Raw genomic sequence first — 144,179 nt, forward strand, 5'->3', positions numbered from 1 at the left:
CCCCACCTGGGAGGTCTACTCACATGAAAGCACCTCTGAACTCTGAGTCTCCACTGACCAAGGACAACACCGGTGAGTGGGGTGCGGTGGAGGGAAAAGTGAGGGGCGCGTTAAATAAACATTTGTTTGTTGGACTATATTTTAGTGACTTTGCTCCAGAATGCTAGATTTGTGACTAGGAATGGAAACTTATATAAATATGTTTCCTAGTAGGCCAAGATTTTTAAAATGCTTTATTTACCAAGGTTGTTATCTCACATCATTGCTATCTTGAGAGGTCATTATGTTGGGGAGTTTCTGTACTAAACGTTTTTATTATTATAATTAATTTTTACATAAGAATGGTCATACTGGGTCAGACCAATGGTCCATATAGCCCAGTATCCTGTCTTCCGACAGTGGTCAAGGCCAGGTGCTTCGGAGGGGTTGAACAGAACAGGTGATCCATCCCGTTGCCCATTCCCATCAAGTGATCCATCCCGTTGCCCATTCCCAGCTTCTGGCAAACAGGCTAGGGACACTCAGAGCATGGTGTTGCATCCCTCCCCATCCTGGCTAATAGCCACTGATGGACCTATTCTCCAGGAATTTATCTAGTTCTTATTCACTTTCTTCACACCAGTCAAGATTTTATAGACCTCTATCATATCCCTCCTTAGTCGTCTCTTTTCTAAGCTGAAAATTCTCAGTCATTTTAGTATCAGAGGGGTAACCGTGTTAGTCTGGATCTGTAAAAAGTAACAGAGAGTCCTGTGGCACCTTTAAGACTAACAGATGTATTGGAGCATAAGCTTTCGTGGGTGAATGTCCACTTTGTCGGATGCCATACCCCTAATCATTTTAGTTGCCCATCTCTGTAACTTTTCCATTTCCCATATATCTTTTTTTGGATTGGGTGACCAGATCTGCACACGGTATTCAAGGTGTAAATGTACCATGGATTTATATAGAGGCAATATGATATTTTCTGTCTTATTATCTATCCCTTTCTTAATGATTCCCAACATTCTGTTCGCTTTTTTGACTGCCGCGGCACATTGAGTGAATGTTTTCAGAGAACTATCCACAATGACTCCAAGATCTCTTTCTTGAGTGTTAACAGCTAATTCAGCCTCCCTCATTTTGTATGTATAGTTGAGATTGTTTTCCAATGTGCATTACTTTGCATTTATCAACATAGAATTTCATTTGCCATTTTGTTGCCCAGTCACCCTGTTTTGTGAGATCCCTTTGTAACTCTTCTCAGTCCACTTGGGACTTCCCTATCTTGAATAGTTTTGTATCATCTGCAAATTTTGCCACCTCACTGTTTACCCATTTTTCCAGATCATTTATGAGTATGTTGAACAGTAATGGTCCCAGTACCGACCCCTCAGGGATACCACTATTTACCTCTCTCCATTCTGAAAACTGATAATTTATTCCTACCCTTTGTTTCCTGTCTTTTAACCAGTTACTGATCCATGAGAGGACTTCCCTCTTATCCCATGATGGCTTATTTTTCAAAAGTCAATTTAAATTAAATACATTTTTTTTAAATTATATTTTTTTAGAAATCTAGACCTGTTATGTGTTTTGGTGTAACTTGCATTATCCTTATGTTAAACTTGCATTATCCTAACAAAACATTTACTTTATCCATATCTCTTTTATATATCTCATCGGCCCTGACACCCCCCCCTGTAAATTTGAACACCCCCGCCCCCAATTTCAATTCCTGGGGAAACCACTGGATAGCCCCTCTCCCTGGGAGTCTCTGGCATCCATTGGCCAGCTGAGGGAGAGAGGTACTGATTGGCCAGCATTCCCCAGCTCCCAGGATTTAACTCAGCAGCCCCCATACCCACCCAAACTAGGAATGGGAACCCAGCCTGATGGATGCTGCAGGTCTTGCCGATTGCCTGTTTAGGGGGTCAGGAAGGATTTTTTTTTGTTCCGGGGCCAATTGGCAGAGGACCGGGGATCTTTTTGCCTTCATCACAGCATCTGCAAGTTACGGTGGATTGAGTAGGGAACACGTTTAGTACCTAACTGAGGCATTGGGTTGGTGTTGTTTATTCATCACAACTTGCAGCCGGTTTCCAGTGCAGAGAGTGAAATGAACAGTTCCAGGAGGAAAAGGAGCTGGATTTGGATGATGGGCTTTGGGCTTATGTGATAGGTGAGACTTTGGGGGCTGAGGTCTCCATCCTGCTGCACCCTCTGTGCCCCTTGTGGGGGGGGGGGGCAGGTGAGGACTCAGAGAGAGATGAGTGTTGGGGGGCAGGCTGAGGAGAGCCTATCCTCCATTATGGCTTATATGGTAAACAGCCCTGTAACCCTGGTGCCAATTACGGGCTATATGGTAAGGAGCAATGTAATCTCTGCACTAAAACCAATTAAATGCCTGGTATAGGAGAGTATGGGTGATGGGTGCATAATGCCTCTCCCTTGTGTTAAAGTTTAATAAAATTTGCAGCCTGCCACTTAATTCTATGCATGTGTCTGTCCTCCTTTTGCCACTGTGTTCACATCAAATACCTTTGTAAAATGTCATGATTGACAGAACAATGTGACATCACACATGATAATTGTGATATCACAGAATGATGTACATTACTATTTTATAGCATCTGAAACGGGTGCTACGTTCTTCCCAGAGGTCAGACACAATCCCTGCCTAGGAAAACTTCAGTCTATGTTTTTTCATGTGGCAAAGTGAATGAGGATTATCAAACAGCAGGCGAGGATGGGGAAGGATGAGGGTTACAGCAGTAAAATCACATGAAGTCTCAATGTAGGGGTGTGCATGTCGTGGGACATGTAATGAATGACATTGACTTGTAGGCCTCAGAGAAGAGGTGAGTTTCCTGGAGGCTTGTGAAATAAGGACCGAATAGTGGCTGGGTGGTGTTGGGTATGTATATTGGAGTTGGGATCAGAGCCCATGGGCTTGCTCAGATCATGGTGTTACATATTGCTCTTAAACATGTCTGTGTCTCTCCATCAGCTCACTGATCTTCAGCTTGGTGCGGCCCTTCTGAAAATTCCCAGCACTCCTTCCTCTAAATGCTTTGAGCATCCAGGATCCTTGGGATGGTCTGGGTAAAGTTGCACTCTCTGGTACATTCCTCTGTAGCTGGGTTCTGAACCCCCTATCTAAGGGGCCTGGCAGTTGGCAGAGCTATTTTAAAAAGGAAAATTCTGGGCTCCAGCCAGCAGTGGCCACTATGTGGGGTGCAGGCAGGAGGCCTGAGGATGGCTAAGCATTCCCTATCCCTGACTGAGCACTTAAGCTGGGGCCTGTGGCAGCCTGACACAGAGAAGAAGAGGCACAAGGGAAAGTGGCCAGGGAGGACAACAGCAATCAGTAACCCTTTCCTAACTCAGTGGGTCCTTCTCATACCTCACCCAGTTCTCCTCAACCCAGGGAATCCCCTGCTGGCCCCAAACACAGCAGCTCCTCCTGCTGTCCCAGCTCCTCACTCCAAGATGATGATCCCCTTTCTTCTTCTTCCCCCAGCAGCCACTCTCCCTATTTCCAGGCCCTCCCACTGCTTCCCACTTACCTTTGGGATCTTTGGAAGAGAAGGGAAGTGTCTTCTTGCCTCCCGTTCCATCCCATTGTCTTCTGAGGGCAGCTGACTGGCTCCCCACCTGCCACAGGGGGACCCCTTCCTCTCTCCCAATCCTTGGGGAGGGCAGATCTTCATGGGAAGGGCAGCTGTCTTCCTTTCCCCTACCACTACCGCATGGTCCAGCCCACAGACTGAGCTGGTGGGACTCTGGCCCTGCACTTTGTAGGCCACGCTAAGGAACCTTCCTTGTGCTGAGAAATCCCATCCAGTATGTATGGGACTCCCAAGCACAGGGTAACCCAGCCCCTCTCTGCCTGCAACCTCCCCAGGCACTGTGCCTCCCATCCTGCTGGATACCCAATCACTCTTCCTGACTAACAGCTCCCTGGGGACCTACCCAGTCTTCCTGCTTTCCTGTCTCTCTAACTCTCTGCCATGCCATTAGCCTAGCTTCCTTCCCTGCCTTGCACCCACTCAGCCACCACTCTACATATACTACCAGATTCTCACCTCAGGACTGACTGAGTGGAAAAGAGTTGGGAGCACCGAAGGAATGGGGGAGAGGGCAGCAGAGACTTGTTGGAGGACAATGAGGGGATGCATTATAAGGCAAATAGCCTTGGGAACTTGAGCTGGGAAACTGAGACCACACTGAGGCTAGGCAGGGAGCACAGAAGGATTCACTGGGGGTTAAGGCCACCTATGGGGAGCTGTAGAGAGCATCCTCTAGATGTTTATCCAAACCACCTACTTTAATTCCCAGGTGACAGTCAAATGGAGAGAAACCTGGAGGTCACCAATGGGAAGAGAGAGAGAGGGAAAGGGGATAAACTAGAGTCAACACTGAGAAAACAAAAGGGGAGCTGCTGTCTGAGGGGAGCTGCAGTGTGCATGTGATGACAGACTTGCTATTCGCCCTCTCAACACCCTGGAGGGGACCGCCTTTTCTACCTCCCCAGTGAAGACAGCCATATGGGGAGGTGGTTTTCTTTAGGGACAGATTATAGGAGAGTGTCATGGGGTGGCTGGCTTCTGGAAGTTGATGAGCATCCACACTCTGGATCTTTATCCAAACCTCCTGAGAATTCATTAGAATACCCCATGGACAGCATGTCCCTGTACAATTGAGCCCCGCCTTACGTAGGTGCTTGCATTTGTGCTGGGATTTTCTCCTCCACTGCAGAAGATCAGTATGAATAGCCACCTAATAGAGACTGCTCCCTTGCAATTTTACAGATGCACTGCCTTGCGGGGACTTTCCCACCTCTGGTGGCACTTACCTCCTGCAGTGAGATCTCCATAAAAGATGTTCCCTGGCACAAGTGCTGAGAATAAAAAGCTGTTCTCCCCACTCTGAAATGTGCAGAGTCACTAATGACTCCATAAATCCATGCCCTCCAGTGCTGAAACTCGAGAGGTTATATTTTTATTGAGATGAGAGGATAGTCATCTCACAAGGAATGCATTTTCCATCATGCAGCAGAGACCATTTTCTGGACAACCCTTTTGGAGTGAAATGTACACTGCGAAGGGTGGTTTTATTTAACCCCCTTTTTTTATAAAGCTCAGAAGCTTGAAACCAAAATTTGGTTCTTAACAAAACAAAACAAAAGCCCTTGATTCTTGCAAAGCCATGTGCACTGGTTAGTGAAAGATGGATCCTGGATGGTGAAGCTGCTATCACTGATTTGGTTGGTTTAAACAACAGCAATAGAAGCATTTGTCTAACAGGGTGGGCTTGATATGTGTGTCTATGGGAGCCATTCCATTGACTTCAGTGGAAGTTTGAGTCAGACTTCATTTGAATAAGGGAAACTTTAAAGATCTTATTAAAACGTGTTTCAGGCTCTTTCCCCCATAAGTGAAAGATTCTTTGCAAGTGGGGGTTTGGCAATGGAGATCTATAGCAGAGATGTGGGGTCTGGTTTAAGAATAGTTGCTAACTTTTTATGTGCAGTTCTCAGGTTCCTTTTGGAGCTGGAAATACAAAATATCCCCATTTTTAGCAAAATATCTATCATTTTCCAGCTTTATGCAGCTATGATTGAGCCCAATCTAAAGTCTTGGCCCTAGAATCAGATCTGCATTTTGAACATCACCAAAGTAGGAGACTGTTCAGATCCCAGGTTCCAAAAGGAGGGAATCTCCCTCCAAATGAATTAGGTGAGGAGCAACCTAGGAAATGGTGTTTGAAAACAGGCTGAAGAGCAGTGGGAAAGAGATTAAAAAGATCTCCTCCAGCCCCCCAAAGCCCTGGCCACGGCCCTTATTATAAATGCTATCGGGTGACTCAGACACTTTTTGGCAGAAAGGAATCAGGGAGCAGCACAGAAAGTCAGCCACATGGGAACTTCAGAGTTTATTATAGTCCATTAGGGAGTAGGTGACAAAGATCTTTGCTGCTGTTTGTCCCATCATCTCACCCGTACGCTACCACCTTCAGGCGTTGTGGTGAAGTCCAAATCTGCTTGCAGGGGGGATCATCTTCTTCCTGCTGCCACTGGTAAGTTGATGGTACTCCAATGTTCCCTGTGGTAAATGCTTCTTTAAACAGCCCCCATTTGTCATTCTTGCCACTAGCTCAGCATGGTCCCGGTCCCTTGAAATCCAACCTGCAGCAGCTTCATAGGGTGGTTGGGCCTTTAACCTTCTTCTAGCAACATGTGGTCACATCATCACTTTAAATCTTACTATCCGCTTCATGTGGCTGTTGCACCTGTAAATGACCCTAGTCCTTTCCAGCTCCTCATTGTCAATATCTGTTTAACGTGCTGCTCCACAGGGTTGGTGCCCCAGCTGTCCCTGCACATGTCCTAGGGCTGGAATATATGGGGGAGCCTTGCCCTTTTAGATATCCCCTTTAAGCCAGCAGTTCTTGGCCACCTGTCCCACCCCAGGCCGGGAGGCTGGGCTGAACTGGAGCAGCTGGGCGATGAGGGTTTTGCAGGGCTCAGGCAGAGGAGGAAGACCATCAGGGTAGAGGACCCCCTTCTTCTGGCGGCGGGGCATGCTGTGGATGTGGGTGTCGTCAAAGGGCATGCAGCCAGTCACCATCACATAGAGCACCACGCCCAAGCTCCATATGTCGTACTTCTTGGCGTCGTAGGGAATGCCCAGCAGCACCTCGGGGGAGGCATAGGCAGCTGATCCGCAGTAGGTAGTGCTCAGGTCTGGGTAGCCACATGCCTCCTTGCCAAAGCCAAAGTCAGTGAGCTTTGCCCGGCGGCCATCAGAGGTGAGCAAGACGTTCTCACACTTGAGGTCCCGGTGCACCAGGTTCCGGTCATGAAGATAGCGCACAGCACCCACGATCTGTCCAAAGATGTCCCGGGCCTCGGGGACACAAGGTAGTTTCCCCAGCCGCTGCACCAGCTGGAGCAGATCAGTGGACGCTGCTTCCATCACAATGTAGAGTTTCCCATTGCAGACCTCGATGAACTCAAAGACCCGCACGATATTGGGGTGCCGGATCACCCTCAGGATGGAGAGCTCCCGTGGTAGAAACTTGTGTACAAAGTCGGGGGGTGCCCGGCGCCGATCAACTACCTTGATAGCTAGCGGGCCCTTGTACTTGGCTGAGGTGGCCACCCTCACCTTGGAATAACTGCCCTCACCCAGGGTCTGGCCTAGCTTGTAGCCAAGCTCGTTAAGCAGTTTGTCTCCTCCGGAGGTTCTTGACATCGTGCAGTGTGGCTTGATGGGTTCTGATGGGTTTGATTGGGGCTGGTGTTTTGCTCCAGCGATTGAAAGCTTTAACCCATTGTGCGTGGCAGCTGTGGACTTTCACCCCCCCCTATGTTCCCACTGGGTACTTGGTCCAGGGCATCACTGCTCACCCGGGTATTGTGATGTGCTAGGAGTGTCATGGGCCACTCCCTTTGTGTGTTGCCAAGGGTGTCAAGTTAGCTCCCTTTCCTTCCTCCGCTCTTTGGGATCCTGGGCATATCATGTACAGAAGCAAGGGGAAAGCTCCTACTGTTAATTTTCTTGAGGTTATTGTCTCTTCCACTTGAGTTTGGGCTAGACTTCTTGAAATAATAAGAGCCTAGTCATGAGCTTTCTGAAAGGAGCAATTAATTTCTGGTTTTTGTCAGACTGATGCACATTCTGCACAGAAAACTAGATATATTCAAGTCAGGATTTACACAAAGTGGTGCAAAAAGAATGGTTTTATACCCTGCCAAAACTACAAGTTGTTTTGGGTAACTGTGAATATATATTTTGTAATTCTGAGGCTGTGTTACCGGAATATTTTAAACCAATTGAATTTAGCCAATGATGTTGCCTGCAAATGCTGCTCTTAATTTAAAACCTTTATTTTTAATTTATCTGTTCCGGTAATTAAGGTTGTGGCCCGCCCTAAAGGAGGTTCCAGGGAAAGCCGCAGCTAGCTAACTTTCCCTTGAAAGGATACGGATACAGGCCTCTGATCAAGAATAGACAGTCAAGCAGTGAATCTTCGAAAAGAAAAGTAGTATTTATTTAGAAGTGAGTGGTTCCAGTAAAAGAGTAGATATAGATAAAATAAGGTTACAGTTAAAAAGGGAATGAAATGGCGCAACAAATAAAAACGCAACACTACAATAACAATTTCAATTTAACTCTACGGCATATAACAATATAATCATTCACTTAATACTCTATACCGTATAACAATATAATAATTGAACATGTAACAATATATTAATTAAACATTCAATATTAAATACTTAAAACTAAGCACCTAGGAAGCGCTGGCCTGGTGGTTACTAAATGGGTAGAAGCAGATCTCACTCAAACAGAAACATCCAACTTTATTTACACTTGCAGCCCCCCATAAATGAAAGATGGGACTTACAGGGGCTTTCTTAACAATCCCTCTGCACTGTCTTCGAGGGCCTTCTGCTTGGTCTATGTTTTGGGAGCGCTCTGTGCTGTTGTTCAAGCGGCTGCCTGCTTCCACTGAGGTAAAGTTTCTCCTCAGGGAGCAGATACAGAAGCCTGCTTGGCTGCTGCTGAGGTAGCTGCTGCAGTGGCCTCGGCTGGCTGGGTGGCAGAAACGGCCATTGCCAGGGGCAACCTTGGAACCCTGAGTGGACTGCTGCAAGAGCTGCTTGGGAACGATGCTAGCGAGTGTGGGTTGCGGGGCTGCTGTTGTTGCTTTGCTAGGATGGAAAGGCCATTAGCTACTTACAGAAGCCATTGTTATGGCTTGTGGTGCTGCTGCAGTAGTAGCTGCTTTGTGAGGATGGCTGCCAGTGAGCATTTTCTGAGGCTAGCGAGCGCTGTCAGTGCTTGTGATCGTGGGTAGTTAGCTACTCTGCTGCCGTAAGGCAATAGTTAGCTTTCTTATCCAGCAGAGCTCCACTGGTGTGGTTGCTGCAGCTCTGTGAGCATCTTCTTTCTTCCAGGTGCCCTGCAGCGTTCCGCTCTCCTTCAGGGCCTTGTCCCCTACAAGGTTTTAGCCTGTTGGCTATCGCCTTTATATACGATTTGCAGCGCATTGGCTGAATTACGATGATAAATTATAGCTAATCAACTTTCAGGGATTTGCATATGCAAAATTATCACGTGTACCGACATGTGACACTCAAGCTCAGCCAATCACTTTCCAGCTATTATCATATGTTAATTGGATGCTAATTAGTCATGTGTCCTAGTAGCTCCTCCTCCTATCATAGACCTCTATGGGCTCAGTGTGTTCCTATGTATCAGGGGGTAGCCGTGTTAGTCTGTATCTACAAAAACAACAAGGAGTCTGGTGGCACCTTAAAGACTAACAGATTTATTTGGACATAAGCTTTCGTGAGTAAAAACCTCGCTTCTTCGGATGCATAGAGTGAAAGCTACAGATGCAGGCATTATATACTGACACATGGAGAGCAGGGAGTTACTTCGCAAGTGGAGAACCAGTGTTGACAGGGCCAATTCAATCAGGGTGGATGTAGTCCACTCCCAATAATAGATGAGGAGGTGTCAATTCCAGGAGAGGAAAAGCTGCTTCTGTAGTGAGCCAGCCACTCCCAATCCCTATTCAAGCCCAGATTAATGGTGTTGAATTTGCAAATGAATTTTAGTTCTGCTGTTTCTCTTTGAAGTCTGTTTCTGACGTTTTTTTGTTCAATGATGGTGGACAAACAACATCGCTTGTCCCATAACCTCAGCCGTACAGAACGCAATGCCATCCACAGCCTCAGAAACAACTCTGACATTATCATCAAAGGGGCTGACAAAGGAGGTGCTGTAGTCATAATGAACAGGTCAGATTATGAACAGGAGGCTGCCAGGCAACTCTCCAAGACCACATTCTACAGGCCACTATCCTCTGATCCCACTGAGGAATACCAAAAGAAACTACACCATCTGCTCAAGAAACTCCCAGCTACAGTACGGGAACAAATCTACATGGACACACCCCCAGAACCCCGACCAGGGGTATTCTATCTGCTACCCAAGATCCATAAACCCGGAAATCCTGGACGCCCCATCATCTCAGGCATTGGCACTCTGACAGCAGGATTATCTGGCTATTTGGACACTCTCCTCAGACCCTATGCTACCAGCACTCCCAGCTATCTTCGAGACACCACCGACTTCCTGAGGAAACTACAATGCATTGACGTTCTTCCTGAAAACACCATCCTGGCCACCATGGATGTAGAAGCACTTTATACCAATATTCCACATGAGGATGGACTACAAGCTGTCAGGAACAGTATCCCTGATGAGGCCACAGCAAGCCTGGTGGCTGAGCTTTGTGACTTTGTCCTCACCCACAACCACTTCAGATTTGGGGACAACTTATACCTTCAAGTCAGTGGCACTGCTATGGGTACCCGCATGGCCCCACAGTATGCCAACATTTTTATGGCTGACTTAGAACAACGCTTCCTCAGCTCTCGTCCCCTAGTGCCCCTCCTCTACTTGCGCTACATTGATGACATCTTCATCATATGGACCCACGGAAAGGAGGCCCTTGAAGAATTCCACCTGGACTTCAACAATTTCCACCCCACCATCAACCTCAGCCTGGACCAGTCCACACAAGAGATCCACTTCCTGGACACTACAGTACAAATAAGTGATGGTCACATAAACACCACCCTATACCGGAAACCTACTGACCGCTATACGTACCTACATGCCTCCAGCTTCCATCCAAGACACATCACACGATCCATTGTCTACAGCCAAGCCCTAAGATACAACCGAATTTGCTCCAACCCCTCAGACAGAGACAAACACCTACAAGATCTTTATCAAGCATTCGTAAAACTACAATACCCACCTGGGGAAGTGAGGAAACAGATTGACAGAGCAAGACGGGTACCCAGAAATCACCTACTACAGGACAGGCCCAACAAGGACAATAACAGAACACCACTGGCCATCACATACAGCCCCCAGCTAAAACCTCTCCAGCGCATTATCCACGATCTACAACCTATCCTGGAAAATGATCCCTCACTCTCACAGACCTTGGGAGGCAGGCCAGTCCTCGCTTACAGACAACCCCCCAACCTGAAGCAAATACTCACCAGCAACTACACACCACACCACAGAAACACCAACCCAGGAACCTATCCCTGTAGCAAACCTCGTTGCCTACTCTGTCCCCATATCTACTCTGGCAACAGCATCAGAGGACCCAACCACATCAGCCACACCATCAGGGGCTCATTCACCTGCACATCCACTAATGTCATATATGCCATCATGTGCCAGCAATGCCCCTCTGCCATGTACATTGGCCAAACCGGACAGTCCCTCCGCAAAAGAATAAATGGACACAAATCGGACATCAGGAATGGTAACATACACAAGCCAGTAAGTGAACACTTCAATCTCCCTGGTCATTCTATTACAGATTTAAAAGTCACTGTCATTGAACAAAAAAACGTCAGAAACAGACTTCAAAGAGAAACAGCAGAACTAAAATTCATTTGCAAATTCAACACCATTAATCTGGGCTTGAATAGGGATTGGGAGTGGCTGGCTCACTACAGAAGCAGCTTTTCCTCTCCTGGAATTGACACCTCCTCATCTATTATTGGGAGTGGACTACATCCACCCTGATTGAATTGGCCCTGTCAACACTGGTTCTCCACTTGCGAAGTAACTCCCTGCTCTCCATGTGTCAGTATATAATGCCTGCATCTGTAGCTTTCACTCTATGCATCCGAAGAAGTGAGGTTTTTACTCACGAAAGCTTATGTCCAAATAAATCTGTTAGTCTTTAAGGTGCCACCAGACTCCTTGTTGTTTTTGTGTTCCTATGGAGTTTTTCAGCTGACCTTTGGATGAACCCTAGCTACTTCCTGTTTGAAAGTCCCATGTATTCCTATGGGCGTCAATGTATCTCTATGGGATTTTGATGAGTCATTCCTCACAGGAAGTGGAATTATTACATCAGAGGCAATGGACTCCTGGGTGCCTAGAAATGGGATCTCCCATTATATTACATCACCCTATAGCCACCATTACTAGATTTTCTAATTTAAACTATTCTTAATTTTTATTTAATTACAGATTTATTCCTAAAACTAATTACTGTTCTGAGCATTCCAAAGAGTCCTGATACTATCACTATTCATTTTACATTCAATTAGACAGTTTATAATTTTGCCAAATTTACACCCCAACCTGAAGTTTTTTTGCAAATTTCCAATTTAAAGTGTTGTAAGGCATTTTGGGCAACTGAGACAAAATCTCTGGTCACAGCTGGAGAAGCGTATTTACCAGTTATGGTTGTTCCTCCTAAGGGTTTAGAGGAGGACTCTCTCAATTTATCTTCGAGTAAAGAACCCCCAAAGAACTCCTACTGCCTAAGTTCTTGAACTTGAAATTTTAGTCCTTTGAATTTTAAAAAAAGTAATAGTTGGGGCTGCATAAGAAAATTCGGACCAGAGGCCTCTTAGAGATCTACTGAATTTTAGATTTTTAATTTTGTTGGGGCAATGATCATTGTTCTGAGGACACATTTGAATAAATGTACTATTGATAGCATATATTTATATAAAATGTTTTAACTCCCCTCCCCAGTTTTTCTTGAGCACTCATTTGCTGAAGGTAAATGGTCTTTGTGGTTCTTGGTATAAATGTAGCTTGTCTGGATTGTGTGTGTGTTTTTTCTAATTTTTTAATTAGACACTCTGAACAGCCCAAGGAGGCAACAAGAGAGCCCTAGGTACTGAAGAGAATAGAGGATTTGGACAGTCACACGGAACCCTTGCCTACACACGCATAACGTCACTGGTAGCCGTAAGTAAGGGCAACAAAAGGGGCATCTGATGCCTCCAGCTACCCAAATGGGCCACTTGTTACTAACTCAATGGGGCAGGGAGGAGGGGAATAAAGTACAGCCCCATCAAGGGAAGTGAAGAATACTATATCTAACTGAAACGGGGGAGGGGGATTTGGAGAGGCAGGAAGCAATTACCTGGGTTGGGACTTGGTGGGAACTACAGCATTAGCTGCCCTACTTTTGAGAAAAGTGAAGTGGGATCTTTAATGACCTCTATTTGGGTCTCATATGAAAGACATCAGCAAAAATGCCCCTCAAACAGCCTGCCAGATTTCAGACCCAATAACCGACTCAGAGGAAAGAGCGCTGTCTACCTTCCGTTCTTAAGCACTGTTGTTTTTTCAAGATATTCCAAGGTTCTAGTCCACGTTAGGGAACAGCTGCCTGAAAATTGTATTTTTTTTTTTTTTTTAGTTTATAAAAAAAAGTCTGAAACCACAAAGCTCTTCATGGTTCTAATAATACTTTTGCCAATCAGTGCTGAAAGAAAAAAAAAATCAGTCCAGGACTGAGCACTATCTTCCCTTATTCAGTCATTTCAGTATTTTTTAAAGTCACTTGAGTTATATAACCACTTGAACAAATAGTAGTTATTAAAGCAGCTTTAGTTATATGGGTTCATTTGATGGCACCTACTGTATTATAAGCACAATGTTAATTTTTATCTGCTATAGTACTTGCTGGCTTTACCCAACCCTCTCTCCAAGAGCCATCTTTTCTTCTCACAATCCTTTTGCAAATTCAGGAATTCACTATGCTTTGAAAGCACAGCTTTTTATTAGGCATGATGCAGGGAAGCATCACTCCAGTAACAGCTGGAGGAGTCATCCAGCTTTAGCCAGGCACCACACTGCCTGAAATGCCTTGAGACAGGGGAGCAATATAAATGTTGTACTACTCAGTTACAGGGTGGAATATTTGTTTCCTCCAGTGTGTGGACACAACTCCGCTGGCTGGTGGGGTGAGAAGTGGGTCCCTTAATCCCATTCCATCCTCATCTTCTTTGAAGAGTGTGGAGTCAGTGTAGCTACTATGCATCTGTATGGAGGCATAAGGGAGGAGGTTTCTTGTCTCTTATGTCCATGTGGTGCCAGATGCAAACTGGCCCACAGACTCTTTCCATGCAGGCAGTCTAATGAACGAACTTAGAATTCCTGCTTCTGAAGTGGTTAAGTCATAAACTTCTTTCTGCAGAAGAATTTGCCCAGTTTCCTGGTTTCGCAGAATGACATTGGCAACCTGGGGGTGGGGAAGGAGAGAACGAAGAAGAAACAATTGGCTGAGCTACTGAAGATGACAATTAAAAAAAAGAGAAAAGAAATCCAGGAACAAAAACTGACAAAAATTCAAGTTTTTAGGAAAGAACTGCAGCTTGAACCATATGCCACGAATGCTTTTATTTAAGCACAGAAAAAACAGCACAGCACTCAGTAGGCCAAAGAGCTGTGGAAAGTCATTTATTTCTGTGGGCTACAGATTAATTCCTGGCACTTACAATTAGACTGTGATTCATAACCACAGTGACTTCAGATGAGGTTCAGGCTGCACTTTCAGTAAGAAGTGAGCACTCCTAGATGACTAAACACCACTGAGCCGAAGTAATAGATTTGAGGAATTTTTATGAGGGAAGATGATACCCCACGTTTCCATTGGTTACAAAAGTTCTCTTCTTGTTATATATCACTGCCACTGAGAAATGCAATCCTCACTTCTCTAAGTTGACAGGTAGGTACCATTACATATGTGTGTAAGCATAGTGGTTCTGATGATGCACAGTACTTTGGGCTAAAGCAAGACTTGAACTGTAGGCTGTACAGCAGTGGAATACATGGTGATCGCAGGGGGTCCATGGCAGAATCCTCTTTTAGGGGAAGCCCGTTTGTGATGTTCCCAGAAGAGATGTGGCCCAAAGCACTGTGGGAGAAAAAAATGAAGTAGCTACTATGAACAATACCCAAATGGTAAAGGTTGCTGTGGCTTTGTATCTTGTAATACTGATAAACCTACATCTGCTGAAGTGAGCTCCCAGTTTTAATGTTTCCAGCAAACTTGGTTGAGACTGCTGTACTCAGATTCAGATTAGCAACTGAGCTGTTTTCTTAGCCATTCTCTACTCAGAACAATACCTAGCAGTTAGAAAACATAGAACTGTTATAAATCCAAAGGTCGCGTAAGGCGATGCCATGGTGGTTAGGAGAGAAGAGCCCAGCTGAAAAATAGGGCCGGGAAGGGCTTCTTCCCCAGATGGGGAATCTTGGGGTATCCAATGTGATACTAATATATATTTCTGATCTTTCTGTAAACCCAAGGCTAAACTGTTGTTTGTTGTTGTTGTTCATGGTCGAGACGTTCTTTTGCAGCTCTATTCTTAGCCTAGTTCCTAACCCACAGTCTGCAGTATGACATGACTTTCAGAAAAAGCACTGAACTGAGACAGCAAGAGGAAGGAATGAGATCTTTCTCCTTTGGAGAACACCATTAAATAGAGAAGGAGGAAAGAGCCCTGAGTTCGTCTTTCTGTGCTGTTCTTGGACTTGTATTTTTTGTTTCCTTTGATTTTTTGGCGTTCAGTTTCTTAGCATAAAAATGTACCCAAAATCTGCTTTGCTTCCATCCCTCCACCTCCGATTGTGCAATCAGTACTATAAATATTTAGCCAAAGTCAATACATTGTAGTGGCGTTGACAGATATGGCAATATTCTGGCCCAACCTCATTGTATTAAGTTTAACATCTTTGGAGTTCATTGTATTAAAAATGCAAATGTTTATGTATTATTGTGGGACTGTTTGGAAGCGTTATAAACCTCAAAAAACTGTTTGGGACAATGTGTGTAAGGTGAGTTTTCCATTAAGTGCTTGAGAGGAGGGAAATGCAAAGTCTCACCTCCAAAGCCAGCCTTTTGAAACTGCACGCTGGGGAGAGAAACTGATTGATTGCCTAGAAACTCCAGCCCAAAGACCTTTGAACTGTATAAAGGATGGATTAACTTTTCATGAGGGTTCCTGTTCTGGACAAAAGGGTTTTATGAACTTGAAACCTCAGGAACACCTCTGTGGGGAGTTTTGAAGGACTGCTCACCTGATAAACTTATTAGCAAGCATGTAGGTTATTTCTATATTGTTTTCTCTGTAGTGCTTTTGCCTTAAGAATAAAATAGGGTTGCTTAGAAAGGACTGTGTGGTTACATATAACTGGAGCAAAATTAAGCTGTGTACTGTCCCTGAGGAGAGAGGTGAAGTGGGCCTGCTTAGGCAGATGGTCTTTTGCTGGGAATAACACAGTGAAGACAAAGATGTTGTTATTTAGCTTAACAAAGAGAAGATTAAGAGGTGACTTGATTACAGTCTATAAATACTTACCTGGGGAGGTTCTCTGGCCTGTGCTATACAGGTCAGACTAGATGATCACAACAATCCCATCTGACCTCAGAGTCTAAGCAAAACTGTTCAGCCTGGAAATATTGCGGTTAGAGGGGAGAAAGATGCAAGTCTTCACCTAAGAGAGGCTACTGCTGGGGAGCTGGAAGCCTAGAGTGGGTGTCCTTGGACCATTGAGGAGAAATACAGGTGCAATTGCCCTGAACTGTAACAGGCATAATCAGCACTAAGTATGTAAAAGGAACTTGAGCCCTGAGCCTCCTCACATGCTATACCTACTGGTAATAACAGGAGCTTGATTGTGGAGCTGTCTAAACTGTTTCTTTGAATGACTCTAATTAATTTCTATAATAGTTCTAATACTTGATAAACAGCAGTTGCTCTACAAAGATACAAATGACTTGGTAGTAATATTTTTACATTCAATAATTTATTTAATGACTTGAAAAATCTGCAGAGGTGGGTCACACTTCATATTGTTTCCTTTAATAAAGTTTTAATAAATTACTAATAGGTGTTTTAATAAATGGTTAATTGATTTTTGTAAGCAACTATTGACCTGTTGGACTCTATACCAATCTGTAACTGTCTTCTATTGATGTGTATCAAACACTACTTATGTTTGCAGCATGGTTATACTTAATTAATAATTAATCCTTTATAAATCCATTGACAAATAGAGCCTTCATTATAAAGTATGACAGAGATACATAATTAAATCCTCAAGCTCTATGGGTTGCTTTGGAATATCACTGGGGATAACTTAAACCAAACTTTTGTAAAGAATAAAGAATATTTTCCTCACTAAATAATAATGAGCTTGCAATACTGTTGTTCTGAGACACATGGTAAAATTTTCAAACACACCTAATGACTTAGGCTCCAAAGTTTCATTTTAAAAAGTCCCTGTAGGTTCCTAAATGCCCAAGTCTTTTTTGGCTCCTAAGTCACGGAGCCACTTCTGAAAATGTAACCTAATTTATAGCAGGGACAGAAATGGGGGGTACGGGAGGGATCTGGGACTCAGAGGACCTGGATTTGATCCCTGGATTTGTCACTGACTTTTTATGTAGCTACAGGCAAGTCATTTAATGTGTGTCTCATTGTCCCTTTTTTACAAACGGGGAATCTTTTTACCCACTGTTCTGTAAAGTGCTTTGAGATCCTTTTGTAAATAGGGCAAAGGGATGCAACCCTGTATGGGGACATATGATTTAGGGTATGTTCAGTGTTTTCTGTGGAGAGGAGGTAGGCCTTCCCCGCCCTCTGAGGTGAGCAGCCACCTCCTCTCACTTTCTCAGAGGGAAGTGACAGTTGGAGGAGAGGAGGGGGATGGTTGAGGGATAGAGGCAGGCACTGTGGGAGCCTGAGAGAAACAGACTCTGTGAGTAAACTGAGAGAAACAGGGAGCCCCCAGAGGGATGGGGGGAAACCCTGACTGAGAGAAACTGAGAGAGGCTAAGTAGAGAGGCTAAGATTGGGCAGGAAAGACAAACATGCAGAAGAAGGTCCCTTTAGTTTAAAAGTGGCTGGTCAAGTCAGTCCATGTTGGATGGTGTGTTCCTGAGCGTCCCTTCCTCTTTGTTCCTAATCATCGGTTCCAGTCATCTCCTATTCATGTGGCCATGGAGATCCAGAACAGGAGATTCAAAGGTCCTTCAGATCCAGTGGGTTTGGTCTAATGTGCAGCCCCGCGAGCAAGAATCACTGGAGTCGAGTCCATCTCTTCAGGAAGTCATGAGAGGCATTTGAGGTCAAAGGCTGTCTTGGGTGGTAGACCGCATCCAGTGAGATATTTGGGGAAAGGGGAACCTTAAACTAGAAAAAAATAACCTATAAAATAATAGCCTGTGCTTACAAAGATAGCTATAGGGATATTTCTTTATTTAGAGTTATATTTAGTTAAGTACACTTAGCAGTAAGTTATGGGGTGTGTGTGTGTGTGTATGTGTATGTATATGTGTGTGTGTATATATTTGAACCATTATAAATTTATTATATGTATTCTTCATCAATTTAATGTTATTGTAGGGAGGTGGAATCCAGTTCTGGTTTAAATAAAATCTCCGTTATGTATGTGTGTGTTTGTTTGTTTTTTGACAACTAGTTATATTATCTCGGCTACCATTAAATAACCTTTTATCATGATGTAAAATCTCCCTTTCGTCAGCTCTTGCCTGCTGTTTAAATTATACTACCACTGTGGTGGATCATTACTAAATCTTGTTCAGTAGTTCTGGGACATGGTGACCTTCAGATGTATTACAAATTATAACACAATAACCCTCCTCTGAGAGGTCTGTTGACAATTGCATGAGAGTCACTACATAAGTGCAAGGTATTTTGTAAACACAAAACCCAGAACTGTTTTATCTTGATGAGAGCATGACCAACAAACAAGTCAGTGCCTCTTATGCCCCTTGGAGGAGCATCAGGGCAATGAGAGAGAAAGAAGTTGGTGTATAATTGGGAGGCCCCGTCATGTGGCTGGAGGATGTTTTGACTTTCTGTATTTAGGGAATGGGAGGGGCTTCCCTTGTGAGACTATCACTCCTGTGGTGGAGTTAGTAGCTGGGAATTCAAAAGCAGATTAATCTCAACATTCAGACTAATCAAACATGTCTCTGTGCTGTGTATTTTGCTGTGGCTGCCCTTTCCCTGAGCTCCCAGATTGCTAGAGCTATGTCAGTTTAATTATTGGACTCTGAAGTACCAGCTGTCATTCACTACAGCAAACAACTGAGCTAACAAAACAGTCATGAGAACTTGTTTACTTGGGATCATTAGTCCACTTCTTTGCATTCTTATTTATCTCTGAAGTCCCTATTATGATGGACTGTGGTTTATTTCAAAGGAAACCTCTATTTTCCATTTAGTTCTAAAATGTTCTAATTTTTTAATTATGAACAACATTTTTATGTACCATGGGCCAAACTTTACTGTTCTTACTTAGGTGAAGACAACACATGGTGTGGCTGAACAGGGAGTGCAGCATTTGGCCCTGTATTTGGAATTAATAATTTTAGTAAAGTGTTGCCTGGAGGTTTCACACATGGCATCAGATACTAAAGTGATAAGATTTTACAAATTCTCATTTTAGGATAACCACACCATTAGCAAGAGTTGTATATAAAGCAGTTTCTCCATATTAATGATAGGCAAACCTCAAAAGGTTTGGGGCTTCCAGTCAATCAGATAAGGACACTACAGCTTGCATATTTACCTAAAGTTTATTTTAAATATCCAAAGCTTCTAGGACTAAGTGTATTATAAACTACCATGGAAAGTTAGCTTGGGTGTATTCAATATATGAAAAATGTATATAACATGAGGTGCTTGTCTTATGTCCCAGCCCTATGATCAGATCCATGTAGATGGGCCATGAGGAGTCCCCCTGAAATCAATGGGGCTCTGCATGGGCTCAAGGGTTGGCTGGCATGGATCTGATTATAGGGCCGTTGGGTTGGGGGATTTCTTGTGTGAGTGAACACTACCTAGTACACCACTGGCATACAAAAAACTAATTTTAACAATTTCTATTAATGGAAGAACTGTAACACCTAGTTCTGACTATCGCGCTATACCTTGGGCTCTGATCCTGCAAGTTACAATGCGTGAATGTACCTGCATAGAGCCCCTTTGACTTCGGTGAGGCTTCAGGTGAGTTGAGGGGGTTCTGCCCATGTTGTAACTTGCAGGATCAGGGCTGTAGGTATTTCTAAGGCACCAATCACCTCTCTATCTAATCTTTGTGGTATCTCACTGATCAGCACCTATATATGTAGATAAACACATACATAAGAATTGAAGGCAACTGACAGTTAAGGTCTCTAAGTCAGAATATTATGTAAGCCTGTGCAAATAAGCACCATAAACTAATCCTCTTCATCTGTTTTTGAATCATTTGGATCCTATTGCTGGCCATAAATGGGATGATTAGTTTTTTAAAAAGTTTTTCCACATTTTTCTGGTGTTTAGTATTTCTGAATTTATTTGATTTTTTTTTTTTTTTTTTTTTTGGTCATTTGGAAAGAGAGCCCTGGGCTGAAAAGACAACAGCTTGTCTTCATTATTGACGGTCCATATGAAACATTGGGACTAGGTTAGTGCTGGCATTAAGATTTGTATTTGGCTCTGCAGCCAGAATCACATACTGTACCTTTTTGAGTCCAGTAGCGCACACTCAGGTTATTACCATATGGAACAAATACAAGTGAGGTTAGGATTGTAACCCAGGGCAGACATGTTTTGATAGGCGATAACAAGGAAGCAATACTGCCCATAGTAGCAGGTGTTGTTTCTTTCAAAAATGTTATTCTCCCTTTTTTTAAACTGCAAAATACTATTCAGCAACTAATCTCAGAAGTGTTAAAATAATTGAGCACACCCAGTGCTGGTTCAGTGCAGTTGGAAAGCAAGCAGACCCTTTAAAAGGGATGTACCAGACAGCAGAGGAACAACAAATCCAGATTGCTCAAAGACAATTCATTGCCTGGGTCCCTTTTCTGCAGTAGAGCCACTACTCCAAATCTACTATAACTGCAGGTGTATTTATTCCTGTTAGTTTATTTTAGCCCAGTAACGCTGTGGTTTGGCAGAGCTGTACTTGCAGAAGCAGAAACAAACGTAATTGAGCACAGAGCCTTGTCTATGAATGTTTTATGAAAATGTGTGTGTGGAGGCAGCAGCAGCAGCCTGAGGTGAAATCTCATGTTGTTGGAGGTTCTCCGGTCCCTTTGAGCAGCAACAGCAGCGGTGATCATAGAGAAAGGCAGGGTTGTGTTTGGTTTGAAAGTCATACAGGTAAGATAGATATGGTAATTTGTATAATTTCCCATTCTTCCCCCTCCCCCCCAAGAACTGGGTGATCATCAAAATACTCCGAGCTGGTTTTTTTTCCCCTTCCTATGCATATCAAAAGATTTTGTAACTTGCTTTTTTTTACTGTTCAGGAGTAGGTGTGATCCTCACCTGAGTTCTGTCCCTTTGGCTGTCTGCTTCTCTTTCAGCCTCTCTCTAAAAAGGAGTAAGATAGACTGACGTTTCTGATTGGTGTAACCCTGAGACCTCCTCAATCCCAGTTGGCACACTGTTGTCATGATATGTACCCCAAAGGTGGTATGCAATATGTCATTGGAACACTAGTAACTCAATGATCATTAATGTCTTGTGTGATATATGTACATCCACACACGACCTTACAGATATGTGCTGCAAATGTGTTCCTAAAATGTATTTGTTGAGCAATGCCTAAGCTACTCTTGTTCCAGACAAGGGAATATGGTTCCACCTGCTTGAACATGTCTCCAAGGTAAATTAGGCAAGGCGTGACCAAAGGCAAAGAAAAGCAGATTGACATGCATGGTAAACAAAGCCGTCAGAAAAGTAAGCAGGGAAAGCTGAATATTTAACATATGGAGACTGTACCCCAAGGGAAGCCTTCCTGCCTCTTGAAGCAGGGTCAATGAACTTGGGAAGACAGCATGGTGTCTATACCCCAACAAGAGAGAGAAGCATTGGCTGGGTTTACTTTCCAAAGAATATTCTAACATTTCTAAGGTTCACTGGGACTATGAAAAGAAAGGGGAGAGATCCCCACAATTATCCTTTACTGGGCAGAGACATGAGGCTAGGGCCCTTGTACAGATGAGAAAAGTGCATCTGGGTTGAAGTTTCCGGGAACTGAACATAGGTGAGAAACCTGGTTAGGCAAAGTTTGGAACTTGCTGAAGTTAAATTTTAGTCTTAGAACAGTATTTTTACTTTTGTTTGTTTGTAACCATTTCTGTCCTTACTCCTTGTACTTGATGTACCTATACCTGGGTATATCACTTATACCCAGGACTTGTTGTTTAATCAACTTGTTTTAGTTTTACTATGAACCAATCCAGTCCCTGGGCTGAAGGGAAAGGTATACTAACCCCACTTAAGCTAACAGGCTGCAGTATATCGTCTCTTTACTGATGGTAGTATGACAGACCCATCCTAATGAATTGTGGATCAAGGCCTAAAAGGTTCTTACGGACTGAAGGGTTATAACTCAATTTTTCTGTTTTCAAAAATCTTCTGGGGCAAGTTCAAACCTTGCTTACATGTGTACACCTGACTAACTTCCATTTAGCGCCTGTCTCGTGGTAGAGTTAACACTGGTAACTCAACAGCAGATTGACTTCACCTCAGTATAGTGACTCAAGTGCAGTTGTATGAATAAAACTGAGGGCAGAATTTGACCTTTTATAGTCTTTGGTTTATCGGCAGGGTTGATAATGCTGCCTATTATTAAAGATGCCTAACACTTCCCATTATAATTCGTGTCTGCAGTAGATGGATATCTCTGGAGACTGAAGGGCCTCTCTTTAACCACAGATCAGGTACAGTATAAGCAAAGGGTTCTCCCACACCCTGCCACCAATATGCTTTAGTTCTGATGAACCAGCTTCTAGAGATGAGTTTAATTTTCTTTTCATGTCTATTTAGCTTTGACCCTTCTGCAGTGATTTGCAAGAAGAGTTGATATCTTTCCTCTTCCTTTTGTAAGCTCAGCCTTTTGCTGTCATAAGAGTCACAAGTTGTTGACTTGGTTGTTGTTTTTTCGTGTAATTGCAGTGACTGTCTATTATCCATCCAAAGTTTCTTGGGTTTAGGAAGAGATATCAAATCTTTATAAGAATCAACATGAAGAGGAAAAGAGAGATGGTTTCAAATGATGAAGAGTCAAAAAACTATAGCCATCAGTGGGTTTTCACAGCTAAAAGAGAAAGAAGTATATTTAAAATCATCAGTAAAAGAATGAATCATGGTAAGAAGGTTTAATACATACTCAAATGTAAGTCCATACAGAATGAACTCATTTATTGATTATTCCTAAATCATTCTAGTCTTCATTATCTTTCATATTAATTTGTTGTGTCAGTCTCTTACATAATTCTGCTTCCAGGAATATGAGTGGTAATAAGTAGAAGGTATTTTAAATTAGGATTTGACCTAATGCTTTGTGCAAACAAATGTTTTTGAAGTGCTTTTCAAGTGTTTTCAAGTGTTCTGTATTTTTTAATTCATTCAAATACTGTCCTCTGGTGTTCAAATGTCTGCATTGCACATAAGTTAAAGAAGCACATTATGGGTGAAAATCTGGTCCCATTGAAGTCCATGGCAAAACTCCCATAAGGCCAGGATTTCGCCCTATGAGATGTCATACGTAGGAGAGACACATAAGTAATAAAATACATTAACTAAGAAAGTGACCTAGATGGTGAAATGTATTTTTAAGAAATGTACAGACCACATGGCAAAAACAAAGTTCTTTTCACAAGATGCAGAATATAATATTGTATACAGTGAACAGATACTAAGAATTCACTGATATTTAGTACTGAAATACATTGGGTAATTCAGATTCTTATTGTGAATGTCACTGGTATCTTATTAGGCCAACTACCTCCTTTCCCTCTGCTGTTCATGTCTCATGTAAATACATAATTGATTAGATTTTGAAAACATGTAATTAACAGGAAACCATTTTTTATCATGGAGAGTAATGTAGAAAAATGGACCTAAAACACAGTGCCAATCCGGCAAACACTTGTGCCTGTGCTTACCTTTACTACCATGAGTAGTTCCATTGATTTCAATAGAATACTCACAGGAGTAAAGTTAAGCACATGAGTATGTGCTGCAGAATCCATGTCCATGTTCGACACTTGTTAAGATTGTGACACTGGTCCAGCAAAAGCCTTGCCTCACTTCAAACCTTGACAGCACAGCTGTGTGATGAAGGATTAGGCTTTACAATGAGATATCTCTCTCTATAAGGCATTGTAAGTTACTCGCCTTTGACCTGTTTTTAATTGTCACATACAGAGCCTATGGTGTAACATTCTTTATTAGAGGCAGGGTTGGTAATGCTGCCTATAGATAAAATTGCCTGACACTCCCCATTGTAGAGCTCTGTTTCAGCTGTTTATGACTTTGCCAAACTTTAACTGTTCAGGATGAAATTTTTCATGGCAGGAGTCCACCTCAGGCTGATTTGTTCTGGGAAATTTCAGCTAAAATGGCCAAGCTGTTTGTCAGAATGAGATTAAGAAACATATGTTCTTTTGCCATGTTAAAAAAAATTTGTACAATTGTTTCATTAAGAAGCTATAGTGCCTCTGGGCTTTAGAGCAGGGACATGAAATTTAGCAGGGGGTCAGGGATGAGCCTTTTGCCATACATGTGAAAATTTGCCCTAATTTGGCCACGTTATGAGCCTCTGCAAAATCTCAGTTTGCACATGCTCAGTAGAGACTTGTTAGAGTTTGGCATCTAAATACTTCAAAGATTCCATTGGCACTGAGGCCTGGTCCACGCTAATCCCCCACTTCGAACTAAGATATGCAACTTCAGCTACGTGAATAACGTAGCTGAAGTCGAAGTACCTTAGTTCGAACTTACCGCGGGTCCAGATGCGGCAGGCAGGCTCCTCCATCGACTCTGCGTACTCCTCTTGCGGAGCAGGAGTACTGGCATCGACGGCGAGCACTTCCAGGATCGATCCGGGATTGATTTATCGCGTCTAGACAAGACACGATAAATCGATCCCAGAAGAGCGATTGCTACTGCCGGACCCGGAGGTAAGTATAGATGTACCCTGAGTGTGCTCCAGTCCAGGGCAGCCGGCAATTTCCCTGCAGTTACCACTTCTGGCCACTGTGTCCTGGGCTGGTGCCGGACACAAGAACTAAGAACAGGAAGATGGTCTCCCCTATGTTGTTACTGCTCATTGTTAGTGGTCAGGCAGTGTGGAGGAGAAAGAGGAATCACCCTGACTTGAATTTTGAGGGGTGGTGATGATTTTTTTTTGCGGTGGTGGGGGGAGGGAGAAGAGGGGTTGCAAGAGCCAGAGAGTGAGGGGAGCAGAGGGAAGGGAAAAGTCAATGGAGTGGGGGGGAGCAGATGTGGTGGGACCAGGAGCCAGCCTTCTGGGGGTGCATAGGGCAGGAGAGAAGAGTACAGGGGAAGGGGCCAGGAGCTGGAGTGGGGGATTGGAGAGGAGCAAATGTGGGAGGCAGAATTGGTTGTTCATGAGAAGCTCAGGAGAAGGGAGTGGGGGCCAGGGCAGAGGATTGAATAGAAGCTCAGGAGGAGGGGGCCAGGAGCTGAGGTGGGAAGGGGTGTTGGATAGGAGCAGAAGGAGAGGCAGGTAGGAGCTGGGTGCAGAGGGGGAGAAGGCAGGAACTGCATATAGTGGTGTAGATAGGCACAGAGGTGGAAGGGATTGCAGGAAGAGAGAGGACAGTCTAATGGTTAAGGCAGTTGAATGCTGGAGAACTGGACTCTATCCCTGCCTCTGCCACACAGTTTCTGTGCAAAATCACTTAAACCAAACTTTTCACAGGGAATCACTCGTGTGTTCCTCAGTTTCTGCGTGTCCATCCTAAGACGTGGGGGGAGGGATTGCTTTGCAGAAGTACTGAGCACTCATGGGTGCAACTGAAATCAATGGGAGCTGACCTGGAACAACGCTTCCTCAGCTCTCGTCCACTCATGCCCCTTCTCTACCTACGCTATATTGATGACATCTTCATCATCTGGACCCATGGGAAGGAGACCCTGGAAGAATTCCACCATGCTTTCAACAGCTTCCACACCACCATCAACCTCAGCCTGGACCAATCTACACGGGAGGTCCACTTCCTGGACACCACCATACAAATAAGCGATGGCCACATTAACACCACCCTATACCGAAAACCCACCGACCGCTACGCCTACCTTCATGCCTCCAGCTTCCACCCCGGTCACACCACACGATCCATCGTCTACAGCCAAGCACTGAGGTACAATCGCATCTGCTCCAACCCCTCAGACAGAGACCAACACCTACAAGATCTTCACCAAGCATTCTCAAAACTACGATACCCACACAAGGAAATAAAGAAACAAATCAACAGAGCCAGACGTGTACCCAGAAGACTCCTGCTACAAGACAGGCCCAGAAGAGAAACCAACAGAACTCCACTGGCCATCACCTACAGTCCTCAGCTTAAACCTCTCCAACGCATCATCAGTGATCTACAACCCATCCTGGACAATGATCCCTCACTTTCACAGACCTTGGGAGGCAGGCCAGTCCTCGCCCACAGACAACCTGCCAACCTTAAGCATATTCTCACCAGCAACCACGCACCGCACCATAACAACTCTAACTCAGGAACCAACCCATGCAACAAACCTCGATGCCAACTCTGCCCACATATCTACACCAGCAACACCATCACTGGACCTAACCAGATCAGCTACAACATCACCGGCTCATTCACCTGCACGTCCACCAATGTTATATATGCCATCATATGCCAGCAATGCCCCTCTGCTATGTACATTGGCCAAACTGGACAGTCACTACGCAAGAGGATAAATGGACACAAGTCAGATATCAGGAATGGCAATATACAAAAACCTGTAGGAGAACACTTCAACCTCCCTGGCCACACAATAGCAGATGTAAAGGTAGCCATCTTACAGCAAAAAAACTTCAGGACCAGACTCCAAAGAGAAACTGCTGAGCTCCAGTTCATTTGCAAATTTGACACCATCAGATCAGGATTAAACAAAGACTGTGAATGGCTATCCAACTACAGAAACAGTTTCTCCTCCCTTGGTGTTCACACCTCAACTGCTAGCAGAGCACCTCACCCTCCCTGATTGAACTAACCTCGTTAACTCCACACTGATATATACCTGCCTCTGGAGATTTCCATTACTTGCATCTGAAGAAGTGAGGTTCTTACCCACGAAAGCTTATGCTCCCAGTACTTCTGTTAGTCTCAAAGGTGCCACAGGACCCTCTGTTGCTTTTTACAGATTCAGACTAACACGGCTACCCCTCTGATACCTGATTTACTGGACACTCACAGTATTCACAGATTCACTGCTTCCAAATAAAATGTACACCCCAGCTTAGCAGTTACACCTCAGGTTACCGCTCCACTTAATACACAGCTCTGAGATATGTTTATAGGGAAATGAAGTATAAGCTTATTTAACAAAGCACAGAGATTCAAGTAATAGCAAGCAGAAGTGTTGGAAATAAATGGTTACATATAAAATAAAATCATACATGCATTCTAGAACCTTGACTTAATTAACTAGATACTCTCCTGACTTGTAGAGTGATACTTACCCAAAGTCCTTGCAGCATTTTACAGCCAGACTTGACAGTGAATCTGTGCATCTAGCCTCTTTTAACCCTTTCCAGGTGAGTGTGTGGAGGACACCCCATCACACTGACCTTATGCATCCCCAGGGACCTATGCCAGTTGGCACCAAAAGGTTCTTGGGTCACACTAGGTATCTCAAATTGGGCTCCTGAAATTAGTGGACATGTGACAATGTTGACCATAATCTCTCTGTGCCTCCATTTCCCAGCTGTAAAATGGGGATAATCTCACCTAATCTCACAGGAGTATTGATGTGAGGCATTCAGATACTATAGTGATGAGCGCCACAGAAACACCCAGAAGGAAATAAATAATTTTGTATTCAGAGCAGGATATGAATGGTATATGGTAAGTAAGGCCTGCGGCCACACTGAATGAGAAGGATAAAAAGAAATATTGAAAAACTACTCATTTACTGTGGCAAAACATAGGTTTTTTGGATATACATAGAATACAGCTGTATTTTGTGTAATACTTTTCATAAGCAGTGTGTCTCAGAATATTTTGCAGAACTAAATAATGCATGATAGAAAACAGTCCTGCAAAGACCGATCTAGTGAATATACTAAAGCACACAATGCCGTTTGGGTTTTATGAGAACTGAAGGAGAGCCAGGACCCAGCAGAGACACAACTTGACCTGGGAAAGCATCTTTACAGGTACAGGCAGGGCCGGCTCTGGCTTTTTGGCCGCCCCAAGCAAACAAAAAAAAAACAAACAAAAATCCTGCGACGTGGCCGGAGCGCGGGTGCAGGGGGACCGGCTGGGGTGGGGGGGGAGGAGGGAGCGGGCGGGAGAGAGAGAGAAGGGGGCGGCCAGGGCTACAGCAGGGGCGCTGCCACACAGCCCCTCCCGCTGCGCCGCCTCCTGCCGCGAGGGCTCCGCTCCGGTCGGCGGGGAGGGAAGGAAGAGTACTGCCCTGCAGGGCGCTCTGGTTCTCCGCGCCGCCACCCCCTACAGGACGGCCAGAGTGGAACAAGAACAAAAAACAAAACAAAAAAAAAACAAAAAAAAGCAGCCGTGCCGCCCTAGGATTGGGCAGAATGCCGCCTCCAACAATCTGCCGCCCCAAACACCAGCTTGCTCAGCTGGTGCCTGGAGCCGGCCCTGGGTACAGGAAGTAGAACGGTGATAGAAATGGAGCAAGAGCTTTATGAGAAGGGGTTAGCAGGAGGAGGAGAATCAGGAAGTAAATGGTTCTTAACAGAATAAATTCTGATAGTTAAAGGAGGTATAAAATCAAAGTGGGGTTGATTCAGAGAAATGTGTGAGTGTTTTGAGCAGTGCTTTAACCATTCCTAATGAATACCACTTACATTTCTTCCACATATTAATTACTTACCTGATTATCCCAAATCAAAATGTTTTTTATGTAGTGGTATGTGCGGTATGAAGATTTTGTTGTCTGCTGCATCAGTATAATGGGCCACATTTAATAATAATTTAATGGATGTTTTGCTCAATTAAAGGCTTTGATCCCTAACGAGGATATGGCAATCTGTTGTATACTGCATTTGTAGAATTGATGGAAGAATGCTCTGTCATGGACTCACAGAGCAGATGTTTCAAACATTTTAAAATGGTACAATGGGATTTGGCACAGGTGGAAGGTAACTGGGTCCCTTTGCTGAGCTGCTAGAACCCTGTCTAAAGAATCAGGGTAATTACTACTGACTCAGACTGAGAAGTGGATCTAGTTAGCCCCAACCAAGATAGAAGAGGGTTTGGAGAGAATGAAGTAAAAGGAGCTATGGACTAGGACAGAGGAGGTCCTACATGGAAGGCCTAGCTTAGGATCTCTCGAGAATGGTCAGAAGGTTTAGATGGAGGCTTGTTTGGATGATGGGTAAAGCCAAACTCTAAGAAGGGGGTAATTTTGGACTATATGCTGTGTGTGTGTATGCATGCATCCCATTTGGAGGAAGGTGGGAACTCCATGTGCTTACAGGTACCATATTGACCATTCCTGTTTCTAAAGGGTATTCTGAGCTAATACAGAGAAGATTTAAAAAAAATAAAACTTCCGAGAAACAAAGAGAGAGGAGTGTAACTTTGAGAGCAAAGAGGCCACCATGGGATTATATGAATAGTGTGTTAAGTTATTTGAATTCAAAAACTGAGTAAAGAATTTTGTGTTCTAGAATTCTCATTTATAAATGTATGCTTATTATAATGTAACTGGAAGAAGGTTCCTTGCTCATTTGCATAAAAGACTGTTGAAAATAAACTTCTGAGAGAAGTAGATTGGATCAGGAGATCCTGAATGCAGATTCAGCTCACTCAATTATCTGAAGTTTGGGGTATTCCTTCCCAACTGGCTAATCAAGGTTATACTTGTATCTGTGATGTTGCTTCATAGAGAATATAGATGTTGAAATAAGTTGACTTTTCTCATTGCTGTGGAGCACATCTGTTTTCCCAGGAGGGTCCAAAAGTCAAATTTGTTTTAAATATACTGCTTGATTTATCAACAGTCACTGTTCAAGCTGTTCATGTCAGGGTGCAGGGTTCTGCTGGCAGGCCTGCATATTGGATGAAAAAAATGGTTTGTGGTTATCTATTGTTGGTACCCACAAGTTAAAAATATCCCCTCTGGCCTCTTGGGGGCAGGTGTTCATTACAAATAGAGTTTTGGATACAGATGCTACAAATCTCATTGTTTGTTACTTTTATTTCTTTTAGGAGCTAATATTCCCTACATTAGTGACAGGCTATTTCCCATCAATAACGACTTTACCTAAGGAAGAGCTTAGAATTGTGGCCATGGAAAAGGTTTATTTAAAAAATTTTTTCACTGCCCTGCTTGTTTTGGGAACTGTAAGTTCTGCAGTGAAAGAGCAATGGCGTGGGGGAGGGGAGAGGAAAGCTCCAGAATGAAGATGGCACTCTGCCCCCACAAATGAAATCTGTCATCTTGAAACACTTTCAGATGACTCAGCCTCAGCAAGAAACAAATTGTTTTAACAATAGACTTAATTAGCTGGTGTTTGTATTCCTTTGCAGCTTGCCCGAGTCCCAGCGCACCTGCTGGTAGACCTCACTTGAAGCCCTGCCGTTTCCTGCAAAAGAATGTGAAGAATGAGTGAAGCGGTAAATAAGGACCTCAGTAGGTATGTCTGTTCCCTGCTGACTGCTAGAAACATCCTGGGAGGAAGGGGGGCATACTAGGTTTCTTTTTTCCTGTAGTTTTTGCAGCACAATCTTTTCTTAAACACATCAAGAAATTAAACTCAAATAAACAATGTAATTTCCATTGAGTATTTGGAATGATTCCGTTTAATAATATCAAAGAAAATGTGGTTCTTTGTTTTTTGTATACTCTGACATTTTTCTGATAGCTAGTCTTTATATAATTCCTCTTAGCTCTAACCCTATTACATTTAACACGAAACATAAATATGTGGTATGCTTTTTCATATCTCATTTGACTTAAGACATGAAAACAAATGCTTTCCCTTCCTCCACCCCCAAAATACTTCTGTCCTAATATGGACTCATCATTGCCAAAATTTCTTATTTTTGCGGCCTGTTAGGGATTACTATGCAACCATGTATCTTTAACTAAGAAAATAACAAGATTGTGAAATTCATTGTTATCTCTTACATTTGCATGTAAAGCTGATGGTACCTTTTATTTGAACAAATTAAGGGAAAAAATCAAATCGTGGTAATGATACAGTTGAAGTATACCTGCTGAATGGCAAAGGAATTCATAGTCAAGTCCACAGTGCCCTTGAGGTGTGATTCTACCCTGAAGTGTGACTGACTGTACAAATGGCATTGAGAGGTTTCTCCATGTACCAGATCTAGGCTGGTTATTGTAGATGTAAAAAAAAAAGATTTCCTAAGTGCCTGGTCTGAAAGCTCATTCTGGGCTCTGGCAGTCAAGCTATTCTTTTTCCTTCTCCTGAATCATTACCAGTAATAAGACCTCTGCAGACCAAATTATGTCCCCAGCTGTGAATATATAACTTAGTGGATATTGCTGGAAGACAATGGGCTCGAAAGCAGAATTAGGACAGCAGCATCACTTGGGAAGCCATAACACAGGTTAATAAATCTCAGTGTCAGGAAGGTTTACGTGATATTAGGAATTTGAAAATTTAGGATGAATTTCATCCTATTACTCCTAGTTATATGGGCATCCAATATCTTGACGGATGAAAGGAAACATGACTAAGCCAGTCAGTCAATGGTGCTTGACAGTAATGTGGGAGAAGAGCCCAGTGCGCGAGCGGCAAACCTTCCCACAGTGGCTATAGGTCCAGATGGAGGCTGGAGCACACTCTGCTTCCTGGCTTGCCTGTGAGCCTCCCCCTGGACTCTTTGCAATGACTGACTGCACCAGCCTTAACCTGGCTGCTCCAGACTGAGCGGCTGTGGGCAGCGTTCTCCCAGTTGTCAGTGTGAATGCTGAATTTCTTGAGCTCTTGCTTGACCGTGTCGCTGTATTGGAGCTTAGGTGGCCTTCCTCTGCGTCATGGGTAGTTCTTGAGTTGGCCATAGAGCACAGCCTTCGACAGACAATCTTGAGGCATATGCTCCATTCCGTGTCCCAGCCAGTGACGCCTGCGAGCGTCCAGTGTAGTCTGCATAGACGATAGGTTGGTTCTCTTGAGGATCTCAGTGTTAGTGATCCATTGGTCCCAAGTTACTCACAGGATTTTTCTGAGACTGCAAAGGTGGAAGCTTTGCTCTTGTTTGGAGTATGTGACCCAACTTTCGCAGCCATAAAGGAGGGTCCTGAGGAAACAATCCTGATAAATGGACATCTTTGTATTTAGGGTTAGCAGCTTGTTTTTCCAGACACGTGAGGTAAGTTTGCCAAAGGTGACAGACAGAGGCTTTGCCAATTCTCACATCAAATTCTCTATCAAGGCTAAGTGAGCTGGTTAAATTGAGCCAAGAGAGCAGAAGTGATTCACGTTGTCCAGAGCTTCATTATTGACGTAGATTTTAGGTGGGATATTAGTGCCCTGTGACATGACAACTGTTTTCTTGATACTAATTACCATATTGAAAATGATACATGCGTCAAAGAACTTATTTATCATGATCTGCAATTCACCAGGTGAGTTAGAGTTAAGGAATTGTACACTCTTTTATTATGTTCAATAATCATCCTCCCTCCTTAATGCTTGCACCCTTCAAATAGTTGTGGACTTCGGCTGCCCTTCTTCGTCACTTGGGCAACTGAATATTAATGTTTTCCTTGTGAGGCAATCCTTCCACCCCACTAACCATTTTCACTGCTTTTCTCTGTAGTTCCACTAATTAGGCATTATTATTTGGTACCGTGTTCTTTTCCTGGCACTTCATTATTCCAGGTGCATTTGCATCAGAGCTATTTCGAATAGGGACAAATTGCTTCCTTCCTGGTCCATGTCATGTTGCCCTGATTTTAGGTAAATCTGGTAGCCCTCCCTATTATTAGGCTTGCTTGACATTTCCCATTATAGGACCCTCTTTTGAGTTGCTTATAACTTTGCCAAACTTTAACTGTTTGGGATAAAATGTTCCATGTTGGGTGTCAGCCTAAGACTGAATATTTTTGGAAAATTTCAGCCCAAAGGGTCCAGACATTTCTGACGACAAAGCAAATGATGCATACGTTGCCCATGTTACCAAAATCGGGTAACCTTTTTTTTGAGACATTCTAGTGCCCCCATGCTTTGGCGCCGAGTGTTAACATTTGTCAGCGGTGGCCTTTGTGTCGGTGGCGGGGGGGTGAGGGGGGACAGTCTTTGGCCACTGCTATGAACATTTGGAAAAGTTCTAAGCCTTTGAAACATTTTAGTTTCCACATGCTCAGAAATGACACGCTAGAGCTGTGAAGCCAAAACCGCTGAAGATTCCATGCGCACTGGGCACGCGCCAGCCTGGGGCTAAGCAGGATTTTCACTGAAATTGCAGCTCTCTGTTGCTGTGGGCCACTGTCAGCGCTGGATACCACAAGCAGGGAGGCTGTTTCTCTTGTGTTTTCAATGCCCCTCTTGCTGGCATCCAGGCAGCATGGAGGAGGAAGCTGTCTGATTCAGTGCATCAGAGACAAGAGCCAGAGGTGAGTACATTGGGATAATAGTGAGGGATACTGGGAATTGAGGTCGGGGAGACTGGGACTGATTGGGCAAGGAGAAAGGGAGTTAGTGGGGGGAAATTGGGATTGGCAGCAGAAGATTAATAGTTTTTAAGACCACAAGGGACCATTAGGTTCATCTAGTGTGACCTTAAAAGGCACTGGGAAAGGGTGGGCAAGGAGACTAAAACTGCAAGTTGGATGGGGGCAAGAGGAGACTAAGCTCAGTGAGGAGGCAACAGGGAAGATTGGAGCTGGCTGGGCAGCAAGACTGGAACCAGTGGGGTGGGGGCAGGAGGTGAGAAGGAGACAGATCTGACAAGAAACCAGGTGTGAGGGGAGAACTAGGACTAGAGAAGGGTGGAGAGCAGAACAAAGAGCTGGAATGAGACTGGGAGCCAGTGGGCTTCGTGAACATAGCTGAGGGGAAGGGGTGGGAAACTGGAGGCCAAGAGGTAGGAGAGAAAAAGAAACAGCTTGGATAAGGAACCAGGAGGGGGGAACTGGAACAGACACTGCAATGAGACTGGGGCAAGAAAATGGAGGCAGGGGAGGAAATTGGAAATTGCCAGGCAAGGGGACTGGGACTGGGGAGAATTGGACTGGGAATGTATGGGGCCCAGGTTGGAGCAGGTGATGTCAAGGGGAATGGGCAGAAGAGTCTGGGCCAGTAGAGAACACTCCCCTCTGAAGCCTGGCATGGAACCTAAGATTCCCAAGTGTGATGTTGCACTCCATATGTTTACGGAAATATGTTTGAGTGTGAATATAATGTAACTGGAATATGCTTTATGCAAAAAGTCTATTGTAAGGTATCATTACAAAGCTTATAATCTGAGTGTGTTCATCCTATTTGTATGTATGTATCATTCTTGTATCTAAAACTAGAAATATGAAATTAACTCTGAGGCCCTATTACAATTATGCAAAGTGTGGGCCATTAATGACGGTTTAAAATCTTGATGGCACCCATTGACTAGGACAATTGGCTGTAGATGGTTATTTACCTGCAAGCTGCCTTGCGGACGTGGGGGTCAGCCTGTAGGTAATGAAGAATGAGGTCTTACAGTTATATGACCATGTCACCTGTTACTGAAATCCATTTTAAACCTGGCGCTTTTCTATTTAGAAGGAAGAGTGGGAATCCAGAGAGAGACAAAGGATTCCTGCCTTGTGCCAAAGCTATAAAAGGGGGTGGAACAGAACAAAGGGGGCTGGCAGTCATGAGACATCCCCTATTTACCACCTGAGCTGGAACTAACGAGCTGTACCAGGGGACAGGATTGAGCCCAGACTAAGAAGGAGTCTAGTCTGTGAAAGAACCTTATTGGAACATCTCTGAGGGTGAGATTTACCTGTATTCAGTTTCTTAAATGTATTAGGCTTAGATTTGCATGTTTTGTTTTATTTTGCTTGGTAACTTACTTTGTTCTGTCGTTATTACTTGGGGCCACTTAAATCCTACTTTTTATTCTTAATAAAATCACTTTTGTTTATTATTGAAGCTTTATACAGAGTAAAACAGATTTATTTGGGGTTTGGATCCCACTGGGAGCTGGGTGTCTGGGTGCTGGAGACAGGAGCACTTGCTAAGCTGTTTTTAGTTAAGTCTGCAGCTTTGGGGGTATGGTTCAGACCCTGGGTCTGTGTTGCAGCAGGCTTGCATGTCTGGCTCAACAAGGCAGGGTTCTGGAGACCCAAACTGGCAGAGAAAACGGGCTCAGAGGTAGTCTCAGCACATCAGGTGACAGTCCCAGCGGTGTCTCTGTGACCGAACCCATCACACTGAGACTCACCGTTCCTCTGCTGTCAGCAAATATCTGTGAAACTCACCAGCAAAGCATATGTGTCAGCCCTCTACAGGGCTGGTCCACATAGAGAATGACAACCTACTATTGCTATCAGTTACTCTGTTGGCTGCAAGTGACACAGGTCTGTGTGGTGGATCTAAAGGTTCCAACTCTGTTGATGACCCATGGGGGTGTCAATACGATGCTCATGATGGAATTTTTGGTTTGTTTTTTTCAGTTTGCTTTTTAAAAACCTAGGAAATTACATTTACAAAATACTTCTGGTTTTTTGGCCAAAATATTTTGATAAACCCCCGAGTTCCACAGAAAGCAGCCACTTTCCACAATGTTTTTGGTCAGAAACCCAATTTTCCATCAAAAACAGTTTTGGCAGAACATTTGGACTAGCCCTAGTTTGCAGGTATTCCCAGCCAGAGTCTGAGTGCAGTGGCGCAGCTTTCTGCAACTGGGACCATGTGGCCAATGCTATTAGCAGCATTAACTCAGGTCCAATGAGTTTATCAAACAGTAACCAATCTGTTCGCCATTGATATTTGCACTGAAAGTAGTTTGAGACAGAAAAGTAACCACGGAGGTGTTAATATACGTCTGTATACTGTACGTTGTATTCCAGAGTGTTATTCCAGTGCCTGGCTGCACAGAGGGACTCAGGAGAATAAAGAGGTGAGTTTTTCTCTCAGTAACTGTCAAATATTTGAAATAAACAACTTCAAGCAATAAAACTTCATTTGATTTGTATCTGCTTGCTCTGGCCACATCCTGTATTTACATGGTGCCATGGGAAACTATTTTTAAATGCTAAAGTTTAAATTAACACATGATCCTGAGGGCTAAATCTGTTCCAAATGATAACATTTCCACTGCAGTTTGTTTGTAGCACCTCAAGAAATGCAGCTGATTGGAGTGATTTATTTATTTCCCCCCAGGAAGTAAAATGCCTCAGCGGCTATGTGAAATCTGTACAAACAGGCTAGAGGAAAAGCAGCCAATGCAATGAGCACACCGTATCTGCAATCATGGAAACGTCTGATAAAACCTTTCTCATCTTATCACCTCCAATATAGGCTTTTGGTATATGTTGTAAAAAGGGAAGACTCTCTAGGGTGCTATCCTACATTAAAATGTTAGCAATGACCAGGCAGGACAGTCTAAAGAAATTGATCCTTCAGCCCCAACTCATGGGCCCTTAGCCTGTAATGTCCTGTTAACTGGGGAGAAAAAGGGGCTTGAAAGGTGGAAGAAGGGTACAGAGGGTAGGGAACTGGGTGTGAGGAGATGCTGGGATGTGAAATGGGTGGTAGATAGCGTGTGGAAACCAGACTCATCTGCAAAGTTAAGAAGGACAGGTCCTTCAGTCCACGCCATTGTGCCTAGGCACTGCAAGGGGATTGGGATGTCTATGCATTTCAGTTTGTGTAAATGAGAAGGAAGTAAAATATGCCCACAAGAACATGGCATGGGGCAACCAATAAGTAGATTAACATTTGGAACAGTGATTAGCCCTCATTGTCCAGGCTGGAATGATGTATTGTATACTGTGTGTGGGCTGTTAACAATATTTCTGCCCCATGTCTAGAGGTCTTTGGAGTCGAACAAAAATGAAGGTAAAACATTTTTAAATTAAGGCAATAAGGCTTAATAAGCACCGGCCAAAATAGCCTTTACATTCCTCCAAAATGTCTGAGCCACTCTGCAGTCTTGGTGTGTGTGTGTGTGTGTGTGTGTGTGTGTGAGAGAGACAGTGTTCAGATGGAATCTCCCTCCTTGAGGAGGATAGAAATCTGAAGGCACGTCAGATCATGCTCTTTTATCAGTTCTCTGAACGGCTTCACTTAGATGTTGCACAGTAGCAGTGTCAGAATCAGACAATTGTGCAATATGGTTGGATCACTTTCAAACATAAAATATATATGAAGTCAGCTTGACATGGACAGGGAAATACCCTAAGGGCTAATGAATAACTAGAGATCACCAGTGATTAAAACCTACCCAGAAGAAATGATCAAAGTCACTTGGAGCAATGCCAGGAACCTCTGCGACTCAGAGCAGCTGATTCAGGAGCACCTTGTGATCAGTGGTATGAAAGGCAAATGATAGATTTGACATCGGCATGGAAAGCTGTCTTATGTCCATCACTTGACTATCACCCAGCACACAAACTAACACTGTCTGTTAGTACAGCATATGTACTGTGCTGGAAGTGGGTTCTTTTTTTATTATTTTTTTAAAGCTGTTTTTTTTTGCAGTTTGGTCAATTTTTCATTAGGTACATTTCTAATTCAAAAGTAAATATATGACCTGCCTCTGTAGTGATTAGCCAAGCAAATCAGCTTGGCCAATGCTAAATTTACTGACCATGTTTTGAACAGTCTCTGCTGAGGTGTAGTTTCTAATGTTGTTTTCCCCCCACCCCCCTGCGTTTCAAAATGAAATATAAGTGTCTCTTGAATTCCCCAGCACCAAAGAGTAAAACTGTATGAAAGAGCAGAGGCAATCTGCCAGGGGTCTTGTATAGGGCCTGCTATATTGCTGGTGATGCTGGCAGTCATTTTCTGAGAAACAATAGAAACAAAAAGTTCTATGGGAGGCAACTGAGCTAGAAAATCTACAGGGCACAGACGATTCATTACGGATGTTGTGAATGCTGATCCCATCAGCAGGTGTTTCTGCTGTAATAGCTCCAGAGCCCAATCCAGCTGAAAGTCTCCATTCCCTTCAGAAGACTCTGGCTAATTTGGGGTCTGCCAACCCATGCCCTGTGGAAATAAAAAGCTCCACAAACAGAGCGCTGCCCAGTGAACACATGAATGAGCTACTGGTCTCTGTTATTCCAGTACTCCTAATCCTGTCAATCCATCTGGGATGTCTCTTCCATCCTGCTTGGGCTGCATGCCCCATCAGAATGACTGAAGCCTTTGCTATTGCACCTTTGCAAGGTGAATGATTTTGGGGTGGTTTATGGGCCAGAATCATTTAAAAAAATTATACGTGGGAGCTGGAAATGAGAGATCTTTTTTTCTCCTTTCCCTGCCATCGTGAGTGCTCTCTGCTGTGGCTGAGTCACTTGTGGACCCATTGTCTTTTGTGTGAGGCTGATCTAAGCTTCCCACTACAATTGCCTTAGTTTTGAGTGGGGCTGCATGGCCCTTTCATTATCTTGCTATTGATGAGCACGGCTTCCAGCTAGGGAGAGCATATTTGGGGTTACGACAGCTCTTGTGAAATTCCTTCTCGGACAGATCTGTGATGTCAGGCCTGATTGCAACGTCGTGATCAGGCATTCTACCCTCAGAGAGAGAGCAACCCAGTTACTGGTGGGTTGTCGAAGGAAGCAGCAGCTGAAGGAGTATCTCTTCTTGGAACAGGGAGCAGCTATGGAGTCAGTTTTGCACAGGAAAAGGTCCTAGTCTATACAAAAAGTTAAATTATTCTGCTGCCAATGCTGATGCATCCATATAGAGTTACAGGACCCAAAAGATGGGTTCTTCCTGTCAGCTGCTCAGGAAAATGCAACATTGGAAACATCTCTGCTGTTAATGATTTGTAGACAGTATATTTGCTACTTGGTACCCTTGCTGCCACCTTTTTGCTCGCTGTTTTTGTGGAATGTGATTTTTAAGTGCTCACACTTCATTTTCATAACTGGAGCCAAACTAAAATAGGCAGCTAAGTCTAATTATGCAAACTCTTCTTGTATGCATAATTACCATTTTCCTAGCAGGAGGTAAGGGAAGCAATTTTTTGCTTTCTCATCTTCTTATTTAGGACTCAATTAATGAAAGCTGATTGTCCCACCATAATTTTACTTGTTTGCATAATTTACATTCTTTTTTAGCATAAATTAATATTTTTCCTGCTCCATTAGAGCCTTTCAGCATTGAACATAAAGAGACCCTGACAATCAGACAATGGCTTCCTGAGTCACTTGTGGACCCATTGTCTTTTGTGTGAGGCTGATCTAAGCTCTTTCTGTTCATTGAGTGTTTAAATCGCTAGTCAGGTTTCACTGTCTACTCATAGGGTAATGGTAGGTCTGGGCACTGCATGGGTACACAAGGTTTGGGGTGAGGTCAGAAGAAGCCTTTTGCACCAACCCTGGGTCTAGACACAATGCTCCCCTGATGTCACAGCCAGGACGTGGGAGGTCTGACGTAGTGGTTGGAGTGGGAGTCAAGAACCAGGCCAGGTCAGATACCAGGCGATCACAGTCTGAGATATGCCAGAGGGGGGCAGACCAAGAGTCAGCTGTCAGGCGGTAGCCTGTCAGCTTACCAGGAGACCAGAGCCCAGCAGTAGGAGCAGGAGCAGGTAGTGCAAGGGAGGCTCTCCTAAGCAGCTTTAGGAAGCACTGCTCTAGCATCAGGCACAGTGTCACCTGGACTGCCCACTGGGGAGATGTATTTCCCACAAAGCAGGGCTCTGTCTTTGTCTTAAATGAGCCTGCTGTCTGTTTCCTTTTCTGGTTCTCCAGTGCTGGTCCCATGCAGATGTATTGGGGTTTCCAATCCTAAGAACTGCAATGGAGAATTAGTAAAAGAAAAGAGAAAAGACCTGTGACTGGTGTGTTGTCAGGGTGCAATGCCCAGATTTCCATCCAGTTTAGTCTTATATATGTAGTAATTCTCTTTTTTTAATCTGGCTCCTGTCATTCCTGTGATTCTCAATTCACAAAATCCCAAATTTTCTCAACTTGAAGTGCTTCAGAAGTAACACTTCTTGCAGATGTATCCTACAGCGGGGATGTTGCTGTCTAGGAAACTACAGCTTGAACACAGCACTCACTTTATCTGCCCATTTTCTGTTTGTCCCAGAAACAATCATTAGAGGTCAGAGTCCTTTAGTAAAATCTGTAAGATTTTCTGTCATAAAGACATTACCTGCTCCTCTCCTTTGACCAAAATAGATGTGTAATGTCACTTTCAATAAATTCCACTGGTGTCTGCTTCTCTCTCAAGCCACAGAAGCACTCCATCAAGCAAAAACAGAGCAAAAAGTGATTGGGCTCAGATCAGGTGTATATCTCCTTGCTTTGCACACGCAAAATTCTGCTCCCACAAAACCCTAAACATGGTGAGATTATTGCTGTTACAGAAAATGGCAGTTAAACTGCCAGTTAAGGGCATCAATCTCTGTGTAGCTTGAAAGCTTGTCTCTTTCACCAACAGCAGTTGGTCCAATAAAAGATACCACCTCACCCACCTTGTCTTCCTAATATCCTGCGATCAACATGGCTACGCCACCACTGTGGGCTAGTCCGTGATTAAGCACTAGGCCTACTAGTGCTTAATCATTAGCAAAGAGCAGGCTTTCATCTGCCACAGTCTTATGGAAGCTGCCATTTCTACGCAGCTAGAAATGGGACAAATGAGTGGTGTTGAAGATCTATCAGCCAGCTGCAATAGAAAAGAAAATAAGCTGAGCTGAGGGAGAGGCAAAGGTAAGTGGAGTTAAGATGGAAGAGATGAGAAATCAACAGTTGTGAGGGAGGGCAATTAGGCTATGTTAGGGTGACCAGACAGCAAATGTGAAAAATTGGGATGGGGATGGGGGGTAATAGGAGCCTATATAAGGAAAAGACCCCAATATCGGGACTGTCCCTATAAAATCGGGACCTCTAGTCACCCTAGGCTATGTCTACACTGGCAATTTAACGACAAAACTTTTGTCTTTCAGAGGTGTTAACCTCCCTACCCCCTGAAAGACAAAAAAAAAAAAAAAAGTGCCAGTGTGAACAGCCCATTGTCGGCAGGAGCGCTCTCCTGCTGACAATGCAAACGCTGCTCGCTGGGGGTGGAAGTTTTCTGTTGGCAGGAGAGCCGACAAACAGCGGCTACACTGCGCAGCTTTACAGGCACAGGTGTAGCAGCACAGCTATATTGCTAAAAGCTGTGTAGTGTAGACATAGCCTTCGAAATCAACTGAGAGAGAGGAATCAGTTTGGAAGGCTGATCAGTCAATTGTTAGGAAGGCTGTGAACTCCACCTCAATGCCCATAATTTATCATATCTTCCTGACAGCTCACCCTTGAAAGATGCTGAGCGCACCTACTTCTAGGTCTAGGGTTCTCAACTCTTATTGACTTCATTGGCACCTTGTGGGATTGGGCCTTTAGTGTGTGGGAGCAATGCTCACTCCTGCACCAAAGTACTGTAGGAAGGGACAGGGGAGGGTAAGATTGGAAATCTGGGACCGGGTGAGTTTAAACAAGCGTCAGCCTCTGGAATTGGAAACAAGTTTCTCTCTCCTCCCATCTCCATATTAAATCTCTGTAACTTCCCCAGTGATTTCTCCGACAGATCCCCAGGGAGCACGATAAACATTGGTTGGGTTTGTTTTGTTTTGCAAAACTACCTGCAAGATCAATGTGCCTTTTTTTCTTCTCTTTTTTTTTGCTGAAGTTAGAAGTAGGTCAAGCAGGAAGTAGGCATTGAGTGACTAGTACATGTAGGTGCTGGCCTATCTCCAGGTTAATGCTCTTTTCTTGACTAAGCCCCATGCAGCTTCCTTTTGATTAAGAAAAAGAAAGTGCATTGTTTGCAGCAGAGAAAAGAAACCACTAAGATTTCCTTTAACAAAAGTGGTGCAGTTTTAATACAGTTTCTGTCTAGCCATACACACCTATATCATAACCACACCCTTTACTTGTTCATAGCTTTGCACTCTTGTGTTTAGCAAGATCATCAACTCTTAAGTGAGATTATGTTCTATCAGTGCAATGTATTTCTTGCCATTACTCAATATGTCTGCATAAGACAGAGTTGTTGCTTTGCTAATGGAGATAAATTACATTCAAGAATATTTGGGCAGAGATTGTTTTGTGGTTTATTCCGTCTCTGGAGATCTGGATCCAGGACTATCTTAGGTCACAGGGGGAATTAAGTGGGTCACAATCAGGGCTCCAAGGTGCTTAATGGAATTAGGACCTCAACTTCCTATTCAATGGGAGCGGAATGCTGCATTCCCGTAGATTCTTTTGGAAATCCCACTCCCGGGGTTATTTGTTTGCGTTAGAAAATTGCTAAGCTGTTGGAACTCAACACACTTTCAGCTCTCTACACCTGGCAGCAAAATGAAGTGGGCAGTACAGCAAAATCCACAGTCGCCCTTTTGAAGAAGCTTGTGGAACTAAAATAAAAGGGATGGATTGGCATTTGCTATGTGGGAGAAAGCTTATGCAACTCTTTCCCTCCCCGGTCTATAACAGAGCACTGTTAGATGCTGACTTTCACAAGCATTCATAAAATCACTGCCCAATTAAAAACAAATAACTTTTTGTTGTTGTCTATCTGTGTATACCAGATCGAGTGTGAAATCAACCTTTTCAGGCTTAGATAATGCATAAAATCAAGGAGCGAGCGAGAGAGAATCTAGCATAATTTAGAAAAGCTCTTGTTAGGGCAGCAAGAAAGGAACAACAAAGTACACACAATTCCCTACTCCCAATCCATATGATAGCTTGACACACCAAGATGCCTCGCCTGCAAGGCTTATTTCTGTGAGCTAAATAAATAGTCAGATCTGGTCTGCTGCCAAAAATGCACAGGCTGAGAATTGCTGAAACATTCCTCTCCCTGTTTTCTATGCATGGTCAAGTAAAACAGCACAAGTAATATGTGGTGCCCCCAGCCAAGGTCATAGGAAAGAATTTAAAAAAGAAAACCAGCAACTTATTTTGGAAAATGCAAATGGAAAACCTGTTTTATCTCAGCATCTAAGCAGAGAACCGTTCACGTAGGAAACAGCAAAGGAAGCCAAATATGGAAATTGAGATTCCAGGGCCTTCGCCCTTTAGATATGTAGCCTTCTCCATGAGAGAGGAAGCATTTTTAGACACGGGCTGCCACAGCAAGCTCAGTGGAGTCATGCTTTTGTGTGCCACCCCACTGGTTCCTGCTCTGAACACCCCCTGGAGAGGGGCCAGGATGATCCTACGCAGATTCCATGAGGGTTTCCAGGTGGCTGATGCACCTTCATCCATTTTTGTCTAAATTGTGTTGTTTCTTTCTCCAGAATGTTTCCATAATCTGCACTTTTCTGCCATCCGCACCATTAAAACTCTCCTTCAGGCCCGCATCATCTTCTATTTTGATTAGTGCAAACTTGGCTTTGGTCTCCCAAAGACCACTTCCAATTGATTCAAAATGCACCTGCTTTTTAAAAAAACATGTTCCTTGCCCATCAGTCTGACCATGTCACTCCTCCCCTGCCTTTGAATTCCCATCCTACAAAGGTCCAGGCTTCTTGTGCTGACCTACATGGCCTTGCATGAACAGACTCTTCCCTACTTATCTGCTCTTGCCTATTGTTTTGTCACCCTTACCAATGATGCCAGTCTTGAGTTCCTACTTTTCTTCTCCTCCCACAAACACCTCTGCTTTCTTCTGTGCTGCCTGGTATGCAAGGAAGCCCTTTCCCAGCTAATCTGCAAGGACACTGCCCTCTCCTCCTTTAGTCGCTTTTGCTGTGATCCTTACACAAAATCAGCCAGCTGGTGATGACTGAGTTCTATGCAGTTGGGGAGAGTTCCTTTTCTTTTTTTAAATTAATCTCTAAATAACCCAAACTTCAGATGATTTAGATTAACAACGTAGAGGGTGGGTAAAATAAAAAAGGACTTAAAATCAAAAGTTGAACTGAACTATGAGGTGTGAATATGTTTGTGGGTTTTTTAACCCTTCCCCCTGCTGGTTCTGGTTGAAATGGTGCACTGTTCCCACAGAGCTTGTTGGCGTTGTATTTCAGACCCAGTCCAAAAATCATAAAGCCTTGCAAAAGGGACATCTTCCATGGTATCCTGACCTATTTTTAGGTCACAGGTTCAAATAAACCATTAGCTGCTTATCGGGATTGAATAGAATCTTTGACGCTTTTGAACTTCTCCCATCGCTAGTGTGAAACCAATTTGAAAAAAAGAATATACACCTCTACCCCAATATAACGCTACCCGATAGAACACAAATTTGGATATAACACAGTAAAGCAGTGCTTTGGGGAGGGTGGGGCTGCGCACGCCGGTGGATCAAATTAATTTCGATATAACGCGGTTTCACCTACAACGCAGTAAGATTTTTTGGCTCCTGAGGACAGCGTTATATCAAGGTAGAGGTGTATCTCTCTAGCTCTGCTCAATATGGGCTTGACTCTGCAATGTGTTGAGCACTTCTTGTGAGGTGCTGACTGCCATCAACTCACATTGACTTCAGTGTTAGTTGAGGGTGTTCAGAAGCTCTGAGGAGCACTCAGTATACCAAGCGTTCATTTCTTTGAGGTGCTGAATGGCTCGACTACCATTAACTTGAGTAGGAGTTGTGGTACCCAGAACTAACAATGGCAGGTTTGGGCCCTAAAGCATTGAACATACAAGTGGAAATGAGCATTCTCACTAGGGATCCAGAATTGCACATCTGAAACCAGCCTGTGTTTGCCAAATGATCTGCATTTTTGTATCGCCAGCGTAATGAACTCTTGTTTTTATTTATTATTGTGTTAGGCAGACTTTGTGCAATTGATGTAAAACAATGTGCTTTAAACTATCTTGCTAATAGTTGGGCTATTTTGTCCCAAGAAGTTTTGGTGTTTCCTCCGGTGGGAGGGGTAGAGTCAGTAGGAAAAAAAAATTCTTGCTCACAAAGCAAAATACATTTGTGGAATTAAAAAATGGTGTCCCTAAGAAGTCAATGTGTTCATTAAACTTGCCTGGGGTCAGGGTGAATGTACGTTACCACCAATGTGGATTTTCAACATCCTGTATAATTTATCTATTCAGCAGAAGGGAGTCATTGCCAAAGTGACCTGTACATGATTTTAAAAAAGTACCTGTGCAATATTGAACTCTGCCACACTCATACTTAGAGGGTAGTAAAGCTTATTATAAATATCATTTTTACAGGCAAAAAGTCTTCTTTTTATGAGATAATATTTTTTCCTCCGTGTATTTTTTTTTTTAAATATACAAACCTGTTTCATTTTGAAATTTCCCCCCTGCATACATTGTGTATATTTTGGAAGCATGCTGCGCCTCTCCTGAACCCCTGCTGACACTATACAATATTAAACAGCTTTAAAATCCATATGTTAGGATTATTAAAAACAGAGCAAACCTCCTGGAACTAACAAGTGTGTCTGCTGTGCGCAATCTCAAGAGCTTGATTTTGTGTTGTAGCCCTCCTTACCGTTAGATTGTATTAGGCCTTGATCATACGAGGTGCTGAGTCCCCTAATCTCCTATTGCACTCCAGTTCACGAGTACTAAATTAACACAAAATGCAAATGACTGGGGGGTGGGAAGTAGATTGCAACATTTTATTGATAGGCTTCACCAGCCACTTTTTAAACTAGAAGTTACTAGATTCCGGGGGCGGGAGGTCAAAGGGCTGAGGTGTCTTAATAGTTCAGAAGCCTGCTTTGAAAATGAGCTTAGGGAAGAACATTTAAGCATTTTTAATAACTGCTTAAAAGTAATAGATGAACATTAGAAGGTGCTGACAAGTTTGAACCAAGTGCCCCAAAAGTTCAGACTGTGGTATTTCTGACTGTGATATAAGGGTGTATTTATTTTCCTCCAAACTATACTGAACCTTCTCCCTATCCCCCGCCCCCAACTCTATGTACAGACTTAAGTTACTGCTAAAATCTTTTTAATTTTCACTGGCAAGTAATTAATATTACCTTGGTATTTGCAGTATTCCCTATACTAAGTATGGAAAATACAATGGTACTGTTAATTAGGCAACAGGCCAAACTGTAAAGATCTTAGCAGTAACCATCATACACCTGCCAACTTTTGAAAATCTCAACAACCCGAGATTGACACGGGTGAAATCCTGGCAAGACCTTGGCTTCAAACCAGCCACCTCTGCTTAGTGTGACAAAGGAGCAGCTCTAACTGGCCAGGAGATGGAACTGATACATAGAGGCAAAGCAGAGCCAAATATATTCATCAGAGCCAATTGAACACATGCCTGTACTCCCATAAGGGTAAGCTTGTTAGAGAGTACTGCAGTTGTGTTCTGAGTAGTCTCACCGCAGGAGTACCGAAAATAGGGCACTATTTGCATCTGTTAATTCCGGACAATTATTGCCATTGGCCAGGAAGATAAGTAAGCGGGTCTTACTGGAGGTAAATTGATGTGTAAGTGACCGTGGTGAATGGGGTGGAATAATACAACAAAATGGCACAAACAAATTGGGCTCTAGATGAGCATTAATTCCATTTCTATCTTGTTACTCTTATTTGAGTTCTGCCACAACCGGACACATAGCCAGGGCAGTTAAAGTCAGCTAATCATCACAATCTGTGACGTACATGTCAGTACCTACGAGTACGATTTATGCTGTTGGGTGCCTGCAGGGATTCAAGACTTAAAGGACCCAATTCTGCCTGTTTTACAGAGGTGCAACTCAATGCCAGTATGGGAACGGAAGACACAACTGGGCCAGTGTAACCACACTTAGTCTGAAAACATCCTGTTTTTATAAATTATTTGGACTTCCTTAATGCTGTGTTCACTTCTGTGTAAATAATCTACCCCAGTCTATCTGATAGGTACAAAAAAGGATGGGGGGACCTGGTGATTGCGAATTGTGGCCTCACTGAAGTCTATGGAAGTTTTACCGTCGACTTCAGTGGAGCCAGGATTTCATTCCCAGTCTTCGAGCTTCTGCTTCTCTCAAGACGCATTAACGTACATTGGCAGGGGGGCGGGAAGTAGATTGCAACATTTTATTGATAGGCTTCACCAGCCACTTTTTAAACTAGAAGTTACTAGAACAGGGTTTTCTTCACTTTGCTCCTGTTTGTTATTGCCACCCGTGTTCACTGTCAATGGCTTGATGCCATTCAGGATGTCCTGGTATTTTGTGGGGAAAGAGCACAAGATGATAAGGTTTTAAGGAAAGAATCTGACTTTAAGCCTTTCGTGCTGATGTAGAGGCTGGAAGTGGAGAGATGTAAACAGGCATATCCTAGCCAGGACAGCAGAGATTTGGAAGGGAAATTGTGAAGTGTTTAAAGGACTGTGATTTTCAACAAGTATTATTTCTATTAGGATTGTTAAAAGTACAAGTATGTTGTGATAGTGACTCGTACTTGCTCAGTTACTGTTGCTGTGATGTTACCTGCTCTTTAAAATGGCATAAGCAAGAATGCTCTGGCAAAAACAAAAATAGCTCAAGAAAGCAGTTTCTCGGTATATCTACACGGGCCAAAAAAACAAGTGAAACCCACAGAGAGTTTGTCTGTGCTATGACAACCTCTGTGTCAAGGAACCTGGTTACAATGTGATTGTCTCCAGTACAGCAATGAAACATTGTTCATCTCCCAGCACAGAAAGAATTTAGATGTGCTTGGATTGTGTGACTCAACCCAGATATGTCCAAGATAAAATCAGTTAAATCCCTTTTACACTGCAAGAATTAACTGTTAGGAGACATGTTGCAGCTCAGTCTCTCAAGATGTTTTATGTAGTGTAAATGGGAAGACTCAGTCTTCCTTAGCGACCTTATCCAAAGTGTACTGAAGTCAATGGAAGACATCAGAACAAACTCTAGGTCTCTAAGGGTACATCTACACTACAGGGGGGAGTCGATTTAAGATACGCAAATTCAGCTACGTGAATAGCGTAGCTGAATTCAACGTATCGCAGCCGACTTACCCCGCTGTGAGGACGGCGGCAAAATCGACTTCTGCGGCTTTCTGTCGACGGCGCTTACTCCCACCTCCGCTGGTGGAGTAAGAGCGCCGATTCGGGGATCGATTGTCGCGTCCCAACGGGACGCGATAAATAGATCCCCGAGAGGTCGATTTCTACCCGCCGATTCAGGCGGGTAGTGTAGACCTAGCCTAAGAGACAAGGCATTGCACAGTTAAATACTGGGTTTCCAAGCATACGGTGTAGGGCTTCAGCATCCCCTTACCAAATGATATACAAAAGGTTAAAAGGGAGTATCATACACATCTTGCATTGAAACGGATGCTGATAAGGAGAAAAAGAAAAAATTCCAAGCATGCAAGAACAGGGGTATGGGGAGAGAAACCTTTTTCTGTGCACTTGTAACCTTGGCAGCATGACAGGAAAGATGTGCTTCAAATAGCAAGCAAAAATCACACAGTAACTTTAAAATGGGGCGGCAGTTTTTGAAAAAATTGCTTTGGCTGTAAGCGAACGTGTGTCTCTTGGCTTACTGTTGGCTAATAATATTTTAAACATTTCCAATTTGTCTTTGAATGTATATCTCACCTGAAGTGAAAAGAGGAAGGTGAAGTACAATTTTTAATATCTGTTGCTGTTTTTTGTGTGGAAACCATTTTATGTTCACCTGGATTAGCAGAGCAACTGTAAAAGAAAGAAAACAATTAATGAAAAAGAGTAAGATTGTGCAGAAAACAGAAAATTGGTGAAATACTCACAAACCAAAGGATCCACAATTGTCTCACATCAGCAGCTTTTCAGTGTCTTCTACGTGTAGGTAAGAAACACATACAGTTGTCTGAAACTAACCAACCTAGTAAACTCAAACTTGTTGAAAATCTTACTTGAATTTTAGCATATGCCAAGTATCATTGGATCCTTTTTGGACTACTGGAAGATGGTTTTTAGAAATATGAAATATGGGCAGACATTTAAAAATTTTCTATTTTCATGCAACCATATTATTCAGTGTGTTTGACATGCCAGCTAAATCTGACTCCCCTTTCCTTCCATTAAAAAAAAAAAAAAAAAAAAAAACCACAACCACCTCATTGTGGACTGACTTTAAAAAGAATTTCAACAGTTGCTAGGAAGGTAATGAGCAAAAATCACATGATTCTGCTTTCATATATCATAACTTTGAAGAATATTCTTTCTGAGGAAAAGCTTAGCGGTTAAAAAGAGCTAAAATTGGATTCCTCTGAGACACTGCGGGAGGTCGAAGGGGTGAGGTGTCTTAATAGTTCAGAAGCCTGCTTTGAAAATGAGCTTAGGGAAGAGCATTTAAGCATTTTTAATAACTGCTTAAAAGTAATAGATGAACATTGGACGGTGCTGACAAGTTTGAACCAAGTGCCCCAAAAGTTCAGACTGTGGTATTTCTGACTGTGATATAAGGGTGTATCTAATTTCCTCCAAACTATACTGAACCTTCCCCCCATCCCCCACCCCCAACTCTATATACAGGCTTAAGTTGCTGCTAAAATCTTTTTAATTTCCACTGGCAAGTAATTAACATTACCTTGGTATTTGCAGTATTCTCTATACTAAGTATGGAAAATACAATGGTACTGTTAATTAGGCAACAGGCCAAATTGTAAAGATCTTAGCAGTAACCATCATACACCTGCCAACTTTTGAAAATCTCAACAACCCGAGATTGACACGGGTGAAATCCGGGCAAGACCTTGGCTTCAAACCAGCCACCTCTGCTTAGTGTGACAAAGGAGCAGCTCTAACTGGCCAGGAGATGGAACTGATACATAGAGGCAAAGCAGAGCCAAATATATTCATCAGAGCCAATTGAACACATGCCTGTACTCCCATAAGGGTAAGCTTGTTAGAGAGTACTGCAGTTGTGTTCTGAGTAGTCTCACCGCAGGAGTACCGAAAATAGGGCACTATTTGCATCTGTTAATTCCGGACAATTATTGCCATTGGCCAGGAAGATAAGTAAGTGGGTCTTACTGGAGGTAAATTGATGTGTAAGTCACCGTGGTGAATGGGGTGGAATAATACAACAAAATGGTACAAACAAATTGGGCTATAGACGAGCATTAATTCCATTTCTATCTTGTTACTCTTATTTGAGTTCTGCCACAACCGGACACACACAGCCAGGGCTGTTAAAGTCAGCTAATCATCACAATCTGCGACGTACGTGTCAGTACCTACGAGTACGATTTATGCTGTTGGGTGCCTGCAGGGATTCAAGACTTAAAGGACCCAATTCTGCCTGTTTTACAGAGGTGCAACTCAATGCCAGTATGGGAACGGAAGACACAACTGGGCCAGTGTAACCACACTTAGTCTGAAAACATCCTGTTTTTATAAATTATTTAGACTTCCTTAATGCTGTGTTCACTTCTGTATAAATAATCTACCCCAGTCTATCTGATAGGTACAAAAAAGGATGGGGGACCTGGTGATTGCGAATCGTGGTCTCACTGAAGTCTATGGAAGTTTTACCATCGACTTCAGTGGAGCCAGGATTTCATCCCCAGTCTTTGAGCTTCTGCTTCTCTCAAGATGCATTAATGTGCGTTGGCCAGAGACTTCTCCTAAATGTGATTAGTCCAAGTTTAAAAGTTTTCTTTAGAGTCTAGCCTATGGCTGCAGTACATTTCAAACATTTGATTTGATTACTTTAACACAGCACTTCGGGAGATTCACTTCAGTGATAATGCGCCCATGTAAATGGCTGCTGTGTTATCTGCTGTATTGCAGATAAAAGAGCATATCTACAAACATGAGGGGAGAAAATGATTATTGCTTACTGAATTCAAAGGCATCCCTCTCCCTTAGTTTTAAAGACATCATCCGTAGGGTTTATAAAGGCAGGAAGAATTTAAATTTGAAAATGTGCAGGTTCAACATAGATCTGGGAAGATTAATTCATAATGGGCAAAATCTTGATCTTTAATGTATATGAGCAATTCCCACTGAAGTCAATGAGTACCACATGTACAGCCAGTTTGGCTCATTGTCTCTCTATCAAGACAGAAATCATCTGCTTGTACCTTTTCTACATGGTTCTCTAATTCTAACATGTTATGCCAGTCTGTCCAGAAGAGGGCGCACACAGAAAACAGGCCTTAGATCAGGGGTTCTCAAACTGGGGGTCGGAACCCCTCAGGGAGTTGTGAGGTTATTATATGGGGGGGTCACAAGCTATCAGCCTCCACCCCAAACCCCGCTTTGCATCCAGCATTTATAATGGTGTTAAATATATAAAAAGTGTTAATTTATAAGGGAGGTCCCACTCAGAGGCTTGCTCTGTGAAAAGGGTCACCAGTGCAAAAGTTTGAGAACCACTGCCTTAGATGGACCATTATAAGCAAATGAAAAGAGGCCTGTCTTGTTTTTTTTTCATTCAAGGAAATCTAAAGCCACAAATATAAGAAGCATATAAGCATGACTGCAGTTAGATTTCAGATTTAAGTATTTTATAATGTACTAGATCTGCAGTGTGTGTATACGTGTTGAATTTCCAGAACTAGAATGTTTTAATGCAAATTTGGTTTAATTATTTCTAGAGATGGACAGGAACCTGAACCCTAGATCCAATTACCTCCAGACTTTGAGGAGTTCAAAATGTGAATAAAGTTTTGTGGTTTGAGCCCATCTCTAATTGTTTCTAAGTGATATTTCTCATGTTTTGTTTAGGACCAGCAAAAACGTTGCAGTTGACTTTGCTTACTGCTGACTTATTATCCTGTTAAATTGTCAATTAAGCTTATAGGATAATAGGGGGTGTATGCATGTGCCTATCTATGGCACATGCATACACCCCCTATTATCCTGTTATCCTGTTTAACGGCTTCCAAGCTTATTGATGGATCTTGGTAAGGTGGTGGTGGAACTGGCTGTTATATAGCCTTAGTTTTCATTCAGCTGATGGTAAGGCCAAAGTTAGGAGCTGCCACAGCAAAATGGCTTGTAAGATCTTGTAGTGCTGCTTCAGTATGTGTCACCAAGGCACACTTTTCAGTGTAGAGTAGTTCCTGGAAAAATGCTTCAATCACCTTGGATATGTAGCTGAGAGAGATTAAAAAGCTTGCCAGTGCAAAAACGTCTAAGATACTGTTTGCAGAGCTATGCAGGGCTTCCTCTACCATCATAGCCAAGAATAGACCAAAAAAGGCTAGGAGCAAGAACTATCCTGGCTTCACCCGATTTGTGATTGGAAATGGGTCTGTTAGATCACCATCAACACTACCTCTTCCAATCGTGCCTTTATGGAATTGCCAAACAATGTTAATCATTTTATCTGGACATCCAAACATAGTGAGCAATTTCCAGAGAGTAGTGCAGAGCTAGTGGATATTCCAGCAGAGCAGAAGGTATCTGGATAATGTCTTGGCTTCTCCCAGACCTGCTAAGACCAAGGAAAGAAGATGGGGACAACAGGAGTCACGGCTATGCAAAGCTTCTTTTCAATTTCCCTGTGCTGTGTACACAACCCAGACTTAGTCAGGAATGAATTTTCAGCCTGACTGCAGGCACATTAGAAAAAGAAACATCATTGGAAGGATGCAGAAAAATGCATGTTGCTGCACCCACACAATAATCACTTGGCAAATTCAGCCCAGAAAGATGAGGCTAGAATTGCTGCACATTGCTTGCATGTTCTTCTTAAGTGACCCTTCCTTTTCTGTCTATATTCTTCTTACATCAGGTGTTAGCATTTTGAGATTTAGGCCTGGTCTACACTATGAGTTTAATTTGAATTTAGCAGCGTTAAATCGAATTAACCCTGCACCCATCCACACAACGAAGCCATTTCTCTCAAAATAAAGGGCTCTTAAAATCGACTTCTGTACTCCTCCCCAACGAGCAGAGTAGCGCCGAAATGGATATTGTCATTTTGAATTAGGGTTAGTGTGGCTGCAATTCGATGGTATTGGCCTCCGGGAACTATCCCACAGTGCACCATTGTGACCGCTCTGGACAGCAATCTGAACTCGGATGCACTGGCCAGGTAGACAGGAAAAGCCCCACTAACATTTGAATTTCATTTCCTGTTTGCCCAGCACAGGAGAGCACAGGTGACCACAGAGAGCTCATCAGCACAGGTAACCATGCAGGCCGATAATCGAAAAAGGGCACCAGCATGGACCATATGGGAGGTACTGGATCTGATCGCTATATGGGGAGAGGATTCAGTGCTAGCAGAACTTCGTTCGAAAACACGAAATGCCAAAACTTTTGAAAAAATCTCCAAGCCTTTGCAGAAGGTTTCTGGGCAGTGCAGCCTTATTCCGTCCTCCATGGTAGGACACTTGACCACACCATGCTAGTAGCAAGTAATCTGGTATCATTGTATGACAAAGCCTGGCAGCGTATGGTCCCAGTGTCTGCTGGCATTCAAGCAACATCCGTTCTTTATCTCGCTGTGTAATCCTCAGGAGAGTGATATCGCTCATGGTAACCTGATTGAAATACGGGAATTTAATTAAGGGGACAGGGGTGGCCCTTCCTACTGGGCTGTTTGCCTGTGACTGAAAATAAATCCTTCCCTGTAGTAAGCCAAGCGTGGGGGGAGAGGGGAGAATTGACACTGAGCTTTTCACGTGTGGCTAGCAGGGATCCTCCCTGATACCAGCCACGCGGTGGGGGGAGGGATAAAGCGATAAAGCGATCATCCCAGAGAATTGGATGTGGGGGGGTTAGTTTGTTTTCTGCTGCTGAAGGTTAACAGGAAAACTGCAGCACTCAACGAACTTTGCTTGGTATGTGGGAAAGGAGAGCGCAGAAGCCGAAAGACAATGGCTTACCATGGCCGCATGCAAGCCGAATTCTGTTGCCCAGACCTGCGTCTGTGATCTCTAGCAGCAAAGCCACAGGCACTCAATATTAAGAGGCAAAATGCGACCTTGCACAGAAATTACATGTGCTATGTAATGTGAATAGTGTTGGTCACCGTGAAAGAGTATAAGCATTGTTCTGTAAAATGTATCTTTTTTAAAAATTCTCTCCTTTTTTCCCTCCCTCCCTCCAGCAGCTGCAAATTTTTCAAGCCTCCTTCCTCCGTCCCGAAGGCTATCTCAGATAAAGCATCAGAAAAAGAGGACGCGAGATGAGATGTTTGCGGAAATCATGGAATCCACCTGCAATTAAAGAGCTCATCTGAATGAGTGGAAGAACACGGTTTCAAAGTATAGGAAAGAAGCCAGTGAACGTGAGGACAGGAGGGACCAACGTGAGGACAGGAGGGACGCTTGAGATGAGAGGTGGCGGCAGGAAGATCAGAGTAGGCAGAATGCAATGCTGGGGCTGCTACGTGAGCAAACAGACATGCTCCAGCGTCTGGTGGAGCTTCAGGAATGGCAGCAGGATCACAGACTGCTGCTGCAGCCCCTGTATAACCACCCTCCCCACTCACCATGTTCCATAGCCTCCTCACCCAGACGTGTAAGAATGTGCGGGGGGATGGGGGGAGGCTCCGTGCACCCTCCCATTCCACCCCAGTGGACAGCCCAAGCAAAAGGCTGTCATTATTTTAACCTTTTTTTAGTGGCCTTTTCCTTCCCTCCGATCCTCCTCCCAAACCCCACCCAGGCTACCTTCTCAGTTCTCTCCCTCTTTTTATAATCAAGTAATAAAGAATACATGATTTTTAAACGATAGTGACTTTATTTCCTTTGAAAGCAAGCTGTGATCGAAGGGGGAGGGTGGGTTGCCTACAGAGAATGAGTCAATAAAGGGGGCGGGTTTTCATCAAGGAGAAACAAACAGAATTTTCACACGGTAGCCTGGCCAGTCATGAAACTGGTTTTCAAAGCTTCTCTGATGCGCCGCACTTCCTGGTGTGCTCTTCTAATTGCCCTGGTGTCTGGCTGCGTGTAGTCAGCAGCCAGGTGATTTGCCTCAGCCTCCCACCCCGCCATAGAGGTCTCCCCCTTACTCTCACAGAGATTGTGGAACACACAGCAAGCAGCAATAACAATGGGGATATTGGTTTGGCTGAGGTCTGAGCGAGTCAGTAAAGTGTGCCAGCGACCTTTTAAATGGCCAAATGCACGTTCCACCACCATTCTGCACTTGCTCAGCCTGTAGTTGAACAGGTCCTGACTACTGTCCAGGCTGCCTGTGTACGGCTTCATGAGCCATGGCATTAAGGGGTAGGCTGGCTCCCCAAGGATAACTATAGGCATTTCAACATCCCCAACGGTTATTTTCTGGTCCGGGAAGTAAGTCCCTTGCTGTAGTCGTTTAAACAGAGTAGTGTTCCTGAAGACGCGAGCGTCATGAACCCTTCCTGGCCAGCCCACGTTGATATTGGTAAAACGTCCCCTGTGATCCACCAGTGCTTGCAGCACCATTGAAAAGTAACCCTTGCGGTTTATGTACTGGGTACCCTGGTGCTCCAGTGCCAAGATAGGTATATGGGTTCCATTTATCGCCCCACCACAGTTAGGGAATCCCATTGCAGCAAAACCATCCACTATGGCTTGCTCATTTCCCAGAGTCACTACCTTTCGTAGCAGCAGCTCAGTGATTGCTTTGGCTACTTGCATGACAGCAGCCCGCACAGTAGATTTGCCCACTCCAAATTGATTCCCGACTGACTGGTAGTTGTCTGGCGTTACAAGCTTCCACAGGGCTATCACCACTCGCTTCTCAACTGTGAGGGCTGCTTTCATCCTGGTATTCTGGCACTTCAGGGCAGGGGAAAGCAAGTCACAAAGTTCCATGAAAGTGCCTTTATGCATGCGAAAGTTTCACAGCCATTGGGAATCGTCCCACACCTGCAACACTATGTGGTCCCACCAGTCTGTGCTTGTTTCCCGGGCCCAGAATCGGCGTTTCACGGATAGAACCTGCCACATCAACAACATGATCTCCAAAGCGTCGGGACCTGCAGTTTGAGAGAAGTCTGTGTCTGTGTCCGTGTCCATGTCCTCATCACTCTTGTCGCCGCGCTGCCATCGCCACCTCCTCCTTGCCTTGTTTTTCTGGTCCTGGTTCAGCATAAACTGCATGATAATTCGCGAGGTGTTTACAATGTTCATGACTGCTGTCTTGAGCTGAGCGGGCTCCATGTTTGCCGTGGTATGGCATCTGCTGTGTTCACCCAGGAAAAAAGGCACGAAACGGTTGTCTGCAGTTGCTTTCAAGGAGGGAGGGGTGAGGCTGTACCCAGAACAACCTGCAACAATGTTTTTTGCCCCATCAGGCACTGGGATCTGAACCCAGAATTCCAAAGGGCGGGGGAGACTGCGGGAACTATGGGATAGCTATGGGATAACTACCCACAGTGCAACGCTCCAGAAATCGACGCTAGCCCCGGTACATGGACGCACACTGCCGAATTAATGTGCTTAGTGTGGCCGCATACATTCGACTTTATACAATCTGTTTCCAAAATTTAAATTCTGTAAATCCGGATTAATCCCGTAGTGTAGACATACCTTTACATTCAGGGAGGGGAGTTCCTGTCAAAACAAATCAAAGTGAATTGACTTTCCAAGGCTTAGTATAGAAAATCCTATAAAAACTGCATGTTCAGTTATTTTTGTAATTTCATTTTTTAATGTTTTATGGTAAATATATACAGCAAGTTGCCTCAAGGCCTCCTTTATTCGTAAACTAGGATGCGTCTGAGCTTCACCTTGCATTTCTATAGATTAGACTAGAACGAAAGCTAAGATTCAACAGAGAAATTATGGGTAAAAATTTCAAAAGCACCTAAGAGACTTAGGCCCTTAAGTCCCACTGAAAGTCAATGAGAGTTAGACTCCTAAATCTAGGCCCTTTTGAAAATTCTACCCTGTGTGCTGGTATTCTACAGTGCTGCTTACATCTTAGGGAAGATAGCTCCCTACAAAAGTTTCAATGGGATATAAGATGTTTTTGAGTTCAGCAATATAGTACTTTACTAGTTAGGTGGTGGTAGCGGTATACACTGGCCTTCTCTGTGAGCACCCCACAGCTTTGGATTTACTTTCCCCTTCCCCCCCCGTACCCATATCTATTAACTTTCAGGGCATGTGGCTAAGTTCAACTTTCTACACTGTGTTCCAAGACAGGGGTGGGCAAAAATTGTAAAGGGTCAGAGATTTTAATTTCTGGGTTTGCTGGTAGTGAGCTGTCTTGAATTGTACTGCACTTTATTTATGTATGTGGGTTTTGATTTTGTTGTATTTTAAGATATATGAAGGGCAGATGAATTAGCCTTTTTATAGGCCTGGTTTCCACTTAAAACTTGAGTCCACATATCTACAGTGATAGGTGTGAAAAATGCTATAGTGATGCTGACCTGACCCTTGCTGTAGACACAGCTAGGTTGACAGAAGACTGCTTCTGCCAACTTAGCTACCATCTCCTGGGGAAGTGGAATTCCTACAGCAGTGGAAAAAACCTCTTTCGTCACGGTCGTCTGTGTCTACACTACAGAATTATAGTGGCATTAACTACGGTGCAGTAGCTATGCTACTATAGAGCCTGTTGTGTGTACATGACCTTAATGTGTGTACAAATCTAAATAAATAATACATAGTGATGGGAGTCAGAGGAAGAGGAGATTAGTAAATAGAGTTTTTTAAGGAGCAGGGTTTAAAAATTCAGACAGCCAGTTTACCTCCACTCTCACATAGGCAAGAGAGCAGCAGTAAAGTGCTAATCTGCTTAATAATAAACATTATTAATACTAAGTCATGGTTCCAGTGCTTTGTGGTAGAAAAAAAATAATTAGCTTATAGCACAAACAAAGGAAAGATCAGGGATGATTAAAATTATAATTAAACTATGGGAATGACACTGATATCGCAGACATCTCTGCAGACTATTTGAACAGAGCATTAAACAAAGTCAATCATTTCTACATAATAATGGTATTTACAATAACACAATGGGAATGCTAGACATTTAACTGCAGACCGGTTAGAGTCTTACAATATATTTACAGCATTAAAATCCAGAGAGAGAACAGATATGGCCTGTATTAAAAAAAAAAATGGTTAAAGCTCTGGTTCCATTTTCAGATACTGGGCTTTAGCATAATAAGAAAAGGCCAGGAAAATGAAAATTGGGGAGGATGTTGAATAGGCATTTTAAAAAGAGGATTTGCTATAGTGAGTTTATAACGGGTTGCTTTTGATTACATTGTAATACAAGATTAAGAGAAGTTGGGGAAAAATCATAATTATACATTTCTATAATCCATGAAAAACAATTTAAAGATAAGATAATAGAATGTTGCTAGCAACTTCAGACAAACTTTTCCCATTTGTGGTCACTGTTAGTTGCATTCTTTAGGCCTAGTGGAAAAAACAGATAGAGTTTAAAAGAAACCATAGAGGAATTTAGCAGCATTTACAGATTCAAAATAAAGGGCTGTACCCTGCTAGGGACTGACCATCAGGGTACTAAGTGCCCTCAGATCCTATTGACTGTGAAGTGTTGAGATTCATTTAATGTTTTGCACCATTTGAAGCCATGGAGGTGAACATAGTGCAAGAAAGACTATGATGGAGGGAACACACAGACAGGGTGAATATTCCTGTTCATATTGGGTCAGATTGTAACCCCTTGCTCCCAGTGGTGGCGTATGTCCACGTGAGTGTCCCCACTGATGTCAGGGAGGCTGTGTGTGTCATTATGCAGTTCACAATCTGGTTTACAGAAAAAACTATCCATTCAGGTTTTTAAAAATCATATTAAATGACCTAGAAAGAAAGTGCTTGTTAGACAACGGGTTATGTCTATGCTGCAATTAAAAACCCATGGCTGGCCGGTGCCAGCTGACTCAGGCTCATGGGGCTTGGGCTAAGGGGCAGATGTTTGGCTGGGACCCTCCCACCTTGCAGGGTCTTAGAACCTGGGCTCCAGCCCGAGCCCGAATGTCTACACCCCAGGTAAACAGCCCTTTATCTTGAGCCCTGTGTACCCGAGTCAGCTGGCACAGGTCAGTCGCGGGTAGTGTAATTGCAGCGTAGACACACCCAAAACCAGCGACTGTGCCAGGAGTTAGGGTGTAGAAGATGGGGCCTCTGAAGGAAGAGGAACAGCCTTGTGGCCTGCAGAGAAGATTTCTCCCCATTTTCTCCTGGAGAGCTGCACAGTCCCGGTACTTCGGTGGCCTGTGGAAACAGAATTTGGGATTTAATGCAGCAAATGTATTCAAGTTAAGTAACTCGTGTAGGACCGAAGCAAAAGCATTGGGTGTTGTAACCTCCCCTGTAGAATAAAAAATGCGTAGGTGGAAAAGATGGGCCAAAAATTACACATCAGCATGCAGTGTATAAAGCACCCTAGAGTCCCATCTGCTCTAGTGGAACATTGGAATTGCCTTACTTGACCAGACCAGTGATTCATCTCTTTGCCAGTGGCCAGCACCAGGTGCCTTCAATGAAAAAAGGACAAAAATGTTTGCAGTAGGCAGCTGTGGGATAACTTGACCACAGGGAAAATTTCCTCCTAACCCCCATTACTTAGAGGTTGGTTTAAACTAGGGTGACCAGACAGCAAATGCGAAAAATCGGGACAGGGTGTGGGGGGTAATAGAAGCCTATATAAGAAAAAGACCCAAAAATCGGGACTGTCCCTATAACGTCGGGACATCTGGTCACCCTAGTTTAAACATGAGGTGAGAGACCGTGTAAGGTGTATATCAGTCAGTGGATGTGATTTCAGTGATTGCAAAATATCCAGACACGGAAGATATGACATCCACTTAAATGACGTAAACAAGTCTGTGTTTATAACGTCTCATCACCCAACATGCAGAAGGCCCTACATAACCATTGAAATCTGCACTGATGTGAGGAATAGCTAATAGGTTAAGGAAAGCAAGAGGATCAGTCAGCAGATAATACCAGCTGAGGCATGCATACAGATAGTGTGTGAAGAGAGGGGACAGCATGTTTAAAACAATGCATAAATCTCCATTATGGGGAAAAGACAATCAAGGGTAGCTTTATATGTTTTAAGAACAAGCCATATTGTGTACGCAGAGGATCACAGCTGTCTCAGGGGTATAGAGTGTGGTGGTATTCAATAGATGTGGGAAGGCTCTGCCAGTATAAACCTGCTGCCCCCAGTGCACTTTGTGAATTCTTGATGTTGCTCATGTGGCAAGTTACTATGTCTTAAAGGAAGAATGAGTCAGGAAAGAGGGGCATCTTGAGTCTAGAATATGAAAGATAGACTTGCCCTGTGTGCCATAAGAACCAGGAAAGGTTTGTTTAATATCAATTGCAACAGACTGTTACAGATAAGGAACAGCAAGCATATGCCTAAGACATATATTACCCATTATAAAAAGAATGAATTAGAAAATTGAAACTTACAAAATCATAACTGAACAGTATTAATCCAAAAGCAAATACAGTCCACTTGTCATTATGGATAGGGCCATACCAGCCTACAATGGGAAAGAGAAAAACCTGGTGTGTTCTTTTCAAATGACAACCCCCTTCCCCTCCACCAAACAGCTGGGTTATTTTACCAGAAATAGAAGAGGATTGGAGTCAGACAACAAATGTGATTAGATGCATGGGAAAGCTTCCATGTGGAGAGAAAATAAGAAGATTAGCACTGTTTAGAGAGGAGAATCAAAGCTGCCATCATAGAGATATATAAAATAGTGAATGGTATAGAGAAGGGAAATCAGGGGCATGTATTTTCAATACAAAAACGTGGGGGATGCCTGGTGAAATGAAGTGTCAACAGACATAAAAATGATGAAAGGAAATATGCATAATTAACTTGTTGAACTCCTTGCCACAAGATATTTTAGAGACAGCTTAGTAGGAATCATTATTCCAGAATTTTCTATTATGGGGTTTATTTGTTTTTTATTTCCTCTTAGCATTTGACACTGGCCACTCTCAGAGACAGGATACTGGATTAGACGCACCATCGGTCTGATCTGGAATGAAAATTCCTATGCTGCTGCTGTTTGATTTTTAAAAAGGGCATAAAATATTTAGAACTTTCATCCTTTGAAGAGAATCCAGGTGATTGTGGAAATGCCTGGGCAAGATCAATTTCTCTGTTTCTCCAGTGTTCTGTTCAGCCTCACTTCATCACTTGCGGAGGGATCTTTCTGAGGCTTACCAGAGAAATCCTCTGAATGTGTGAATCTCAGGGCAAAAGCCTGAGATGAAGCAGGTCTGAAACCACATCATCCTCAGTTACCAGTGTCCTCCCAGGCAGGTTCAGACAGTGCTGGCAAACAGGCAGCTGCAAAGGGTCCCACCTCTCCAGACACAGGATGAAATGCCCGTGTAATACGCCTTGAGACGCCTGGGTAAGAGGATCAGCTGCTGCTGGAAGTGGTGCAAGGAGCACGGGGAGCTGGGAATATTGGTGCCACGCGTAAAGACTCTGGACCACACCATCGTCACCCCGACCGCCAGAGCTATGCTGGAAAGGTCCCAGAAAGATGCCATCCGCTGCCACTATGCTGAGAACCTGAAGCAGAAGCTGGACCAAGGCAAGGTGTTCAAGGTGTCCAGCAAGTGGGACGCCAGTAACCACTTCCTCCCCGGGGGCAGCTTCACCAGGTTCGCCGACTGGCAGTTTGTCCACAGGGCCCGACTCAACTGCATTCCCCTCAATGGAGCCATCTGCCATGGCAACCGGGACAAGCGCTGCAGGAAGTGTGGCTACACAAACGAAACCTGCCGCACGTCCTGTATGGATGCAAGAAGCACTCCGGAGCCTGGCGGCACCGCCACAATGCCATCCAGAACTGGCTGGTGAAAGCCATCCCGCCGTCCCTGGGGAAGATCACCCTCGACTCCACCATCCCCGGGACAGACAGCCGACTGCGACCTGACATCGTCGTAATGGACGCAGAAAAGAAGAAGGTCCTCCTGGTAGATGTCACGGTGCCTTTTGAAAACAGGTCACCGGCCTTCCACGAGACTCGAGCACGGAAGGAGTCAAAGTACACCCCGCTGGCCGAGACCCTGAGAGCCCAGGGCTACGAGGTCCAGATACACGCCCTGATCGTGGGAGCCCTGGGCTTGTGGGATCCCCACAACGAGTCGGTTCTGAGAGTGTGCGGAGTTGGTCGACGCTACGCCTGGCTCATGAGACAGCTCATGGTGTCCGACATCATCAGGTGGTCCAGAGACATTTTTATGGAACACATCACAGGACAATGCCAATACCACACTAAGTAACTGAGACTGCCGACCAGGGAAATAACCCACTTCCTTCCCTGACGGACCAAGTGACGCACCCCACCCATGTACTTATCCGCTACACCGATGCTGACTTGGACTCCTTATACATTCTGTGGGTGACTTAGCCGAGCCCACTTATCCACTGACCCTTGAAAAACTCTTGCACCCCAATCTGGCTCTATGCCAGTTATGTGATATGTATGTATCTCTTCACCCTTGCAACCGACACCTGTAATCCAGCCTGACCCCAGATGTACAGTACCTTCCCTTTTAACTTGTGTATATATAATTTTAAACATTCACTTTAATAAAATTTATTCCTCATGTGCAATTGCTATGTAATGTGCAGTACAAACTGCTTTGTAGTGATCCATTCCCAGCAGTACCGCTAACATCTGTGTTCACCTGTGCAGAATGGAAAAGGAGCAGTTTATTGTAGCCTTAAGTTGCTCATTCTTTATTACTATGTTAAACAATACTTCAGGAAGATGGCATGTGGTGAAAAGAGGTCTCCAACTCTGGAGACCACATCCATTTTCCCTACAAGGAAAAAGTAACCAAAATGCATTACTTTGTACCACTGCTCCAGGCTCATAATAGCATCAGCCAAGACCACAGTAGTTTTCGATATCTTGCACACTAACAATGAAAAGTCTCTGGCTATCTGATTAATACTGTGCACACGCAGCACAATAGGTCTTTAATGCCAGTATCTCCTATAAATGGTTCACTTGTGCTGCTGACAGACAGACTTTTAGATTTAAGGAAAGAAAAACAAACTTAAACAGAAGTTCTGGTGCTCTTTAATGCTCTCAAATCTTTCTTACTCTTTACATCCTTTAGAAACTTGAACAACAGAAAAATGAGCACAGAGCAGTAAGAGGAACGTGGGGAAATCTCTTTTAGATGAAAGAGTGGCTAGAACAGGCTTGTTTTCAATTGTATAATAGCCAGTGAAAGAAAATATAGACAGTGAGGAATCTTCCATTATGGTATTGTAAGAAAGCAAATATTTGAGGGCCTTGTAAATCAAATAGATAAGGACAGATTAAATGTGATTCACAGGTCTCTTTCTTGCTGTATGTTATAAACATTGGAGCAGAGGACTGTATTTGATGATGAACTATACAATTCAGAGTTAGCAAGAGAAGCAGTAGCCTTCTGTAAAGCTCATTCAAAGATGTATAAATCACAAGGGATATTGTATCATTTTATCAGTGGGTTTTTTAGTAACTAGGCACAACTGTTTCAGGCATACACAAAATATAAGAAATATCTCCCCCGAAAGTCTGTTATTTTCTCAGCAAACAGGTTTGCTGTGAAATTCAGACATAAATATAATACGATGGGAAATTATCTGCTGGGTAGAAGGAAATTGTGATGCTGGTAAAAGTGCCCAATACAGAGAAGTAGATCCCAATGGAAGGATTTATCAAGAAGAAAATTAAAGTCATATGGCAATAAAGATGGGATGCAGGGAATACAGCAAGATAGTACTGCCTATATAAATCAGTAGAAAACATTAAATACAGACAGCATTAGACGTGGTTAGAAACAGCTTTGCTGTGGATCAGAATTGGACGTAATGGGCCAAGTCCTGTTTTTCTAACTTAGGACCAAGTGTTCTTAGGGCTTATGACAGAGCACTGGGCAACAGCCGCTGTACCAGAGCTCTGATCACTGGATCACCATTTAAGTTGTCCTAGAGTAAACCTGAGAGGCAAAGCTGTGCCTAATTGATAGATTGGGCTGGGCAGAGGAGAGCCCCAAAGACTAATTAGCCCAGAAAATGGAAAAGTCACAGGAAGGAAGTGCTCAGGGGCAGGGACTGAACTGGACTGACTGGCTTGCTTTTTGAGAGTCAGAGCCAGGAGAGATCTCTGGGTGGGAAGAGAGATATCTTCTATCTCCCCTGTCCTCAGCTGAGAGAGCTAAGGGTTGTGTGTTTGTACATACAGGGCTGCCCAAGTTTGTTAAGGAGGGTGTGGGGGGAGACACGATTGCACATGGTGTTGAACTAGCAGAAGGTCTTCGAGCAGTTGGTGTCTAGAAGAGAGGCAGGAGCAGGATGATGCCCTGTCACAGGGCCCTTACTTTCACTGGTGAACACCCACACAAGTACTCCTACTGAAACCAATGGTGGTACAGCAGTAAGAGCGCCACAATCTGAACCTCAGGCAAAATAACCAATTGATTTAAATGATTCAACAGGGGTTTTGCCCAAGTAATGAGTGCATGAATAAGGACTGTAGGATTAACATTTTAGTTATTTACAGAGCAGGTAAAATTAGTACTACAAAAGCTAGAGAGTGTCCCTTCAAAAAACAGGCACGCCTTGGTGATTGTTATAGAACACCAAAGGAAAGAGAACATTTATTTCTCTGTTAAGGAGAGCAAACCTACAGAAAGGAGACGTACCTTAAGTAAAGAAGGATTAGATATGGAAAATCAAGATGTCACTTTTAAATTCAGAAGGTCAGGGGTTAGGAAGTATAAATTCAATGAATTATGTGATAAAGCATTCAGGAGGACTGGAGCATGCAAGCGAAGTGCAGTCTAATTATATACTGTAGATGGCACTCCTCATCTCTTATTCACAGGGCATACACCATTACCTAATCACACAGTGAAAATTCAGCCCTGCCTTGCATATTGGAATCGAGATCTTCTTTAAGTTTTTAGTGTTCCAAGTTTTATGTTGTTGTAGGTACTTCAGGCCTTTCATTTTTTTAAAAAAATAAACATTGTTAGAACGTGCACTTTGCGACTGCAGTGTGGAAATTCTGGGTAAGTGTTTTTTAAAGTCAGATTTGGAGTCTTTTGGGTAGATGGGCACCAACATCTCCCAAAGAAAAGAAGGAACCACTCTAGTATGATGCTGTTTGTTCTTGCCAAGAGCTAGTCATTTCAAAAACACCCTATAGATAGCACAACTATTCCCTCTCTTTAGGGGTAGATTGTGGGGCCTTTTTTCGTGCAGGTGAGCACTGACTCATGTAAGTCTAATGCCCATGAGTAGGATGACCAGATGTCCTGATTTTATAGGGACAGTCCCAATATTTGGGGCTTTGTCTTATATAGGTGCCAATTATCCCCCACCCCCTGTCCTGATTTTTCACCCTTGCCATCTGGTCACCCTACCCATGAGCTTCAGTAAGAACTCCACAATCTGTTTCTTGGCAAAGAAAACAACTGTATCAGCCACATTTTCTCTACTGACAAATATTGACTTCTAAATAGTGACCACTGTAATTTTGCAATATTATATCAAGGGAAAATTTCTTCCTGCCCACACCTGTTGATCAATTTAGAGCCTGAAGCATGAAAATGAATAGCTTTTACATATATTTTTTTAAAATCTTCATTAGTATAACTGTAGATGCTATCCTTAGTCATATCTGATTCTTTTATAAAACTTAATTATGAGACTATTTTGGAGTATTGGTTTTCTCCTTTTAAAAAAACAGTGTGGATGGCAAAATGTAATGCTCATAAAAGTGGTTAAAGTAGAGACTTACAGAACGTGACTTCTAATTAGCTGGATAATGCATGTGCAGACTCAAAGTGAGGTGGTTTTTTTTCCAGTTAGTCCATTAGCGTGTACCTGCGATTTATAGAATTTATTTTTTCTGAAATTAAAACTGTTACAAATAATATTCAACCTCATTGTGAATGGCCACAATGAATTATTTTAGCACTAGCTAAACAGACACCAGGCTCACAGATACACAGATCTTGTATTGCATTTGGTGGGTTTTTCATAGAAAATAAATCCACTCTTATCCTAACATCTCCATGTTGAAACTGTCTCTGCAACAATGTAGAGTCAGTGGCAGCTCTCATGAGAGGGAGAGTTAAGAGACTATTCAAATATATGCTATTGAACACCCTGTACTATTCCGGCAGTCTGAATCTGAATATGGATCCTGGTAAGGAAATTTGACCTTTTTGACTATTGTGGAATATCAGTGTTTCCTTGTGGAATGCTATGGTAGGTTGGTGACTCTGTTTTAAGCGTTTTCCTAACAGTGCAGGAATCATGATGTGTGGCTTATGTATATTGCCTAAAAATGGGGTATCTACTTTAATTTGATTCTTTGAAACTAAGGATCAAATTCAGCCCTTCAATTAATTGTTTTCCCTATTGGGGAATTGACCTACACTTCTCTAACTGCTTGTTATAAAGACACAATCTGTCTTTCTTAAATAATACAATGAATTGGCCTGATCCTGCAAACCCCACAGGTTCCCCTACTCACCCAGTAACCCAGAAGATTTCAATTTGATTATTTATTTATTTAAGTACTGGTGATGTGCTCTGTCCCGTACAAAATGAAAAAGAGAGACCATCCTGCTCTGGAGGCACTTGCAATGTAAACATCAAGATTTGGTAATGGAAGAGGAGAAGGACCTCGGAGTCCTGGTTGATAGCAGGTTGACTATGAGTCGGCAATGTGACATGGCCGTGAAAAAAGCTAATGCGGTCTTGGGATGCATTAGGCGAGGTAGGGATAAGGAGGTGCTGGTTCCGTTATACAAGGCACTGGTGAGACCTCATTTGGAGTACTGTGTGCAGTTCTGGTCTCCCATGTTTAAAAAGGATGAAATCAAACTGGAACGGGTACAGAGAAGGGCCACTAGGATGATCCGAGGAATGGAAAATCTGTCGTATGAAAGGAGACTAGAGGAGCTCGGGTTGTTTAGTCTGACCAAACGAAGGCTGAGGGGGGATATGATTGCGCTCTTTAAATATATCAGAGGGATAAATACCAGGGAAGGAGAGGAATTAATTCAGCTCAGTACTAATGTGGACATGAGAACGAATGGATATAAACTGGCTGTCGGGAAGTTTAGGCTTGAAATTAGACGAAGGTTTCTAACCATCAGAGGGGTGAAGTTTTGGAACAGCCTTCCGAGGGAAACAGTGGGGGCAAGAGACCTCTCTGGCTTTAAGATTAAGCTTGACAAGTTTATGGAGGGGATGGTTTGATGGGATAAAGTGATTTTAGTCAATAGGTCAATAACGTGCCATCGCTGGTAATTAGCAACAGTGGTCAACGATGGGATATTAAAAGTTACTACAGAGAACTTTTTCCAGAGGGTCTGGCTAGAGAATCTTGCCCGCATGCTTGGGGTTCAGCTGATCGCCATATTTGGGGTCGGGAAGGAATTTTCCTCCAGGGTAGATTGGCAGAGGCCCTGGAGGTTTTTCACCTTCCTCCGCAGCATGGGGCAGGGGTCGCTGGCTGGAGGATTCTCAGCGATTTGAAGTCTTTAAATCATGATTTGGGGACTTCAACAGCTGAGTCAAGGGAGAGAATTCTTCCAGGAGTGGGTGGGTCAGCTTTTGAGGCCCACATCATGTGGGAGGTCAGACTAGATGATCATAATGGTCCCTTCTGACCTTAGAGTCTATGAGTCTATTTGCAGGATTGACTCTAATTGTTGAATGCTGCCTTTCCTGGTGAGATTAATTCTATTTGATGTTATTCTACATTTATTTCTAAATGTATTTTAGAGAGACCTGACATAATTGTCTTGGCGCAGACTGAATGCCAAAATGAAAGCACAGGACTGGGAGTCAGGAGACCTGAGATCTTCTGACTGCACCACAAACTTCCCTTGTCACCTTGGATAAGGTACTTAGGATCTTGTCCAACTCCTACTGAAATCATCTGAAAGGACCCTAGTTTACCCATTTGTACTTGCACCTCCTCTTTTGACACCTCAGTCTTTGATAGTGCTTCATTTTTATAACCTGTATGGAATATCTGAGGTAGGTATCTTGATCCAGGATCCTTGATAATGTAACAGACCCACCAATTCTGTTGTAGACTTTGTGCTTGAGATATATGTAAGGAATATATTATTTATTTTTATTTCTTTATATCTTTGATTTTCTAATTCCCTCTAATTTCCATGTTAGGTTTTACCAGCCATAGTGTATGCACCTTTCTATTGGCTTTACTTGGGCTGGATTTTCAGTTCCTGAAAAACACATGTTGCACAAGCAAATTCTTGAACTTTGCCACTTAATCATATGCGTCCCCTCCCATACACACACACCCCCTCTCTTTTTCTTTTTTTAGAAGTATGTACAGCTTCTCTTGGCTCTATTGTGAATCTATTGTGGTTGCTTAAATAACCTCCATGCTGAGTCTAAGAATTTTAATGTATTTACTAATGACTGTAGGGTCTTTTTTGATTAGCCTCTTTTTTTTAAAAATCCCACTTTAGGAACATAGGAATTGCCATATCAGTTGCCCATCTAGTCCAAGATCATGTCATCTACAGTGACCAGCACTGGTTGTTTCAGAGGAAGGTGCAAAAATCCTGAAGAAGCTAGCTATGGAATAACCTGCCCACAAGGAAAAATTCTTCCTGACCCCAGTTAATTAGGAGTTGTCTTTGGCTCCAAAATATGTGGATTTTATATCCTTTCCAAAATCTTGTCTGTTTCTTTAATCCTTACTATTATGAATAGTAAATTTTAGTGTCACAGTGCCAGGGTCTGGTCCAGTTCCTCCCCGGAAGATATTGAGCGTAATTATATCGTAGTCACTGTTATTTAGTGGATTACTAAAAGTAATCAAATCAAAAATATATAAAAATTGAATTTTCCCAAGCCTAGTTATACTGCTTATTTTAGGGTTTTACTTTGCTGGCAGTTCCTGGAGTATCTGAGCACATGCATTCATGAGAGCCAAATACATGAATGACAGATGCTTTTAAAGGTGATGTGTAAAGGTTTTTAAAGTAAATGGATGTGTACTCTTTTGTTCTGCTTTTGGTATATAAAGAAGGCCTGAAAGGCTGTATTTTTTAAAGTATGTCTTACAGCTTGTTTTGTTAACCTAGAAATATTAGGAATGTCAAGTATGGCCCCCTCCCTTTTTTTGGAGGGCCTTATGGAGTGGTGGGTCACAGGAATGATAATTGTTGTTACCCACGCCTGACCTGAAAGGATGTTAATCAAACACTGGAACAAATTGCCTAGGGAGGTTGTGGAATCTCCGTCTCTGGAGATATTTAAGAGTAGGTTAGATAAATGTCTATCAGGGATGGTCTAGACAGTATTTGGTCCTGCCATGCGGGCAGGGGACTGGACTCGATGACCTCTCGAGGTCCCTTCCCGTCCTATAATCTATGAATCTATGAATATTTAGCAAACAAATTCTTTCTCCAAAGTGTTGATTATCCATTGGAGTTAAACTCTGTCCTTTGTTTTTTAGCATTTAACAGACTCTGCTTCTTTGCCCAGACCTGAAGAAGAGATCTGTGTAGCTTGAAAGCATGTACCTTTCATCAACAGAAGTTGGGCCAATAAAAGATATTACCTCATGTACCTTGTCTCTTTGAGTATAACAGTCATCTGACTAATCAATCTCTTCCTCTCTCAGTTGTGCAGCTTGCATTTTTGATGTCACAAGTGTGTGAAAGCTGTGTACTGGTGGCAGTTGGCACACAGTTGTGACACCATCAAAAAAGTAAAAAGAACAGGAGTACTTGTGGCACCTTAGAGACTGACAAATTTATTAGAGCATAAGCTTTCGTGGGCTACAGCCCAGCATCCAAAGAAGTGGGCTGTAGCCCACGAAAGCTTATGCTCTAATAAATTTGTTAGTCTCTAAGGTGCCACAAGTACTCCTGTTCTTTTTGCGGATATAGACTAACACGGCTGCTACTCTAAAACCATCAAAAAAGTCCAATTGGCTAATCAGCCACATTCCAATCATCTTCACTCAGCTGACCATTAGATGTCCAAAATACTACTGTAGGTGGTGGTGTAGCAACACACAGCTCATTAAATTCACCTGACTACAGTTTTGCTATCAAATCTGATTAGATTAGATCTACTACTTGGCTGGTTAGATTTAGCTGATTAGTTTTGTTTTGGCACTTGTGTGCTCTTATACAATGCACCTTCCTGCTGTTTTGCCTGCTTCATGCTATTCTTTGAATAGGGAGGTAATTGAAACTTACTAGGAGTCTGCTCTAGAACAAAGCCAGCCAGGCAGCTGGGCACAGGGCCTGGTGTGTTTGTATTGTGTCCTGAGATTCAGATTGGAATGTGTTTCTCCATCTGCTGAATGACTGCTAGTAATACTCAGCCCTCATAAGTTACTTTTCACTTTTATAACCTCACTTACCTGCCTCATCCTCAGAGCCCCCCTCTGGGAAAAGTGCTGTTATCCCTATCCTCAGATGAGGAAACTGAGGTAAAAAAGTTAAATGATTTGTACAAGGCCATCGAGAAAATTGGTGTCAGAACCAGAATTAGAACTCATTTCCTGGCCCTCATTCCTGAGATCAGGCCACTTAACTGCACATCTCACTCGAGATAAGCTTCTCTCCCTCTACTCTTTTAGCACTTGGCCTTCCATCTTCTGTTTCCTGAGCCCTTTGGCTCCTCGCATTCTTATCTTGCTGCCCCATGTATTCTATAACCTCTCTGTGGTCCTCTCCTATCTCTCTGTCCTTATTAATAACACCTACCACTTTAGAAACATGAAGTAATTATCACAATGGCCCATCTAATGGTCCGTGATCATTATCTAATTTCACAGGAACAGGAAACTAAGGCAGAAAGGTTAAATAACAGGAACTATGCCATGGAGTCAATGTCAGAGTCAGAATGCAGGACTCTCTTGTGCTCAGTCCTCATGGCCTCCCTCCTTATTGAGTTGCTCCTCCTTGAAGCCAGAGCCCACATTGGCTACACAGCAGAGAAGCCAACTGAGCTATATACAGTTGGAAGACATTTTCAGTAGCCTTTGTGCTATTGGAAGAATCCCCCCTGCCGCCCTAATGAATCTGGGTTTTTTCCAAAAACAGACTCGGCCCGTGGTTGTAAATTTCAAAGGCCCCAAGGCCAGCCTTCGGCACTATTAGGCAGGACTGTGACTAATTTGTGATGTTGAGGCACAATCAGAATGGTGAGCTTTCAGCTCCAGTGATTGGTTTGTATTTTCAAGGCTCATCTTCCTAAGGAAAAGGGCTACAAATTGATGGCCTTATCCTTTAATCCTTATTCACACATGTCGTTCTTGCTTATGTGAGTAATCCCAACGTCTGCAATTAGTCCTATTGGCGTCAGTGGAGCTACTTGCATGGAAGCATTGCAGGAGGCTGTTTAAACTGTATGTTTTTAATGAAAGCCTTGGCATTTGCAGAGTTCCAAAAGCTGGCAAGTAGAGCATGATGCAGGGCCAGGGGCTTTATAGACCTCAGTAGCCAGGCTGGTGGGTGATTTAAGGGCATCACAATCTGGCAGGTTAATTTGCCTTTCTGACTGCCGAATAAACACCGTGCACCTGGGTAAATAGGAAAGGAATTACTGGAATGGGAATGAAAAGGGAAGAAAGCTCCTTTGTCAAATATAGAGTTAAATGATGTCCGGCTTATCTGATATCTTCTCATACCAGACGCTGCTTATCAGAGATTGTTTTTTTTTTTTTAAAGTTGAGAGATAATGCTTTAAATGGGAAAAACTGAACTCGAAATGGACCCAGAAATGTTCTTCCAGCTCTTCATGTCCCCCCATAGGTAATTGTGACTACTGCTAATTTTCCTACAATGATGGCTTAGCAACTTCTTTTGCCTGTAATTGCGGCTTGATTCATCTGGGAAATGGTTCTTGGAGCCTAATAAGCACTTAGGTGTACATCCTCTGAGAGTGCCTGCTGCCATGGCAACTGCTGTTTAGAATACACAAGGAGGAAAACCTGTGAAGTCACTCTGGGCAGCGCTGGTCTCCTGTACTTTGGCAACGGAATCAGCCTTTGCTTGTCAGAATTGGTTTAATGATCAGTCCTGGAAACTCTCATGATGTTTAGAGACTGTCTCTTTAAATGAGTGATACTTCTGTGGGTGGAATTAACCTTTTGAATGTCAACTTTTAGGTGCATTCAAGTGCTTAATAGACATAAGGATAGATGGGGCCATGTAGCCACAGACTGAGTAGAGGGTGGTACGAACCCACACCTTCCTAGGGGCAGCAAGGGGAGGGATTGTGCCTCTGTGCGCACAGGGGAGGGATGTGAATGCTAAATGCTACAATCTAGTCCTATGCAATAGTGGTCCTGGGAGAGGATTCTCTGGAATAATTATGTCAAAGGTCTTGTCTATGGTTGGCTTTTTTATCCAAAATTTCCAGCGACTGCGTCAATTCCATTCTGGGTAGCAAGGGTGTAGTCAAAGCCTTGGGCGGGGGCTGTTAGTGCTTTAATGATCATACCATGTTGACCTGCTGAGAAAATGGCACAGGGCTTAAAGTTAGAGCAAGATGAAAATCAGCATTTCTGTCCCAGGGAAAACCCAATCCTTCTAAACTTGTTTTCATCTGGAATTGGGGCAAAACATTGATTTCACCCCCTCCCCCCATGGAAAGTTCTGAGAAATGTTGATTTGGAGATGTCCAAACAATTCATTTTGGCTCAGTTTGACATTGAACTGCATCTGCCTGAGCTGCCTTGGTGCCTCATGGGAGTTGTAGTTCAATGCCCAATGCCCCCATTCTGGCATATGCCCTGGGCTCCCCAGCCAGACTACATCTCCCATGTGCATCATGGTCATGTGATTCCCATGATACACTGAAGAAGTTGAACCAGAGAAGAGACCACAGTGCATCATGAGATAAGCTAGGGAACATGGCCCATAGAGGAGAGCAGGTAAATGGGGCTCCTGAACTATGTCTCCTGTTAGGCACTGCAGCAGCTCATGCTGATTAAAGCCAAACTGAACTGAAACAAAAAATGTTGATTTGGTTCAACAAACCAAAATGTTTTAATCTAAGTCCAACTGACCTGAAATAAAATATTTTGTTTTAATTTCCCCCTAAATTTTGGCAAAATTGGAAAACTGTTCAGTGCTGAGTTGGAATCCAGGAGTCCTAACCTAGGGTTGGAGCCGGGGCAGTCGGAACCAGGGCGACAGGGTTCAGGGATCAGATGAGGCTGAGGGGAAGAAGCCAGGAGCAGGTCAGGGTCCAAATTAGGGGTCATCATAGAGCTTCCAATTCTCCAGTCACTAGTAGAGCCGTTGAGTAGTGATGTGGATGTGGCAGTGGCCTGAGAGCCTATAGGCCCATATTCAGGACCCACAGATCCTCATACAGCATTGGGAAACTTGGGGCAAGAAAGCCTAGTGTAACATTCCTAAGGAGCCAGATGTTGACAAAGACCTTAATCTAGCCTCTGATTTACATGTCTAATTACCTAATTTGTGAGTGCAAAATTGCACCTGTGAAATCACAGGCTGGGTTCACGCTCAGGCCCAAAGTGCCATTTAGCTTTGTATTTGGCTGTTTGTGAATTTCTTCCTGACTCAGTGATGGGGTTGTTGACTGCCCTTGCTGTTGCATTCCTATCCCGTAATTCCATATCTTAGTGGCCCAAGTCATTTAAAACTGATTACAAGCAAGGTGTGGAGCTAATGAGATGCTGATATCTCCTAATGATGCTGCAAAAGTAAAGAAACTGGACAAAATAGAAGACCTCACACATCCATGACCCTGTGCCAGTAGATACCTTCCATGCTGTTGTGTGTTTTTGAGCTTACTTAATGCATGTTCATAACATTCTTTGAGATTCTCAGATAACCCTGCTTAAATCAATGGCATGATGCCCCTTCAGTTGTACAGAATCTGGTATTAAAGATGGGGGTTGGTTTTGTGATTAAGGCACAGGAAGGAGAGCTACATTTTATTCCAGGCCGTGCCACGGATTTCCTGTATGACCTTTAGCAAATTACTTAATCACCTTGTTCCCTCATTTTCCCCCTCGTCTTTTAAACATGGATAATACCTACCTACCTCACAGGTGTATTATGTTTGTCTGATACATCAAGATACTCAAATGGAAGCTGCTAAATAAATGTAAAGTAGCATTTGTGACTATCATCATCGGTATTATTATTAGGAGATGGGTGGATTGCTACATTGTTCCAGTAGGGTTTTGTTTTAATTTAGTTGGAAGTATTAAAAAGAGAGTGCTCCTTTAACAGTGTGTGAAGCAGTCATCTGAGTACACAGCAAACCGAACCAAAGAGGGAGCGAGGAGAGTTTCAAAGGAAGCTAAGCCCGAAGCGAAGAGAGAACCTGTAACTTCTCTGAAAAACTGGTTCTTCATCCTAACAGCACACCGGGGGAAAATAAAACGACCTGGTATGCTGTGGAAGTGATTGTAGATCTGATCATGAATGAAACGCAGGCAGTAAATGCACATAGGCCCTGATCTTTCACCACTGACGTGGATGGGGACATAATCAGGCCCATATTTACAAATGAAGACTTTGTGTCTGATACAAGTTACACCAAAATCCTCCTTCATATAAAATAAATACACGTTGCAGGAGCTATGCTGTGAGCACACAATCTCCCTCTTAGCAAAAAAATCGACCAGTCGCTCATCACCTGAAGTCTTTTACAAGCTGCCTCTTCACAAAGACTCACTCATCACGTTGGGGACAGTTCCCTTTTTCCATTATAATCATTGCTCTCAGTGACTTATCTGTGTTCTTTATTCTTCCAGTGATCTCAGCAATGCAAGAGCCAGCGACAATCTGCAGCCTTGAAATAGGCTAATTCAAGGGTCTCATTCATTTTCTTTCTTCTCCATCCCTTCACCTCCAAGCTGTTGGCCTAGCTGGCCCATTGGTCTGCTCTGCAATGGGGGGATAGAATTTTCAACGGAGCCTAAAGAAGTTAGGTGCCCAATTCCAAATTCCCTTCTGCTCCTTTGAAAACCCTAATTCTATTTACGTATACTACCGTTGATCCAAACCCCTATTATCCGAACCTCTGCAATATCCAACCCCCTTCCTTGTCCCCCAGCATGAGATTCATGAGATATACATGCTGCAGAGGTCATGTCTCACTTCCTGGGGGTCAAGGAAGGGAGTTAGATAATGCAGAGGTTCGGATAGTAGAGCAAAGACTACAGTAAGGACTGTGAGGAGAAGTCTGCGGCCATGGGGCCAGCAACCCCACTGCCGTCACAGACATAGCGGAGCTGCAGAGGGCTTCCCGTGCTGCTCCAGGGCTGATGATACCCAATACCCTGTTTCCCCGAAAATAAGACATCCTCCGAAAATAAGGCCTACTTACAGTTTTGCCTCTCGTTGTAATATAAGGCATCCCCCCGATAATAAGACCTCCCCGATAATAAGGCATCCACCGATAATAAGGCATTTTTCATTTCTGAAAAATAAGACATCCCCTGAAAATAAGACCTAGCGCATCTTTGGGAGCAAAAATTAATATAAGACACTGTCTTATTTTCGGGGAAACAGGGTATGTGCAAGGTGCAGGGAAGGCTGCCGTCCTGGTGGGGCAGAGCAGAGTTCTGGCCAGGGGTCTCTGCTTTGCCCCACTAGGACCACAGCCTCGTTCTCGCACCTCCCCAGCTGTCACTAGTCCTGCGGTAGCACAGGGACCCTTTGCAGCCCTGCTGTCACAGGAGTGAGTGAGTGGGGCAGACCAGAGACCCTTGGCCAGGACTGAGGAGGACAAGCCCCTGGTTGCGGGGAAGACCACCCCACTGCTGACTGGCTCCTGCCCTCTCGATTATCCAAACTCCCACTCTTCACTCACGTTAAAAATGACCCGTAAAGACAAAATAAATCTTGGGTTTTGCTCTTTAATTTTGCTTCTTTATAATTTATAGAGAAGGCTTCACAGGTCCCTATAAAATATAATACAGACAATATTTGTTCCATTAGAATTTCAGATCTTGTCTACCTGGAATTTATGAAATTATGACATTCCAAGAAATAAGAGTGAAAGCTGAATAATTTGGAAGGGAAGGGATTTTTAGCTGACCATAGAAAACCCCTCTGCTTTGTTTTTTAATACCCTTTTAACTCCAGTAGTTAATGAACAATTTGGAGAAAAGATGTTTTGTTAAAGATTCAACACATCTGTCCTTTCAATCTAAGAGTGAGAGCTTGCAAAAAACATAGGCGATCCCTAAGACATTGTTAAGTAAAACAAACAAAAACCCCAACAGTAATGAAAAGCCAAGCAAATTTGACATCCTTGATATCTCTGAGGTAACAAACAAGCAGAAAAATAAAACCTTTAAAAATGCCTTTCTTTAAACATCACAAAGAAGCAACAAGGGAAACAAAACAGAGTTATTCTGTTTCAGTGGCAGTTGATATTAGCTTAACTTGTTTTGCTAACAGCCTGTGGCTCCAACCAACCAACAGAATTCAAGGACAGTGGTGACTTTCCCTACAGCTGCTCTACCTAAAATGGAGATAAATCAAAGTTTTAATATTATTAAAACCTTTTTATTGGTCAATTGGAGACAACAGAACAGAAGCTGCAGATATTTCATGGCGATGCAGGTTTTAACAATGCTGAGAATTCACCAGCTTGACAATTCCCTTGAAATGTGCCTGCTGTGTTATGGTAACCACCTTTACCCTTGGTTAACCAAGCCGTCATCTCTTTTGTAAAATGAGGTTTATGTTCCTTTAATGGAGTGTACTATCTAATTAGCTGAATATTCCCATGTACTTTAGACTCAAATGCATTTACAATAGTGTGGTAGGCATGGTACCCCTACCCATGGTATCGCTGCACTCCTTTGGGTTTCAGTGGGAACTAAATCAGGCTTGTGGAAGTTGAGATAGTGGCAGACGTGAAATGTCCTGAAGGAGGACGAGCATCCTGACAATTTGTTACTGACTACGTGATGTTCAGCTACATCGTGTTCATGAAAGTGGAGTTTTTGTGTAATCAGAAGGAGCTGAAATGCTCTCTCTCCTGCTTGTGCAGTTTTGGGTAAGCTCAGCTCAAACAAGCTGTTACTTGCAACATAATCGTATATATGTGTTTTTCCTGCTCATGTCCAGACTCTTAAATATTGTTACGGGAAATCAGGGATACTCAGACCTCAGTGGTTCAGGAGCCAAATTAGCGATGAACCTTACCCAAAAGTGTTTCATTTGTTTGTTTCATTTACTATAGTACTATATATGCATATTTAAATAGTATGAAGGGAAATATTAAGTTCATTATATATATTATTCTCACAGCAAAATGACTGACCAAGTGTAATTATTTTATCAACTACAATTGGTGAATAACATAGTAAAAGCATCCTTACTGGTAAGTAACTTGGATTGTGTGATTTAATTATTAACCAATGTTTTAATATCATGTGCTGCAAAGAGCCACTTGCCACTCGTGAGTATCACTGCTCTAAACACAACATGCAGCAAAATCTAGAATGCAGTAAAATGGCTTCTAAGACAATTCTATGCAGCTCAGTAATGATGTTTCAAAAACAACAGCATCCCAACTCACACCTTGATTCATCTGGAACAATGGTTCTATAGACACTGCTGCAGATTTATTAGTCAGGATGCGCTACTTACAGTAAGGGTGTATGTGTTCCCTCTCTGTGCTATCTTGTGGATTTCAGCAGAAACCATTGCTGAAATTACCATATTTTAGCAGACATTTTGGTTATATATCCCCTTTCTACAGCAAGTATCCTAAGAGTAATAAATATTGCTGCTGCCGTGTCTGGGGACAATGCAACAGTCATCATAGGCATGACTCCGTGGGTGCTCTGGGGCTGGAGCATCCATGGAAAAAAAACTAGTGGGTGCTTGGCACCCACCAGCCACAGCTGTTTGGTGGCATTGCTGATTAGCTGTTTGGTGGTGCCCTCAATCAGTTAATTGGGGATGCCGCCAGACAGCTGATTGATAGGTGCCACTGCCAAATAGCTGATTGATAGGCAGCTCAGGGACTGGCTTCGGGGAGGGCAGAGAGCAGTGGGCGGGCCAGGACCTTGGGGAGGGATCAGAGTGGGGGCCGAAAGAGGTGGAGTGAAGGCGGGGCCTTGGGGAAGAGCAGGAGTGGAGCACGGCTGGGGAAAAATAAGTCGGCGCCTATGACAGCCATTATGCATTCAGAAATAGCTCAAACAGAGTCTTGCACATGAGAACATAGGGGGCCACTAACGCATGTTAAATTCTAATTACCCATTCCGACAGCTCCTGAAACTAGTCTTATTGACTTCAGTAGGACTTCTTGCATAAGGGCTAGTCACAGGGAGAAAGGGCAGCAGAATAGGGCTCTACGCTGCCATGTGATCTTTAACTTCCACCTGGCGCATAATGGCTTAACTTATCAGGCACCACCTATGGCACTATATAAAAACGAGTAAGATGTCATGGGTTTTTGCCGAGGCCTCACAGCCAAGCTGCAGACTATCGAACTTGCATCCTGGGTTCTTTCTGGTCTGAGTCGTGTTTTAACAGAGTTTGTCTTGTGGACATCTCCCTTCCTTTTATGATTGCATAGGCCACTTCCCTTCCCATCTACCATTTCTTGGGTCTTTCTATTTCAGTAAACCCTGCATATGATGGAAGGAGAAGGAAGAGAAAGGAAAAGGGCTGTGCTGCAAGCCAAGGCTGCCGACCTCCACTCCAGTGGAGACTGCCCTTGGTTCATGCTGAATATGTAGTTTATGAAGCACTTTGGGATGAAATGATTTATGCTGATCATCTAGAATTCTTTGTTAACATGTAGTTAACTTAAACAACTGAGGAACGGAAGGGAGAGAAAAAGTCTTTGAATGTTTGATGCTTCCTTGCCCCTTACATTAAGGTGGGAGGTAGCTCGCAGACAGCATTTCTAAGACTCCAATAAGTCTTCCACGAAACGCCAGATATTTCTAAGGTAAAAAGACAAGTAAGAAACAAGCCAGCACCTTTTAATAAACAAACCACGAACTCTTTCAAGCCTCCCTTAGCCATTACGGAAAAGAGAAAGGAAGAAAAAAAAATAGAGAGAGAGAGAGAGAAAGATAAACCGAATGTGTTTTCTTTACCCATCACCGAGAAGAAAAGAAAACAAAAACAAAACAAAACAAAAAAAAGAGAGAGAGATAACCCTAATGTGTTTCCTTAAAAACCAATGGTGCTAACTTACAGTCCATCTGCCTCTTTATGGAATGCAGGGTGGGCAGAATGTCTACGCCCTCCCTCAGGCCAGCACGCTGGCATGATGCTGCCTTCTGAACAAGCTGCTAGTGACAGAGAAACCCCGCAAAGAAGGAATGATGATAATTGAGCCTTGTGATCACAAGCCTATGTGTTGCTGTTGCAAGGCTGTCATGGGATAAATATGGGGGAAGCCCGCAGGCACTGCCAGCTGTACAAACCACGCCTGTGAAAGTGGGAAACATTTGAGAAGCCTTTGGAAACTTTACTCTTTCAGTTAACACAGAGAGAAAAGGGATTGTCTCTCTGAGCTTTAAAATATTTTCCAAGTCACTGTAAACAGCTTCCGACCGCACTATGCTGTACTGGGCCAATAGGCCTACGTCTGGAAACCAAGGGCTGGTGCAGTTTCCAGGGGGAAATACAGAGCATAAACACAAAGCACTGCGTTCCACAGACATTTGCTTCTGTTTAATTTTTAACCTTTTTTTTTTTCTGCATGTCTTGTATTTAGGCCTTATATACTGTAACAGGGCATAGCAGGGCCCCATTGGTCCTGCCTCTGTTCTGCTCCAAAAACCACTCGGAGACCTTCTGGCTCAGCAATCACCGGTGCAGTTTATTTGTAGTGCAATCCCACCGCCTTCTCGCTATAGACAGCTTGGGGGCTTCTCAGTCTCTGCAGGAAGGAAGAGCTTCCACTCTCTGGCTTCCCCCTTTCTGTCTGCCTCCCTGGAATCCTTCCTCCCAGGCTTTTATGCAGCCCCGGGCTAATTAGGCTGGCAGCTGTTTCCCCTTTGCCAATCAGGCTCAGGTTTCTCTGGCGTGACAGAGGGCCCAGTACCCTGTCACATATAGCCACAAGTTGTACCACGTTGCACCAGTACAACCCCATACTGCAGGTGCAATTATACCGATAAAGAGGTGCTTGTACTGATGTAGCTTATTCCTGTACAGAAAGGAGAAAAACGATACCAGTATATGGTGTATTTATACTGGTATAACTGTATTTACACTGCAGTTTTTACTGACATAATTACATTGGTTAAAAAAAAAAATCACACCTGTAACTGACACAGCTATGAAATTACAATGTTTTAAGTGTAGACCAGGCCTTAGAAATATAAGAAATGCCAAGTCTGGTTTTCCATGGAAGACTTGTTGGAGGCCTAAAAAATGGGGACTGTGAATTTTATCAGGCCTTGATCAATCAAAGCACAAGTTTAATTTTAAGCATGTGAATAGTCCCACTGAAGTCTTTGAGTTGGATCAAACCTAACTGAAGACTCATGTTAAGAGGCTTAAGTGGGGCATAGGATCTTCTGCAGGCCCTTCACACGGGGCAAACTTCACCTTCAATCCCTCTGGCTCAATTCACAACGAGAAGGCAAAACATCCTCCCTACAATGTTACGGTAGAAGTACCACAGAGGAGAGGTCTAACGTTAAGCAGGAGTAGGCCATCTATTTAAGTGGGACTACTCACATGAGCCAAGTAAAGCACCTCTGTAAGTGTTTGCAGGACTGGGGATGTATTTGGTAAATTATGCTAAAAATGCATGGAATGTTCAAAACATTTCAGTTACTCACCTTTTGTACTAAACTTTGGGCACTGTCAATTCAAAACTCATACTTTACATTCTTATATTACTAAAAACATCCTAGAAACCTCAGGGAATTTTGTTTTCAACCCCTCTCTCTCTTTCTCAGCCTCACCCTGTGTTTTCATAGGTAACTGCAAGGCAGGGGAAGTCTGACACTTCCTAGCACTTGTTGCTCCCAGGCACTAGTATGCTGATGTCCTCATGCTGGTGCACTGCTCTGGAACAGGATGTGAGGAGAGCAATTCTTCCTATCAGGGCATTACTAATAGGCGAATGGGAGTAAATGTATTGTTAATCTCCCTTAGGGTGACCAGATGTCCCGATTTTATAGGGACAGTCCTGATTTTTGAGTCTTTTTCTTATATAGGCTCCTATTACCCCCACCCCCGTCCCGATTTTTCACACTTGCTGTCTGGTCACCTTAATCTCCCTCCCCCAACACCCACAGATAGAGGAAGGCCCCCAGCTGCCCCAGACATATAGTCTTTTGGCAGATCTCAAGCCTGAGGTTGTCCTTACCCAATGTGGCTTCCACAACAGCAATGCCCTGGCCCAGGTGGCAGTAGCTAGTGTAATCCTGATGCGCCAAGGGTAGGGTTACCATACGTCTGGATTTTCCCGGACATGTCCGGCTTTTTGGGCTCCAAATCCCCGTCCGGGGGGAAATCCCAAAAAGCCGGACATGTCTGGGAAAATTGGGACATGCGGGTCCGGCGGTGCCGAGCCGAGCCGGGGGCCGGGCCGGGGGTGCCAAGCCGGGGGCCGGGCCGGGGACCGGCAGTGCTGGGCGGGCCGGGGGTGCTCGGCCGGGCCCGGGGCCGGCACCCCAGGGCCCGAGCCGACCCAGGCTGGAGACGCCGGGGAGGCCAGACTGGGCCGCGCCTCTTCCCCCCACCCCCCCGTTACCTGCTTCACGCTTCCCGCGAATCAAATGTTCGCGGAAAGCAGGGGAGGGGGCGGAGTTGGGGCGGGGGGGCATGGGTGTGGCTGGGGGCGGGGCCGGGGCCCTGTGGAGTGTCCTCCTTTTGGACACTCAAAATATGGTAACCCCAGCCAAGTGCATTGTGTCATCCTAGACTGGTGTTTTCAAGGGTCTTCAAAACACTGGTGTGGGATGCCCACCTCCCAAGTCCACGTATTTTAGAGCAAAATAAAAATATAGGCAGCTAGAAAGCTTGGGGCTAGAATCAAATCAATGAGAGTTTTGCCATTGATTTCATAGTGGTCAGGATTTAGAATTCTTTTAACAATTATTTAACTCAAGCTCCTACTTGGGAATGAAACTTATTTTGGGCCTAATCCTACAAACACTTAGACCTTGGCTACACAGAAAAATTGGACCAATTTTACTAAATCGATTTAGAAATGGATTTAGTTCAATCAGTGCAAGCCCCTTCTGTAGACACTCTTATTTTGGGCTAAGGCTGAGTACCTTATTTCAATTAAGCTTGAGTTGGTAAGGAATTGACTTAATAGGAAACAGGCATCCAGATCTCTTAGGCAGCTTTGCAAATCTCAGCTGTAGGCCCCAATTGTGCATTTCATTAGGGGTGGATGCCGTGTGGGTGCATGTGCCCAGAGAATTGTAGGAGCTAATTGTCAGTGGAACCAGAAGAATTTGGATGGTCAGGCCCTTTGTGGAAGACTGCCCCCCGACCCCCTGCTTCTTTAGCTGAGGGCTGAGAAAGCTGTTACGAGACTTGATTTCCTGACATTTCTAAGGCTAAGAAGAAGCAGAAAAAATAAAAAAGAGTTGGAAAAAAAATCAAGATTTCTTTGTACACTATCAAGAAGCAACAGCAACAAGAAGAAAGAGAAGAGTGTTTTCTTTACATGTCACCTTGAAAGTCTTTAGTAAATGGCAGCCTTTTAATCATTGCTAGATATCCAGGCTGCACTCAAGAAAGGAAAAATTTGAAGGAAGATTTAAAAAAAAAAAGTGAGATTTTTAATGTCTCTTTATGAAACAAAGCAAAATATTTCATCAGTAGAGGGACAGACAGCGTAAACATTGCCTTAAAGTTAATCCATAAGGCACGTGTATTTCCCTGCTAATTAGTCTTGCGGCAGGTCTGTGTGTCTTCATCTCTCCTCCAGCCATAAGTGACGAGTAAGATATGGAGCAAATCTGAGATGCCTCCACCCACTACGTGGATAAAACTTGGAGGAGGTCTGGGACTCCCTCAGCCATTCTGTTATTTTTAGTGCACTAGCTAGAGTAGACCTAGCATGTGCCTGTCTACCTGTGCTTGGAAGCAGCCTCCCTGCTATTGCATAGCTCTATGCCAGTAAGCCTTCGGACGGGTCGGTCAACCTGGAAGGAGAAACTGGAAGCACCGCCTTAACATTCATCATTAAACTAAGACGATTCCCTTCTGTGCTTCCTCCAGATTGCTGCCACTTGTTAGCGCAGGCAGTGGCATGGCCTCTGTGGCCCTATTCTAGGCAAATGGCTCTGTGAGGCATGGGGTAACTTGGTCTTAGAAAAGCTTTCTCATGAGATGAGATTAAAATCAACCTGTATTATTCAATCTGGCTACCTTTTTTCAACCATGCTGACTTGAACACCTCAGTGGCCAAACCACCTGATTTAATATTCTTTGTACCTTATTGACCCACTGTGTTATACTGAAGTTTATTCTGTTTTCCCTGATAGCTACTCATTCTTTCCACTGGTATGTGATTACAAGCAATCTCTTGCTTACGTTTGGTCACTGTATCTTTATAACACTTCACTTTAATCCTTTTTCTTCTTTACTTGTGACTTTCTTTAATACAAGTATTTTCAACAAGTTTGTAGTTCCAAAATGAGGGCGTCTCCTCCTTGCAAACGAGTGGCAAGTCTATGACCTACTTCCCCATTTTTCTCTCCCCAGGCTGTAACTCAATGCTTGAGACTCAGTGCAGGTCTGTGACCCTTCCACAATTCTCTCCCAGTGAGAGAGAGCTGGGGCAGAGCTGTTTTTTTCCCTATCCCAGACTTTATTATTATTTATTAGTATTAATGTTTATCATAGTCGTGCCTAGAAGCTACCTGAGAATGGTGCCTCATTGTGCGAGGTGCTGTATAAACAGAATAAGAGTTTATAATCTAAACGGACAAGATGGGCAGAGGAAAGGATATAAAGCCTCATGGGAAAGTTTTACCAGTTATACTGATAAAGCTGTACTAGCACAACCCCTTATGTGGACACCCTTATTCCAATATAAGAGAAGCTTCCCACCCCCTGCTGTAGCTTAAGCCCCTTCCTAAGCTCCAGCAGTTAAAGTAAAAAAGGCCACTCTTGTATTGGAATCAGAGTGTCTTTGTGGGAAGGTTATGCAGGTATAGCTATGTCGATTTAAATTCACACCTCAGGTTCTACTGAATAGTTTTTCCCAGGTAGACAAGGCCCCACACACGCAGAATGAACAAGACAAAAGCCATGGTAGTGCCACAATGTTTGGTTTGAGTTTGTTGTTTAAATCTTTTTGGTGGTGTTTGTGTTAGGAGAGGATTAGTTAGATAGAAGGACAGGGTGGAGGGTTTGGAGCAAATAGCCAATCAGCTCTGGCTGGGGTGGGACTGGGTTGTGTCCTTGATCTTTCTGCATTCCCAATGATTGACATTCAGGGCAGGGCTGGATTCAGATAATTTGAGGTTTAGGCAGAGAAAAAAAAACTCCTCCCATACACATACCTTCCCCCTTCCCCTTCTAAACTGAAGCCATGATTCTGCAAACACTTACTACATACTTCACTTGAGCAATGTGAGTTGAGCTCAATGGGGCTACTTCACAGTGTAAAATTAAGCATGTGCATGAATGGGACTGGGACTCAAGTCATCTAAGTATTTCTGAACATAGAAATTAAAAGACAAGACCAAATCCTATGCCCTATCCAGCCAAGCTTTGGCTGCTACTGGATGGGGAGGACAGCCAACGTGGTGTGAAATCTGGATTTCAGATACACCCAAAGTTCAGGGAATTTGGATGTAGAGTTCCAATTCTGGTTATTCAAAAGATCTGGCTTGGGATCCAGGTTTGGTTTTGACCCTCTCCAAAGCAGAAGGCTATTTAGATCCAGCTTTAGTTCCAAAAGAAAGGAGATTAGAGCATAGATGGAATAAGAATTAGACCGAAGGGAGAAGGGTTAAGGTGAACCCACCCACACACTCCTTGCAGTGTTCCTTCCATAAATGCTAATGTGACTCATACTGGACCCTGTCCTGGATGGCTGGGCAGGAAGCAGAGACCAGCACTGGGAGGCAGCAGCAAAGGACAGACAGAGTTTATTGCACAGTCATGGAGGTTGCAGGCAAATAGTGTCTCTTTCCAGCTACCTGCATCTCTGAGCACAATGGACTCTCCTGAAATGTCCAAGACAGCTAGCTGGCAGGAGTGCAGTTTGCTACATACTGCCCAGGGGCTGTACTACACACACGTAGCAGGCAGCACTTCAATGCTCCATGTGCTCAGAGTCCATCCACAGCTGACAACTCGGTGTGATTGCTATCCATTTAAATCCCTCCTTGTCAGCAACACCACATGGTTGTTGCTCAGTTAATTACCCTCAGCAGCTTCATGTGGTCAGTTTTTTCGTAAATCTCCAGCCAACTGGTCCACATGATCAAAACCGCTCTTGCTGGAGCTCTGCACAGTTAGTGTCTCAGCTGGACCATGTGGTACTAGAGTGGAAAAGCTGCTTCTTTTTAGACATCCCCTTTCAGCCAGCAGTTCTTGGCCACATGTCCCACCCCAGGCCGGGAGGCTGGGCTGAACTGGAGCAGCTGGGTGATGAGGGTTTTGCAGGGCTCAGGCAGAGGAGGAAGACCATCAGGGTAGAGAACCCCCTTCTTCTGGCGGCGGGGCATGCTGAGGACGTGGGTGTCGTCAAAGGGCATGCAGCCAGTCACCATCACATAGAGCACCACGCCCAAGCTCCATATGTCGTACTTCTTGGCGTCGTAGGGAATGCCCAGCAGCACCTCGGGGGAGGCATAGGCAGCTGATCCGCAGTAGGTAGTGCTCAGGTCTGGGTAGCCACGTGCCTCTTTGCTAAAGCCAAAGTCAGTGAGCTTTGCCCGGTGGCCATCAGCGGTGAGCAAGACGTTCTCACACTTGAGGTCCCGGTGCACCAGGTTCCGGTCATGCAGGTAGCGCACGGCACCCACGATCTGTCCAAAGATGTCCCGGGCCTTGGGGACACAAGGTAGTCTCCCCAGCCGCTGCACCAGCTGGAGCAGATCCGTGGACGCTGCTTCCATCACGATGTAGAGTTTCCCATTGCAGACCTCGATGAACTCAAAGATCCGTACAATGTGAGGATGCCGGATCATCCGCAGGATGGAGAGCTCCCGTGGCAGAAACTTGTGTACAAAGTCGGGGGGTGCCCGGTGCCGATCCACTACCTTGACAGCTAGCGGGCCCTTGTACTTGGCTGAGGTGGCCACCCTCACCTTAGAGTAACTGCCCTCACCCAGGGTACGGCCTAGCTTGTAGCCCAGATTACTCAGCACCTTTTCCCCTTGGGAGCCCCCTGACATGGTGCAGGGTCCTGTGAGAGCTTAACAAGACTAGGTTTATCTTTTTGGGACTAATGGCTTCAACCCATTGCGCTTGGCACCTGGTACACCTTTATTCCCATATGTCCACTGGCTGCTTGCCCCAGATGCATCACTGCACACTGGGTATTGTGAAGTGCCAGGAGTGTCATATACCACTGGTAACCGGGGGTATCATATAACCCCATTGCTCTCCCATCCCCTCTTGAGAACCTAGGAGTCCCACAGTGCTTAGGTGAGAGATTTAAGATCAGACTTCATATTCTCAGACAATTAAAATCAGACTTCTTAATGTATGCCCATAACAGAGGCATTTTCACCTGCTTTTTAAAAATGTATCTCTAATTTAGAAAGTCTAGGAACAAAAGGTTTCTAACTTAAAGCAACAAATTACATTAAAAACCCACACCTGGGGAGAAAAAAACACACACACACACACTCTCTCTCTCTCCAGTCCCAGCATAATGGAGGGACGAGAAAGGACGAGCATGCTGTCCAGGGCCCCATTGTTGCACAAGTCCATAGCTGCAGTTTGCTACAGAATCCAATAACTCATCCTTAGCCATAGGACTGAGGTCCAGATTGCCATGGAATACCACACAGGGTCTTGTGTAAACAGAGTTAAGGTGATTTTCCTGTTTTCAGTAGTTCACACCCTCTTTGGATTGGCTTTAGCATAGATGATTTACCTCTGCAGCTCATCAAAATATGCCTGACAAGTAAATATTTACCTTTGCAATTAACAAGACTGTGCCAAGTCTCCTACTAAAATAATAACCCCAGACACTCTTGCACTCCCTTCACCACTCTGGAAATGACACCAGCTGATTTTGTGCTATACTTTTTGTTTACTCAATGTGGATTATTCTTCAGAATTAAAAGTAGGAACATTTGCAGCAGTCACTTTGCTAAATGCTGCTGCTCCATGTTTGGTTGTGGTGAAAGCATTTTTTTAAAAAGATGGAAACAAATCGATCATTTCCTCCCTCCCTCCCCCCTCCTTTCTGCCAGTCACGTTCATGGGGCTCAGCCAGCACAGGCTAGCGTGTATGTGTCTGTAAAATACTAGGGGCAGACCCCCGGCTTGTGACCCCTCCCGAAGGAGCGAGAGACACAGGATGTCTCTGTTGTCTCAACTGTCCTGGGCGGAATAGGCTGGAATCCACTCCAAAGGGGCGAGGAAGAGACGCAGTAAAATACGAACGTTCCAGGTCAGAGGACAAAAGAACCCAGCCCAGCCAATCAGCAACTCGCACGGAGCACTTACTCACACTGAGTTCCATTCTGATGGCTCCGCGTTCCACGGCCGCTTCCATTCCACACACTTCCCCCGCTTCCTCAATGCATGTGTCCCGGAGAGAGGGTCGGGGGAGCCGCGACCGCTGTAGCCCCGAGCAGACGGCTCGAATTAGGCTAAGGCTCCGTGTGATTGGCTCTGTCCTGTCCCCATCCCCGTTTCCCTTTGTTCGGCCCCCGCGGGATGAGGGAGATGGGCCCGCCCGCCTGGCTATAAAAGGGCAGGCGCAGTAGCGCACATGCTTCATTTGCGTTGCAGCTGAAGGCTGGGAGGGGCGTGTGTTGTGGACGGAGGGCGCCCTCCTGAGCAGGACGAGCTGGTTGGCACGCAGGGGACTGGGGAGCACTTGCCGACTGCCGAGCTGTTGTAACATAATAGCAGGCGGGGAGAGTGCTGGGGCTCGGTGCAGTGAGAAGGGGGACGAGAAGCCAGGGCTGCCCCTGGCTTTCACCAGTGGGGGCAGCAGCTGCAGCTGATCAGTCTCCGTGCTTGAAAATCACAGTGCCCAGCCTCATCCCATCGCCTTCCCCTTCGAGCTGTAAAAGGCTCCTCCGAGTGCTCCTGCTGTCTGTTAATTTGGGTTGATAGCTGCCCCCCAAGTGTACACACACACCCCCCAACTCTGGGCTGGTCACCCTGACTCCCTTCCTCTCCTGAGGGATGCTTTGTCCTGCTCAGTCTGCCCCAGCATCTGTGTCCTCTTCCTGAGCAGCAGCATGAGCATGGCAAACGACACGTACCACTTCATAAAAGACATAAAACCCGGACTGAAAAACTTAAATGTCGTCTTTATTGTGCTGGAAATCGGTAAGTGGGTCCCTCTGAACCATGTCTTTTCCCTCCTCCCCCGTTTCCTCTCCCTCCGAGGGTAGGAGAGAGTACATTTGTGCTGGGCTGATTCCCGACACGTGGTCACACTTTCAGGGGGAGCAAGATCAGCTCCCATGCAGTGCGGAAGCCTCCTTTCCTCCCTTGTTCCGATCTTATTTTAAAAGAAGATCTCTCATTCAGGCAACTGGGCAAGGGAGAGAATTCCATCATGAAATTAATTTAACTCCATTTATCCTGCGCTGGAGATTGTTTCTGTTGTTTTAATGATCTTGCCTCTTGATCTTATTAGTATAAAGGGTCCATTAAACTTGGGGAGTAACTCTCCAAAACAGCTAAACTTTTTTTTTTTTTCCATTTTCAGACAGCACGAATTCTTCCAGTTTGTAAGTTTTATTTTTTATTGTAAATTCCCCATACAGGACGAGTTACCAAAACCAAAGATGGACATGAGGTGAGATCGTGTAAAGTTGCAGACAAAACTGGCAGCATCACAATTTCAGTGTGGGATGAAATCGGAAGTCTCATACAGCCAGGGGACATTATTCGATTGACCAAAGGGTATGTATGGGGTAGGGACAGGATACGGCTTAGCTCAGCCTCGCCTTGCTGTTGGCTATTTAAATAACTGGTTGCTCAATGATTTTGTTGTTAACCATTTCTGTACTTGACAGTGGGGTGGATAAGATCTGAAGGATCAGTGTCTTTACTTTGGAACTGTAATGAATGTGGAAAAATCTTCTCTGTTACTAAAGAAAAGGGTTTGAATTCTAAATAGCCTTTGACTTCCTCTGTGAAAGAAGCAACATGACACGCTTGCCTTTTTTGGACTGCTTCCTTGACGCACTGGTAGCAGCCTGTGATCTATCATCAAATTAAAACTTCCGGATCTCTCCTTGCCTCCCCTCCCCCCAACGCTCAAACCTATCACACGCATTGATGGGATTTGTAGACCACTCTGTCTGCATCTCAGTAACGTGTCTGTATTTCACTAGATGCTGTTCAGATGGGAATCTGGTGTTTAAGAGCTTTACTGTGCTTTTTTTAAGTTTCACTTCTGTTTTGGGGCGATGACAAAGTTGTCTTGATCTGTACATTCAGGATAGGGATTCAGAGAGTGAAATCAAAACCATGTTCTTATTTTAACACTTTTCTTCTGTAGCACTGTGCTCATAGAGAATGGAGGAGATAATTATCTTTAAGCAACACTGAGAAAGTAGTCTGCTTCACAGTGGATTTTATGGAAATGACAGGAAAACTGGGAGTAGAAGTTAGTAAAAATATATATATATATTAGTGTTGTTATAAAATACAGTATTTTCTTCATGTGTAATGTCTACAATATAATGGGGCACTGCTAGGGTGACCAGATGTCCCAGGGACAGTCCTGATTTTTGGGTCTTTTTCTTATATAGTCTCCTATTACCACCCCCCCCTCCCCCCCCCCCGTCCCGATTTTTCACATTTGCTGTCTGGTCATCCTAGGCACTGCCGGGTTATATATTTTCAAGTTTTACATTATGCTCCCACTGACACTAAATTATAAAACTGAAACAGTTTAAAACTACTTTTAACCTCTTATTCTCCACTTCTCTTATACAATCCAAGAAACTAGTCACTTTCATTTTTCTTCTTAGTCAATTTCACTTTCTTACTCTCATTTGGCAGCCCAACACACACAAGTATTTTGGTTTAAAATTTTCAGGGATTGTTTAAAAACACATAAACAAACTCCTTTACTCAATAGTTATAAAAATTGAGAATGTTTCTACAATGGAGTCACTGTTAGTGGCATAGTGGTTGATTTTTTTTCAAGTAATTCCTGTGTTGGGGATGAAAACAAATGAATATCCCCATCAGAATTTCTGCAGTTATACTTGTTCTGATTTACTTTATAGAAAAGTCAGAAGTAAATCTTCATTATTAGTTTAGGGGTCAAATGACATCTGTTTAAAAATTTGAGAGTTGATGTCCAATGTGTTTTCAGAATCCTTGAAGATTACAGTTATCTTTGCTAAACTTTACGTAGACCGCCTCAAAAATCTTCTGCCTATACTATATAAAACCAAGTTATTAGTGTTGGTTGTAACTGTTAATATCCATTTCTTTGTAAATAATTTATTATAGTTGCCACAGTGTTCTCTGGGGGAGTGAATGGGATGACAGATGGCTCACAAGATAATCTGTATTGATGTGGTCCATACTATGGAAAAACAAGAACCTCTATTGCAAGATAAAAAGCCATGAAATAGCATCAATTTTACTTATTTAGGACCAAATTATGTCCTCATTTGCACCAATGCACATTCATGGAAGACAATAGATTTGAATGGCAGGTGCAAAGATTTGGCCCTTATTTTACAACGTATCCTCTTTCACTTTATACTGGTGTACAAGCTGCACTGAGAACTGTCTACTGTGCCCCAGCATAGTTTCCACTTCTGTACTTAACTCAGGATTAATTGGAGTGACATTGCTGTTGCAGTGTATGTAAATTTCACATATATGGGGTAATCTGATTTCTTCAGTTTGGTCACTGTTAAAAATAGTTATCCTTAGCTAGGCACTATTTCTGTGTACAAAAACTGCCGTTTCTTTCTTTCTATGCTGAATTCCAAGTCTAGAGGGATTCCACTGCATTAACAGACATTATCCCATGTGTTCCCTATTGTTAGTTGTTCATGGGCAGGATGATGTAGCAGCTAATATTTCAGAATTCTAAACACTTAAGTTTCTATGTTCAGATTGGTGTTTTATGGCCAACATCTCTCATTTTATGAACTGAAAATGAAAACTTGTGTTAATGGAAAAAAACCTATGGTGTTGGAAATTCCGTGAAGTTGTTATCCTTCAGTGTCTTGGGTTTTTCTCCTGTATATTGTATATGTGAGATTGATATCCCTTTAGCTTAGCACTTTCCCTTCATGTTATGAGACAAACCTGCCCAGCCATTAAATTCGGCATAAAAGGAATCTTGTTCCAAGCAAAAGGCGACATGTTAAGTGCAAGGCCACTGCTATTGCACCTTATTTAGAGATGGTTGAATACTATGTTTGAGGGAATAGAGCGCTTACATTTTTAAATTGAGATTTCATTTTGTGTGCTGAATACAGGAGGAAGTGATATTTTTCTATTTTATTATATTTGTACTACAATGTCCCATGGCTGAGACTGGGGAGGTAAAAGCACAGCAAGATTAAGTGACTTGGCCACAGTCACAAAGGACGCCTATGGCAGGGCTGGGGATGGAACCGGTCCCAGTCTAGTGTTTTAGCGAGAAGTCCATCCATCCTCTTTTTTGTTCGAGTTCTTCCTCTGTTTATTTGTGCCTCTCTTTTACAAACCTTGTAACTTTTCGATCATGTACATTCAGTACAACTGAGCTGCTTGTCTTTATTTCTACATCACTTAATTTCAGTCCCTGAAATCAAATGCTACTATAAACGGCCAAGTTGGACTAAGGTAACCTCCTGCTATCTCCAAGCGTGTATTTCTACATACTGAAAATGATTGCATTTTATTTCTGCATATCACTTGAATCTCAAGGGTAAATGTATATTTTGCTGCTACCTACTATATCTGATAACTGCTCTTCTCCTAAAAATTAAGCAGTTGGTTTTTCTTCTTGACCCGTTGAATGTTGTCTAACACATTCATTGTGTCTTGTTTTCTACAATGAAACAGAGGCAAATCCACTCTGGTTCCCCTCTTGCAGAATTAACACTCTGGTATTCTGCATAAGTAACACTGTGTATGTCAATCAGTTGGCTGGGCAGCGAGGTGTTGTGGACAGTGGTCCTGGAAAAAGTGTATCTGCCTTCTGCCTGACAGGAAGGATGGCACTTGGCTAGCAGAAAGGCCTGTCCGAAGTGGTATAGCTGTGACAGACTTGATGCTAGTCTGATGTGGCTGTTAGCCTCTTTTGAAGACCCAAACAAATTAATAGGGCTTCCAACAGCTGTTTGTAGAAGCAGAAAATACATTAGTAACTAGAAACTTCTAGAGTAAAATAATCTTAGGGAATCTGAGAATTTTAGTCTGGGAATTCTAGCCACTCTCTTTCTGCTGGTACAGAACATCCACTAGACAGGTTTAGTTCTTCAAAATCTCTTTCAATGTTAATGTTCCCTATTGGTTAGCAGAGAATATTCTGCTTATCCTTTTCTGGCGCTTTATACGTTATTGGTACTCTTTTGGCTAGGTATGCGTCTCTGTGGAAAGGATGCCTGACGCTTTACACAGGAAGAGGAGGCGAGCTACAGAAAATTGGGGAGTAAGTATCATGCTTTGTACGCGTCTGTTGTACTTGGTCAAGCATTGTCCTTGACAGTGGGTCATGGGAAGTGTAAACTAGTGTGGGTCTTATCAGGAGGATTTAATGGAAAAAAAGAAGCAAAATGGAGATTTATTGCTGTTATCAGTCTTAGCTCCAACAGAGGCCAGTAGGTTGCTTGCTCCGGTCAATGGTTATATGGCTGTTTGTGGCAAAGAGCAGTAGGCTGTGGGCCTGTTTCACTGGAGTATGCTTGTAAGTGGGGTATCTACTGGACTTGGGCTACCATTCTCTGTAGGTACAATCTACCGACGGTTTTACAGAACAGACAAGTTCCTGGTATAAAACCTCTCTTCTTGAGTTAGCACATACTCGTGTTCAAGGACTTGCAGCATTGAAAACTTGGAATCCTCTATTTATCCACAGGCTAGGTACAGTACAGGCAGCTGCAATGTGAGCTTACACGCACTGCGGTGATAATGAGTTCCACCCTGTTGTGCTAAAGGGATCATCCTCTCAGTCTCCCTCCTAGCTGTCCTGTGGGTCGTAATGATAGGAGTATAGTGTGTAAAATGAGCCAGGCGATTATTCTGCTCTGCTCGCTTAGGCCTCACTTTGAATAATCTGTTTATTTTGGGGCCTAATTTTAAGTCCTGTGTCAAATTGGCGAGAGCTCAGATGAGCAACGTGATGATAAAGAAAGGTGAAGAGAATTCGAGACAGGAGCAAGCATCACTCTTTCAGACTGTTAAAGGATGCTGTAAAAAGAAGCAAGAGATCAGCTATTCCTTATTCAACAAGAACAAATGCAAGTGACAAGCTTAAGATGTAGCCAGAAAAATACTTGATGAAGTACCTATTTCTTTCTAATTAGACGAATAATTCTGAAATGTCCCCACTCGAGAGGGTTTCCTTGTATTATCGAAACATCTCAGAGCCCAAGTCATAGTTCAGGGCCCCGTTATGCTAGGTACTGTACAAATACTGAATACAAAGACAGCCCGTACCCCCAAAACCTTAGAGGTTTGAGGATTTGACACCCCATCTACTGGATGGTTCAAGAATAACAAAATCCAGCTAGGTGTGACGCAAAGGAATACACTAGAGATTTCCTTTCAGGCCAAATGATTCGGCTTCTCTGTACAACTTTTGAATGGGGTTGCTCTATGAAAGGGTTGGATTAAGGTGAAATCCTTTATCTTGACTTTTTTAAATTCTGGCCCACAGCAGGGGATCTGGACCAGCTGCTGGTTTAAGGGACAGCAATTTTACCTTACAAAGTTTTATGATCCCAGTCTCTCCTCTTCGTCTCCCCCCCCCCCCCAGTTTACATGCAGTAGTCAATAGGTCTATTTGCTCACTCGGTGTCACTATTTGGAAAAGGATTATATGAATTTTAATATCCCCCTGAGGTTCTTGAACTTCCCTTTAATGTTAATAGGATGCTAGGCAGGCATACCAGGTGTTCTGATTGCTTGACTGAAATAGCCTGAGCAAGGAAACTTTACATCTTGGGCCCCGATCCTTCAAAAGAATCAGAGAGCCATGCTGGTCACTTGTGCTGTGGAGGGGCTCCCTTTGTAGGATTGGAGCCTGATTTACTGACGTCTTAGTAGTGTGAAGGTACAAAGTGTCCATTCCCTTTGGAAATACTGAAGATTTCTCTCCTAACTCCTTATGAAAAACTGTTCTGTTGCTCTCCTCACACTCTTGTTTTCTTTTCAGGTTTTGTATGGTATACTCGGAAGTGCCAAACTTCAGTGAGCCCAACTCAGACCACCTTGGGCAGCACAACAAGCCGGTATGTTAAACTTCCTGGGGTTCTCTTGCATAAAATAGTCTTTGATCTGAGTACTTCAGGCTAGGAGGTGGTAAGATTTCTGGCTTTTAAAATGGTGCTCAAGGAAGCATATAGAAGAATGGCAATGATGTGGTAAATAACTGTAGGAGAGTGGTGAGGGGATCTCCTGTGTAGCCGGTACAAAAACATGTGCAACAAATTCAATTCCTCTCTGTAACACAAAGAAGTTTCTGTGTCTGACCCATATTTTTTCTCTTTATATTTCTCTGAAGGCACAGGGTGAACAGAATAATAGTTCTTCATCAAGTAATTTGGGTACTTATACTTTCGGGCCAGTGGGTAAGTTTTTGTTTTATTTTGTGAAAGGATGAGAAACACTTTAAACCCTTAGATTCATTCTTGTTTTTTCAGTGTTGAGAAATGTAGGGGTTTTACCTTCTAGGGGCAAATGTGGAGTTCTGGCATTGAGCTAGGGCCAAATCCTGCAAGCACTTTTGCACATAAGTAACTTTATTCAAACCAATATTTCCATCATAAATGTGTTCAGGATTGGCACTACTTGTAATTATTCAGGCAGGACTTTTCGTAGGTGCCTAAGTCACGTAAGAGCACACTTCACACTGACTTTGTTAATGTGACTCATGCTCCTAAGTCATGTAGGTACTTCTGAAAATTCCACTCTCGGCTTTCAACCCACTGCTACTTATTGAACGAAAGGGGCAGACCTAAACCAGACATGGTTTTAGTGTTGCATTTAATACTTAACTAGAGGTAATTAGTCCTAATCTTGGGCTGCTCCACAGTGAACTTTCAGTTGGGTTTAGTATGTGGATGCTGTGCGGGGTTGGTGGCGTGGGATATGCAGGAGGTCAGACGAGATAATCTGGTGGTCCCTTCTGGCCTTAAGTGCCGACTCCAAATAGTCTCACGTTTCCTGGCGGGTTACTTCCTAAATGGAAGGATGGTAGAGACCTGAACTCTTATGCAATAGGAAGATTAGCGTGTAAGTATAGTTTTGTGGCAACATTGTACTGAAAGCAATTATGTTTCAATAAGAAAATGGTTCAGAGGTTTTGGAGTGCGTGTAAAGTTCACTCACACCTTTGTCCTGGGGTTGCATAATGGATGCATACGATAATCAAAACCTAGTGTTGTGTATCCAAGAGTTGTTGCTGGCAACAAATTTTCTGAGCTCAGACTGATACAATTGACAAAACCAGTGACGTTTCTCAGTGACGGTCAGTTTCCTCTTTGGGAATAGATTTTCGCTTCTCCCATTTCACTTCTTTGAGTCCTTTCTGCTCCTTCAAGTATAAAAACTTCTGCTGAGCAAATAAGGGTGGTACTCTGAAGCCAATTTTTTTTGTTGCCTTAATACCAGGGTGGGGCAAGTCTTCTGTCAGCCTAATTGCTGGTTAGCCACCTACTCGTGACCCAGTCATTTTGGGTGGTGGACTGTTCTGATTCCATTGCATTCGCCCTTATCTTTTGAGACCTGCTTCCTTCTTTGATCCTCATTATCCTTCTTCCTGCTTCTGTGCAATCTTTAATTCCCTCCCCCTCTTTTCCTCCCCCACTCTCCATACTGTTTTTGCCTTCTCAGCCTTCATGTGTTTTGTCCCAAGCATGGTACCAGCTGTCACTCCCTACAGCAGATTCACACAAGACTGTTCTCTCTCTCTCTCTCTCTCTCTCTCTCTCTCTCTGTCTGTGTGTGTGTGTGTGTGTGTGTGTGTGTGTTTGGTGGGGCGTGATGTGATGCATCCTATACTGGCTGTTTTCCTTCTTCTCTTTCCTCTCTGGCTTTTCTGTCCTTGCTGCTGTGGACTATCTGGTATGTGTCAGCTATAGGTGAGTGCATGTGAGTGGAAGCATCGGAATCCAACTTTGCCTGTCAGACTGGTGTTATTTCCCTCCGTCCCTCCCTCCGAGAATGCAATGCCACATCATAGCAGCACGAACGGCCTGCGGCCTTCTTGCTTCAGTCATTGCTGTGGAGCTACTCTTGGAAAAAACTGGCTGTGATTTGGAGTTCTGAGGTCTCCCGACTTTGCTCCCCATCTTAAAGCGCAGTGTTACTTCGTTATGTAGTAGCCATGCAGAATGCGAAGGCTGTTTGCACAGAAGAGCAGTGATGTCAAAGTGTGGAACTTGTGATAACATTTTACTGTCTTTTTAGGAAATGGTTTGCAAACGGGACCTGAATCCAGTGGATTCCCATTGGCCTACAATCATGCCCACTCCTATGCAGGTACTGGGAGAGCCAATGGACGAGGACCTGTAAATCCACCGATCCCAGCATCTAATAATATTCAGCCCCTTCTAACAGCAGTAAATAACGGGAGGGACCCACGCAGAGCCTTTAAAAGATGACTGTGCCAAATGCGGTTGTACGACTTGCTCAAACGATACACCCGACTTGAACACTGAATGCACTTTTATTTATGGTTAACTGTGAAAAAGTTTGTCCTTTATTAGTGTTTTTTCTTTATGGTCTATGGAGCAAAATGACTTGATTTTCTTCAAGAAAGTGTGGGGAAGCTGCTTACATCTCAGAAATTAGGAGGGGGTGGGTATTTGAGAGCCCGGGTAAAAGTGTGAATTCAATTGGGGTGAATTTTTAAAAAATGGGAGCAAATTTTAGTTGGATATTAATTTGGGGTGGGTTTTTTTTGTTGTTGCTCTGTTTCTTCTGGTCAGCCATATAGCCTTAAGGGGTCTGTCATGTCCCCATAGTTCATATATGTGACTTCCGTGAGGGCTAATGGGAATTGTGTGACTGTACTGAGGGGCTGAGATGCCCTAAACAGTTAGGTCTCCTGTTTAAAACTGAAATGACCTGATACAGCAATAAGTGCACCAAAATTGGTCAATGTCAGCAGCTAGTAGCGCCGCTTAAATCAAAGGATGGGTAACTCCAAGAGATTTCAATTGGCTACAGTAAAGAGATGTTGAGTGACTGAACTGGAATGGCTTAGCTTTTGTTGCCAAAAAGTGTAAATTATTTCTCCTGCTACAAACATCTCTTTAAAGAAGAAAGTCATCCCTAATATGCCAAACAGTCCTCATGGAAAGCTGCAACCATTTGGCACATGAGGTAAATAATAGGAGGGAAAGTTCTAAATTACAAAGGGCATTTCTTACTGTCCTTGTGGCTTCAGTCTTGATGAAAAATAACTTTGTGCTTTTCCCAAATTGTGGGATCTCCAAAGTCACCAGTAGAGAACAAGGTGCGAAGGATTCTGCTGTTCACATATTTAATGCTATACATCTAACTGTTCAGCAAGATTATCATCACCTGATCTTTTGAATGCCTATTTTTAGCACTTGTTTATGTTCAAACAAAATACTTCTTAGATTCAACGATATACTTACTGGTGTACAAAAGTACTAGGCTGCCATACAGCAGGACTTCCAATGCCATAAGGTGTTCATTTATTTTTCAAAACAAGTATTTTTCTTCCCTTTTATATAACATTGAATTATCTCTGTATGAACTTTTGACAACACCACCACCACCTCTAAACAAAACAGGTGCCGTTTTCATCCCAACTACAAGATTCTTGGTACTAGATCACATAGCAACAAATTATCCCCAGTGTAAACTGATTCAACTTCTGCGCTTTGGATCAGGTTTGGAAACCGTTCAGAAGCTGTAAGATGACACTGGATTCCCTCGTTATTTGTTAGACTCTATTCTTGAAGCTGACTTCTTAAATAAAAGTTGCACTAACCATGTTGACAGACATACATTTCTTTTGGTCAAGCCTTAGAGATTTCATGACAGAGAAGCCTCTTTTGAAGTAGAAGTTGTCACTGTGAAGTCATTCCAATTCATTGAGTTATCGAGTCTGCTTTCAGCTATTCTTGGTGTTTACAAGTCATTTTACCCACCGTCTTTCTGTTTTGTCAGATTTGAATGTCAGTGTTCTGAAATGGCCCAGTTTCAGAGCTTGTGACAGCAGAAATGGTCTTTCCTTTGTCAGTAACCCTGGTGTGTAAAGATTCACTGCTTGCTTAGAAACACGAGCTTTTAAAAATGTCTTGACGGCATTTAGAAAGATCTTTGTGCCCCAAAATCTGAAGGCTCAGATACAGCAAAGAGCTATGCAGATATGTGTGCATTGGTAAAATAGTCATTGCTCATACTTTCTGGTTGAAATTGACAAAACTCTGAGACACTAAATAAAATCTAATCAGTGATCAGTGGATGCTGTTGTCCAGACTATACAGACCTTCTGATACTACAAAACACTAAGTGAACTTTGAGGAATTTTTTTAAGTTGGAAGCGGAGGTGGTGTGCCACCTACAAATAGAAGTTCTCTTCACTTTTCCATTCCACTTCTGTTTTAAAAATATTGTAAGTAGAATTTTATATACACTGTAAAGTTTGTGCGTAGTTCCTTTTATTAGCAGAGCATTAGGTACCCTTTATAATAGGGCTAGAATTCAGTTTGGGCCCTCTTTCTATACATGTTCCTTTAGGTCCCTGGGTCATAAGTACTGTAAGTGAGAGCCCATCTTTTCAGCTGAGAAGCAGTTATTAAAAAGCACTGTTTAAGTGATACTCAAGCTAGAAAACTTAGTATTCTTCAAGATTCCACAGTATGGGCCTTTGTTTTAAATACTAATATTCACAGTATCATAAGGAATCATGGTATGCTGTCAAATCCTTATTTGCTGGATTGCTGTGAGGTACTGAATGTGATTGTAACTTCACACATGCAAATTATGTTAGCTTTAGTCAAACAATTCCTTTAAGGAACAGAAAACTAAGAAGGTAGAGCGTGTATTCTAGTTCACTGCACTTTTAAATAGAAAAGGTAACGCTTAATCGTGCTTACATTAACCAGGCTGTTAAAATGTAAATGGTTACTGCTAGTAAATTTAGCACAGGATGTGGACACCTGCTGCCAAGACTTTGTGTAAGCAAATGACCTCTGATTGAAAGAAATGAAGCAAGAAGATTGGTCTTTACTTTTTTTTTAAGGTTGGTAGCATTCCTGTCTTCAGTGTCTAATCATTTGTTTTAACATTAGGTTGTATCATTTTATTAACTTAGTTTTACTTCTCTTCAGGGGGAAATCTCTGCAATATGAAGCCAGGTGAATTTTGATCTGTTTAATTATATTAACGTCAAGTCTCTGGTCATGTGATGAATTCAGGACAAGAAGTCAAAGGAAGAAAGTTCTATTTTCCCTAGCAAGTTCCATACATCCAGTATAGAAGGCTCTGATCCTGCAAAGGGATCTATGCATTTACCTTATGCTAGTGTGGAGCCCCATTCACTTCAGTGGGACTCTTCAGAGAGCCCTTTGCAGGTGCAACGCCTAAAACAATTATAATGCAATAGTTTTACACCATAATCCAGATCACGAGAAGACGTGTTATGAGGGAGGATTATAATGGCCAGTAAGGTAGGTAAGAAACATTCGAAAAGGCCTTCTGAAAGAGGGTGTGTAATAAAAATGCAAGGGTGCTCTCTTTCATGTGGTGTTCTTTCTAGGTGTTGGGGATGTTTGAAGGAAGGATTCTATAAGGAAATTATGGACGACGCACATTGTGTACAGTTGCACCCAACTTGTCTGGGTAATTCTAAGACGTGCTCTGAGGGTTTATCATATCTTTAAGTTTTTGGGGTCTACTTGCCCGGTAGACCGGAAGGGCTTATAACATAGGCGTGAGTCGGTGGAATGGTGCATCTGAGAATGTCTCTCAGGCCTGACTTGTGTTAGGACTAGAACATACAATTCTCATTTCCACAGCTAACCAGTTAATTACCTTCAGATTGTCTTCTGTGAAAAATGAGGCAGCTAATAATGTTTGTCCTCACATTGTGCTGCTTCAGTTCTCAAAAGTGGGGAAGAAATGGTAGCCTGATTGTAAAGATGGACTGAGTACAGAGATGTGAAGCCATTTGCCTCAGGCATTCCAATCTAGTGCATATAACACATGGATTTACCACCTCACAATTTAATCTATTCCAGGTTCTGCTACAAATTTCACATCTAACCTTTGCAAAGTTCCTTAAGCTCTGTTCCTGGCCAGTTTGGAGGTTGATGATAAATATTCTCCATGTTTTTTCCTCCACTGGTTTCACTGATTTCAAGTCATGACAATTTCATGATAATCTGTTATTCTCAGTCTTGAATACGGGCCCATGCAAGAACCTTTATTAAAACCCACTGATATTTCAAATTTTGTAGCATAAATTTGATGTTAGTGGGCAGCAAAAGGGACACAGCATTAGACACTAAACATTTCAGAAAGAGCCATTTTAATGTTAATCTCAAAGTGCTTACTCAATTAAATTCTAATTGACAGTGAGACTTAAGCTGGCAACATTTGAAAGCATTTTTCATTAGTGGAATTCCAAGGGTGAAACATAATTTGCCATAAAATGGGGCTGTAGTTGTAACCTATGAGCAGGCTTCCACCTTTCCGTAATAAACCAGACCCCGGAATAACTACTGTAATAACCGAGGCATTTACCACTTGAGTTAAAGATCTGTTAGCTGTCACTTGTTAGCACTTCTTTCTTTTCTGACCTGAAAATAATAGGCCAATAGAGGGCACCATGCCTCATGCACAGACCGTTCCTGAATATGCTTCTATTGAAATTAGTGTGAGCTGGATTGGGCCCCAAAGTATTTGCATGAAAAAAAATCAATAGTTTTGCTTAACTATTCCTCTTAAATGTAGCTAACACACAAGCTTTCAGTGAGCCGTAACTACATGAAAGGTTTAAAGAGGCTTTAACGAGCTATTTTTGGGTTAGTGGGAGACAAGCACTGTGTAGAAGTCAATTTCAAATGCAGATAACGCTTCACCTATGACTCATAATTTTGATTTTTCTTAAAAGCTTTCTGAAATTCTTCTACCTTCAGAGTAAATCTTCAGCTAAACTTAATTTTCCAAGTTAAATTTGGAGGGGTGGTAAAATAAAGCTGTCTAATGAAAGTTGGTTGTAATCTGAACTAGCGAGAGGCTATTGCCTTTCCATAATATCTGGAACTGAATTTTCTGCCTTGCACCTTCTGCTATTGCCTGTTGCATAAAGTGGTAGGGTGAGCCCACTAAGGGAGTCTCATACACTGTTTACCGGAAATCCTCCTCCAGGAGGGAGATGGCGAAAGTGTTGGACTGAAGTCTTTTTCTGCTGGGTGACCTTATTTGACAAGTAGTTGTCCTAATTCTTTCAGATGTATTTATCCTAGGCCCCGTGTGTACTGTTTTCCTTTTTGCAGTGGTGGAGCTACATTGTAAAAACCAGGTAAGTCACATGGGCACAAACCACATTTTGCACTGGTGCAGTGTCTACATTAGTGGTGTGCCCTGGTGTTAATTACTTTGACATAGATTTCCCTGATGCAGATGCTCCCCCTACTGGAGTAAACCTGCAAGTAAGAACAAATCCTTGTCAGTTGCCTATTTTAATATTTGCTTCAAAAATTTGCAAATGATACCAGATTGGGAGGAGTTGCTAATATGAGTCAGGACAGAAACATAGTAGAAGGGGTTGAAGAAGTGGAAAATGTTGGTAGAAAAGAACAATGGGCTAGATTCACCCTTTATATTGGGAAATACCACCACATATGAAATCCTATTGAGTTCAATAGAGCTATACACATACAGGTGCTCACTGACGACAGTAAAGATCACCCACAATCTAGCTCAGTAACGCTGAGTGGGGGAGGGTGGTGGTGATGGTGGTGGGAGGGCATGTGGGCTACTCTAGTTAGCGGGTAGGGGGAGAATTCTAAACATCAGTAAAGTACAAAAGGGGAAGGGATGATCGTAATGAGACATGAGTTTGTAGTGTGATGAGCAAAAAAATAAATAGCCAATGCAGTTTGGGGCTGCTTATACAGAATCAACCAGTTACAGACAAGGAGGCAATAGTTTGGCCACAGCAGTGTTTCCTGAAATGTGCGTGCCCTCCAGGGGTGGAGCAGCATGAAGGACTGGTTGGTCTGAGCAGACAGCTGTTCTCTATTCTCTGTTTTCATGTTTAAAGAATAATCTAGCAATAGTGGCTGCAGAAAGAACCTTGAAAATGTGATCCATGTGTAACTAGTGTAGTAATGTCTGCCTGAGTTTGCAGAGAGCCTGAAATGATAGTGCTGAGGTGTGAACTGCCCCATTCACTTCCTAGTTGCCAATGATGATATTGTAAAGATCAGTGTTAACTATTGTACATACTTTCAGGAAAGAGGAAGTAATATGGGGAGGCTAGGCCTTTAACATCATATGCTGGGGCTCAAAGGGGGTAGGATTGTTCCCTCTTCCAGAAAGGAAGGAATGGGCTTAGTTTTTAAAAGTGAGGGGAAACACTGCTCCAAGGGGGTGGTCAAGGGCTTGTCTTTGCTGTGGAGTTATTTATCCTTGAGTTAACTCTTGATTTAGCCTAGCTTGAGTGAGAGCAGTCACACTGCAAAATAATGCTGGAGCTCTGCACAGTGCAATTGGATTAGCAGCAGAGAGTCCCCTCTGCATTACTAGCTTGAGTGTCAGCTGCACTCAAGCTCCCATCCTGCCCCTCACCACAAGTCAGCCGCTTTGGAGTTTAAGTGATGCTTTAACCAGAGCGTTTTGTGTGTGAATGGGAGTTGGGTTATGGGCAACACTTGAGGTAGACCTTTGAGCTAACACTGTAGTGCAGGCAAAGCTTTAAAGGAGAATATAAATCTACATATATTAAAAGTATATTTTAGGGCAGCTGGTATAATTTAAGAGCATTGGGATGAAATTAAGCATGGGGAAAATTAAGATGAATATCAAGAATATTTATTAGACTAGAATATTCTTCCTTGCAAACTGGTGAAATTTCAATCACAGTATTTTTAAAACTAGAGCAGACAAAATCTTAGAAGCTGTACTATGAGGAGTTGGACTAGCTGACCCAGCAGGCGTGCCCCCTGTCCCCGTTTTGCTCATTGCTTGTATGTCTCTGAATGATTAGCAGGGAAACTAGTTAGAAAAAACCCATAAGGGGGCTTGGTGATATGAAAAGGTGTGAAGTCACCACTGGAAGACATAATGTACCCTCTTAAAATAGGTATGGGACAGTTGTCTGAAAACTTAGCTGGGTTGAATATCAATTTATTACAGCTCTTAACATTCATTTTGAAAGATGCACTTCCTGAATTGAGCCTTAATCTTCTTACTTACCCCTTAACTCTCTGCTCCAGAGAAATTGCTATGCCCCTCAGTGGGGATTATGCATTTTAATCTCTTGTATGATATATAAAATATGTATACACACACATACTGTGTCTCTTAATTGAGATTAATTTTTAATCCCAAACAAGCTATTTACTAAACTAACAAGGCTCTATTTAAAGGGATCAGAAACTAGAGGTGAATGTGGCCTAGGGGAATATTCAAGGACTTAATTCACCTTTTTATTTAAAATGGGCTGATGCTTTTCATCAGGAAAACCCTCCTGTATTTAAATAGGCTTCATTTAAAAAAAAAAATTGCATAGAAACAGTTTGTCCCTGTTGCCTGTTTTATAGTGAAGCAGATTAGGCATGGAGTAAAATACCAGGACTTGCCTCAGCAGATGAAGGCAAAACTCTTCTCCACAATCATGGATTTTGCAGTGAAGTAAAGCTCAGTGCTAAATTCATTCTGTATGTGTTTATGTAGTATCTCTACTGCAGAGTGGAGAACGTGAAGCAGTATAAGCACTTCTGGGCTTGGCTGGCCCTTGCATGCTGTTCAGAGACACTGGTTGGTAAAAACCAATTCTACTCTTCCGGAGCAAATTCTGAAGTCTGCCCAAAGCAGACAGGAGTTCAGTTGTAAGTGGGCAGACAAACCGGTAGAGTTCTCGGCTAAACTGATCTTTAAGGTTGAAATTTGTGGCTAAAGAGGCAGGATGGGATGATTTTGTGGCTAAGGCATGAGTATGGTTCCAATTCCGGCTCTGCTACAGACTTCATGTGGGACATGGGCCAGATCATTTGAGGTCTGACCCGACTCCCACTGAAGACCATGGGAAGGCTCCATTGATTTAAATGGGAATTAAATCACGTCCTTAATTGATGGGCCTCCAGTCCCTTATCTGTAAAACTGGGATAACACTTGATTGGTGTGTTGTGGAGCTACATTCATTGTCGTGGTGGTGCACTCAGATAGATACTGCAGTGATTAGTGCCGCAGAGGAGCCGTTAAGAAATAAATGCCATCCTAGACCAGGAATTACTTTTTCTTCTGTATAAATGAATTTAAACTTGAACAGCGTTATAGATTGATATTATGGTGAAGTGTTACTGCATTTCTCCCAATTGAAGTCAGTTCTCGAATGCGGGTAGGGTCCTAAATCCATTCTTCGGTATCTAGGCGAGAGATCTTCACCCCTATTCCACAGCTCTCATTGTCTTCAGTTGGAGCTGCGGGTGCTCAGTGCCTCTGCAAATCAGGTCACACTTTATTTAGTTGCATTTAGGTGTCAAGCTGGAGGCATCTACGTGTAAACTTTGGCCTTAGACTGTTATAAACTCCGTGGGATAGGGCCCCCTTGTTTTCCTCTGTGCGCTCAGCTACTCCTGAGTGCCTGAGCTGCACGGGCACATCTGTTTTTTGGGCTCAGTTTCAGAGGTGGGCCCTTGGGTACTACCACAATACAAATCGGGAGGCCATTTGTCTGGTTTTAAGGTGGGCAGTCTGGGTTTTCTGGTAGTGATTTAGAACCAGACATGGTTTTGTCCAGTATGTTCATGTGGAGTCAGTGGATGTACAGACGATGCCATTTTTCGGAGCATGCCGCCCTGCCCCTGTGTGCGTGAGATCACACTGTGGGTGCAGGCCTAGGCTGTTCCCAGAAGTACTGGAATGTCTGGTACTCTGGGGATGTGGTTGTGGTCACCTTAAATACCAATAACATGTCCGTTAGCAAGATAATGTCAGGGGTGCCTGAACAGTTTTTATAGTGGGGGAGCTGAGAGCCATTGAACCAAACTGTAAACCCTGTATATGAAGGAAATCACTTCAAGCCAGGGGGTGCAGCCGCACCCCTAGTTCCAGCACCTATGGGTAATATTGTTCCTCTTTCCATGATACCAAGTTGGTGACAAGTCTCCAGGCTCTTGTGGAAGGATTAAGCTTTATACACAGCAGCCCCATCTGTTGGCTGGCTGCACAATTTGCCAAACGAATGGCATACCATGGGGAGGGACTCAGGCAAAGCTCTGAGGTAGAGAGAAGAGAGTAGTTCAGCTTGGTTGAGGGGGCAGCTTTTAAATCAATGTATTAAGTCCCCGTTTAAATATCTGTAACAGGTGACTGGCACTTTTGTTGCTTTATGCATTCAAAGCAAGGTAAGCACATGGGACTTGCGTCACTCACTATGTCATACGTGAGTATTCACGGATGCTGGCAAACAAGACTGATCTATTTTAAGTAGCTAAACTATAGGTAGCCTTGGAGTGTACAACATTCTGTCTGTTTACTGTTCTTAACATACACAGGGCTGAGTTAGATTACACAGGCTTCTCAATGAAACAGTTGTCAGAATTTTTTTTAACATGAGCCAAACATATTTTCCTCTAACCTCATTCTGAGAAAGCTAAGCTGTCTGCTGAAATTCTCAAATTCACCCATGCTAGTTGTCTGCCTCAGAAAAATCATAATCCGAACAATTAAAATTTGGCAAAATTATAAGCATGTTGGAAGCATGAGATTTTTTATCAGTAAAAGTTGATTTTACTGTACATCAACTGATGAAAAAATATTTCTATTGATAATTGAAATTTATAGATAGACTAAGAAAAACACTGCTTTGAGAACTTATTAGAGTTTGACTTAAGGATATTTACTTGGTATATTTTGACATGTGATGTTGGCAATTTGTATTTTAATGGTCACATCGCTTTAAATTTTTGAATCTCAAAGCCTACTGTTATTAAATATTTTCTGCCCCCCAATTTTCCACAGTGGTGAAAATTGAAAGCAATTAAAATGGAGCAAATAGCTTTAAAATCCATATTTTCATGCAACTGTTTTATTTAAATCATTTATTTAAATCAATAAATCTAAAGAAAGCTTAAAATAAACATTGATATTAGCCATCAAAATTATATTAAAAGATAAAAATCAAATTTTGCCAAGCCTAGTTATAAGCATCTGAACACAGGGTCTTATAATGCAAATTATTAGGTAACTTTAACTACATTCAGCACAGGTCATGATGTCTGTATGTTATCTTTGTGTACCTACAGTCCAAATGCATTGTGCATGCGTGCAAGATATACTATGCTTGTGCAACACAGTACTATATAAACTCCCAGCCACCCTCTGTGCATAGTAGAATTTATCTGGCCTTACATGATGGAGAGCTTCCTTTTGTGCATATCTACAATGTCTCTGCCTGTAGTAATCATTGGATTCTTGGCCAAACTGGTAGGTGCTACCGCCCATCTTCATAACTGGGTTCCACTGCGTACAAATAAAAGCCCAGATCCTGCCTGTTTTCCTGAAGGGCTGGATCCCTGTCCTCTGTTGAGCCCTATTGATTTCAGTGGAGCTGTGCATTGACAGAGGCGCCCCATGGAGAACAGCTTGCGGGATTGGGACCTAAGAAAGGCATGGAGGTATAACCAATCTATTTTTATTATTGGAAAAACAGACAGTTATGCATTAGGTTAATTTCTTGCATTTCCTTCTTCCTGGGTTGATTAAAACAAAACTTGATTTGCTGTAATCATCTTGAATGCTTAAGCACACAATGTGGAGAGGAGAGAGTTATGCTGACTGCAGTAAATATCTGTTAATTTGCTTGAGTAAAGCAAAAACTATTTTTATTGCTCGTTTTATTATATTAGCTGTAGAGGACTGCATGAATACTCAAATACTAACATAAATGGTCTGGTCTTTTTTTCACAATATGTAATGCAAACTTTGTAATAGGGTTTGTTACCACAGACCCATCTGCATGTTGTCAATCAAATTATTAAGAAGGCAGATGAGGATAGTCAACCTCAATGTCAGACTTTTATTGAATATGAAAAATATTTAACTGCTAAGAATAGAAATTGCCAAGAAAACTACATAACCAGGTGCTGGAGTAAAAAATCAACATTGACTTTCATTTGTAGAATTTGTAAATGCAGACCTATTGGAGAAGTTGCTAAGCAAACCTATGTCACTTAAATATGCAATAACATTGTCTAAATCAAGCCCCCAAATCCCCTTAAACAGGCTGAGACATTTTCCCCTTTAGAAAGCCCTAAGAGAATAGATGGACCCTGAAGCATCCCCTAGCACTCAAGACTCCAGAATCTAATTTCAGAGAAGAGAGCCTCATGCTCAAATTTCTCTGCTGGAGAGATTTACATTTGTTCTTCGTTCTCCAGAGTGGGCCAGAGAGAATATGGTGTAATAAAGTAAGAGAGTGTAAAAGGTCACTCCGGAGTGCTCTTCTTAAGCCCTTTGTCTGGCTTCTTTTTGCTCAAACCGTCTTCTACAAACCTCAGATGTTCTAAAGCTCCTGCCCCATAGTGTTCCAATGGCACCAGCAGAGGAGAGAGCCCGTCCGGCAGTTGGGACCCGAATCAGATAGGCTGGTATAGACCTTAAAACCAATAGGAAGGCTGGGTAACCTTTGGGACATTGGTGTAATACATTCCCTGCAGCTGCTGTGGCAAAGTAGATTTGCAGAAGCATTTTGCGTTAGTTACATCTTCCAGATCATTTACATTGTGGCACAATCCATAGGTCACAAAGGCATTGGTGACTGTGGCAAAATTCTCATCCAAAAGAAGCGTTGCAATTACCTTAACATTGCAAATGAAAGAGTCATGAGATTTCAGATGCACACTCACCCCCATCACAAACCTTGACGCAGTGAATGTGCTCTTCCATAAAAGATCCTACTCTATCCTCGAAGGGCCAGATGCCAAAAATCGGAGACGGATAGAATTGGCTGGGTGAAGCATAGAAAAATAGTTTGGTTTTCTTTTTTTCTTTTTTTAAAGAGCTCAAAACCCAGCATCTCCCACTGTGACACCTAACGCAAGATTTTCAGGAGAGCCCTGCACCAAAGGCATACTCAACATGTAAGTTCTTTTGAATGGTTCTGAAAATTTGGCCACTTATTCTGGCATCTAAATGGAAGCTGAGCTCTTGAAAATGTCCCTATGCCAGCCAACTTTGATTAATAATCATTGCATGATGCGGTAAATATACACTTTGCCCAGAAAAAGGTGATCGGTTTTGGAATGTTCTGAGCAACTAGAGAAATGAATTCCTGCCTCTCAGCCTGTTGCTTAGTCCTGGATACTATGCTACTTACCAAGTAAATATTCATTTTAACAATTAAATCAGGTGAACGTTGAGTTACTTGTTGGCACATTCTTTAAGGGCTTGATCCAAAGCCCGCTGAGGTCAATGGAAGTCTTTCTATTGATTTTTATGGGCTTTGGGTTAGTCCCTAATAGCAGACGCCCTACGGGGAAACCAGAACGATAACCCAGCTCTCATCTCAGGTCCATTTATACAATTCCAATTACTATAACCAAGCTACTGCTGCTTTGGTCAAAGATGATTGTCTCTTGGTAAATGCAAAGAACTTGCATTAATACTTGTTAATTTATTGGATGTATCATGAGCATCAAAAGCATTTAGGGACCAGAAGTAGATTTGTACTTGACCAGTCATGGTTTGGGGTTTTTGTTGATATTTTTCATGATAATTTTTCTACCAATTTACTGTTGCCTTGTTTTTAGTTTGTGGGGCTAGTTCCTGATGCTAACTTTGAACTGGTCTGATTACAGTGGGCTAGTAAATAATGTTCCTCATCACAATCTGCCTTTTCAATACATGTACTGCAGATGACTACAGCTTCACAAATTGAATTAAGGATGTTTAAATTATAATGCATGATCAAAAGCAGCAGCCTCAGTAAAGGTTTCTTGCTTTAGTCAGTGCACTTCCTTAGCATTGTGTGGGAGGAATTTCTCGGACTATATTTTCAGGTATGCTGGGGCATATTTCCCGTTCCTCCAAGAACATATGACTCTCTGTAGTCCAGTGTTTATTGGTACGGTGCACATGCGCTTTTTCTCACAGTTCTGCTACTTGCTCCCTAGTGCTGTGCTGAGTAGAATTGTCAAGATCTCTGTAATGCTGTCTCTTAGCCCTCTAGAAAAAGACTTTTGCTCTTCCGAACTGAAAGCTTAAAACTGAACCGCAAAGCTTAAATAAATGTTGAGCTTCTTCACAGGTTAGGGAGCATTCAACACATGCATAGGCAAAAACAAACCTACGTTAATAGGTAGGCCCCAAGAAATTCCCATTCTACTGTGACACTCCAGAAGGCTTTGTTGAGCCTCATCACAGCCAATAATGAAGTTTTCTGGAAGAGCGAACTCTTGTCCATAGCTATGATACATTCTGGGATGGCGCAGAGTTGATGGGATTTAGAGGTGGGTGCAATTTTATTATCTTGGTATGCTTTCCTCAGATTATTATTATTATTATTATTATTACTTTTTACTGAACATACGCTATGATTTTATTACCTTATTCTGTGGACTTGATCCTGAGGTGAACTGCTCCTCCCTCAGTTCCTACTGACTCCAGAGACTTGAGGGTGCTTAGGGGAGTGATCAGTGTCATATCCTGCCCTATATTAAATTCCTAGTCTTATTAATTTCCTTTACTTTGAATTACTTATGCTATTGCCTATACTAATGTAAGCTTTCTTTAACACAATGCTGATTTGTCCCTACCCTGACGATGCTCATTTTGGTGTCTTACAATCCTGTCTCTGATTATTCCAACATATACCCACTCATCTCTACCACTTTTTTTTAATATAGGTATGACATTGCCTACCCTTCAGTCTAATAAGCTGATCCTCCTTCAGTCTCATTGATTGTCCTCATTCTCAGACTCAAGACCAAATTTCATGCCTCATTGTAACAAGAAGTTGTTCACAACTCCCTGTATGAGGGGCTCTAAAATTCAGCCTTTCAAAAGACTTTGATAAAGAAAAAATGCTATTTTTTTCTCTAACTGCTGCAAATGAAAAAGCTTTTCACTTGGGAGTAGTGGACATATTTATGGAAATGCAGAGAGTACTTGCAATATTTATAGTGGTTACAAAAGTGATTGAACCTATCTTTTATTGGTATGTATTTACAAGCCCACAAAAAAAAAAAAACGTATCTCACAGTATTTGAAAGAGCTTTATTTAGCTTTAGTATTTTGAAGGGTTCAGTATAATTTTTAGTGCTTCTTTATTAACTGTAGAGCACAAGATTCAACATTTCAAGTAGGAATGTCAAAAGCAGCCTGAACTTTCTTTACATTTTTATTTTACATAAAGATAAATGTTGAAAACACATTTTTCAGAGGTGCCATCTGTTCTGTGTTGACCTTAATTTTCTGGATGAGTGCTTTTCTTCAAACGTTTTAAGCCCTGTCTACATTTCATTTGGGTAGGAGCATTTAGGTTAGTTGGTTGAGCAGGAAATCAAATATTCTGAATGCAAACGCACCATTACATTGCAAATGATTCCCTTTGTGTAATTTAGCCTACCTCTTTGTAAATATTCAGCAGACGTGCTGTGTTAGGTTTGTTTCTTTCTGACATCTGGCAGGTCAGCCACATGTAGAATTGGGTTTCTTTTGAATTTCAGTATAATGCCATATAGTGGAGGATGAGGGTACAAGATGCCCACTCCAAGCAACCAGCATGTGTTTGCTTCCCATGATACTGACAGCATCTCATTAGTCATGTGGTAATATAATGGTTGAAATGGTTTCATGGCCTTGCAGGGGTTCAGTATTCAGAATGTCCCAACACTAACCTAAAAATTTTTCTACTGTGAAAGGAAGTAACTAAAATAGTTGTGTGCCTGGCCTGACCTACTTGGGTGGGTGTGTTCTTGGTCATCTCCTCTTCTCCCTTCACACTCTTTCTGGGTGATCTAATTGGTTCTCATGGTTTCAGCTCCCTTCATGCTGAAGCAGACTTATAGATCTACCCACAGGTGCTGGAACGAGGTGTTCTGGGGGCATGGCAGCATCGCCTGGCTTGAAGTGATTTCTATCGTATGCAGAGTTTACAGTTTTGTTCATTGGCTTTCAGTGCCCCCATTATAATAATTGTTCCAACGCCACTAGATCTACCACCTGCCTTTCCACTTCAACTTGCTTCTGTCCATCCAGTCCTCGTGTTGGCCCTGTCTGATGACTTCCCCTGGATATCTCACCATTGACTTGCGTAGCCAAAATCAAACTCTTGATCTCTCTTCTCAAACCTCTATACCGTTCTTCTGTCACTGTTGAGAACAGCGCCATTCTCCTCCACCAACTCACTCTTCTCTTTCCCTTGCCTCATGCCGCCAGGCCATGTCTAAAAGTTGCTGTTTCTTCCTCTGTTATTTCAGATCCATACTTTTCTTTCTGACTAGATAGTCAAAACTCTCATTCAGTACCTCATCATCTCCTGTCTTGACTAATGCAACTTCTTCCTCTCCCATCTCCTTAACAGCATCATTGTCCTCATCTCCAATCCATTCAAAACATAGCTGCTAAGATCATCTTTGTTTCTAGTTGCTTTGACCATGAGACCCCCTATTTGATCCCTTCCTTTGACTCTCCCTCTTTAAACTTTGTCCTTTCCTTCAAGGACCTTCACAACTCTACCTTCCTTACTTCTTGTGTTATGTATTCCATCAACACCATCTCCTTTGTACCACTAGTGATACCAGTTTATACACCCAGTTGTCAGTGTCTCATGCAACCTTGTCTCTGCCTTCTGCCATGCAGTGTTTTCCCCAGGAATTGAAATCAAAGGGGGTATTCAGATTTACAGGGGAGTGAGATTGTGAAGGTAAAAGTGGTCTATACATTTTTGTTGGCAAGTGAAGGAACAGAAATGGACACCGTGTAGAGTCAAGCACAGGAGTTTATTACGCACAGCGCTGGTGGAGTGTCACTTTGCTTATTAGTCTCAGAGACACTGCAGAATAATTGATTACAATAGATTATATAGGGTGCTCATTGGGCAGAGACAAGCGACGGGGATGGGATTTCCCAAGCCCCTGGATAGGTTCTAGCAGCAAGACAAGCACAATAAGCCAATGGTCTAAAAGATTACATAATGGCTCCACCCATGGTTCAAATTAACATATTGCTAACACACACATAAATACCCTTAAACTATTTCTATTAAAGTATATAGGTTAACTCTGAATTTTGGGGTCCAGGGGAATGAGGTAGCAGGTCTCCCAGTTGGCCAACAGGTACATTCCTGGAGATTTAAAGCAAAAAAGCAGTAATGTTGTATCTAACAATAACAATTGTTTATAGTTTTACCCTTGCATTTTTGTGAACTGGGATATGGCTTCAGACCCATGGGGCATGCCTGCCAGGACTCGGGGCTTCAGCAGGAGTGGGGCTGAAACCCCAAGCCCCAGCTGGTGCGCCTCGGCGCTCAAACTTCTGAAGATTGTCGTAGGTGGGTCACTACATTTGGCCACCATTACTATAGTCAAATCAGCTTGGGGAAAAGATGTTTGTTACAGCAATAGAAAATATTCAATCTCAGAAAAACTGGGGGAGGGAGGAGAGTGGGGTCAGGGGAACAATGGGCTACTTAAATGAGCCCACCAAATATGTGTCACATAATGTGGAATGTGAATTCTTGACCTGAAAGGTGAAAGGAATTAGTTCCCGGATATTCATGTAACAAATTTAAAAATTGTATTAAGATTTTTTTTTTTAAAAAAGTGAACAGTGTAGAGTTTAAGCATAGAAGTTTCTGGTTATCAGGGAATAACGTACAGATTATCGAGGGGTGTGAAGTTTGGTTTAAGATTGGGTGGCATAAGGTATACATAATCTGCAATATCCCCAATTGGGGGTAAAAGGTTGATGGGTCAAAGTACAGGCATTGAGATATGAGGGTATGAAGTTCATATAATGGCTATGTTCGGGTGTGGAGTATGAGTGGCTATGATGATGAGAATGGATTCACCCTCATTTGGTGAGATTTAATGTTCAGGGAGTTTATGGTTCCAGTTCATATGATCCAACGGAGAAAGTCTCTTTGTTCTTTGACTATGAGAAAGGGACCATGTCACTCTGGCTCACGCCTCCTGGTACTGTAGGTGGCCGGTGACGTATTCAATGTAGATGTCTCTGGACCATCGGATGGCGTCTGAGACCATGAGGCACTGCATGAGCCATACGTGGCGTCGACCAATCCCGCAGGTCCGCAGCACACGCTCCTTGCAGGGGTCCCAGGCGCCCAGGGCTTCGACTACCAGGGCGTCCATCTGCACCTCGTAGCCCTTCGCTCTCAGGGTGTTGGCCAGGGGAACGTACTTTTCCGGCTTACGAGCTCGGGCTTCGCGAAAGGCTGGGGTCCTGTTCTCAAAGGACACCGTGACGTTGATGAGGATGTACTACTCTGAGGATAGTCTCTGTTCCAGAGGCCCAAGACTATAGTAGTGGTGGGAAGATCTGGAGTGTGGTATATTGGGCGTGCTGTATGGCAAAGCTTGCAGAGCTCCTGGCAGTACAGTGTCTGCCTGAAGCCTCATCCTTCATGTTGATGAGGATGGTTCTGCTCTGATCTCATCAACCATAACCCAGTAAGTTCTGACAGTACTTCAAGGCAAGCAGTTAAATAAGTCAGTCTCTCTCTCTCAATAAGGTACTCTGCAGGGATTGTGCAGGGTTTTTCCTGCAATGACTCCTCCTGGCTGCCAGGACTACTATGGAGCCAGCACTGAAGGCAGGGAGTTTCTTTCCTCTGCTCTGTGCTCCTCCTCCTGATGCTCCCAAATGTAGAGCCACTAGAAGGTGAGACTGGGGAGGAGGAGACAGCAGTGGCATGCCTTGGGAGCTTGCTACCAAGGAGGGGTGGGGGGAAGAGAAACTGCTCTTGTTTTGGAGGTCACACTCCAGTTTCATTTTGAGTCAGTCTTTGTGCATGTGGGTAAGCTATGCACCCAAAAACGAGCTCCTCCATTTCACTGAAGTGTGTCCGGGTAAGGCTATTATGACTATCTACAGGTTAGTATTCTAGCATTTCATTAATACTAGAGTTGAGAAATAGATGAACATTGGCTCTAGCCCCTGCGAAAGTGGGTCTGGCCTCGTTTGCTTTGATGAAAAATGGGGTGTACTGGTAAAAAGCTCGAGATCACTGTCTTTACAGAGATGTCTGTATATGGACTGATAGCAATTAATGTTGGGAAAGACCATCACATCCAACCTCCTGCAAGTATAAAATAAAATCCCATCCATAGGTCAAGGGGTTAGTGAGATCTGTAAGCACGCTAAAGGGAAAGTGGGTTCCAAATTCCTCCTGAAAGGTTGATTATTGTAGTTTCCTCCATGTCTGTTATCTTCAGGCATTTCAACCATAAATCACACAAGATTTAGCTTGTGTTAAATATCATCTCTTGTTACTGGTTTTGTGGCTGAGGCTTAGCAAATGAAGACGCACTTTCTTAAATGGATGGGACTCAGTGAGAAGAGTTCCCGCATCAAAACAGTGCTCAGCATCTACTGCATCAGCTTTTCGAAAAGGCATGATGTCTGCAGTTGCTCAGCAGCCAGGTCACCTTTTAATTAATATTTTAAACTTCGTTTGATTTTTAAATGCGCAGCGGTGAAGAAAATAACTACAGCCGAAACCAGTACAAAAAAGGGTAATGCTTTTCATTGAACAAAAATATGTTTGCTATTATGATATAGTCCAGGGATCAGCAACCTTTCAGAAGTGGTGTGCCGAGTCTTCATTTATTCACTCGAATTTAAGGTTTCGCGTGTCAGTCATACATTTTAACATTTTTAGAGGGTCTCTTTCTATAAGTCTATAATATAGAACTAAACTATTGTTGTATGTAAAGTAAATAAGGTTTTTAAAATGTTTAAGAAGCTTCATTTAAAATTAAATTAAAATGCAGAGCCCCCCCGGACCAGTGGCCAGGATCCGGGCAGTGTGAGTGCCACTGAAAATCAGCTCACGTGCTGCCTTCGGCACCCGTGCCATAGGTTGCCTACTCCTGATGTAGTATTTGCTATACAGTAATCAAATGAGGATTGAAGAAATATCCGCACATTGGATTGACAATGGCATGATTGGCACTGCAGCCCGAGCCTGTCCTCTTCCTTTCACTAATCTGGTTACACCTCTGAAAATTGGGCTTCACCAGAAGGTCAAAGGCTTTATTTTTGTGGTGTACTTTACTGATCAAATAGAGTTCCTCAGTGCTAACACTAATGAATAATACCTAGCTCTTATAGATCACTTTATAAAGGGGATAAGTATTATTATCTCCATTTTACAGAGGGGGAAACTGAGTCACAGAGAGGTGAAGTGATTTACTTGAGGTCACCCAGTAGGCCAGTTGCACAGCTGGGAATTTAACAGAGCTTGTGCCTCACACGTCTTTGACAAAATGATCAGCTATGTTCCAGTTGAAGTCGGGATCTCAATTTTTTGTGTGTGGATCACATCTTTATAGAAAGACTGTCTGGTGCCATTCCATTTCCATTAGCAATTGCACGGCCCACCTCCTCTCCCATTCATAATCTGAGCACATCCCTCTGGGAGATAAAGCAACTGGGCATATGGAAAAGTACTAGGCGGAAAGTATTTAGTGTATTTTTAGCTGAATTTGCAGGACTAGTCATTAGAAGGATAGTTTGGCTTGTCAACTGAGCAAATTTGATGTAATGTTGAGAGAGTAAATGACACCCCACAATGTTAACTACTTTTATTACTAAAACTGCACTTTATGCATAGTCTGCTGCCCTTGAAGAAGAAGAATTAGTGTCAAAGCAGAGACTACCTAGTCCTTGATGAAACACCTGTATGCTTTTAAAATTCAGATATTACATGCACAGTTCAGTGGTCCTGTCCAGCTCACAGGATCTAAACAATATTAAGGTAGATCCTGAATGTTAAGAGTAACAAGAGACACAGATACTACAGTGATAAGGGCCATATATGTATTCGATTAGATAGAGATTACTTCTTGGTTATTGTATTCCCCCGGTAAAGGCATGATCATGCTCCCTTCAAATTAAATGGCAAAACTCCCGTTGTCTCCAGTGGGAGCAGAATTAAACCCTAAATTAGGTACCGTGCTGCAATAAATGACAGAAATCTCCATCACTATAACTACTTCATTATTGTGCTCCGTTACTACACATTCGTTTTGCTTTCTGCACTGCAATACTCTGGTAACTGATTTAGGCAGCTTAGTATTACTGCCTGGTTACCCAGGCAATGTTCTGCTACATGAAGGTATCTGCTGAACAAAGGACACACTCCAGGGAACGCTGTTTCAACGTGATGGTCTTTAATAGTTGTAGCTACAAAGTAAAAGAAATAATGAGCACCAAAGCAAATTTCCTCAAGCCACATGTAAGACGCGGAAAGGGTCCACTGTCAGATGTCTTACTGTGAACCCATTTCTGGGAATCTAATTCATTGATTGTTACATGACTAAAGAGGACATGATCTGTTGATGTCAGTGGGAGATTTGTCTGCATGGGGACTGCAGGGTCTGTTTCTCTAATCTGCTGTGTGGCGATAACAATCTGTATGTTTATAAAACCAGTTTAATATCTAACCTTGTTTTTTTATGTAGATGGCTAAGGGCACTTCACAAGGCAGTGAATCTCTTGGCTTTCATGCCCAGAAATGAAAGAGCAAATGAAGAATCCCCATTTGAAATGATTCAGATGAAATTATGTTAAAAATATTTAAGTGGGCACTAACTATTTTCCTTGCAGTTAGAGTGCTGCTGTGAGGAGTGGGTGGAGAACACAGCACAGGCAAAGGGCCATGAATAAAGTTATAATCTTAAAAATCAGCTTACCTCTACTAAAGGGCTTTTAATGTAATCAGATAGGACATATCGAGCAATTCCCTGTCTGTCTCTCTCAAAATGTGCTCCTTTTTCTCTGAGCCATCTTCTGGAGTTTAGATGTTTGATTGTTAAGAGATGTTTTAAAACGTAAGTTTATATTCTCATTTCATCTATTTCTAATGCGCCATCACTGTTGGATTTGAGGCCAAGCATAATTCATATAGTCCAGGGGTTGGCAACCTTTCAGAAGTGGTGTGCCGAGTCTTCATTTATTCGCTCTAATTTAAGGTTTCACGTGCCAGTAATACATTTTAACATTTTTAGAAGGTCTCTTTCTATAAGTCTATAATAAATTACGAAACTATTGTTGTATGTAAAGTAAATAAGGTTTTAAAAATGTTTAAGAAGCTTCATTTAAAATTAAATTAAAATGCAGAGCCCCCCCCGACCAGTGGCCAGGACCCGGGCAGTGTGAATGCCACTGAAAATCAGCTTGTGTGTCGCCTTTGGCACATGTGCCATAGGTTGCCTACCCCTGATATAGTCAGAAGAACTATACCACTTTTGCCTCCATGCACTGTGCTCATAGTGTGCAAGGAGGTCAGAGCACCTCAGTGTGCTTTAAAAACGGACTTTCTATTTATATGAAAACTCACTTTGTTCTAGACATAGCTTTGCTTTAGTGATGGAGTTCCAAAATGGAAAGATGTGATTGAACACAGCTGAAGCTGAATTGACTATGAATAGTTTTCATATTAAGGTTTAAGATATTAATGTGTTTATTTTAAATACATTCCACTGTTTAAGAGACTATAAGAATGGCCATACTGGGTCAGACCAAAGGTCCATCTAGACCGGTATTCTGTCTTCCGACAATGGCCAGTGCCAGGTGCTTCAGAGGGAGTGAACAGAACAGATGACCAAGTAATCCATCCATGCGAATGCCTCATTGGATAATTGCATTGCAATATGAAAACTAATATTAGAATAATTTACACAGGTTCATAAACTGGCTGTATGGATAGTCTAGGGTGAGAGCTGATCAAAAGCCTTGATTATATTTATGAATTCTTAATTTTTTATTTGATATTTTTGCTATATAAAAATCCAAACACATCTGTGATCATAGGAAGATATTCTGCCAATGGCTAAGTTTGGCTTACTCTCTGAGCATTTACTGGCCCTTACAAATATAGGCCCTGATCCGTCATTGGAATATGCCAGAGGTGGGAAAACTACGGCCCGCGGGCCACATCCGGCCCACGGGACCATCCTGCCTGGCCCTTGAGCTCCCGGCCGGGGAAGCCAGCCCCTGGCCCCTCCCCTGCTGTCCCTCCTCCCCCGCAGCCAGGCCGCCATGCAGGCAGCGGAGCAGCACGCTCCTGCTGAGAAGAGCAGCAGCATGTCTAGCTCCGGCCAGGTGGCGCAGCTGCCAGACATGCTGCTCTGAGAGGCATGGTAAGGGGGCCAGGGGGTTAGATAAGGGGTGGGAGATCCAGGCGGGCATTCAGGGGACAGGGAGCAGGGGGCGTTGGATAAGGAGCAGGGGGCAGTTAGATGGGGCAGAGGTTCGGGGAGGCAGTCAGGGGATGGGGAATGGGGGGGGGGTTGGACAGGCGTGGCGTCCCGGGAGCCTGTCAGGAGGCAGGGGTATGGATAGGGGTTGGGGCAGTCAGGGGACTGGGAGCAGGGGGGCTGGATAGGGGGTGGGGTTCTAGGGGGCAGTTATGGGTGGGGGGTCCTGGGAGGGGGCAGTTAGGAGACAAGGAGCGGGGGGGGGGGTTAGATGGGCTGGAGGTTCTGAGGGGGGCAGTCGGGGGGCAGAAAGTGGGAGGGGGGTGGCTAGGGGGTGGGGGGTGGCTTGTTTGGGGAGGCACAGCCTTCCCTACCCGGCCCTCCATACAGTTTTGCAACCCCAGTGTGGCCCTCAGTCCAAAAAGTTTGCCCACTCCTGGAATATGTTGACACACACCTTGATGCCTGTCTAGAGTCTGAAGTTCAACTCCACGTGGGCTAAGGATCCCAGGTAACAGATCTCTTACAAGTGGAGGTGCCGATGTGAGGAAGGAATATAGGAAAGATGTCCAAACTAGCATGACTCTGGGGCAAAAGTCAAATAGTCATGGAGTTTTAGAGAATTACTTTTGGAATGACACATGGCCCAGCTTCCAGTTCTGAAGTTGAAGGGGAGTTCGAGGCTAAATCTTCATATGTTGAAAATGCCCAAATTAACATGACATGAAGGTATTGGGTGTAACGTGTCTTCATTGCCAATAAGGGAGAAAATATCACCTTTCAAATGATACGCATGATAGACAACTGCTTTAAAAAAGTGGAGTTTGGCTTTACCATGTAATAGGTAGTATTTCCTGTACTGATATGGTAAAGCCAAACATCATAGGGCAGTGTGGTGTAATAGTGTAGAAAATAATGCAAATGCTGAATAAAGTCAAGGGGAAGCCCAAGGCAAAGGGGCCATAAAGCTGCCCTAATAGGGCAACTGGGGATTTCACTAGTGTTGAGGAATCCCTGGCTGGCATAGGAAGCTCTATGCCATCCCCGTAGTCAGCTCCAGCCTTGGGGCCTGGCTGGAACATGGGGCACTCTAGTGATTCCCAGCTTTGTCAGTCTCTTGAGGGGTCATTACAAGCCACCATAGTCTAAAGCGGCCTTGAGGCTGCTTCAAACTATGCTGGGAACAGGAAGGATTAGAAGGTGCCCCAGGCTTGTGGTGCTGCAATTGGTTCCTTCCGTGGCTCTGCCCCAGAGCTGTGTCCCACTAGGCAAGGTTGAGGCATTAACTTCAGGCCAGGATGAGTTTTCAGCTGATAATTCATACGTTAAAAATCCACAAACTATAAGGGACCAAATTCTCATCAGTAGGAGTTTTGCAACTCACCTGATAGAGACCTGGACTTGGCCCAAAAAGTATGGTTTGAAAATTCTGTTTCCCAACTAATGTTAAGTGGCCATTGCTCTCGCTAGGTGACACTTCCCCCTAGGTTTTCTTGCATCTCTGTTCTCTCCTTGTTTCCCAGGTAATAAGCACAGCTCAGAGCTTCAAGTTCTCTCTTATCTGTTTGCTCTGGTGCACAATATTTCCTTTCTGATGCAGTTTAGTGTCAGTCTCCTTTTTGCTATCAGCTTGTGCATATCTGTTGAAGCAAATGTGTTTTTTCTGCAAAGCTCTACTTTGCCAAGGGTCTGTTTCTTAACTCTATTTTGAGATCATCTGCCAACCTCAAACAATCCGATTATTTCCCCTGAATATTAAATCACTTCTGTGCACTCTAATTTGGTTAGGTGGAGTAACAGAGGACATCAGTCATGTTAGCAGGAATGGTGAGAGAGAGAGAGAGAAGGATATAGAAAGTGCATGCAGATTTCAATGTGCAGCTTAGATCAATGCCTCATTAATGATCTGGAGGATGGCGTGAATTGCACCCTCAGCAAGTTTGCAGATGACACTAAACTGGGAGGAGTGGTAGATATGCTGGAGGGTAAGGATAGGATACAGAGGGACCTAGACAAATTAGAGGCTTGGGCCAAAAGAAATCTGATGAAGTTTAACAAGGACAAGTGCAGAGTCCTTCACTTAGGACAGAAGAATCCCGTGCACTGCTACAGACTAGGGACCAAATGGCTAGGCAGCAGTTCTGTAGAAAAGGACCTAGGGGTTATAGTGGATGAGAAGCTGGAAATGAGTCAACAGTGTGCCCTTGTTGTCAAGAAGGCTAGCAGCATTTTGAGCTGTATAAGTAGGAGCATTGCCAGCAGATCGAGGGACGTGATCATTCCCCTCTATTTGGCACTGGTGAGGCCTCATCTGGAGTATTGTATCCAGTTTTGGGCCCCACACTACAAGGAGGATGTGGAAAAATTGGAAAGAGTCCAGCGGAGGGCAACAAAAATGATTAGGGGGCTGGAGCACATGGCTTATGAGGAGAGGCTGAGGGAATGGATTTTTTAGTCTGCAGAGGAGAAGAATGAGAGGGGATTTGATAGCTGCTTTCAACTACCTGAAAGGGGGTTCCAAAGAGGATGGATCTAGACTGTTCTCAGTGGTAGCAGATGACAGAACAAAGAATAATGGTCTCAAGTTGCAGTGGGGGCGGTTTAGGTTGGATATTAGGAAAAAAATTTTCACTAGGAAGGTGGCGAAGCACTGGAATGGGTTACCTAGGGAGGTGGTGGAATCTCCTTCCTTATAGGTTTTTAAGGTCAGATTTGAAAAAAGTCATGGTTGGAATGATTTAGTTGGGGATTGGTCCTGCTTTGAGCAGGGGATTGGACTAGATGACTGCCTGAGGTCCCTTCCAACCCTGATATTCTATGATTCTCTTGCCTTTTGGTGTAGCTGAGGGGGAAAAATTGTCTAGATTGGAAGGAATAATAGTAAAACATGGCTTCCTGCTATTAAAATATACATCCAGGAAAACCTGATCTTCTAAATCTTCCTTACATTCAGGAACAAGTGGCTAAAGCAGCAGCAATGTCCATACCTTGCATTTAGTGATAAGCGTTGTTAAATTCATTTCTTGCTGTAGAAAGTTTAAAATAGCTACTTTGCTTGAATGCATAGGTGTCTAAAAACATCTACCTCAGCAAGAAAATCACCATCCCAATTGCAAGTTCAGAAGCCAAATATAATAATCCCTCATTAAATGCATCAATGCCACTCCAAGTAATCATTGGATTATTACTAATTAGTGTAACTACAGGTAATCATTGGATTAGAATTCATTAATGTAACTACAGGTAAACCTGGGCTTATTGTAATGAGAATTTTAGAGAGATGGAAATGAATTTAGTCTCTAAATGGTATGTCCCGTGATCCAGAATTTCTTGGTGCTAGACAGTATTATAGTGCCACATGTTGTTGTTTTACAGACTTACCAAATAAAGCATAAAATGTGCAGTAGCTTGTATGATGCGTGCTGATGTTGATGAACAGGAGTCACTCTATTTTATAGAACTGCATGCTAATCACAGCAATACTGGGTTGGCGCTGTGGTGGAGATATACACTCTATACCTTTAAACCTATAAATGAAAGTGACTTTAATATGTTCTCTAGGGGGCAATGCAAACTGGTGAAGGTTTACATTTTTGGAACTATTATAGGTATCCACTTGGCACAGGGCATATTTCTGCCTTTTTGGCAGATAGCTTTCTTCACCGTAATAAATTCTATTTCCATTTAAGTAGGAGTCCACATTTTTGAAACTTTCAGCATAGGTAATAGTACATAGGTCTCAGTGATAGTTTGGTGATGGTGGCATGAATGAAAAATGATGGCAATAAACACAAAATCACTGATTCAAAATGTCTAATGAATTTGGCCAACTAAAGAGATGCCCTATATCTTCAGTATATTTGATTTAATAAAAACATAGTCCTAAAATATAGAATATGGGCAACCATTTGTGAATGAGCCTGGGTGCGGTGGACAAGGCTCAGAGGCTCCCTGCTAGAGGCCTCAGGATCCTACCATACACTGTCCCAGAGAGGAGCAGAAGAGAAGTACTCCAAATAGCCTAGAGTGGTTGCTGGGAAGCAGCCAATGACTGAGGCTGTAGGGAACAGCCAGTCAGGGCCCAGCAGACACACCCAAAAGGAGCTGCAGGCCCAGAGTCAGACAGTTGCTGCTTGGAGCTGGAGGAGAGAGAACTGTGTTCCTGGCTGACTGAAAGAGCAGCAGGACCATGGCCAGCTCAGTGTTGGCAGGGACCAGGGAAGCAAGAGAGAGCTCCTGGCTAGCTGCTGGGACTGAGTAAGGACTGAGCCCAGGGAGGGCTGCAGGAAGACAGTGTCTCCAGGGAGGTGGGTACGATCCCATACCAGGGCTGGGACAAGTTAAAGGCTGTATACCCTGGAAGGGGTTTGTTCTGTTTCACATAGAGACCACATGTGTGACTCAGCTGGAGGGTTGAGTCACTAAAAACCTGCCTGAGAAGCCACTGACAGGGGTCACCACAAATGGAGAGTGTGCAGACACATGCACTTGAGCAGGAGGCGCTCGTGAGAGGTGGGTGCTGTGCCGTGCCATTACAAGGTCCCAAAGAATATCAGCAGTTAACTGCACAACTGATGCTGCCTACAGCAAGAAGGTGATACTATGCCACAAACCATCATCGTCTTTTCCCAAGTGGAATAAGTACCCTGTTTTGATTAAACAATCCAATGTGAGAGAGGGAAAGATTTGTAGTAACCTTGCATTTGGACATCTTAGCAAGATCAAGTGATGATATCCTATAATGGCCTCACCATGTCATCTGTGTTATAATTTGAAGCCAAAGATGCCTTATTCCTAAACATTATTTTTCTCAGTTTGCAAGTTTGTAGAAACAAAGTCATATTTTTTTCCCACATGAGATTGGAAATAATATTGTTTACTTGCCATCTGGTTATTGTACACTATATTTTTTTGTCCTTTTGCCAAGATAAAAATATGAAGCTTTTTGATGAACTACTACAATAAAATGCAACTGATTTATTTGCAAGAGTAGCTATTGGCTGAGTATGCTTCTGTAATAGAAGTGTTGCTTGTTATGACATTGCACTGAGTCACTTGATGCTCTTTGGGTGAGAGAGTTTAGCTAAAGGGACTGGAACAGGATGTTCGTTTTATTTCTGTACTGCTTATAATCGTGAAATGTCTTTGGAGAATTACAGTAACTCACATTTTAGACAGAGCTTCTCTTTTACGTAATTCTGGGATGTTGTAAAGAGAGTGGGGAAAATATCCAAGGCTTACTTTATGCATTGGTTTTATTTTAGTCCTTTCTCCCCATAACATTTGTTACACTGCATCTGTAGGTGCTTTCTCCTTAGGTTGAAAAGATGATGGAACTACTACTGGTCATGTGGTCTATTGTTAAGCAATGGGTGAACTTCAGACAGTTCAGAGCTTCGTGTTCAAAGTTCATGCCCCAAAGTTCAGATGGTTACAGTACTGTACTACATAAACAATGGAGTCTGCCAAGTTTCACATGTGTGGTTTCTGCTGTTTCCTTCTGGTCAAGCTTCAGCTATCCTAAGAACTGCTTCTCTCATGGAATTTCTGCACTTCCACTTTGGGACTTTGGGAGAATTGGGAAGCAGAGAGGCATGGATGTGTGAAAACAATGTTTTGGGAAGAGGGAAGTTACCCAAACTCTATTGGGCCTCAAAGGTTCAGTTCAAATTTTAAGTGACGGTCTGGTTCTAATTTTATCCAAGCCTGTTAATCTGTAGCAGTATGATAATTAATAGCACTGTACACTTTGTAGTCCGTGTTGTAATTGAAATCAATATATTTGAAAATGTAGAAAACATCCAAAAATTTTATCCTATTATTGTTTAACAGTGTGATTAATCATGCAATTAATCACAATTAATTTTTTTAATCACGCAATTAATCATGATTAATTTTTTTAATTGCTTGACAGCCCTATTTATTATTAATAATATCTTCCAATTCTATAGTGCATTTCCTTTTAGGTGCTCAGATAGCTTTACAAATAATTTGCTTGGATCACTGCAGCCCCTCTGGAGTGGAAGGCAGCAAATCTTTAATAGTGCTTCTCATTTATGGACAGGAAATGAAGAGTTTTGTCTCTGGTTAAATCCCTGTCGCAGCTTTAAGTAGGAGGAATGTAATTAGCAGAGTTGAAATTTGGCCAAGATGCCAGGTAGCATTTTAAACTAGAGGAAAAAATACTATGGGATCTTTAATGATCACAAGAAATTAGGACCACATTTTTATGTCTCATCTCTAGGAATGCACCGTCAGCAGTGCAGTGTCGCCAGCACCATGATGGGGTATGGGCTCAGATGGCAAAGTAATACCTACTTCCTGCGGTATTTTTTGTGTTGTTTTAGGGTTTTATCATATAACTACTGACGTTGCCTAACCTACTTAGCTAGTGACTTCTCAAGATACCATAGCTCATTGTACGGCTGCTCATAAATTTGTCCTGGATCTATGTATCCTGACATGACCAGGAGATGTGTGGTTTCTTAGGGAATTTTCTCCAGGTCTAAGGATTCCATACATTTCTTGTACTATCCTTGGTGAAACTATACTTCTAGATTAGCTGTAGCCAGGTAATGAAATATACTCATTTTCTCTGACATTGTTGTTAATTTATTTTTAAAGCTATGTGAATTTCATGAGGCTTTTAAATTCTGTTTATTTTAAATTCAATTTGCTGTCAACTCATTTGAAGTTTTGTGTAGAGTAGTTTCTCTGTAAACCGGACATTGCATATCAAAGAGCTTGCTTCATAAATAATTTTTTTAAACTAGTAACAATAATAAGGTGAGCATCTGGCCGTCATCACACGAGTCAGTAGACATTTTCTACACTGTTCATGTTCTTAGAGTTGCATTCATTATCATGGTATGGAAGTGCTCAGTGCAGGAAACAGAGTCTTGAATAACAAAATGTTATTTTCCAGTCTAGCTGGGTATCTAGTAGGTCACTCAAAAATGGACTAGTTGTGTTGGGAACAGATATGCCTTGGGGTTCAGTGGGGTGGCAGCCATTTCTTTGGGTATCAAAAGGAGAAAGGGGAGGAAAATGAATGAAAATACCTCACACTGGCACAATATTCACTTTTGAAATTGTAGAGGGAATGCACAGAATGTGGCAAAGGTACAGAAAAAATTAATGAATGGGGGCAGTGTAAATATTCATGTTTAATAAACTCTTAACTCATATAGTGATAGACTCAAGGAGCTCAATCTATTTAGCTTAACAAAGAAGTTTGAGGGATGACTTCATTGCAGTCTATAAGTACCTACATGGGGAACAAATATTTATAATGGGCTCTTTAGTTGATCAGCAAAATGTATAACCTGATCCAATGGCTGGAAGTTGAAGCTAGACAAATTCAGAGGCGTAAATATTTAACAGTGAGTGTAATTAACTTTATGAAGCAAGCTCTGGTGGAACAATTTACCAAGGGTCGTGGTGGATTCTCCATCTCTGACAATTTTTAAATCAAAATTACATGTTTTTCTAAAAGCTCTGCTGTAGGAATTATTTTGGGGAAGTTCTATGGCCTTTGGTAGACAGGAGGTCAGACAAGATAATCATGATGGTCCTTTCTGGCCTTAGAATCTATGAATTAGCTGCTGCTGCAACTTTTTCTTCCTTACCCTTGCTGGTATTATACTGTATTGGGAAAAGGTGTTCACTGGAGCTTTGGGATCTCTGATGTGATTGGTGAACAGTGCTGTATTGAACTGTCCACCGAGGCTGGTCTGAGATTGTGTCCCTTGCTTTTGGAAAGATAACTTTGACTCTGGTCACCTCAATTGCCTCTTTTGAGTGTTGAGGGGGAAAAAAACTATAGGGCTTTGGATGCTGCTTTCAAGTGTGTGTGTAGATGAGTGCCTTCTGCTGGACAGTGTCATACTTAAGGGTGGGATGTACATCTAAATTACTTAGGCACCTCCCTAACTGGCTGAGTTAGTATCTGTCTATTCTCTTTTAAATGCATCAATCACCATGGAATTGGAGCTCCCTGAACCATTCTCTTTTGAGCCAAAGGTTGAGTTCTGTTCCAGCTGCTGCAATTTTTATGGCTTTAGCTGATAACAATGGGGCATTAGTCTGTATTTGGCCCCAGACAGTTAAAGATGCTTCAGTTCATTGTTAATGAGGTTAGAAAATGAAAAGATCATAGGCAAAGGACTCAAAGCAGAGGTAGATGGCAGTAGCTAAGGAGGGGGAATACCAGCAAAATAAAGGAATGACCGGAGGAAGGGATAAAATCTTGCCGTTGTTTTAGCTGACAAAGTGAAAGCAATTTCATAAGCCCTCTACTCTGGGGACTCTGCTTTGAGCATAACTGTAGTTAAAAAGGTAATTTCAGGGAAATTGCTGTCACTGTTTCTTAAAAATATATGGTCCAGATCCTCGGCTGCTGTAAATTGGTTTAGCTCCACTGACTTCAATGGAGTTGTCTGTGCCACTTATGCCAGCTGGGGATCTTGAATTTTAGTGGGCTTAGTTTTAAATACATTTGTAGAATCTGGAGGACTTTGCCAGCATTCTGTAACTTAGTGGTCAGTGTCTGTTACAGGTCCTCCACTGTGCCCGATCCACAGAGGATAGGAGTCTATTGAAGGCCCCCTTAAGAGAGCCTAGCTCTGTAGCAGCTTATGTTTCTATTTTTCAGCAGGTCCCTGGTTCAATCCCAGGTGTGTCAGCTAAGATAGTAGCTGTTGCAACTATATCTGTATGCATTTCCTCAGCCCTTATCTTCTCTTGACAAATTGTACATTGGAGGCTATGGTTGGTGTTTTAAGCAAATCACTGTCTAAATACATCCTTCCTTCCTATGGAATTATTGATTTTGAGCATTTGTGGCCTCCTCCTGTTTCCTGACATTTTCAGCTGGTAGTGTAAGAGCAGGTTTACAAATCAAACAAAACAACCCCTCCCCCAAACAACATCAAAATAACCCCAAAACAATGGAGCTCTTCATTTGGGAGTTTGGTTAGATTTCTGTGGCAGTCATAGGAGTGACTGTATAAGTTTTGCTATCCTCTCAACCAGGGGTACGCGTACCCCTGGTGGTACACAGAGGTCTTCGAGGGGGTGCATTAACTCATCTAGATATTTGCCTAGTTTTACAACAGGTTACATAAAAAGCATTAGTGAAGTCAGTACAAACTAAAATTTCATACAGACAATGACTTGTTTATACTGCTCTATATACTATACACTGAAATGTAAGTACAATATTTATATTCCAATTGATTTTATACTTATATTATAAAAATGAGAAAGTAAGCAATTTTTCAGTAATAGTGTGCTGTGAGACGTCTGTATTTTTGTCTGATTTTTGTAAGCAAGTTGTTTTTAAGTGAGGTGAAACTTGGGGGTACGCAAGACAAATCAGACTCTTGAAAGGGGTAGAGTAGTCTGGAAAGGTTGAGAGCCACTGCTCTGGTAGATGAGAGACTTACTGTGACTAAAAACTAAGGGCGTTCTCTGTCAACTCAAGAGGTAGAGGGTTGTGTCTTTGGAGTTGAAGGAGAAAGTCTGTATAGTCCTTTCTCCATCATGTCTCATTTATAAAGTAAATGGGTCAAATTCTCAGCTTGTGTAAATTGGCGTAACTCCATTGACTTAAATGGAACTAAGCCAATATATGCCAGCTGAACATGTGGCTCAGTTATGTCTGTTTGCAAAAGATGGATTCGTTGCAAGAGGCTGGAAGGTAGCACACATACTTCAGTAGACTACTGCTCTTCGGGCAATTTGTTAAAAGAAAAAACATAGCATACAAAGTATCTTGAACTGAGGAATGTTGATTGAAATAATGAAATAAGCCTTGCCATGAGTTACGGCTTGTCGTAAGGAGAAACAGCATCTGTCAGCCACTGTCACAGTGCATAGTGATAATATGTAGCGAGGGTGAAATTCCCTCTGGTCCAGAAAGCCAGCACATGGCCCACTTAAACTTTGCACTGCTGTTCCCTCATGGGAGGAGAAGAGGAGAGAGAAATGGAGTGGCTGCCACAGAGGAGAGGAGTATGGGGCTGTACTATACATCCCTAGGTAGATAGATCCACATCTCCACAAATCCAATGGCCCAGAATCCCATGGGGCGTGGGCACCACTCCAGCCCATGGACTGGAATACTGACTGGAGATGGGCTGCAACGTGCCTCCATACCCTGCCAGTGCAGCTTGTGTCTGACCATTCCATGTTAACTAGATCCCCAGGGAATTCCTTGCACAAAGCTTGATTACTAATGCTTTGTATGGGGAGAGTGAATTTTATTCTTAAGGTGCAGGCCAGTTGTGAATACATATGGTAATCAATTCAAATGCCATGAAGTGTAGAGGGAAACATCTCTTCCTGACATCATCTGAAGGCTGCATTTTGTTCTGTACCCGTAGGTTCAATTGCTATTCAAAAAATTCATTGAAGATGTCAACTGCTGAGGGTCTTCAAAGAGATTGCCAATTACTTGCCTCATGCAAGAATCAGATGATGATAGGAGAAAAGGATTATATAATTTACTGCTTGTTATTAGAATGGAGATGGGTGAATCTAAATGTCTGAGAGGCAACAGTGACCGGCACATGAAGTCTGCAAATGGGGACAGAGTGGCTTGTGATAGTCCACGTGAGATGCAGAAAATGCTGCTTAACATTCAATCCCACAGCAGATGGCATCTGGAATGTCTGAAACCTGTACAAAATAACAGAGTATTTGACCTTTGATGGCAAAGTCAGTGGAGCTACAGCACTACGCTGTGAGAATTTACTCTGTGGGGTGCACAGATTAAACTGGAGGTGAATTTACTTTGCATTTTTTAAAAAAGAAAAAAGCTGGAAAGAGGAACCAAGGTTAGTCACAGACCTCAGTGAATGAAATCATGTGTGACTACCAAAAAGAGACTTATTCAGAATGCAGCTGCACAGAGACATTTCAGCAAGGACTAGGGCTTGGAGAGGGGTGTCTGAGCGGGGCTGGGTTGGTGGTGGGGGTAGCACCCTGTTCTGTAGCTTTAAGAAATGCCTTTTGGATTCTGAATGCTAGAATACTTTTTGTATAAGGACTAGAAAGGCAGGTACTGCATTGGGGTGGTTATGAATTTTCTTTAAATGTTTCATAGGCAAAGAGTGACTTCCAGCCGAGATGAGCCTAGTACAGCTCTGTTTTCTACATGGAGGAGAGACTCTCTTTTGGGTCACCAAACTAACTGCAGTAAGACCCAACAGAGTCTCTGTTAGTCCCTGCAGCAGTAAGACTGTATGGGTGGACAGAATGATTACCAGGTGGGGTGAGAGTGCTGTCAGGTTGAAGCCACTCAAGTATCTGGCCAGCAGTTGGTAAAAAGCATAAGGTACATATACACGTCTTACCAAAACTTAACATGTGTAGATGATAAAAGGAGGATCATCTTCTTTACCAAGTAACAGTCCTAAGTAATCAAGTCAATGTCCTAGCTCTAAAGTAATGTTTCTGTTATGCACTGAATTCTAATGAGTAATTAAACTTTGCTGCAATCTCAGGGAATCTGGAATATTTCTTTACATTTTAGAACATGTCTAATTTTGGCTAGTCGAAGGGTCTGAGTTTAACAAAAAGAGAGAGTATTTGAAGTGGTTTTTTTTGTTGAGAATAATGGGTGGATTATAACTACAGTAGCTCTTAGCAGTCTGGCCGATGCCAAGAAACACTGGTGGCATCATGTTATGCCTGACACTTGCAGAAGAAGAGAGCATGGGGATTACACCCAATAAATGGCATGTAGAGCAGCTGTTTAAACCAGTGACATTGAACAAAGCTATAGAAGTACAGAAGACTCCAGCGAAGTAAGACTGAATTCTGAACAAGGGATCATGGATTCAGTAGATATTGTAGTGAACAGTCCGGTGAGAGGCCCGTGCCAGCATACAGCAACTTCACCTAGCGTGACAGAGTAACGGCAGGTGAGAGAGGGTTAGATGTGCTAACTTGAAATGATCTCAGAGAGAAGAGGGGCGATGAGGACAAGGACCAAGCAATTTGATTCTTAATTTTCATAGGCTATGTAGCATCAAGGCATCAACCAACTAAAAAGTAGGCCACTAATTATGACAGAAAGTGGAAATGTTAATGAAATTGATTAGAAGTGACAAAGCACCTGGAATTGTCGTCATTTCGGCAGATGGAGCAGCTACGACTGATGAAAGGATGAGGATCTGTACCAAAACTGAAAATTAAGTGTATGGTTAGTAAGTCCTTGCATACCACTTGCTGATCAAGCTGTGGAAATATCCTTTCAAAGCTTGCACTTGAGTTGTGCTATAGAACGAGATAATCTGGTATTAATCAGGGGGAGTAGAGCCATGGTGGCTTCCAGAAATTTGTAACCAGCAGAAGTTCCATGATTGGAGGAGCTTTGTCATGCTACTTTCTGTGTGGTGGTTAACGTGTGATGTGGTATCCAGCTTGACTAGGAAAAGACCATTGCTTAGAGACATTCAATGCAGGTATCGTCTCTTCTAAACAAATTCACAAGCATGATCCATCCATAGAGTCAAGGAAACTGGTCAGCTTAATGTTAGAAGAAATCTCTCTCTGTGCTCACCCTTCCTTTATATTAAGGAGTTTAGGGAACCTGGAAGAGAGAAACTTAGAGGTGCATTTCATGCCAAAAAACATAGCTCTGAAAGGGGGTATCTACCTTAGGATTTTGAGATCTATAATTGGGTGCAATTTCACTGGAGGTAGCAATAGTGGAGACCATTGTGTATATGAGGCTCAGGCATCTTTACCACTAAATCATCATACTTGCTAAGTTCACTGATCGTAAAGGCTTTTGCGAGGTGGGATCAGAAAAGAGGAACATATGATGAGAGGATTTCTCTGTTAAGTACGTTTGTTATAGTCCTTTATTTTCCCATCTCACCTGCCCTCTCCTGTATTATTTGGAGTAGAATGTCAGTTCTTTTTGCTTGGGAAGACTGAGGGAACGGAGTGGAAGTGGTGCTTAATTATTGCAGCTGTATGATAGGCCTTGTTTTGTGCTTCATGATCCAGTGAATGGAGCACTTGACTAAGAAGTTGAAGAACTAGAGTCTATTCCCACCTCTGCTACCAACCTACTTTATGGTCTTGGGCAATTCCCTTTATCTCTGTGTCTGCATTTTCTCATCTGTGAAGTGGGGCCGAAGGTACTTTATGGTTTTGAGCTCTACAGATGAAAAGGGCTGTGTGAGAGGTGGTGGTTGTTTAATAATCCTTGACTGGTTGAGCCATAATGTTGCTGTGAAGAGGCTGTTGTGGGACAGGATCAGGGAAGAGAGGACAATGACCAACAAGATTGCCTGTGAGTAATCGTCCCATATCTCATAATTCGGTCCTGTGATGTAACTTGTTTGCAAGATGGTTTCAAGTTATCCTTTTGGAAATGGCTTATGAAAACATATTGCTGCTGCCCGAAACCTTTAATCTTCAAATGTAAAAACCTTCCTTTGCAGGACTAGACTGCTCTTTCGAGCACCCGATGGCCTATGTTGTTTTGACCAGGTTAATTAAAAATGAAACCCAATCTATTAAAATATTCTTGGAAAGATAATGGCTAAACTCATCTTTGGTGCAGTGGGGAGCTACAACCGGGATAAATGTGCCCCATTTTCTCCTGTTGTTTTAATGAGTTGATGCATTGCCCCTCATATTCAGGAAGACTTATGACTTTATTGTAAAGTTTGATGCCATACAGACTTTGACACTGCAAGTTTAAAACAAACAAACAAAAGATATTCAAGCCTATGTGGGGTGCCAAATGATCAGTGGCAGTGCAGGTTTCTCCACAGGGCCCCGCTAAAGTGCTTCAATACTACTCTGACAGGATTCACCATAATGGTGGGAGAGTAGTTTTGCAGTCACTATGCCCTTTCGTTCCTTTGCTTGCTGCTGAGCCTACCAAGAAGGGTGTTAATCTGGGTCACTAGGGATGGTGTTTTCTTTCTATGTCAGCATACTGGTCCACTAGGAATTGGAGTGAGACTAACAAAGGCCACTGTACAGCCACTGTAACCTTTAGAGCAGGGGTCTCAAACTCAAATGACAATGAGGGCCACATGAGGACTAGTACATTGGCCGAGGGCCGCATTACTGACACCTCCCCTCGCCACCCTTGGCCCCTCCCCCACTCCACCCCTTCCATGAGGCCCTGCCCCCATTCCAACCCCTTCCCTGAAATCCCCACACCAACTCTGCCCCCTGCCTGTCCCCAGGGAGGGCAGGAGGGGTGTGGGGTGTGGTGGGGGCTCAGGGCAGGGAGTTGGGGTGTGGGGTGCAGGAGGGGTGTGGGGTACAGCAGGGGGTTGAGCTGCAGGAGTGGTGCAGGGGGCGGGCTCCGGCCTGACACGCACTGGGGGCAGGGCAGGCTGCCTGCCTGCCTGTCCCTGCACTGCTCTGGGAACGGGGAACTGTGGCCAATGGGAGCTGCTGGGGGCGCTGCCTGAAGCAAGAGCAACACACAGAGCCCTGTGCCCCCCCTTCCCCACCTTCCGGCCGCTTCCCGGAGCGGCAGGGGGCAGGGCAGGCAGGGAGCCTGCCCTTCCCCTGGTGTGTGTCGGGCTGGAGCCGCTCTAGGTAAACGCTGGGGGGGGGGGGGCGGGGGCGCGAGGAGCTCGCAGGCCGCAGAAAACAACCCCGCAGGCGGCATGCGGCCCCTGGCCGCGTGTTTGAGACCCCTGCTTTAGAGGATAGCACATTTTGTTCACTTTAAAACTAGGCTAAATTTGAACCAGCAGCCTTAGGCTCATTTTCCCCTTATCAGGTCCCCTCCTGACCCATTCAGTCCACAGGGAAGACTTGATTATTCTAAATCTGAATCATGCCAGGCTTGATACTAACACCAAAACACTTTCGTACTATGAGAAATCCTTTTGACCGATCAAAACTTTGTATTAAGGAACTGGGAACAGAGGGTGAGATTGTAAAATGTGTAGACCCTTCCTCAGTAAACCCGTGTGTGGTTTACAAAAATCTTTTTCTGTGCAAAATTGATTGTTTAGTGCGAAGAGACGTAAAATACATTTGTCTCAAGTTTTTAAACATGCACACCTAAGAGGGTGCGCAAAACGCCTGATGGGCAAATCGTGGGGTTGCACATCACTAGGCATTTTGAACGTGCAACTTTGGTGTGCTAAAAACTGTGCACCCAGTACTGCTCTTTCCAGTCTTGCTATCTTCTTTTCATCTCTTTAGATTTAAATATCAAATAAATGTCTCTACAGAGGCCTCAACGGTTAGACTTACAATGGCAAATTGTAAGCAAAAGTAATTAGATGCAAACGGGGAATTAACTCCAGCACTCGCCAATAAATCAAAGCACCAAAATGGTGCTCGGAACACTCCTTCCCCTCCCCACTGCATACCAGGGAACATACCTTTTCCCCAAGTCTTATAAAATAATCTTGAATTCCCCCTCTCTGACCACTATTTCCTCTCCTTCAGCATCACTCATTCTCCCCCAGCTGCCTTGACACTCTTTCCTTTCATGATATCCAGTTTACCAATCCCACTGACTTCTGTCTCCCTACTTCTATCTGCCAAAAACCTTATCCCTTGCTATCTCCTCTCCCCCGGGCTCCTTCTGTCATTCCTACCTTTCCCTTAACTCTAAGTGCATGATCTTTCCCCCAACTCCTTTCCCTCTGTCTAGAGAGAACTTCCCTTGAGTCCTGTGTCTCTTTGAATCCTGGCATGTCTCCACTTCCTATTTTGTCTCACATTCTTTAGCGGGCTGGCTACCCTCACAGTTTACATTCCATTCAGCCATGGTCTAAAAATTCTACCCTGGAAAGACTTTACTGAGGAAACTTCATGGCAGACCTGAATGTGTCCGAATGAGCCACTTGAACTATTTGAGTAAAATTCCTGATATTGTTTTCCAAATATGGTAAAATTTCAGCTTTCACGGTTGGGCATCTGTAAAAAGGATTTTATTGGATGTGACACAGTACTTCCTTCAGTACTCTCTGTAATAGTCTGACTCTCTGTAAAAGCACTATGAGAGTAAACCATGATCTTTGACGAAGAATACCTGACCCAGATCTTGCATGCCTTTGTGACAAAGCATGCTACTTTGCCAAGATGGAGGTCTCAAGAAAAATACACATTAGAAGGGATAATTTGGTGCTCTTGTACCTCTAATTACAATTTCATGACTTAATCATAAGCTGCCTTTTACCCAGGTCTACTTGTTACGTTTTTCTCCATTCTGCTTATGACCCATGGGCTTTCTCTTAGATGTAGCAGCTGTTCAGTTCCAATGTGAATGATGGGATTGAAATACATGCAGACAAGGGGAATATCTTTGTCAAATTCCTTTTAAAATGCACTAGGAATTGCAGGCTCAGCCCTAAAAGGGAGAACCTAGGTATTTATATGCTATCTTAAGGCGTAAAACCTGCATTAGTTTGATACACAAGAATGCTAGCTGCATATACGAGAAAGCTCTCTTCAGATTTTCCACTTTGCAGCACCATGTTGCCGATGATTTCATGAGAATTGTCATGATATTTGGTATTGTTCTTAAAGCCCCAACTCCCAGAGTCATGTGATCATGTAAGAATTTCTGCTTTTATTAAAAAAAGTTTCCAGCCCTTGCTGTGGAGAAAAGCTTGAAAATGTAACCCTAAAGGCTCAAACACCAGAAGGAAAATAGAAATAACTCCATGTGTTAAAAATCTCATGAATTTTAAGCCAATCTTGTGATTTTTGGTTCCTTTATTCATGACTTTTGAGCATTTGAGGTTGATAATACTGTTAACAGCTGATACTTTTCTTAAGGTGATCTCTAAAGGAAATAAATTGGGCCATGCCCTTCTTTGCCTTTTTTTGATGTATAAAGATATGAAAGAGGTTTTTTTTAAACATTTTTTAGCAATTGGATTTTTTTTTTAAATTGTACATGTTTTTTAAATTAGAAATTCAGGTACCGTCCAGGCTGAAAGACCAATGAGCTTTTAGTCAGACTGTTTCAAACTTCTTTTTCTGGTTTGTTTTTGGTAAAACGAATTTGAACTTGAATAACTAATTAACATTTTGAATAGAGGAAGCCTTTGTTAGAGATTCAACTTTCTTGATTGAGATGCTAAGTATTCATAATAAACTCCCTTCTATCTTCCACAAGTCCTCCAAGAAAGCCAGAGAAGACCAGACTTTATCTGATATTTCTCAGGGCTTGTCTTCACTACCCGCCTGGATCAGCGGGTAGAAATCGATCTCTCGGGGATCGAATTATCGCGTCTCATCGGGACATGACAATCGATCCCCGAATCGACGTGCGTACTCCACCAGCCCAGGTAGGAGTAAGCGCCGTCAATGGGGGAGCTGCGACGGTCGATTTGCTGCCGTCCTCACAGTGGGGTAAGTCGGATCGGATACGTCCAATTCCTGCATATCTTAAATCGATTCCTCCCCCCACCCCGTGTAGACCTAGCCTAAGGTAAAAAAAACAAGCCTTAATAAAAACTTTAAGATACCCCTCCCTCTCCTCAACACACCTTTCAGGCCTTCTTTACACACACTTAAAAAGAGCATACACCCAATAAAAAAAAAAAAACATGTACAGGTTACCTTTAATATTAATGTTATGAAAATTGAAGCAAAACTTGTGGATAAGGTTAAAGGTTAAGGGCTAACAGAAACTTGGCAATGAGTTATGGAAACGGAAAAGCCTTGAGAACTGTAAATTTGGAATATTGTCATCCCATGATGAATTATGTACTGTTGAAAAGCATCTTTATAATAACATTTCTGACAATTCACTGAATGTGATACATGTGTCTCTTCACTGCATATTGTAAATTCACCTGATTCAGATTTATTTCCATGTAAATATTGTTCTGAGAAGGAATTATTGCAAGTACCAGTGGATGCTGTCTGAATGGTTGCCAGCATGTTCACTGACTGTTGGTGCAATGCCAGATCTCTTTTGAAATTAAATATTCTTTTAAATCACAAAATTGCTCCTGATTGAGGGGTAATTATGAATGGCTGCGCAGCATTTGAGATCGGTAAAATAAAGCCTGCTCCTGAAATTGTTGCTCAGTGCTCTCTGATTGGCAAAGTGCTCTTAACAGCTTAGTTAGAGGTTTAGGGCCTGATTCTACACTGTGTGACTCCGGTTTTATGCTGTTGGCCTTACATTAGTGTAAAATTGGAGTAACACAGTGGAGAATTGTGCCCTTTGTGTTTGTTTGTAGTTGATGGTACAATCGTTATCCAAGCATGGGCGTTTCCTTCCTGCTCAGTTTTGAGACTTCTGCCAGAGATCCCCTTAGTTGACTCCCATCATAGCAGGGCCGCCCAGAGGATTCAGGGGGCCTGGGGCAAAGCAATTTCGGGGGCCCCTTCCATAAAAAAAAGTTGCAATACTATGGAATACTATATTCTCATGGGGGCCCCTGTGGGACCTGGGGAAAATTGCCCCACTTACCCCTCTTCTCCCCTCCTCCCCCCCGCCCCCCGGGTGGCCTTGCATCACAGTGTAGGGACTGTGGAAAAATGGATGGACTTGTAGAATTTTCCATATTTCCTTTATTTGATTCTGCCATTCTCCCCCCAACCCCTCCATCCCTACACTGTAATCCTGACTCTGCTCAGCTCCTTTCATTTGGCTACGCTAACTTCACCCTCCTATGGCTGACAATGGCTACTTCAAGAGGGCTATAATAATAACTGTACTGAGGTCAATTTGTAGGACACCTGTATCCTTCACCATTCTGAGGCTGCATCCTAATCTAGCTCTTCCACTTGGCAGAACTTCTTGCCGGTCATAGTCAGCATTCAAGACCAAGGGTGAAGCTTCATATAATTGCTTTTTAGGGTAAATATAATAGGTACATTATTCCTAATCAGAGAGCATTTATTGCTTTATAGTGGTATTTCTAAGAGAACAGACCATACCCTGCTATGAAAAGAACTAAATGGAATAGACAATTCAGTCTACAAAGTCTGTTGAGAATTTATTTTCACGTTTTTTTTGAGGATTTGAAGTACCTCAGAAATCATGTGAACGGAAACCCCACTGGCAGCTCAATCTTCCTTGAGCACAAGTAATTACACCTTTTCAGATAAACGACTTCACAACAACATAATAACAATACAGGGATCCTTCTACAAGGCAAAGCCTTCAGAATAGTTTCTTACAATATATGTAATTATCTACACTACTTTTGGTTAGAAATTGAATGTTAACCTGTAGGACTGCAGACCCAGCTTCTGTTGGATTCCTTCTGTGGTTACTCTGACTGTCTCTATTCATTAACTTTTAAAGTATAATAAAACAAACTATTTAAAAAATGCTAACCAGGATCAGACTTGTCCAACAGTTGCATGGGTCTCTTTGAAGAACATTAGATTCTGTAAGAAATTTCATCTAGTGGCTTAGCAGGGGCCACTTTACACCTGTGTTATATGGGTGTCCATGTATGTTAAGTGGCATATGAGATACTGTTGACCACAATATGGTTCTGACTCACTGAGTCAGAGTAGACTGGTTGGTGTGATTTAGAGCAGCTCCATTTCATGTCTGTGGTCAGGAGTAATTGCTCAGTAGCTCTGAGGCCCATTCCCATATGGAGTGCTGCAAGGGTCAGTTCAGTCAACATTAATCAGTGTATATGTGATGCTGCTTGAAGAACTGAGATAGAGTGATGTGTCCCTAGGTATAATCTGCATACTAATGAATACCCAGCTTTAGATTTGTCTCGTCCCATCGTGGTGATTCCATCTGAGCCCTGTCTGACTGAGATTGCTGAGTGGATGTTAAGTTGGTAAAGTCCCTCCTGGGGGGACTGGAGGTGTTACTTTGGGATAAGGGAAATGGGTCACCATCATTTTGGCAGTCTCTCTGTTAATGGAGGGGTTATTCCTAAAGTAGGCTGGCAGAGTTCTTGGTTTGGGCATAGGTTGTTTCTGTTTTTTTTAAAATGTGAACAGAATGTGAAACCCCATGTCTTGGCCGTGATTAAGAGTGGGATTTTTTTCATCTGAAGTAACAGAAGCTGCAACCTTCCTAACTGACAGACATTGGCAAAGCGGGGTTTCTGCTGGCTAGGTTTCCAGGTTTCTGTGTGACTCATAGATACCAGCTTGAGATGTTCCATCTGCTAAAAAGCAAAACAAATAAGAAACTCTTAAGGACAATATTTCAATACATAAAATAGACAAAGCCATATAAAGAATCAGCTATTTAAAATACATCCTATTTCAAAACAATAACAAAATCCCTCCATTAATTCTGGATCTAAATTTACCAGATCATTGCAGAAAATGGTTAAGGTCCAGCCCTATATCCCTGGCTCAGCCAAAACTCCAAATGAAGCAAGTTTGGAGTTGGGGGCATGCAAGAAAATATAGAATTAGTTCCTTGGTTATGGCTGTAGATCGTCACGAATATTTGATGTGTGCTCAGTATGGGAAGTTACGGCCTGGTCTGTGACCATGGGGTTCTCAGTGGATGAAGTTCTGACTCTGGTTACAATTCTTCATGGGGGAGGGGGGGTGGAGGGGAGGGGAGAGAGAAGGAGACACTTAAAAACAACTTTAAAAAACTGCTTTGGCCAAATCCCGTGATTTGTGGTCCATCACCCCTAAATTTTGACAATTTTTTAGATTTCTGGGGTTGGGTCGTCGGGTGTTACCATAATATCTATAGTACTTACGATTCATTTAGTAATGAGAATAATGGTGTGGAACAAATAAGAAAAAAACCTCTGCAAAATATAAGGGCCAAGATAGTCAAAAGATTGGGGCATAAAGTTAGGCTGCCAAGACCTTATATTTTAGCTTACATGGATTTTCAAAATTGCTGACCACCCGCCAGCTCTCCTGCACTTAGTGGGAGCTGCGAAGTACTTGACACATTTGAAAATCAGGTCATTCATTCAGGCTCTTAAAGAAGGATTTAGCAGCCTGACTTAAGGAACCCACTTCTGCACGTCTTGCCCCAGAACAATATAAACCCCTAAGACAATGAATAACAAGTTGGGTGAGGTAACACCTCTTATTGTACTTGGTGTTGCTAATATCCTGGGGCTAACATGGCAACAGCAGCACCGCAAACAAGGCAGTGAATGTCGTTGACATTTCCTTGGGGCCAGCCATACATTTTAACTCTTTAAAAATGTTTTACATTCCTGACAGAAGTAGGGTCTCTCACTGCAGTTTATCATGTCTTGATTTGCATTATTCACCATTCTTATATATTGTTATATAATGCAGAGATAGGGTGTAATCATGAAAAGATAGGAAGAATTTTTTTAAATGCAACCTGAAAGAGGTGAGCATCTTTCTCTGACCCTTTCTAAAGTCCCACACAGCCCAGTGGATCCTGGATGGAGCCACATGGTGGCATGTCTACACAGCAGCTGGGAATAACACTTGTAGCCTGGGTTGCCAGACTTGTGTTCGTGGGGCTCAGCTAGCAATGTGGACGTTCTGGCGCAGGCTAGGAAGCAGGGTGGGCTTCAGAGGCTGGGCGCCAGCCTGAGGCTGAAGATCAAAGCAATGCCTACGCAGCTATTTTTAGCACACAAGCCCGAGTCCCGCTAATGCAAGTTTATCAACCAGGACTGAGAGACTCTCACCCAGCAGTAGAGGCGACACATGGGGGAGCATGCAGCGTCCTGTGTCCCCATATTTGCTGCTTGGCTTGTACTGAGCATGGTCACATGGACTGAGCATGCTCAGTAACACTGCTGAAGCCAGCTGCCTTCACTCTGCCCCTCCCATAATTGGCCAGCACGGGTCATCTGCCCAGCAGCTGTGTAGACTGACCCCTAGAGAGACTGTCTCCACAACACATCCCCCTCCTTTCCCCCCCAGATCTCATGGAAACCCTTTGGCTGGTGCTTTGTGAGTCTGGGGTTCTGTGGGGCCTGGGGCTGCTATGCCAGAAGTAGGAGGGGACGAGCCACTCTGTGGCCTTCTCACGTCCCCCCACCCCCACCCGTGAGAAGCAGATCTCCTTCCATAAGTCAGTATTAAGTAGTACTGCAGGCTCTGTTCTTGCACCAGTTCTTCTGAGCTTTCCCAATGCTGACCAGAAGATCCATTTCACAACTGCTCAAGTTCAGCCGTGGTGTACAGTATATGGTCACCATCCATGGTGTAAGAGCTAAAGGCAGAGAAAGGAAAAACATCAGATGGCTCTGAGAGGGAATTTAGATAGGCCTGAATATGCAGAACTATGTGATCTAGATTGGTACTTAGCCATGCACCAGGGATTTGCATGCCAATTCATCATGGCATCTGGAGCAGGCGGCCTGTCCAATGACAGAAGGGCTCTGTAGGAGCTTTTGCAGCCAGGTGATGGATGGAAGAGAAACAGTGCGGGGTTCCCATCCTTTGTAGAGTTCCTGGGTCTGCAAGGTTGGGAGTTCAGGCAACCTACATTTCCTGGGCCCCTTTCCCCCCAGACCACTGCCTCCCAACTTCAGAGAAACTCGCTTCTTGTCTGTCTCTCTCCTCCCTTGTTCAAAGGCTCCAATACTCTAATCCCATCTGTGCCAGTGAGACTCAGTGGGGCCTAGAGCAAGTAAAGTAACAACCGATGTTTGATGGGCATGTAAAGCAACCCAGGTAATTAAAAGAGAAACAAGAAGTTCTGGAACTTCATCCTAACTTCAAGGATTACCTGCAGATGAACTTTGGTGTACCTGGATGGGAAGAGATTTTCAGAGCCCTTGCTCCCAGTTCTGAGAGATGCCCTTCCTCTAGTCCATGCTCTGATTTTAGCTGTTGTGACAGGGTGGCAGTCCATTAGGTGCACTGATTCTGGGATTTCTGTTATATTTATGGTGCCCAGAGTTCTTCAGGCCTGAGTACCCACAAATTTAAATCCAAATTCTTATCACTATATAAAACTGAAGCTCCGCTATACTCTGTAAAATGAGTCACTAAAGATCTCATGATGCATTGGCATGCAAATTTCTGGTGCATGGCTCAGTACCAGTCTGGATCATATAGTTTTCTATATTCGGGCCTGTGTAATAGCAATTTGATGTTTCCCTTTCTCTACTCCTAGCTCTTACATTGTGGATGGGCAGCACACACTGTACACCATGGCTGAACTTGAGCAGTTGTGAAATAGATCTTTTGCTCAGTGTCTGGGAAGCTCTTTGAGACCTTCTGCGGAGAGCAGGGGCCAATCTCATTCATTTCCTTCTATAACTTACTTTACTTGTGGTGCAAAGGATATGGGTCTCACCTCCGCTGCATAGAAGGATCAGCCAACTCAATGGCACCTTCCCTCCCCACCCCCACCTCTAGACCCTGTGGAGGGCATTCTGTGAATCCAGGGTCCATGCAGGGGGAGGTGGCAGAGGTTGAGCAGGCCACATGAGCATTGGGAAGGTGCAGGGCCCCTTAAGACCCTCAAAATGTAGGTGAAAAAGGAAGTACAACTTGGGTCTCTTATCCTTTCTGCGGAGCCCTGCCCCCCCTCCCCCCCCCAAACAGGATTCTCAAGAGCAGCCATGGCCAAGAGCAGTGTCTGCTAACATGGCTCCACTGGAGTCACCCTGCCCAGGATTAGGGGAGGGGCGAGAGCCAAAATGGAGGCCTTTTATGAATCACACAGGATTCACCAGATGCAGGAGCCACCCGCGTGGCCTGATCTGGGTAGGCGCAGGGCCAGCTCCAAGCACCAGCTGAGCAAGGGGGGAGGGATAGCTCAGTGGTTTGAGCATTGGCCTGCTAAACCCAGGGTTGTGAGTTCAATCCTTGAGGGGGCCATTTAGGAATCTGGGGCAAAATCAGTACTTGGTCCTGCTAGTGAAGGCTGGACTCGATGACCTTTCAAGGTCCCTTCCAGTTCTAGGAGATAGGGTATCTCCATTAATTTATTTTATTTATTTATTTTTATTTGGGGCGGCAGATTGTTGGAGGCGGCATTCTGCCCAATCCTAGGGCAGCACGGACGCTTTTTTTTTTTTTGTTCTTGTTCCGCTCTGGCCGCCCTGTAGGGGGCGGCAGCGCAGAGAACCAGAGTGCCCTGCAGGGCAGTCCTCTTCCTTCTCTCCCCGCTGATCAGAGCGGAGCCCTCGTGGCAGGCGGCAGGAGGCGGCGCAGTAGGAGGGGCTGCATGGCAGCGCCCCTGTTGTAGCCCTGGGCCCCCTTTCTCTCTCTCTCCCCCCCCCCCCCCCCCCCCCCCCCCCCCCAAGCCGGTCCCCCTGCACCCGTGCTGCAGGTTTTTTTTTGCTTTGCCGTTCTGGCCGCCCCGTTTTTTTTTTTTTTGCTTGGGGAGGCCAAAAAGCCAGAGCCGGCCCTGGGGAGGCAGGGGGCAAGGGGGCAAGCCCTGTTTCCAGACAGAATAACCAAGGAGGAATACTTCATCGGGCATCCAGAAGATTCCCTCTTCTCTCCCTGCAAAAACCTTTCCTGTGAGTTTACTACGGGATGGGATGATCCGAGCACTGGACAAGAAAACTAATTCCCATGTTTGTCTGCACATATGTGCTTCAGTGTTTCTTCTTGTGACTGAGGCAGGGGTTTAATCCTGCACTATGTCATGACTGAGATCTTTTATAAAGATCCAAGGTATTAAAGTGTTGGCTGCTTGAGCACACTCTGTGCTGCCCTATACATCTTACCCTATTAAACATGGCCAGGGCCCCTGGGAACCCAGCACTACACTAGTAGTTTTAGTCACTTTCAAACAGAATTTGAAATGTAGCCAGCAAATGCACAGCTTCTGAGAGTTGCCACCTCAGCATGGTAGTGTTAAAAAGAAAATTAATGATGGGAATGTTGCCACTGACTAGGAAACCACTGAGGAGCAGCTGCTGGAGTGTTACAATTGTTGTTGTTACTATTTATCTATCATCAGCATGTAGGAAGATAGGCCCTTGCCCCAAAGTGCTTGCAATCTAATTAGGCAAGATGCAGACAAAAGCTGCAGAAAAGGATGCAAGCTGGAAAGAAAGGGCCTGATTGTATCCAGATATATTACAGAGGAGGCAGGCTACCTCCAGAGTACCATTCCCCGCATCTTCCCGGGACTCCGTTGAAGGTTCTTTGTTGGGTGGGATTTGTGGGATGGGGGGAGGAGGGATTGGGCAGGCTGGAGTTGCAAGGGATCAGCCATGATTTGGTTGTGTGGGGCAGGTGGGATGCACATCTGGGCAGGTAGTGCTCACCAGCAGAGATCCACTTTTAAAGGGACCCCTAGGGAACACAGCCAGGGGGAGCACTTGGAGCATGGCTCCAATGTAGCCACACTGGGAGGGAGCAGAGAGGGTGAGGGTGCAGAACTTTGCATGGTCCTGACCTCCTGCTGACTTGCTGGGACCTACAGGTCTGTGCGCCCTGCCCCCAGAGGGGAAAATCAGGGAGTGGTTCCCAGTGGTTTTTGGTAGCTATTCCCCCCC

At 43.3% G+C, this 144,179-nt stretch overlaps 3 protein-coding genes and 1 long non-coding RNA gene across 4 annotated transcripts; 1 reads left to right on the plus strand and 3 right to left on the minus strand.

Annotated features, from left to right (window-relative positions):
* Positions 1 to 6,404: 6,404 nt before the first annotated feature.
* Positions 6,405 to 7,238, minus strand: LOC117885158 (testis-specific serine/threonine-protein kinase 6-like). Its single transcript, XM_034786360.1, has one exon. The coding sequence runs from the start codon at positions 7,236 to 7,238 to the stop codon at positions 6,405 to 6,407; it is 834 nt and encodes a 277-aa protein (XP_034642251.1).
* A 22,382-nt stretch (positions 7,239 to 29,620) lies between these two features.
* On the minus strand, positions 29,621 to 87,592 carry LOC117885098. The gene is made up of 3 exons (XR_004647713.1): positions 87,512 to 87,592; positions 48,549 to 48,644; positions 29,621 to 29,945 (listed from the first exon to the last, which is right to left on the minus strand). It is a non-coding gene; the product is annotated as an uncharacterized LOC117885098 (long non-coding RNA).
* LOC117885096 (testis-specific serine/threonine-protein kinase 6-like) lies at positions 84,881 to 86,621 on the minus strand. Its single transcript, XM_034786245.1, has one exon. It carries the CDS (start codon positions 86,224 to 86,226, stop codon positions 85,393 to 85,395), a length of 834 nt encoding a protein of 277 aa, XP_034642136.1. The 5' UTR covers positions 86,227 to 86,621; the 3' UTR covers positions 84,881 to 85,392.
* A 144-nt stretch (positions 87,593 to 87,736) lies between the features above and the next one.
* Positions 87,737 to 98,179, plus strand: NABP1 (nucleic acid binding protein 1). The gene is made up of 6 exons (XM_034786246.1): positions 87,737 to 88,348; positions 88,792 to 88,930; positions 92,571 to 92,642; positions 94,368 to 94,443; positions 94,716 to 94,782; positions 96,623 to 98,179. The coding sequence occupies exons 1-6, from the start codon at positions 88,258 to 88,260 to the stop codon at positions 96,814 to 96,816; spliced, it is 639 nt and encodes a 212-aa protein (XP_034642137.1). The 5' UTR covers positions 87,737 to 88,257; the 3' UTR covers positions 96,817 to 98,179.
* The last annotated feature ends 46,000 nt before the right edge of the window (positions 98,180 to 144,179 follow it).

The sequence above is a fragment of the Trachemys scripta genome, chromosome 11 (assembly GCF_013100865.1).
Source record: "Trachemys scripta elegans isolate TJP31775 chromosome 11, CAS_Tse_1.0, whole genome shotgun sequence".
Classification (NCBI taxonomy): Eukaryota; Metazoa; Chordata; order Testudines; family Emydidae; genus Trachemys; species Trachemys scripta.

What these genes read in the sequence shown, in the direction of transcription:
- LOC117885158 (XM_034786360.1), bottom strand. Translation starts at nt 7,238, where the DNA reads ATGTCAAGAACCTCCGGAGGAGACAAACTGCTTAACGAGCTTGGCTAC.
- LOC117885096 (XM_034786245.1), bottom strand. Translation starts at nt 86,226, where the DNA reads ATGTCAGGGGGCTCCCAAGGGGAAAAGGTGCTGAGTAATCTGGGCTAC.
- NABP1 (XM_034786246.1), top strand. Translation starts at nt 88,258, where the DNA reads ATGAGCATGGCAAACGACACGTACCACTTCATAAAAGACATAAAACCC. An exon ending in CTTTATTGTGCTGGAAATCG is followed by an intron (nt 88,349 to 88,791) that starts GTAAGTGGGTCC and finishes TTCCCCATACAG; the next exon opens with GACGAGTTACCAAAACCAAA. An exon ending in TTGGGCAGCACAACAAGCCG is followed by an intron (nt 94,444 to 94,715) that starts GTATGTTAAACT and finishes ATTTCTCTGAAG; the next exon opens with GCACAGGGTGAACAGAATAA.